Source organism: Alternaria dauci, chromosome 9, assembly GCF_042100115.1.
Source record: "Alternaria dauci strain A2016 chromosome 9, whole genome shotgun sequence".
Lineage (NCBI taxonomy): Eukaryota > Fungi > Ascomycota > Dothideomycetes > Pleosporales > Pleosporaceae > Alternaria > Alternaria dauci.
This window is the reverse complement of record NC_091280.1, coordinates 2,509,697-2,642,276: the sequence shown is the minus strand read 5'-3', so window position 1 is coordinate 2,642,276 and position 132,580 is coordinate 2,509,697. Positions and strand designations below refer to the sequence as shown.

Genomic DNA, 132,580 nt, shown 5'->3' with positions numbered 1-132,580 from the left:
CTAACCCTAACCCTAACCCTAACCCTAACCCTTACACCCTAACCCTAACCCCTAACCCTAACCCTAACCCTAACCCTAACCCTAACCCTAACCCTAACCTAACCCTAACCCTAACCCTAACGGTTACAGCTTCTTAGTTATTTAGGGCTTCTTAGTTACTTAGGGCTTCTTAGTTATTTAGGGCTTCTTAGTTATTTAGGGCTTCTTAGTTACTTAGGGCTTCTTAGTTACTTAAGGCTTCTTAGTTATTTAGGGCTTCTTAGTTACTTAGGGCTTCTTAGTTACTTAGGGCTTCTTAGTTACTTAAGGCTTCTTAGTTATTTAGGGCTTCTTAGTTATTTAGGGCTTCTTAGTTATTTAGGGCTTCTTAGTTTTTAGGGCTTCTTAGTTATTTAGGGCTTCTTAGTTATTTAGGGCTTCTTAGTTACTTAGGGCTTCTTAGTTACTTAGGGCTTCTTAGTTACTTAGGGCTTCTTAGTTATTTAGGGCTTCTTAGTTATTTAGGGCTTCTTAGTTACTTAGGGCTTCTTAGTTACTTAGGGCTTCTTAGTTACTTAGGGCTTCTTAGTTATTTAGGGCTTCTTAGTTACTTAGGGCTTCTTAGTTACTTAGGGCTTCTTAGTTATTTAGGGCTTCTTAGTTATTTAGGGCTTCTTAGTTACTTAGGGCTTCTTAGTTATTTAGGGCTTCTTAGTTACTTAGGGCTTCTTAGTTACTTAAGGCTTCTTAGTTATTTAGGGCTTCTTAGTTACTTAGGGCTTCTTAGTTACTTAGGGCTTCTTAGTTATTTAGGGCTTCTTAGTTACTTAGGGCTTCTTAGTTATTTAAGGCTTCTTAGTTATTTAGGGCTTCTTAGTTACTTAGGGCTTCTTAGTTACTTAGGGCTTCTTAGTTATTTAGGGCTTCTTAGTTATTTAGGGCTTCTTAGTTACTTAGGGCTTCTTAGTTACTTAAGGCTTCTTAGTTATTTAGGGCTTCTTAGTTACTTAGGGCTTCTTAGTTATTTAGGGCTTCTTAGTTATTTAGGGCTTCTTAGTTACTTAGGGCTTCTTAGTTATTTAAGGCTTCTTAGTTATTTAGGGCTTCTTAGTTATTTAGGGCTTCTTAGTTACTTAGGGCTTCTTAGTTATTTAAGGCTTCTTAGTTACTTAGGGCTTCTTAGTTATTTAGGGCTTCTTAGTTATTTAGGGCTTCTTAGTTATTTAGGGCTTCTTAGTTATTTAAGGCTTCTTAGTTATTTAGGGCTTCTTAGTTACTTAGGGCTTCTTAGTTATTTAGGGCTTCTTAGTTACTTAGGGCTTCTTAGTTATTTAGGGCTTCTTAGTTACTTAGGGCTTCTTAGTTATTTAAGGCTTCTTAGTTATTTAGGGCTTCTTAGTTACTTAGGGCTTCTTAGTTATTTAGGGCTTCTTAGTTATTTAGGGCTTCTTAGTTATTTAGGGCTTCTTAGTTACTTAGGGCTTCTTAGTTACTTAAGGCTTCTTAGTTATTTAGGGCTTCTTAGTTATTTAGGGCTTCTTAGTTACTTAGGGCTTCTTAGTTATTTAAGGCTTCTTAGTTACTTAGGGCTTCTTAGTTATTTAGGGCTTCTTAGTTATTTAGGGCTTCTTAGTTACTTAGGGCTTCTTAGTTACTTAGGGCTTCTTAGTTACTTAGGGCTTCTTAGTTATTTAGGGCTTCTTAGTTATTTAGGGCTTCTTAGTTATTTAGGGCTTCTTAGTTACTTAGGGCTTCTTAGTTATTTAAGGCTTCTTAGTTACTTAGGGCTTCTTAGTTATTTAGGGCTTCTTAGTTATTTAGGGCTTCTTAGTTACTTAGGGCTTCTTAGTTACTTAGGGCTTCTTAGTTACTTAGGGCTTCTTAGTTATTTAGGGCTTCTTAGTTATTTAGGGCTTCTTAGTTATTTAGGGCTTCTTAGTTACTTAGGGCTTCTTAGTTATTTAAGGCTTCTTAGTTATTTAGGGCTTCTTAGTTATTTAGGGCTTCTTAGTTACTTAGGGCTTCTTAGTTATTTAAGGCTTCTTAGTTATTTAGGGCTTCTTAGTTACTTAGGGCTTCTTAGTTACTTAAGGCTTCTTAGTTATTTAGGGCTTCTTAGTTACTTAAGGCTTTTAAGATTAATTTATATTAAAGTTAAAGTAAAATAGTAGTAAAGTTTATATTTATTTTATTCTTATAATATTATTAGCTATATAGTAATATAAATAATAAAACTATATACTTTAGAAATAAATCTTACTATTAGTAATAAAGGATTTAAAAAACTATACTAACTATTACTTAAAATACTTAAAAACTCTTTTTTTAAATAAAATAAAAAAAAATTTATTTTTACCTTAAATCTTTTATTAACTTTTAATAAATACTACTTTTAAAATTATTTCTTTCTACTAGTTTACTTAATTAAAAATAGCTATATAGTTAGAAGTAGTATATAAAAGGCTATACTTAAGGAGCTATTATATAAGTATACTATTATTTTATTAAATAAGAAAAGAAGTTAAGGAAAGCTATAGTTTAAAAGTTATTTAGGAAGTAGTAGCTTAGAGTATTATTTATCTAGTATACTAGTATAGAATCTAAGTAAACTACTTACTACTTAGATTTTATAAATAGTATACTTTATATATATAACTAAGATCTTATTAAGGAATAAGCTAATTAAGTTTTAGCCTATTATATAGTAAGTTAATTAGAAGTAACTAGTTATTATAAAATAATAAATTATAAAAAACTACTTCTTATTTTTTAAATAACTATACTTAGTAGTTACTAATACTTTATTATACTTTTTTTTCTTAAAGAAAAAATACTAAATTTTTATAAAATATTTTTTATTTTAAAGTATTAAATATTTTATTCTTTTACTTTATAAATATCTTTATCTTAAATATAAGTTATACTCTTTTCTTCTTTTTATAAAGTAGTTAAAAGTTATTAAATCTAAGTAAACCTTTATATAAGAATATAGATAAATAAAAAAGTAAAAAAATCTTATTTAATATATTACTATATACTATATACTTACCCTTAGTTAAGTAAAATAAATAACTTTTTTTAAAAGGTTTCTTAATTATAGTAAAACTTTATAAATTCTTAATCTTTATTTAAGTTTTATATATAGTAGTATAAATTTCTTTTATAAAGATAATATAAGAAAGTCTTACTTAGTAGTAACTAGTATTTAGTTAATATAGCTTTAAACTATCTTTACTTATTACTTAATTAAATACTTAATAACTTTATTCTTACTTTAGTATTTATTATTCTACTTATTTAAATAAAATTTAATTTAACTAGCTTTATTTTATACTTTTTCTTTATTTATTACTTTATTATTATAAAGTAAAAGTAGTCTAGTTTTATTACTTCTATAGTAATATTATTAAATAATAAATAAGAAAGAAAAAAATTAATTATTATAAATATATTTAGTAGAAAGTATATTTTTTAAAGATATAGTAAAAGGATTACTAACTATTTATACTAATAGATGTATAAATTTTTAAAAGATTAGGTAATACTAACTTTAATATTTATTAAAAGTTACTATAATATAAACCTTAACTTACTATAATATAAACCTTAACTTACTATAATATAAACCTTAACTTACTATAATATAAACCGTAACTTGCTGTAACATAAACCTTAACTTACTATAACATCAACCTTAACTTACGGCAACATCAACCGCAACTTACTGCAATATTAACCGCAACTTACTGTAACATGAACCTCAACTTGCTGCAACATAAACCTCAACTTGCTGCAACATCAACCGCAACTTGCTGCAACATAAACCTCAACTTGCTGCAACATGAACCTCAACTTGCTGCAACATAAACCTTAACTTGCTGCAACATGAACCTCAACTTGCGGCAACATCAACCGCAACTTGCTGCAACATTAACCGCAACTTGCTGCAACATGAACCTCAACTTGCTGCAACATTAACCGCAACTTACTGCAACATCAACCGCAACTTGCTGCAACATGAACCTCAACTTGCTGCAACATCAACCGTGATATATCGTAATGTATAATACAACATACTATAGTACATATTACCAACTATTGTACCACCTATTGTACCTTACTATACTACATATTACAGCTTTATACACCCGTATAAGTTCTACATACAGTATATTATTACTTCTCCTCCAAAATCCTCTTCTGCCTTAACTCCTCTTCTCCCCAACGTAGCCGCAACTCTCCAGAACCGCTTGAAGTTCAGGGCTTTACTTCCAACCCATCTATTGTCAAACATATACAGCTGCATACGGTGAACTCAAGGTGTTTAGGAAACACACCTTTACCGCGATTTATTACAGTGTCTTTCAACAGTGTTGTGCTTGCGTCTTTTACCAGCACGTTTATTATTTTGATACAGTGTATTATCACTTTAAGAGGAATAGAGTAAGCGCATAAACTCTTACTCTACTACTTCTCTTCATTACTACGTACTGGCTTTCAAAGAACAAGAAGAGATCGATATTAGCCTAGTCCCACACTATCCTACTGGGAGGCTTGTCTTCCTTGATCTCCAAATCACCTCCAGCGTCTCTAGAACCTTTTCAATCGTACTGGTTCCAGTCGTGTGCTACGTTGCTGCACTGATCTCCACCGTGACCCTCATCATTGCCGGCGTGATCCTCATCATCGTCAGCGTGATCCTCACCCTCTGGCTTGTCCTTGGCTTCGTCTCCACCATCGTCGGCGTGATCCTCACCCTCTGGCTTGTCCTTGGCTTCGTCTCCACCATCGTCGGCATGATCCTCACCCTCTGGCTTGTCCTTGGCTTCGTCTCCACCATCGTCGGCGTGATCCTCACCCTCTGGCTTGTCCTTGGCTTCGTCTCCACCATCGTCGGCGTGATCCTCACCCTCTGGCTTGTCCTTGGCGTCATCCCGATTCCAGTCATCTCCACCGGAATAGAAAGGAATCCCATCATCATTTGGCTTGTCCTTGGCGTCATCCCGATTCCAGTCATCTCCACCGGAATAGAAAGGAACCCCATCATCATTTGGCTTGTCCTTGGCGTCATCCCGATTCCAGTCATCTCCACCGGAATAGAAAGGAACCCCATCATCATTTGGCTTGTCCTTGGCGTCATCCCGATTCCAGTCATCTCCACCGGAATAGAAATCAATTCCATCACCGTCGACGGGGGAGGCTGTGGAAAATGTGGGGAGAGGTCCGTAGTTGGCATCGGGAAACATCTTTATGGGCTCTTCAGTGGCCTGAGAGCCCGCAGCGAAGGCCTCTATATGCTCGGCGACATTGAACGGGGGGTTGAACTCGCACCAACCTTGAGCCAATTCTGGATCAACGTGCAATTGGATGGCGGATTTTCGGTCTAGGCACCATTTCCAAACCTTGTAGTAGGCGAGCTTGACGTACCGCTTGTCCTTGTCGGTCGCACCAGTGTATTCGGCGAGGACGCTCACAGGATTACCAACGATAACGAGGAGGGAACGCGCGCGTCCAACGGCTAGGAGCATTCGTGTGGTATGCTTGACGAAACCGAGGTCGCCAGCGTTGGTGGTGTCGAATACAATACCTTCCTTCTCGGCGCCCTGCATTTTGTCGACTGTGAAGACTTCGACGTCTCGCAGCTGGACGCTAAGTTTGAACAGCTCCTCCTCGTCAACCTGATTGGCTAAGTGCTCCATGAATCTAGCCAATACGAAGCGGATAGCGGCAACTTGCGCTACATACGGGGTGATGATAGCGACCTGCTTACCAGAAAACCCGCCAGCGATCATCTTGCAGACGGCCCGGAGGGTATAGGGAATGAAGTCCTTGTTGTAGCGAGACTTGGTGGCACCGACGATGTCGTGGCTACCTTTGACGCTGACGAAGATGACGCGATGGCCGGAGGAAATGTTGAACTGCTCCATCGCGATCTCCATGGCGCGAATGTTTTCTTCCCGGTCATCTACCCCGGGGGCCACTTCCATACGGCCACGAGGAAGGATGTGGTTGGTGAGAGCGTTGATGTCGGAATTGAAGCGGTACTGTGTGTGCAGGTAAATAGTGGTACAGCCGCCTAGCATCGCACGATGGAAGAAAGGTAGGTCCTGCTGATCACTGAAGACGTGACGTTCCTCCGAACCACCGGCAGCAGAAGGCTTTGGCTGATGGATATCGCCGAAGAACAGGTGGGGTGTTATGGCCTTGCGCTCGACCATCAGCGGGCCCTCGTTATTATAGGCGTGCGTGTACACGAGAGGAGCGAGCGTGCTTGACTCGCTTGACTTGCCAGCCTCGTCGTGATGAACGGCATACGGCTGCTCGAGCGTATGAGTACGCGGCTGCGAGATTACGTCGGAGGTCATGCCAATGGCTACGGCCAGTTGAGCGAGGTCCCTAATGATCTCGTTGGTGAGAGCAGTCAGTCGGCGCATGTCATCGGCGTCGAATTCTTGGCCTGAAGCATAGAGGTCGAGCTGAAAACGGAAATCGCGGTACTTTTTTGGTTGGGCGATTTCGTGTACCACTAACTCGTTCGTATCGGCATTACGCTCCGGCACTCCGGCGAGGCGCAGAACCCACGCACCCTCCGACAGCATTTCCAACTGAAGTCGCTTGTCGGTGAAAGACGACTTTGTCTCGGACGTCTCAAGAAGGATGCGGAATTGCGAGTCCACTGTCAGTGCGTCAAGGAACGCCATGGTCCGCCTGTCTTCACTGGACTTCTCCTGGTAAGCCGCTGCCTGCTCTTTCAGCTGGTCCTTGGTGAAGTGCTCTTCTTCGATGTATTCAAAGTAGGGCGGCTTCTCGTTCTTTAGCAGGACGTTGCGAGCAGCTTCGGACTCCTTGCGAACAACCGCTGTCTCCGTCTCTTTCATATGGCGTCGGATTACGATAGGGAAACGTGCCTGGATGCCAGCGGCCTTGAGCTCCTTCCGTCGCTCTAGGCAGGCCGTGTAGATCCTGAGCATAGCGTCGTCGAGCTGCTTGTTCAACGGCGACGTGACCCAGAAAGCAGCAAGGCGACCAAGGCCATGGATAACGCCAGTTTGTTGAGCCTCGTAGTGCGCAACAGCCAGAGCCTCGATGATGCGTGTCTTGCCAACGCCACCAGGACCTTGGATGAGCGCTACACCACCGGCAAGGGCGCGAAGCTTCTGCAAAACGTCGGGTTGGAGTGAGCGGTTCAGACGCTCCATGATGCTGTCCTTAGCACCGTTGTCTCCCAAATACGCGAACATGCCGGCGAAGTAGTCCACGATCTTGTCGTCTGGGAAGCGAAGGTAGGAGTTGTGGAGGATTTGAGTGACATCGCTAAAGGCATCGCCGCCTCGGAAGTAATGGTTAAGGGCGTTGATCTGGCGCTTAATTCCCACGGTGGCAGGGTTCAAGCGAGCAAAGACGTAGATGCCGCGAAGCTTACGCAATGCCTCTTCAGCTTCAGGCAAAGTACGATAGTTAAATGCACAGCTGTAGTGAACGCCCTCCTTGAACAGGGGCTGCTCGGCGAAGGATGCACCCAAGCGAGGGCGGTAGAGAAAGCCGCCTATGTAGCTAGCGGGCGTGATGCCTGCGGACGGTTTGATCTCAAATCGCCAGGTGTCCGCTTGCTCCTGGTAGGGACTGAACTGGATGTCCACGAAGGCGCCCTCGCGGTAGCTGGCGCCCTCTGGTACCCTGAGCTCGGCGTAGTATAACCGGTCACCGCCGCCGCGAACCTTCATAATCTTGGTGTCGGTGATCTCGAAACCCTTCTGCTTGGCGGCCTTGCGCAGTTCGTGGACAAGGTTCTGGTAGTGCACGGTGACGTACTGTGTGTTGTTCTGGAATGCCCACTGGGGAGGGACCTTGAATCCTTTCGGCTGCTTGTCGACAGAGATCTCCATGCCAGTCTGAGGGTTGACACGACAGTCCTTCCAGTAGAGCAGAATCGGGTCGTTCTTGTATTGAGCTTGCATCTCTTTGTACACGGTATCCATGCGCTCTTGTGCTGACTCTGTGGCGACCGTGAAGAAGTGCAGCACGGTGCCCTCGCCGCCATTCTCGAGGATATCGCGAGCACGATGGATGACTTCATCGAAGATCCCAAAGTTCTGGTGGGAGAAGAACCCCAATCCGTAGAGGGGGCGGGAGTTCAGAGGTTGTCCGTCAGGTTGTTCGGTTTGGAGGTCGAAGCGGAAGTGTAGGAGCATCCCTAGTTCGCTGAGTGCAAGCTTACTAGCAGCTCGCTTAACATCTTCTTGGGAAACCCTTGAGGTGAAGAACTCATCGGTGATCTTCATGGGAAGTACAGTGCAGTTGACGATGTTGTGGGCTGTCAGGGTAATGGAGGCTGCCCGATGAGCGTGGCCACGGAGGGTGATACTAGCGTCGTCGCTCGGATAGGAAATATCCATCTCTACACTAACGGAGGAGACATAGTGAGGGATCTTCCGAGTGAATAACTTTGTTGTGAAGCTAGGTTTATCCAGTGGTGGGGCCATGGTTTGGGCAGGAGGAAGCTCGTCTTTGCCATCCTTGGAGACGTCCTCCTTGGAGACGTCCTCCTTGGAGGCGTCCTCCTTAGGAGCACGAAACTTGCGGGTTTTGATCGGCTGGGGATAGAAGCAATCCGAGGCAACGTGGCCGAGACGGTTACAGCCGTTGCACCTAGGGCCCTGGTCTGCTGCTGGCTCACTAGGGCATTGCTTGGAGAGGTGCCCGTGACCACCGCAGTTGAAGCACTCGTTCGTGGGACAGTCGCGGTAGACATGGCCAACCTCGCCGCAGTTGGAACACGCTTGCTGTTCGAGCTTCTTGGGGCAATCTTTGGCCCTGTGGCCTGGTTCTTTGCAGGTGAAGCAGGCGTGCTTCTCTCGGTCAGGGGCGTCGGGAAGGCCTCCGAGCTGGACAGAGTCTTTGCCGGGTGCCTCCAAGACAGCAATGCCCTGGTCGTAGACTTCTGTATCATGCGGCGCCGACGTCGGCCGGTCATTGACCATGTAGTGCATGACAGACTGGTCGGCCATGCTGGACGATATGCAAAAACAGAGTTTCAACGGTAGGTGAGACTTTGTTTCTATACGGACAGCACATCGTTAGCAATCGATCAGCGGAACAGGAGGCCACAACAACTTACCGACAAGGGTCAATGGGTAGGTAGAGATATCGACGTTGAGAGTGGTTTGCTTTCAAGAGAAGCAATTCGGGGAAGGTGTCAAGTAGTTGGTGTGGAGGAAAGTGTTATTTGTGCAGGACTAGGTAGCGCGAGCGCGAGAGACGCTAACGCCAAGCAAATTTTGCGTTGCTCACCTTGGGTTGTGCGTGAGGAAGCGAGGAGCAAGATAAAGACACGTGAAAAGAAGGATTGGATGGAGAACGATAGGGACGCGAAGAGGATATGGGGATCACCCGAGTTCTACAAGTTGGTACCAAGAGACAGAAGTGGACAGCCAGTCGACCTTTGGGCAATAGGAAGATAACTATCGGACCGGCCATACAAATAAGCGAGGACATGCCAAGGTGAATGGGAGATCTAGCGAGCGTCAAGGCCACAGCAATGCGCAGCGTGTAGCCGGCTACGTCTTGGCTCTCTCCTTCGCGACTACAGTTAGTCCTACGGCTGGGTGATCCCCATATCTCTTTTCGCTTTCTTTTGTTTGGTTCTATCAACTTCTATGCTCGATTCAGTTCACGATGACGGCCAGAACTGCGTTTGGGTGATCCCCATGTCTCTCCCTACTTTCCCTGCTCCTTGTCTCTCTTCTCCCTCTGCTCGCTTTCTATACACTCGGGTGATCCCCATATCTTTTATCAACTTTCTCTGTTTCGCGCGTACGCAACGTGAGCCCGCGTCAGAGTCTTGTGCGCTGTACCCGCAATGCTCAACAGTGAGCGCTCACGCCAGAACCGGGTGGCTATACTATGCCCTACTCCTGGTCATCGTTCTACTAGGCTCAGTACGGGCGACGAGGCTAAAATTACTGGGAGCTTCCCCTTTCACTTTTCACCGCTCTCCGGCTGTTTCCTCGCGCATGTTGCCACAACACGAACGTTGCGACGCTCGCCGCAACACCACCCACCCACCACGTACCGCAGCATCGTCAACCTGCATACACCTTCTACCACGGGTGACTAGGATGGACGATAACACGCAGTCACCCGCCCATCCACCGGCAGGCGACCCCAGCTCCCTTAGCTACTCGGGGAACCAAACAGAGATCTTCCGCGGCTTCGGCATCGACGACGCCACCAGACAAAAGGAGATAGCCAGGACGATTGACAAGATTCTTGTGGACAACTACCCCGATGCACGCAATCGAGGTGCAGCAAAGCTCAGCGACACTGCCAATGAAGACCTGAACAAGAACCTACACGCCCTGGTCTGGAAGTCCGTACCCGACTTCCGCAACGAACCCAAGGCGTGGAGGACAATGGCGATTAGCAAGTTGATCACACATTCTCTCAATCGCCTGAGGAAGCGTAAAGCGGAAGGCGACCATGCTAAAGCCCCAACCCCCAACCCCTTGACGGCAACCTCTACACTCCAAAAGCGCGAGTTATCGCCAGAATCAACGCACAACTCCAAAGACCACCCACCTAAGCGCTCTCGATCCAGAACCGTTCCTACAGGATTCACGCCTACTCCGAACAACGACAAGCCTGCTAATCCTCCCATGCCAACCGCTTCAAATCTCGACACACAGGTACATATATGCGCCGTAAAGGATGGAGAGATCAGCGAAGTAGTCAGCATGGTCGAATTCAGTGACATATGTTAGGAGGGCATCCCCAACTGGGAAAAACTACGCGACGAAGCTGAGCAATGCTACGAAACTGCGCAAGGCCTAGGACTCGATGGATTCGACTTCAAGGGCCGCTTGTTTATCGCTCCAAGAGCAAATCAGCATATCGGAATTGGAAGCCAAGGTGGATTCAACTTTGCTATGCGAGAAATCCCAGCTGGCACAGCCGTAGTGTTTGTCACGACGGTTAGATTGAACGTAACCGACACGCAAGTTGCCTCCTCCAAAGTCGTCCCGCCAGCAGAGGTGCAAGATGGTCAGCAACAAGATGCCACCCACATGCAAGTTGCCTCCTCCGAGCCCGCCCCGCCAGCAGAGGTGCAAGGTGACCAGCAACAAGATGCCACCCACATGCAAGTTGCCTCCTCCGAGCCCGCCCCGCCAGCAGAGGTGCAAGATGGTCAGCAACAAGATGCCACCCACATGCAAGTTGCCTCCTCCGAGCCCGCCCCGCCAGCAGAGGTGCAAGGTGACCAGCAACAAGATGCCACCCACATGCAAGTTGCCTCCTCCGAAGCCGTCCCACCGGAAAGTAAGGAGCTTACACCCAAGACACTCAAGGAGATACTAGATTTGGCGGCCAACATACATCCATTATCCTGGTCGAGGGAAGAATCCACACCTAGCAACAGCGCACACAAGCAGCATCCTGTAGGTCCGTTCTCGTCATACATGTCCAGGAATAACAGCATCGCCTTCCCCCGCACACTTCAACCCTCGTCGTTCACACCCGTGAATCTGCTACCGCTCGCCAGACCTGCCAAACCACCGTCCAGCGCACCTAAGTCCTTTCTCAAGTTTGTCGAGACCTTCCCTTCTAATAGCTACCACGGTAGCGGACTAGACGACCCAATACATATCAGCGACGATAGTGGTAGCAGCGATTCTAGTGACAGCGAGTCTAGTAACAACATGGACATTCTCGTAGACGATGAAGAGGTGCTAGAAGAATGCATGTTAGACGAAGGCGAACCGGAACAACCCCCATTGAACGAACAAGCTAAGACCCAGGCAAACGCGCATTTCTCGAGCACTATGAAGGTGAAGATGGATGGTATGTCTGCTTTTGCGCACGCGCAAAAGTCGAACATAGACTTGTGGGACTTAGCCGCGCAAACCTTCGGCCTTGCGCTCGACGACCTCAAAGGCGACCAGATCAACCTCGGAACTGGGGTCGGCTTAAACCCAGATTTCCACCCGCTACCCCATCAGTTGGTCGGCGCCAAGGATGGCTTGGATGTCCTCGCCGGCGACCGAGGAGCACTTGTCATCGCCGACGACATGGGCATGGGCAAGACGATCACCGATGTCCTCATATGGTATCTCAATTTTGCTAGATCGTACCAGCGCCTCGGCATCAGCGCGACGCCAGACTTCCCCTACACTGCTCTCAAATCGAACGGAGACGAGATAGAGACGCCGAATCTGTTTGGATGCACCTACTTTGTTGCGAGTGCAGCAGGCCTTGAAACATTGGTACAAGCATGGCGTATGATCATGGGTGGCAGCGCCCACTTGGCTCAAGGATCAGAGTACAAGCCACCGAAGCTGATAGTCTTGCACGGTACGGGCGAAGAGATTGTACAGCGTTATGGCGGTGCGAAGAACAGCATCTACTCTAGCATGACACCAAAAGAGTGGGATGAAGTCAACCGTCGCCCTAACTGGTTGAAATCACGATTGGCCTATGGGGAGTACAACAAGGTGTGGAAGTTGAACAACCCGACTAAGGAATGGGCAAACAGCGTCCCTGAGACATCGGACTTCAGACCTCAAAAGACGAGCGTTAGGTTCTTGATAGTCTCAACTCGCGAGTCTTGGAAGACGAAGATCTTTGGCACGCTTGTCGATACCTCTGCGCCCCCTCAGTACAAGAGGCTAAAACAACAGTTAGAAAAGACCGACAAGAGGCATACTAAGAAGAGGGCGGCGTTGAGAGCACAGCTGAGCCTGTGCGCCAAGACGCATATGGACACTTCACGATTGCCTGCGCTTGATGGTCTCGGCCCTTGGCAGGCTCGTCGCATGCAAATATGGACAGACGACAAAGGTGTGAGGGTCGAGGTGTGGTTGGTCACATTCGTTGGTTGCGCTGCAATAATCATGGTCGACGAGCTGCATACCGCCCCGGGTACAAAAACTCAAACCTACACCCACATCATCGACCCCATTTTGGACTACAGGCCCAATGATCATCGTACTGGTATAGTAGGTCAGACGGGCACAGCTCTCACGAACGGGGTCGACCTGGTGTTAGGATTCGCCGACCACGTGATCCAGCGGTTAGTACAAAAGCAGTCCACCGATCCAGGCGCCAAAGCTTTAGCCAATTTGAAAGGGGTAGATTGTACTGCAGTGTGGAGAAAGCTCCTCAATAGCTACAAGAAGTATCACGACGGGATGCAGCGTTGTAAAACCGAGAAGGAAAAGAACAAAGTACAGTCCGCGCTCGACAAGCAACTCCAGTCCGGCGAGATCAAGGACATGCTGAACAATTTTCGGGACATGGTTCGGTGGTGTTTCATAATGCGCGACACCGACAGTCTGGATCCCTGGCGCAAACCCCTCAACGTTGTCACAGCAAAGCTTACTGTCAACTTCACGTATCTGCAGCACGATGCGTGTTACTTCGCTAACGTGGAACAAGAAGAGTCTCGCGTGCTAGCCGCGGTCAAACAGCATTACGAGAAGGAAGTGGAGGCCTGGGAAGACCAAGGGGGAGAGAGCAGCAAGAAGTCCAAGCCCACCATGCCCCCAGGCGCAGTCGCAGACTCCGAGGCCTACCGCATTGCGCGACATGTCAGCATCTTTCCTAACCTTATGGCCGCAATCAACAATTGGGATGCCGACCAGCTTATCGGAGATCGGATCCTCGACCCTCACCGCAGTCTCAGTAATAACAACGAAAACCTCCGCACAGCTCTTGTGAACAGCGACACAATTCGACACTCATTCATCTGGGACATTGCATTGGAGGCTTGCAAGGGCTCAGCCAAGGTCGCATACATTCACAAGACGTTGGAAGAGCTACGCAACAAGAAGACGACCATTCCCCATCCCCGTCCTCGCGCACACCAAGGAGAAACCCTAGAGTACAGAGCCAAGTACGTCGTACTCGCGAGCTCGACATTGTCACGTGCTCTGATCTACGCTTACATCTGCCAAACGTTTGGAGAGAAACACGTTGTTCATGCCTACAACGCCGTGACACGGGACAAGGAAGTACCCAAGTGGAAGAAGGTCTGGGATGAGGGGGGCGGCAAGGTCGACGATGGCGTCTATATTCTCGTGGGTGCAACGGGCGCGATGTGTCAGTCAATATCGCTTACAGAGGGCAACATCTTGCATGGTCTTGAGCCTCAGAGTAACGCGCATATTGCTGAACAGGCTGCGAAACGCCAACATCGCATTAATACGAGGTTCGCCGAAGTCTTCGTTGAATGGCTGACAACTACTGCCCCTCAAGGATGCCGAGACACCATTGACATGAGGATAGTCAAGAACCTCCAAGCTAAAGGCTATTTTCAGAGCACGATAAAGGCGCAAGACTGAGATACTTTGAAGGAATGACTGCCCGGAAATCGCGGAGACATACTGTAACTTTCTCAAGTAGTCTGTAGTACAAAATCGATCCCATGACTCAATACCGATATAGGCGCACCAGACTAACATAGAGTAACGCTGTACGTATTGCCTACTGCTGCCACTGTAGGAAGCCTAGAAAGTTGCCTCTGTTAGCAATAGCAAGTTACTGCTGTACCTAGGTAACGTTGTGAGTGGAAGCGCTGCTGTCAGCCTGACTTGCGGGCGCGTGGTCTTCCGAGTCAGGCCGAATGCAACCTACCACACTAAATACTACTCCATGCTTCGCAACCGCTTCGCAATGTGCCCTCGCTAGCAACCAACCGTTGCGGCAACTTGCGTCCCAAGCCATATCGCAACCGCTTCGCAACGTGCCCTCGCTAGCAACCAACCGTTGCGGCAACTTGCGTCCCAAGCCATATCGCAACCGCTTCGCAACGTGCCCTCGCTAGCAACCAACCGTTGCGGCAACTTGCGTCCCAAGCCATATCGCAACCGCTTCGCAACGTGCCCTCGCTAGCAACCAACCGTTGCGGCAACTTGCGTCCCAAGCCATATCGCAACCGCTTCGCAACGTGCCCTCGCTAGCAACCAACCGTTGCGGCAACTTGCGTCCCAAGCCATATCGCAACCGCTTCGCAACGTGCCCTCGCTAGCAACCAACCGTTGCGGCAACTTGCTTCCCAAGCCATATCGTGATCTAATGACATAGTTTTGTACGACGGCTTACGCCGAAAAGTCAGACATGGATGCGATACAGGCTCTAGCTGCAGCCTATAGGGTATATAAGCTCTCGGCGGTACAGCCACCTACTGCACTGAAATACGAGCTAGACCAGGGACAGGACTTCAACAAGAATGCGATTCGGAACACGGTGCTGTGCAACACCAAGGCGTTTGCAGATTCCAATGAAGCGAATCTACCAAAGCGAGAATCGGAGACTGAACAGCAGCATCACGACAGGATTGCACGCCGCATTTCAGGAGAATCAAACTAGGGCGATCGACTCGTTCGTGGAAGATCTGAGGAACCAGTGGCCAAGGCAGAGTCCCAGCGTGCCGTCCAGGACTGAGTATACTGCCTACCTCGACGTTTTCTCTACAGCGACAACCATTAGGAATCAGTTTGTTCATTGGTTCAACAACCGTCTGTTCATGCAGCAGACTTGTCAACAATCAAGCCAGCTTGATCGCTATCAAGCTGGGGCATCAAGCTGGCGTATCAATCAAGCCAAGCTAGAGTAGAGGTATAAATCAATTAAGCCAAGCTACTATAAGCTAGCTTGATTGTTTGGCTTGATTGGCTTGATAGAATTAATACTCTATAAAGAAGGTTAAAGTAAGTAAGTAAGGTCACGTGGTGATAAGATCACGTGGTGATAAGATTATATAAGGATACCCCTACACTATCCCCTTTTAAGCTTCTTGAAAGGGGGATTAATTTTGTTAAGCTAATCAAGCTAAACAAGCCAAGCTTATTAATTTTAACCATCAAGCCAATCAAGCTAAGCTGAGGTAGAGGTACCCACTAATCAAGCTAAGCTGGGGCACCCAGCTTGATTGGCTTGATTGTTGACAACTCTGTCATGCAGTACCTTGGACAGTCCAGAGAGTTGCCCAAAAGGTGTTAGTAGGTGTATGAAGCCATACCGTGGTCTCTGCGTAACTTGCCCTCGCTGGCAACCAACCGTTGCGGCAACTTGCGTCCCAAGCCATATCGCAACCTTGCAGCTGGAACATTCGGACGCTTTAACTACCTTAGGGCTGGCGCTCCAACCTTCTTCACGCTGCACCTCTAAAGGCAAATACTAGTGTTATATTATTTGGAACTGCGCTCTTAGATGTACGAGGCAGAGCGACCCTCCCTATCTAGGACTACCTCTTTGAGATCTTTCGTGTCTTCAACAACTAAACTTTAGTATTCAATATTATATAAGAATAGCACTCTAAAAAGAGAAATAACATGTATTCTACACTCAAGGACGCGACCTCTTCTGGGATTAGGGACCGTACTCTACCTTGTTAGTCGGTGCGACTATATGCCGCACCTTGCCGGCACGCCCTGGCCCCCTGCTTTCCATGCCACGTCTTCTTTTCTCTGCTGTTATTCTTACTACTTTTCTACCCACACACTAATCGCTGGCTTAGAGCGTCAGCCTTGGTTCTAAAATGGATCAGTTACAGCTCGATAGTGACCATTGTCAGGATAAACACAGCGGAAGAGGCTTTCCTGCACAGTGGGACGCTACAGTCGCTAACAACTTAGCATACAGCCCACCTAACCCGTCCTACAGCAGATTTCTTGCGCGTCGTCTCGCAGAACCATGCCGTGTACCAGGCGATGTACGATACGCGGGATGGATCGTTCCAGAAGTAGGCGACGACGAAGCGTGCAAGCCGGTTTTCATAGCCCACTCGACACTAGATGCGATATGGCTGCTGAAAGAGACGCTGGGTGCCAGCACACTTGACGCAGAAAATTGGGGGCGTCTCACAAGCGCTGCTATGGACTTTGCTAGTAGTAAGTCTCTAGAGCCTAGAAACTTAACTACAGCGCGGCTAATGACGCCAACGGAAGGCATCGCGGAGGACCGCATGGCTATAGACTCAGACAAGGACGATAGCATACCGCCATCAGCACAGAGGGCTACAGGCGACCTTGTGCCGTACCGTAAACGTCCAGCCTCCTCATCGCCTATTCGCAGCGAGATCCGTGCCAACAGCTTAAACCGCCTAGCAATACAGGAGGACAGCGCGGACGAATCGACGGCTAGGGCTAGCGAAGTCAACACTATGACAGTACACGCTGGCAAAGACACAGCTAGAGCGGAGGGGGGACACGAGCGCGGAACAAGCGACGAGGACAGCGAAAACCAGAGTGCGACGACGCCTCTATCCGTAAAGAGGTCCGCAACAGTTACAAACAAGAATCGTCTTGCAGAGCTACGGCGTACAAGAAAGCTAGAAAGATCGCGTGTAATAAAGCTCGAGGCGATAGGCTTAAAGGAACCGCCTGAGAAGATGCCTGCGCAGGAACGTATGGCGTACGGCAGCATTGCGCCAGACGATGAGCCGACGATCTCTTGGATCTTCAAGCAAAAAGTCGCGGAAGATGCTGATTTCTATACAGCCTCGCCAACACCCTACTATACTGCCTGCAGCATGCTAGCAAAAGCGCGTGCTTTTGGAAATGCAACCTCGCAGTACAGCGCTGCGCAGTTCCTGCATAATTGGCGGAAACAGGGCACGCCGTTCTTGGTAAAACCAGTAGATCGTTATGTTCTTACCCAGACGCAAATGTCGCAGTCAGTGGATAGTAGCGCAACACTTCATACTGATGCCGACAATGCATTCTGCTTTGCCTGGGACATGTGCACACGGTACGAGACGATGCTTGCAGCTGTAAACATTGGCACTCGCTGGGCTTTCGCTTTGCTAGGGAAGGCGTACGCTCGCAAGGTCGACGAAATCCAGGTCGCTGATCGTCTAGCCAGTAACGACAGAACTCGCAACAGGTACGGGAAGGGCCAGGCACGAACAGAGGCTATCACATATTTGGTCCATCTGGTTTGCCAATCACCATCTAAATCTGACCACGCAGCCTTTCGTTACCGCCTAAAGCGAGCGACACGATGGTTCGACATAGTTCAAGCTCTAGGCTGGGGATCGCTGCTGCTCATACCCCACGAAGAGGTCTCAAACCATTGGCTCGAGCGTGTGCTGCGGAAGAACCAGCGCGATGTTTTTCTTGAGCTAGTGAAGCGCGAACGGCCGGAAATTTGCACGGCAAGCAGGGCCCTCGAAGCCTGGCTAGGGCCGGATGGAATTACTGGTGCGCCGATTGCTGGAAAGGAGAGGCTTAGCATTGAAGCGAATGCGCTAGCTACGGCGGTGGGGTTAACAGAGATTCCAGACAGCGAAGCCGAAGATGACACTGATTCTGACGCATCGGAAAGTATCCCGGCATCGCCGGCGCCATTGCGACAGATGTCGGTACTTGAATTATTCTGTCCTGTAAGCCCTATAGGTTGAACAATAAACCGGGTTACCTGACGACCCTGAACTATGCGCTGCGGAAAAAGAGTGATGGGCTCGAAGAGCACAATGCTGAGCTTCTAGCGACACTCTACGGAAGTAGTGAGGTAGACGAGAGTTGCTAGTCATAGCGGTGCTTATTAGCAGGTGGGGTGTATGCGTCCGTGTTGCGGAAGCTTGCCAATTTAGTGTTAGGCTAGGTCTGTCGTCTAAGTCACCGGCTGTACCGTGGCTCTCGACGATTACAGCCTGCTAGGAAGCTGCTGTCGTATTGCGATACAGATAAGTCAACAACACCGCAGGCTACAAATCTACAAATAACTACAAAGAAGAGCGAAACACATAGCGGCTTCCTCTCTTTTCCTTAAAGGTTGCCGCGCAAGGTGCTATTACCTTTGCCTGCGGAGAATAGTAATAGGATGCCTCTACACTGTGCTACTTCAGCCACTAATGCAATGTAGACTTCGCAGGCTCTATTCTCTAGTGCCTGCGTCTTTTTACTATTACGTTAATTATGTAAATAGTAGAGAAGAGACACAGTTAAGATTAAGAAACGGATTACATGCGACAACGATAGTACGGTTAATATTGGGGTTGGTGTTTTTCTGAATTTACAGTTAATACGAAATATTTTAAAAAATCATAACACTACGTAACGTGTATTAATCTCTTCAAAAGCTGTATAGGATAGAAGATGTATATAGTATATACGTGTTTTATAGGAGAGAAGATGTAAAATTATAGTGGAAGCTATAATAGCTTACTCTACACTGGGGACTCCTGTATAATAGTATGACATCGGTCAACCCATGCATAATCAGAACTACCAAACACGCATTGAATAAAACCTTTAGCATCGCTCCGTAGTCGCATTAACTCTGTACGTCTCTTCTCAAGAACGGAATCATAGTTGATCGCTATGTCGCTGTTCCTTGGGGAGTCTCGACGCCCACTAGTAACCCGAATCCATTGCAGTTGTCGAAGGAAGCGGTTGTTGCAACCTTTGTGCTCTACCCCAGATAGTACTATGTTAGCAATGCTTCTTACTTGGGAAAAGGGCCTCTCTTAGGGAAGTCTTACCAATCTTCTTCGTCATCTCCCGTACCGAAAGCACCCAACCATCGTCTTCCTCCGACGGGAAGTAATCTGGTCGAAGAGACCAGAGCATTCTTGTTACCAAGGCGGCCGCAAACATTTCAGAGTTCTTGGTTGGTCCTTTGGAAAACTCAGTCGCATTCACCGCTACAGTAGGGGTAGCTGAAGAGGATGCAAGGGTTAACACCAACATGAGCATTAGATCGCATTTTGGCTGACCTAAGCACTCGATGAGGCACTGACGTGCTCTGTGGTAGTGTTCACGAACCTTCTGATTCATGCCGGACTTTGAGAACTGGCCGTCCAACTGCTGAAAACCTTTTTCAACTAGCGGCGGGATGGCGTTAAAAGGGATTTGGCAACCAAAGTCGATAGTACTCTTTGTTTGCGAGCGCCGCTTTGCTTGGTGTACTGCCTCAATCGCTGCCCGCTTGAGGCTGCCCGGTCTCGCCGCTATAGCGGATGGGGCCGGAACGTTACCGACTAGCCGCGTCATTCTCCGGTAGCTCAATCGGCCATGGTATGAACCAGGCACACAGTCAATGCGGCACGCCGCTAGAGCTGACATTATGGCGCTGATCCAGTATTCCTCCTTCATCGCCTTGGCCCTGGCGTGTTGCACGGCAGCGCGTAACACAGTGAACCAGCTCGCGTTCTTTGAAAAGAGGTAGCTACTAGATTGGCCATGGCTGTTAACACACTCCCAGTAGAGCTCTTGCGCAAAGTCGCGTCGCGTCTGGCTTCTTAAACCCGAAGTCGCTTCTGGATAAAAGACAGGAAAGATCGACTCGTACTCCCTGTACTGTGTTAGCGGCTGATATTTGAAACGCTAATTGCACGAACCCTGCAGAGAAGGGGTGCTCGCTTTCAGCCCAACGCGTCACCTGCTCTTGCGCCTCCTGTCGTGCCTGCAGTGTTGTTAGGCTTACGCTTTGAGCATTGCCCCGTCCGCCCTTGTTCAGAGCGCGATAGAATTGGTGTGTTACGAAAGCGATTGTCTGCGGCTTCCACATCTCTTCGAGCACCTCTACTAGGAACTCTTCTGCGCCACGAGGCCCTTTACCTGTGAGCCCACCAAGCTCACGGAACCATACCTCGCTGTGACAATAAGCGGCAACCTGGGGCCCATAGTGGTGGCGAATGGAAGCAACGTGCATCATAATAGGTCGTCCATTGTCCATGCGCGGCCAACGCACTAGGTTAGCATGGCCACTGCCTTGCAGATTGAGCATGTTGGGGTCGATAAACGGCCACCCACCCTGCTCAATGCTTTCTATGGTGCAGAGAGGCCCGAGCACTGAGCCCACTAAAGACCGGGGGAACCCAGTAAAGCAGTAGCTGCCAAGGCGATCGAATGCGGCCACACCTTCCGCTAGGGCAAAAGGCAGCCCTTTAGAGCCAGCAGCCTTGAAGCGACGATAAAACTCGTCTGATGCGTGCGCGAACAGACTAGCAAAGGAGGAGAGAACCTTTGGAAAGATGCGTTCTTTGAACGCGAAGAGGACATCAATGTAGGTAGGTTGTTCCAGCGAGAAGTACCGGATTAGCTGGAGGATAGGTTGAAGCACTGTCGCAAAATTCCGTTGACCGTCAGCTAACTGCGACACCTGCACAGACAGAACTTGCTCCATCCTAAACGCGTACAGTTCTTCCTTTATAGCGGCTTTAATCCGCTGTTGCTCGCGAGCGAACGGTTGGGAAGACGTAGGGTTATCAGGAGTCTGTTCGCCTCGCAATTTCCGCAGTAAACGCTGCCGCTTCGCCGCTACCCGAGGGTTTAGGTTGCCATCCTGATCTGGCAGCGTCAGGGCAGCCGTGGCAATGCCCTTGGTAGCAAGTAAGTTGCCGGGGCTATGGCGTATAGTTCGCTTAATGTTGGAGTACGCCTGAAAATAACCACTAGTCAACACGCTCGCACCGTTGTTCTGATAGCTCATGTTGTCCTCCATTACAGCGAGCACGTTGTCGCGTAGGAATGCTGGGGGCTGCGCGGAGGAGAAGTTGCCGTACGATGGATGGAAGGCAAGAGGGTAGAAGGTAAAGTCGCGCGGGTGTTGGTATTGGCGAACAACGTTGTTGCGATTGGCAAGGAGGCAGCGCGCAGGTGCGAGAATGACACCGACGTCATTAGAGGCGTTAGGGAGGTTGGAAGATGCTATTGAGTGGATGTCGACCGCTAGCGCGTAGGAGACCGTCTCAATGCTCTCCAGTCTATACTTGTCCTCTAGTGCGCGTAGAAGATCCTGTGTGTAGTTATCAAACGGCTGTTGATGGTCGTGCGGCGGGGGAATTGGATCGCCTGTTTGTGTACCGCTCTGTGGGGGCGTAGCCCCCTCTGCGCCGCCTTCGGACCTAGCCGCCGCGTCTTCAGAGTTAGATAAATCATTCTGAGAGTTTGGTAAATCATTCCCAGAGTTTGACAAATCATTCCCAGAATCAGACGTCTCGCTATCAGAGTCAGACGTCTCGTCATCAGAGTCAGACGTCTCGTCATCAGAGTCAGACGTCTCGTCATCAGGGCGCAACCGGGTTTCCTTAGGCAGACTATTGAGTTGCTCAGTAGACAACTCAATTGGAAGGTTCTGCCCGTAGTCATACGCATGGAACGCTGGCAGGTTCTCAGTCCAGAACGGATCCTGCGTGTTCTTGCGCACGTACTCTGGCCACCCTTCCATGAACTGCTCCTGGAACGTTTCCCACTTGACGATTGAGATCGATTGCGACTGGGGTCCATCCAATTTCCAAGAAGCCTCAACACCCTCTCCAAGTAATACGCCTGTAAGGAAGACTTTCTTAATGTACGACGTAAGGAACAGGGCATGGGAGGGTTTGAGAGCGCTGTGCTCAGACGCCTTCTCGCGGCGTTTGCGACGTTCGCTGCCTGACAGAAGAGGGTCTACTGTGCTATCGACAGGGTGCATAACAATAAACCAAGATTCGCGCGTTCCACCCTTTGCAAGACGGAAGGTACGATGCTCCATATCAAACGACAGTCCGTGGCTGTGTTTAGCGCTGTATGGAGCTCGCCAGTGTTTAAAGCTGATTGTTACGTGGTCGAAGAACGTAGAGAACTTCACAATGGGTTGGAGCGGCCGGCCGATGATAATGATAAGGTCGAGGTGGAACTCAGGGATAAATTTGTCCTCAGGCTTGGCTGGTCGGGACCCAACGCGCCTCGATCCGTAGTCTATCGTGTATCGCTTCTGCAGCATTCCAATAGCCTTACTGCCGTTAAATTCGGGGCTGTCTATCATCTTGATAAATCCCTTCACTACTACGTAGTTACTATATGCGTACAAGTAGGATGCTCTTAAACTCACCAGGTAGTCGGTGGTCACCTCCGCTGTGGTCAATAGCCCAGGTAAGTTGATTATTCGCTATTGCGTCTTCGTCCCCAAGGCTGCTCTCGTGGTATTCTTCTCCATCATGCTCGTCAGGTTCTCTATCGTGCTCATCAGGTTGCACATCTTGGTACAGGCCGTCCTCCTCTCCAGCACTGCTGTTATCGTAATCGCTATCGTTTTGTTGTGCAAGATCTAAAGACATGATGATAAGAACAGTATTATATAAAATAGTACGTTGGCTAAGGGCTGAGGATCTTGTAGGGTAGATCGATAGATGATGATCGAGAATCACAATATCCAGTGCAGAGGAAAGAGGAGAGGAACAGTGTCTATTGGGTTAGGGCTAGGGTCAGATACGGATTACTTCCTCCAAGCCCCTCGTTGTTTCTGTCGAGTCTTTTCGCTTGGAGAAGCACTGCCCTCTACAGCTACCTGGTCGCCAAGGGTGTGTTTCTTACGGTGTTTCTTTCGGGTCTTTTCGCTTAGAGAAGCACTGCCCTTTACAGCTACCTGGTCGCTAAGGGTGCGTTTCTGACGGTGTTTCTCTCGGGCTGCAGCAAGGTCGCTTAGACTCAAGTCCTCAATCCCCCTGTTTTGAACTTTGGTCTGCTGGGATGCCTTGGGTATGCGCGGCTCAGTTGAGGGGTGAGAAATTAGCTCTGGGGTAAGCTGGTCCGAACTCGACCGTGCTGAAACGCTACGTGCCGCTTCAGAGACTGTCAGATTGAGCTCTCTCTCTCTGCTAGACTCGGCGTTAGAGTGCCTTGCGGGCAGCGGAACCTCTTGACTTGTATTATCAGAGTCTTCTAGAGTGTGTCTAGACATCCATTCAGTGATTGCGACCTGAATTGTCTCTAGCAAGTCGTTTGCTGCCCTAGTAGACTGGAGCGCAGGTTCGTTGACGACTTCAGGGACCTGACAGATAGCATCACACGCGATTTGTGCGATTGTAGGCGTTCGCGCTATGTAGGTATCGCTTTGAATTAGGCACGCCAAGTGCTTGTTGTGCAAGGTTGGCCCTGTGAAACTGGTCACAATTGACAGCAGTTCTCTCCACACCTTATGCTGGAAGCGTGCGCCGTAGTTCTTGATCTCTGCACTTGGGTACTCGTCAATATAGCGGTCTAGTATAGAGCTTGTGAATGCTTCCGCATTTTGCTGTACGTGTTGCAGTACTTCTTGTTGGAGGTCAAGAGATTTTTGATCAGCCTGGCCGGCATGCCTGCTCTGCAGCACGGGCACTAGATACTTCCGCAGTGCGGGTTTGTTGTTGTCGCTGTCAGACACCTTGGCGGATCCGCTGTTTACCCATTGGCTGACGTGGGTCATAATACTCCTCATAAGCTTCCCCTCTTTCTTCGGGGTTTTTAAGAGAGCGAGGATGTTTGTGTACGTGTGTGTGGGCTTTGAAAGTACAGTGGAGTATAGCGCATGGTAGGCCTCATTGCTTAGAGTTGGGAAGAAGCCCTGCCGGCGCGTATGGGAAGGGCCAGGATCCTTGTCTAACTCCTCGCCAGGGTAGAACAGGTCTTGTACGTCATGGGGACTTCGTGCCTGGGGCAGGCTAGCTAGCGTGTTCCAGTCTGCTAAACTGGCGTCAACCCCATACTGCTTTCGAATAGATGTAGAGATGCGAAGTACGTTCTCAAACGCAGCGAACCAATGCTAGACAGTAGATTAGCAAGACAGGTCAGAGTATTTCGGCGGCGGGTTACACATACGTCATCTATCCGACAACTAGCCATCCACTCAAAAGTGGAGAGATTAAACGTTGCCTGCCCAATTGCGGTAGAACACCAACGCGTAAGCAGGGGCTGCCAGTTTTGATTTCTCCACAGGGTAACTAGCCGCCGTATTGGGAACTTGACGCGGCTACTAAGCTGAAGATGCTCTCTCATCTCTTTCTCAACTGACTTGCTTGAGCCTTGAAAGAGATTGGCGTTTGTGCAGAACAGGCTGGTTAACTCGGACCATATCTGGCCATGATTGTCAGGGAGCGTAATATCGGCCCGATTCGCCCGAAGTTTAACACGAGTGTCTGGTGGTAGCGTGTCTAAAAAGGTTAGGGGCTGTTGTTCACAGTACGCGCGTTAAGGGGCACCCGCCTTTATCGTAGATGCGGCACACCCACCACCTCTCCTCTTCTCCTAACTGCCGAAGGCGAAGATACTCTTTGAATGCCTCTACACGATGGTGACCCGTAATAAGTTCCGCTGTCCCTCCAGTCACGCTTTTCCAGCTCTTGAACGACGGCCATTCCAATCCTTCCTTATCCGCAAACGTGGCAGAAGTAACTGTGCTCTGAGCTGGCAATTCCACCTTCAGATGATGAAGCATCTGCTCTACGTGTTCCTTAGAACAGGCAATCTGCAGTTGGTGGCTAGGGTCTCGTCGAAGAATACCAGTTTCGTTAAAGATCTCGCAGAGGCGGCGCTGGTGTGCTGTGTCAATAGACCTATTGACACCAAAACTCCATTCTGCGCTAAGCGCATCGATTGGAAACTTCGCTATAGCGAGTAGGTATGGCGCAGCTTGTTCGTGGATAGGAGTTGTCTCTTCAATCTCTGGATCATTCGTACGCTGCCGTTTGCTGTTTTTGGTTAAAACGTTTGCTAGAGGGCGCTTCATTGCAACGTTGTTAGAAAGAACACAGAAACTAAGGTAAGTGGAAAAGAGATAAGAGAAGGTAAGAAAGCAATAGAGAGATACTACACAAGGTATAAGTAGGCGAGAAGCCGTCTATTCTTGCATAGGCCGCTGTAAGTCTAGCGGTGAGTGTTAGTCACTCTCGCCCCCAAGGGCAGCACCTTACGGCAATCCGCGGCTACTATCTCGCCCCTGGGGGCAGCACTCTACGCCTACTATCTCGCCCCCGGGGGCAGCACTCTACGGCTACTATCTCGCCCCCGGGGGCAGCACTCTACGGCTACTATCTCGCCCCCGGGGGCAGCACTCTACGGCTACTATCTCGCCCCTGGGGGCAGCACTCTACGGCTACTATCTCGCCCCCGGGGGCAGCACTCTACGGCTACTATCTCGCCCCCGGGGGCAGCACTCTACGGCTACTATCTTGCCCCTGGGGGCAGCACTCTACGCCTACTATCTCGCCCCCGGGGGTAGCAACTTGCAGTAACTTGCAGCAACCCGCGCCTACTATCTCGCCCCTGGGGGCAGCACTCTCGCCCCCGGGGGTAGTAACTTACAGCAACTTGCCGCAACCCGCGCCTACTATCTCGCCCCTGGGGGCAGCACTCTACGCCTACTATCTCGCCCCCGGGGGCAGCACTCTACGGCTACTATCTCGCCCCCGGGGGCAGCACTCTACGGCTACTATCTCGCCCCTGGGGGCAGCACTCTACGGCTACTATCTCGCCCCTGGGGGTAGCACTCTACGGCTACTATCTCGCCCCCGGGGGCAGCACTCTACGGCTACTATCTCGCCCCCGGGGGTAGCACTCTACGGCTACTATCTCGCCCCTGGGGGCAGCACTCTACGGCTACTATCTCGCCCCCGGGGGCAGCACTCTACGGCTACTATCTCGCCCCCGGGGGCAGCACTCTACGGCTACTATCTCGCCCCTGGGGGCAGCACTCTACGGCTACTATCTTGCCCCTGGGGGTAGTAACTTACAGCAACTTGCCGCAACCCGCGCCTACTATCTCGCCCCTGGGGGCAGCACTCCACGGCTACTATCTCGCCCCTGGGGGCAGCACTCTACGGCTACTATCTCGCCCCCGGGGGTAGCACTCTACGGCTACTATCTCGCCCCCGGGGGCAGCACTCTATGCCTACTATCTCGCCCCGGGGGCAGCACTCTACGCCTACTATCTCGCCCCTAGGGGCAGCAACTTACAGCACTCTACATCTACTATCTAGATACTACTATACGCACCATCTACGAAGAGTAGACAGGCGGAGGTGCAATTTCACTCATTAGATCTACAGACACAGCATTTCACCAAGCATAACGACAGTAACATTAGCGCTACGTGTACGCCTACTATCTCGCCCCTAGGGGCAGCAACTTACAGCAACTTGCCGCAACCCGCGCCTACTATCTCGCCCCTGGGGGCAGCACTCTACGCCTACTATCTCGCCCCTAGGGGCAGCACTCTACGGCTACTATCTCGCCCCCGGGGGTAGTAACTTACAGCAACTTGCCGCAACCCGCGCCTACTATCTCGCCCCTGGGGGCAGCACTCTACGCCTACTATCTCGCCCCCGGGGGCAGCACTCTACGGCTACTATCTCGCCCCCGGGGGCAGCACTCTACGGCTACTATCTCGCCCCTGGGGGCAGCACTCTACGGCTACTATCTCGCCCCTGGGGGCAGCACTCTACGGCTACTATCTCGCCCCCGGGGGTAGTAACTTACAGCAACTTGCCGCAACCCGCGCCTACTATCTCGCCCCTGGGGGCAGCACTCTACGCCTACTATCTCGCCCCCGGGGGCAGCACTCTACGGCTACTATCTCGCCCCCGGGGGCAGCACTCTACGGCTACTATCTCGCCCCTGGGGGCAGCACTCTACGGCTACTATCTCGCCCCTGGGGGTAGCACTCTACGGCTACTATCTCGCCCCCGGGGGCAGCACTCTACGGCTACTATCTCGCCCCCGGGGGTAGCACTCTACGGCTACTATCTCGCCCCTGGGGGCAGCACTCTACGGCTACTATCTCGCCCCCGGGGGCAGCACTCTACGGCTACTATCTCGCCCCCGGGGGCAGCACTCTACGGCTACTATCTCGCCCCTGGGGGCAGCACTCTACGGCTACTATCTTGCCCCTGGGGGCAGCACTCTACGCCTACTATCTCGCCCCCGGGGGTAGCAACTTGCAGTAACTTGCAGCAACCCGCGCCTACTATCTCGCCCCTGGGGGCAGCACTCTACGCCTACTATCTCGCCCCTAAGGGTAGTACTCTATAGATACTATCTTACCCCTAGGGGTAAACTTCTATAGCTACTATCTTACCTCTAACCCTATACTAGTAGTACTGTTTACCTCTATAGTATCTTGCCCCTGGGGGCAGCACTCTACGCCTACTATCTCGCCCCCGGGGGTAGCAACTTGCAGTAACTTGCAGCAACCCGCGCCTACTATCTCGCCCCTGGGGGCAGCACTCTACGCCTACTATCTCGCCCCTAAGGGTAGTACTCTATAGATACTATCTTACCCCTAGGGGTAGACTTCTATAGCTACTATCTTACCTCTAACCCTATACTAGTAGTACTGTTTACCTCTATAGTATATAATTGGGTATCTAAGCAGTCGTAAGTTCTTTACCTTAAGTAGATTTGCCCGCTAGTGCCGCGCTGTAAAGAGTAGATAACACTTATCTACTACGACTCGTTACAGTAGCCCCTTGTCCTTTATTAGTTGAGTATACCCTAGAAAGTTGCCGTTACTCGTAATGTCGCCTACTACGTCTGCGCTAACAACTACTACAGACGCTGGATTATTCTTACTGTGCTTCTACTCTATGCAGTTAATACCGCAGTTACAGATCTAGCTTACTAAGTCCTTAATTAACGCCCGGTACGGTATAACGACTACTGTTACTCTAGTCTCTTCTATATATACCGGCAGCGTAAACAGTAAGCTCTTACCTCCTCCTATCGGAAGTATAACAATAAGCGGTGTCGTCTTATCTAGTACTGCGTATAGAGCCTACTCCTGCTCTATTAAGTAAAACCTAACGTCCTGCTTCCCTAGCACCTGCTGCAGCGCCTAATGCACAGCCGCAGCTCGCGCATCTTCTACGTAAACGGCCTTCGCTTTTGGAAGCATTAGAAGCCCTAAGATGCTCTCTCGCATCAGCCTTTTCCGCGGTAGTTGGCGCTCCTCGGGCGCTTTAGCCTGTCTATCTACACCTAAAAAGCGGTGCTAAGCGGTACTTAGCGCCTAGAACGCATTAATTGACCGCGTGCTAAGATACTTAACGATATTAATTGACACACTGTAGTTGCCTACACCTATAACCGTTGTTCGCGAGTTCTGCAGCTTAATTAAGTCCTCCTTATCCTCGTCTACCTCCGCTTTATTAATCTCGCTAACCTCGTCTTGATAGCCCTTGCTAAACGACTCCCCTACTTTTGCCCGCCCGATTCTAATAGCTGTGTGACAGTAGCCTAGCGTACTTAGCTTGACGCTAAGTCGCTTCCCTATCTTACGCCGTAGTACCTTCGTGAGTTAATCTATACCCTATACGCCTTACTTATTACTCTAGATATAGTTGTCTAACCCGCCCCTAAGCACGGTTGCTATAAGATACTCTCGAAACGGGCTGTAAGTAGCTTAAGTACAATACTATTACCTGCCCTAATCGCGGCGGTAGAAAGCGCAGAACTACCTTTAGCTTGTCCCACTAAGACTGTAACTTATGATACCGCACGATGGTTATAACAGCACTGTCTACAATAAAGACATCGCGGTCCTGTAGCAGCCTATTACGGTGCCGTATCGTGACAATCTTAGAGCCTTGAGCCGGCTGTCCTAATTCTATATGCACACAGCCTAGCAGTAGCGCTAAGAAGCGATCTACCTACCGTAGATACTCCCGCACCTTGTTGCTTCTCCACCGGCTGTCCGACATCTGTAGTTGCATGCCGCTCTCTGTGCCCCGCGCCCTTTTTAGTATCTAAGCTAGCCCATTAGACAGACGGTTGCCTAGGGTAGTAACAAACGACCTGCCCTAAGTCGTGAATGTAACGTCGTCTTGAATCTGCGCTAGATCTACCGTAAAGTGGTTAGCTATACGATCAACCTAGCACATCTACTAAAACGTGTCCTCTGCCTCCGCTTCTATGCTCTGCGCTATCGCGCGGAAACGCTTAATTATAAGCGGCCGGCCGCTAAGATAAAACACCTTCTTGTTAGGGGACTAGTATGCGTTGCCAGCATTGCCCTCGTTAAGCGCTGCGTGCTTACTATACGCGAGAAGACTCAGCATAATGCTTATTAGACTATACGAGCCATCCGCTAGATACTGCCTGCGCATAGCTAAGAATCGCTCGCGGTCTTCTTCCGTCTGATCATTACGCTTGGCTGCGGGCAGAATCTTTTCTGCTGCAAGTACGCGAACGTAGTAGACCACGCCAGCAAGTATGTACGAGAAGTTCTTTACTATACGTAAGCGGTTTGTCTGCGTGTTGATGCCTAGCACAGCCAGATACTGCACCAGACCACTTAAAAACTTATCGCTGCTATAGCCTATAAGAATAAACGAAGCTAGCGAGTTAAGTAGCGCGTTTGTCTAAGCAGCTGCGTCGCGGTTACCTAGCGTAAGCTATAGCTAGATTACTAGCGCCTTCTAATTATCCTTCTACGTGAACAGCTCGCGCGCATCCTTTATCTTGTTAGCCTGTACAACGCGACGCGGTTACCGCAGTAGTATAACACCGTCGTTTTTATTGCTGTTAACAGTACCTTCTATGTCGCTATCGTCGTACTCGCTCTCTATGCTAGTATCCTCGTCGCTTATACTATTAACGCTAACAGCTTAATCCCTCTGTGCTATATATTTATCTACTTAACGCTCTTCATCTGTAACGATGCGGAGATAGAAGTAGATAAATCAGACTATATAGCTAGTGTACGTTGCCTAACTCTCGGGGTTCTGTAGTCGCGCTAGCGGCCGTTAATCGATTTCCGCCTACTGCGCACTACGAAGCTAGCGTCGTGTTTCCTGTAGAAGCGTTACTAAGCTATAAACGGATTTTTTAATTAGTTCTTCTATTAGCTTAGCAGCTAGCTGCAGCTTTGCTTCGTTTTAGTTAGGTAAGCGGGCTTGATAGCCTAGATAGGCTAGATTCCGGCCCTGCAGAAACGATAACCACCTAGTTCTCTTAAACCAGCCAGTCTTGTCCGTCTTTACAGCCTCAGCTATTACTTACATGTCCTCTTCAAGCTACTGTTACACGTTCTGCTATCCGCTAAGTTATTATTAAACGACCTAATCTTAGTCTAATCTTTCTCTATTTTCTCTAACACCTAAATTAACTACAAAATATCTCTACAACCCCCTACTACGGAAAAACGTCTACACCTTTACAGACTTATATAATACGCTTTTATTACCCGTCCACGAAAGCTCGTGCAGTTTTCTACAGTGTGTCTTCATGTTGCCTTTATCTATCGTGATAAAGCTGCACCTTTAACACTTAAGACCATCTAACGGCGTCCTAAGCTCTTGAATAGGGCATGCCGGCTGCTCTAGGGGCTTAATTTCTTTCGGATTGACAGCAGTAAACCGTGCGAAATAGTCTACTACCTGTCGTCGCACTGCAATGGGGGTTCTATGCTGCTCGCGCAAGTGCCGGTCGAGATTTATTACTCTAGTACGGTGCTGCTTACAAACTAGCACGCTATACTCACTAAGAAAGTAGAACACAGCATCGCAGTTGTCCCTAGAGATTTTGCGGGGCTAGTTGTATTAATCTGCGTGTTATGCACTAGGGTTGTCTTACTACTTGTCATGTTCAATGGGCGCTCAGCTATCCTAAACGGGGTTCTCTATTGCTACAGAACCCTAACCCTAAATGCAGAGAATAGCGCTGCGCCTATTAAGCTTCTAGGGACCGATAGCGTATGTAAATCTGCGCTAACTTTGTATGGGCGACAAACTTAAACAAGTGCATTATTGCTGGGTGTTGGGGGTCAGAATTTCCTCGCGAAAAGCGGGAAACCCTAGCGCTAAGCCACTTTAAGCGAATATGAGGCCTCACACCTGGCCTTATATAGGGGCTCTAGGAGCTTAATTGCTTTTATAGTAGTAGTAGTGAACTTTGTGAAATAGTCTACTTTATACTAACTATGTACTAGTCTCTCCTCCGCTTATTAGATCTTAAAGTGCGAGTACTGTGCGCTTCTGACCTATAGTCTTTGCGCCTCACGTCCTTTTTAAGTACAGATTGAATCTCACTCCTTCTCTGAAGCCCCCTTCTATCCTCCCAATCACTGGTCGCTGGCTCAGTTTCTAAATCAGACTCTCTGTAATCTCGGCTTGTGTTTTGGTGTGAAGCTCGTGTTCTCTTTAACGTAGCGCGTTCTTGGATAAGGTCGTGCAATTATTGCTGCATAACAAGAATTTTTCTTGTTAGAGGACTGCAGCTCTCAGTCTCTCTACGTCGCTTCTTCCCTCTTCGTTGTCTTTGCTCTTGCGTCTGAATAGGCAAGAGCTTATCTGATAAGTCTACATCGCTCGGCTCTGGTGTAACACACTCTAGTGTCCTCAAAGTGACGCTGTCTGGGCAATAGCTAACTGGCGAGGTTCTGCTTAGGGCATGGTATGTAGCTGCTAGACTATGATCCAGAACATCCTCTTCTCAGGTCAACGTAAACTCGTGCCATATATAACTATTTACGAGGTATCGGTCGATAAGATCTGGTTAGAGTTTGGTTGGAAAACCATACTTAAGCGCGTATGCGCTAGCATGCGTAACCGGTTTATAACCTGTTTAGAAAGAAAGAAGCTAGAGGAAACTATGATAATCTTTAGGCGTGTTAGGGTCAAATAGTTTAACGAGAGCGGGGAGATGCTTCTTAGCAATGCTCACTACAGTTTGCCTGTATAGACTAGTAGTCATCAGAACAGCACATGTAGCTGTCAAATATTTTAGGCTTAAGTGGGCCTAATGCGGGGAGAAGCACGCTGTCGCGCTGTCGTGTGTACTAAACAAGTAGGGGTTTGTTGACTTCTTAGATAAGACGTCTAAACTTCGGCTGATAAGACTGCGGAACGGACGGATATATACGAGATAGAGGTAAAGGATCCTTTGTACTAGAGGGCAGGGAGAGCGCACGATATAGAAGGAGTTGTTCGTGTTCGTGTTTACTTTGTTGTACGCAAAAATAAGTATTACCCTCCCTTTGTAAATAAAGATATTTCGTCGCACAGAGACTATATCAGCCCAACATAATACCCTAAACTCTTCTCCGCGTGCTAGCATGCCGTCTGTCATGTGCATTACTGCATAAAGTAGACGAATGAACGTATCGCTTTTGTTTAGGTACTCCTTTAGCTTAGCTCTTCCTCTTCTTATCTCTAACGAACACCCGCCTTACTCTGAGAATGCTCGTCTGCTTAGATCGCGAAAAGACCCCTAGAGTTTGTTAGCGGGGTGTGTCAGAAATAAGAACCCTAGGCGATAGGTCGCAAGATCATCTTGCACAGTATTAAGCTAAACATCTAGCCACTAGTCAAATAGGAGCTCTTGTGCAAGGCTTTACGATCCTACTATAACGCTATAGATCGTTTCGCGAAATTAGCGCATATGAACCTAAGTGTCCGCGATATGTAGCGTTAAGCCATCAGAAGACCAGGATATGTTTGTTCGGGGGCCCTCGCGCCTAGCAATCGCTCGTCTATGCTGAAGTCGTTTAATAAGATAGCCGACCGGTGTAAGACTTCCTCGTTAAAGATATTTAGGTCGAATGTGCTCACGCAGTCGCTGTGCTTAGTCGGCGTAGGCAGTACGCTTAGGCCAAGGAACTTTGAGATAGTAGTATAGTGCAAGCGGTAGAGCGTACTTAAGGATAATTAGACGCCCCACCTATAGGAGCGCTGATATAAATAGTGTATAATTATAGGGTTTACGGAAACATAGTTCTGTAGGATAAATTCCCAAAACACCTAAGAAATGCACAATAGCGCTACGGCTTATGTTTCTATCGTGCGACAGGTCCGTCCAGAATATAACAAGAAGCTGGAAGAGATTCTCATGGACACTATTTAGTGATGGTTCGAGCAATACCCTACTGGCTGCCTGCTGGCTGACAACAGAAAGATGGTCCCAGATATGGTTTATTATCGCTAGCTGAGCTGTAGTTAGCTGTAGTCCTGATATGTCGTTTGTGGGCTCCTTTATGTTACGCGATAGCGCTAGGATTCGGAATATGTAGCAAAGAAACCGCTCGTGGATGACGTAGTACTTTCGCTTGGTTAGTTCGCGTTGAGGCAGCTCGAACGGGTAAGGAAGAAAGGAAGGGGTCCAGCTCCGAAGCCAGCATCGCAAAACACGCGGAGTCTGCTTAAGCGTCAATTCGCATCGCTGAAACACGATTTTGCTAGCCTCTAGTAGCTTCTAGATAATCCTCTCTGTATGTGCTGGGCTCACGCATTCGAAACCATTCCAAAGGCCTAGCGAGAGATCTTCTGATGTCTTCGCGGACGGCAATGCTGCAGCTGCGACGACAAGATGGATAGGCTTGTCTCTAAACCATGTCGGCCACTCACAGCCTCGAAGCCACTCAGTATTCTCGTCGTGCTCCAGCTCTGCGTCTAGTGCTACTGTGTTAAGACCGCCATCGAAGCGCTGCTCTTCCTCTTCATCCTCCATTCGTGTCAAGTGCTCCTCTTCGCTTGTAGAGTGCGGCTGTCCTTCGATCTCCAGCTGGCTGGAGCTAGTATCTCGGGTCACTACCTAGTATTTCGGCGAGTACTTTATCTAGCTTTGCAGGTAACAATCGTATTTAGATTGTTCTTGCACGCATTTAGAAGCGCTAATGTTGTGTTTCGCCTTTACATGCCTCTTTATCTGATCCTAGTTGATTGTCTTTCCTTCTGTACAGTGAGGACAACAGAATCTAGGTGCGGGCGGAGGAAGGTAGGAGAGCGGCGCCGATCCGTCCTGGCGAGGTACTAGATTATTGAAGGTTTGCGCGGTAGGCACGCTGTTAAATCGTGCTATCGTCATTTGCCGTAGTTTACGAGGAATATAGTGGCAAGTTCGCAGGTGGGTGTCTAAGCCCTTGAGAGGTACGGCGGTGTAACACGGAGTGCAGATAATTACTTTCTCGCTTGCGACGAAGGTGACATAGTCTAGAACAATTAGCTCCTGTTGCTGTACGATACAGAATGCGAGATTAGCGACTAGTAACTGCAATCTGGTGATCGATGTGACGTACAAGGTGGTTCGCTATAGATGCTGGTGTTGACAGGATCTAGTTTGTTGCCATCTCTACGCTTTTAATACGATTACAAGCAAACGGTAAGAATATTACTTGTTACCAAAGGCAGCTATAATGTGCATTCTGCTACTTGGAGGATGCGATTAGTTAGGGATCTACGCTAGTCCTAAACTACGTAAATTAAGGGGTGGCACCACACTAGACTGTAAGGGGAGAGAATCAGCACCTGATTCTCGTTGCATACACGCGTCTTTAGGTCAGGGTGCACAATTGCCCGACTGGGAAGAATTAGGGGCTGATACCACGGCGCATAATATACTAGGTTAGGTACCGCGTCACAAACACGACTATGCCGTCCTCGATAAATATATTGCGATGCCCTCCTTGGATGGTGTTGCTGTGCCGGACGCTCAATATCTCTAGTCCTCTAGCTGGCTGGCCTCCGGCTATATGCAGTAACACGGCTAACTTCTCCCAGAACTTAACAACGCGCCCTATGTACCACTCCACCGCTTCTTAGTCTACTCCGGAACGCGCTCCTGGCTTTATGAACCTGTTTTAGATGCTAGCGTCTCTCCCTACCCGCTCAAATAACTATCTCTCCCTATCTACTAGTATACGCGTGCGATAGTCCTTCAAAAAACTCTATCTAGGCCGCTCGTCAGTCAGGTTGTCTCGCATGCTCTCCTACGGAACGCTAGGTATTAGCTTAGTGGCCTTGCTGCTACTAAACATCAACTCCTCTATTAATATCCGCCGGCTTTCACTCGCTAGCCCGTGCACTATACCGCGGAACTGCGCTATATTGAACTGTAACCCCTTGTATAATAACTTATCGCCGCCTGTCCACTCTATATGCCCGCGCGACGTCGTGTTGTAATAGATCTTTAACCTGTACGTCCGTAAATCCAACATCTACTATATAGGTCTGTGGCTGCCTCGTACTATAAACCTATCTATTATCTCCTGTATAAACTGTAAACACCCCTTAGGCTAGCGTTAGCGTAGCTAGCTGCTGTCGCTCTCGTACGCGCTATCGTTGTCGTCGTCTAACTTGTCCTTATTCTTGTCTAACGGCTCTAATAACTCTAACGCCTACTACACTACTATGAACTAGGCGACCTTGATTACGGCTGACAATATTAGCGGATACTACTCTGCGCCCTTCTACCTGTCCTCCTTAACGCCTAACACCGCTAACGTACATACTAATAGGCTGTTGTACTCCTTGCGCGTAATAGACTAATTTAATAACGTAATGTAAAACTCTAAATACGCTTTCTAGAGTCTTAATAACTTTGTTAGCTTAACTATGGCGTTAGGGGTTGTATCTTAGGCTACCTCTATCTTGTTGATACCCTCGTTAACGTCGTCCGCTATACCCTCTTTACCGCCGTCTATATCTATCTTTTTACCTCTGTCTTCTTCTTCGTCTACCCCTCCTTCTGTAATTCTCTCTATCTCTCTAATAAACGCTTCCTACGCGTCTTGCTACTAGTGTATAAACTAGTACTAGGGGCTCTTCTACGCGTGCTTACGCTAGGTGCGTATAAAAAATATTACTATCTACTACTACGGCCGTACGTGCTTAACGATTAACTATTCGTCTATATATAGCTGTAATAGCTAGTACTATATCTAGTACTTCTCTGTCTAGATAGCCTCTAGCTGTATAAATACGCTAATACGGCGTATGATAGACGCTTAACTAAACCGCGCTAACCTATCTATAGCCTCCTATATAGCCGCCTTAATAGGCTTAGCCTACTACTCGTCTCTATACCTACCTCTAGGGTTAAGCTTAGCTACGGGCTCTTTAATATACGCTATTAACTCCGGCTACTCTATACTAACTAAATACGGCAGCTACTACGTCTACTCTAGCTATAGGTTCACCTCGTCTCGCTCGCCCTCCTAATAGTGTTCTGCGCCTAGGTCTTAATATTAGCCTACGCCCTAGCTATCTCCTTACCTACCTACGCCTACGCTACGTCACTGTTAATAGGTATAACGTCTAGGCTACTATTACTAGGCTAGTAGACCTAGAAATACTATAAGCCCTAGCCCTAGACTAATAAACACTAGTAATACACTTTCTTATAATACTAGCTAATACGCTCTCTTATCTCCTTCTACTTAACCTAGCTTAGGTGTCTACTCTTCCCTACTAGTAACTAGTTATACATAACTTACTAATACTTCTTTATTACGCCTTTACTCTAGAATATCTAGTAGTAATAGTTAGGGTTAACCTAATATATTAATCTATCCTCGTATACGGGTAACTAATAGATAGGCTTAATTATCTAGCTAGGCACCTCTAACTTACTAGTATACTAGATTAAACTAGCCTAACTACTAACTTCTTCTACTATAGCTTTCGCTTACTTCTACTTAGTAGGATAGGCGCGCTATATATAGCTCTTAATCTAGCTAGGTAAAACGCTATATTAGTACTCTTTATATACTACTAACGCGTACTTAACTAAATACGTAAAATACTTACCTATAATATTATTCTCTACTATAGTAGTATAATAGTTATAATAATAAGTTAAGCATATAATATAGCGTAAAATAACTCTTTAAAATTAACTACTAGTTATTATAGACTCTACGTTATATATTATATTATAGATGTGTCTTCCTCGCTACTTATTATCTTAGAATAACTCTAAACCCTAGGGTCTAGGGTATTATAACGCGATAATCTAACCCTAACCTCTAAACACTAAACCCTAACACTATTAACCTTATTAACCCTATTAGCTATAGGGCTATAAATTAGTGTTAACGTATAGCTTAACGCGCTAATTAATATATCTAAATTTTAGAGCTATTAGCCTATAGGAACCTAATTAGTCTAGTACCTTAAAGTCTTCTAGGGCGAGCCCCCTATAACGTACTATACGTAAGTAAAAGTAAATATTATAGTATATATTATCTAGGGTAAGGGCTAATCCTAAGTAGGGCCCTAGGATAGAGAAATTAGGAGAGAGTGTATATTATATTATTTATAGCGTCCTAGCTTAGCTTTTATATTATTAATAATAAGGTTTATATTCCTTATAGCGCTTAGCCTACAATATCTTCCTATACATATTTTTACTTCTTATTACTACCTACTAGTATACCTTCCTTATCTAATATATTAAATAAAGCTAGACGCTTAGTATAGGGTAAGTAAGCGTAGAACCTAAGAAAACTATACTATTCGCGACTAACTATCTAATACTTAGCTCTTCTAGCCTCTATAGCTCTAAGAGCCTCCTTTAGTCTACGTACGTATATAGACCCTACTATCTACGTTATATAGCTTACCTAATTATTTAATATCTTTTCTTTAATACTATAGTCCTACTTAAATCTACTACTTTTAAGATAGATGCGTAATATAGTAATCGTAACGTATCTATAGTAAGTAATATTTAGATAGGTTTATAGGTAAATTTATACTTTATCTTTTAATGTATTAGTTAGATAAGTACTAATCTAAGATATATTACCTTTTAGCTATAGGAAAGGTAACTAAGATACTTTATTCTCCTAAACTAGTAGGTCTAGACTTCTCTAAAATAGTAAGATAAGCTATAGGTAGTAAATAATAAGCTTACTAACTTCTCTAGGAAGATAGTAGTAGATAATCTTTATAGACCTAATAATATTATATCCCTTATAGTACGTAGTTACTATACTAACTAGTCTATCCTTAATAAAAATACTTTAATAGTGCCTATTTACTATATTATAGTAACGTAAGCTAAGGATCTCTATACTATAAGTAGGTTAGCCTATAGTAATATAAATAAGGAGTAAGAGCTACTTAAGGAATAATTTAATCTTAGAGATATACTTCTTTACTACTATTACTTTCTAGAGAACTTTAGAATCTTTCTTATATAACTCTATAAATTTAGCCCGTAGCGTATTAGCTTCTAAGACGCGATTAAGTATCTATTATTTCCCTTCTAGTAAAATATCTTTATTTTAAGGATCTTTATAAAAACTCTAGCCCTTAGCGCTTTCTATTAGGTTGTCCTTTAAGTTACGTAGTTTAAACGTAGGGATTATATCTTCTTACTTTTTATTACTATAGATTAGAAAGAGCTACTCTAGCTTAGACTGTACTAGTGCTACCTAGGTAGTAATAAATTTCTTAAAATTAGCTATACTTAGCTTAAGCTATTTATATATAAGCTATTTATAGTTATTAGACTAGTAGATATAGCCTAGGCTTATAGAGCTATTTCTAATCTTTTTTCTATACGCTCGTAACTATAGTACCTAATTAAATAGTAACTAACTTCTATAGATTATAAAGCGCTTATGTATCTTATCTAGTATATCTAATAGGTGCTTAATCTAGCCCTCTTCTACTATTAGGATAGATATCTAGATAATAAGTATCTATAATATCTTAATAAAAGTAGATAAGTATAATATAAAGGAAGATGCGTCTTAAAGGATCTTTTTCTTAGGATTAACTCCTAATGCGGTAAGAAACCCTATTACTATACTCTTAAAAAGGTCCCCTTTAAGCGTATAGTTAAGTATAGAGATATAGAAATAGAGATAAGTTTAGTTAAGCCTATCTTCTAATAATTACCGAGGATCACCGCGAAACGCCGGCCACCGCGAAACGCCCGATCCGAACACCAAAACAGCCTAACAACTCGAGGTTATAGAGCCTCACATAATAGCTATTATTGCGATCTTTTTTCGAAGTATGGTCTATAGAGGCTATATAGCATATTGCGCTACAAATATCGCTTTGGAGTAGTAATTGCGCGGCCGCGTCGTGACTGGATAGCTGGTGCGCCTGCGACAGCACCTTGAGGCTCTCTATCACCTGCAGGCCTTATAATAGCTCTCTTTTTAGTAGTAGCTCTAGCAGGAGCCTTGAGGCTACGCTTCTTACTCTTTTGGGAGGTTTTGAGAGCTTGTTGGAGTCGTTTTGCAGTCCTGCGAGCGGCTGCCCTAGAAGCCTTTTTAGCAGCCTTCTTAGCCTTCTCCTTCTCCCTTACTGACCTAGCCGCATCTCTTGCCTGACGCCTTATTTCCTTCTCCCTTACCTTTGAATGCCTTGCCTCCTCACGAAGCCTGTTTGCCTCAGCCTTTTGGTGTTGTAGCTGCTCCTCCTCGCGCTCCTGGAGCTGCTGACGATCACGTGCCTCCTTCACCTTCCTTGGAGACTAGAATACAGCTCTACCTTGATACTCCTTAGGCTCCTGTAGTAGGAGAGGCTTACCTCGCTTCCTACGCGTTCGCTCATTGATTAGAGCCTCGCGTAGGCCCTTCACCTTATGCTTAAGAAGAGTCTTTTGAGTTGAGATTTGGTGGAAAGCTTGGCCTAGCTTTTGAGCTCGTCTATCACCTCGATCCTTCACTACCTGACGTAGAAGGCCTTTAGTCTTCCTCCAGTTTGAGGCGCTTAAGGCTGAGGACTCGCTATCGCTTAAGGGAGGAGATATAGCAAAGCGTTAAAGGATTACTTCTAGGTTAAAGGGTGAGAGGCCTATAACCTCAAAAGCCTTTAGGATCGTCGTTTCCTTAAAGGAATCCTGCCAGGCTTAGTAGAAGAGGGGGAAGAAATCTCTCTTACTCATTAAGGTAAGACCTTAGCTCCTCTCCATAAAATCTGATATCTTAGCCTAGTAAGCTAAGGAGAGAGGTTTAAACATAGCGACGTCGAGCGGCTGCAGCGTGTAGGTTGCATGAGGTGGATATACTATAAGGAGGATCTTGTTCTAATTGCAGTACTCGATAAAATCCATTATAAGGTGAGATCTATGGCCATCAAGGATAAGTAATCGATAGGAAGATCGAGCCTTTGCCTTTGTACCGCGATCGAACACCTGTTTAAGCCACGCGAGGCCAATATCGTTGTTCGTCTAGCTAGAGGGTGAGGAGGAGACTCGAACCTGATGAGTCTTATGATCGAGCGCCTGTAGCTAGGAGTCCTGTATGGAGCTTGAGGCTGACTTGTAGATGAGCGCAGGCTTAAGGTGAGATCTATTAGCGCAGATGCAGGCTAGCAGTGTTATCCACTCTCTCGATCTATCCTGGATAGTGCTCCTCCTCTTTTCTTTCTCGTACGAGGGTCTATCAAAGATCCTCTTTGATCTACCTAGGATACTAAGGAGGAAGCCCTTCTTATCCATGTTGTAGATGTGACGAGGCTTAACGTGATACTGCTCAATTTTTTCGCGCAGGAGATTAAAGTAGAGACTATACTTTCTCCCTGAATTAGCCTTGTGGCGACTATTGTCGATGCCTGTTGTCTATTTTGAGATAAGCTTATTAGGATACCGGTAGATAAAGCGATTGACCTAGTTTACTCTAAGCTGTCTCTTCGCAATCTGTGAGCCAAAATTTCGTATCATAGCTCGTGTTGGTGGAAGGCCTCGCCTAGTAAGCTGTTTGATATAGAGGAGGAGCTCCTGTTCTTACTGTGGGTGGAGAGCCTGCTGATTTTGGAAGCGGGTTTCGAGCGAGGTTGATGCGCCTTTATGCCTGCGAGCGAGCGTTGTAGGCTCAACACTATACTTTCTCGCGATTTGCGCATACACAAGTTTTTCTCCAGATTCTAGCGATTCTATAGCTGCGAGTGCAGCCTCTATTGAGTTCATATTGATAGAGTTACACGTTGTTGAGGTTTTAGTGTTGCATGCACGGATCGGGCGTTTCGCGGTGGCCGGCGTTTCGCGGTGATCCTCGGTATTATATAGTGTTAGGGCCCTACTTATTACTTTCTCTTATCTATTAACTTTACTTAAGCCCTATAAGCTCTTCGCTAATAGCTATTATCTTATTAAGGTGCCCTAGCTAGTGAGTAGTTAGATAATAAGCTAGTTTAATATAATTCTTAGGCTGTATAGTCTAGTATACAAAATAGATTAACGTGAGCCACAAGCGAGCTGATCACACAAGCGAGCTGATCACTAAATGCAGCACCCTACGTTCAAACGCGAACAACTTAACACCACGATAAGCTATTACAACGTACAGTAGCTTAAATTAATTATCTACTTCTACTGTATCTTTTTGGCATATGCGCTTGTTATGCCCAGTTTCACCGCATGTCTTACAGCGTCGGATACCACCTCTACTACCACCTGCGCGCAGCCTCCTATCACGCGCCTCCTTCTTAAATTGACCATTAACGTCCCTTTGCTCAACTATTGCCTCAGCCTCTACCTGCGATAGGGACCCTCCTTCCTGAATTCGCTTCTTTTTACGCTTCCTACGCTCAGAAGCAGCTCTATTTGCTGCCTTAAGGTCAGCTACCCTAGCTGCTAAAAGCACCTAAGAGTGTACCATAATATCCGCCCCTTTTTTAAACTGCCTCATCATCTCAATAATTAATGCTAGTGATAAGCTATAGTGCCTCTGAATCCGGTCAAATATAAGCGCTGATTGAGCCTCTATTTCAATAGCGTTGCTTAGTGTTTTAGGCTGCCAGGTGGTAAGCCCTAGTAGCGGTGGTGATAGCGTACGAGGCTTGACTTCAAGCTTTAATAACACCGCCCCTAGGTTATATAGTACTAAGCCAGTTGCTCGAAAGCTAGATATGATATTCTCCTTTGAGAACGCGCTACCAAATACCTAAGTAAAGGTGGTTAAGAAGGCTTTCTTGTCGATGTGGTTGATGTGGCTATTTGCCAAGACATTGATCTCCTTCTTGTACGCCCGCTTCAAGGGAGCAAAACACCCCACATTAAGGGGCTGTAGGATATAGGAAGCGTGCGGAGGCATACAGAGGGTGATAATCTTATTCTCCTCGCATAGATCTTAGAAGGCAAGTGACTTATAGCTCTCATAGCTATCAAGAATAAGTAGCCAGTGACTACCCACTATTCGAGCCTCTGTATGCCGGATGAAGTGCTGTAGCCAGGCGATACTAAGCTCATTTGTCGTCTAACCGTTATTACTAACACCTATTCTCCAATCCTTAGGGTTATAGTACCAGGCTTAGTCGTAGTGCTTTGCTTTAAAGATCAGAAAGGGTGGAGCAACCTAGCCTCCAGCGCTGATCGCGGTAATTAACGTTACCCACTCACGATCGCTAGGCTGAACTCCTAATAGCTTAAGGCGCCTTTCAGAAGCTGTAACCACCTTTACTAACCCTCTAACACCCATCTAGAAGCCAGTCTCATCAAAGTTATAGGTATCTTCGTCTAAGATACCGTACGTAGCTTTAACGCTACGTACAAGATCAAACCAGGGGCTGATAATAGCTAGATCGCTGCATAGAACTCTCTGGAGATCACGCTGCCTAGTTACTTAAGATTTGATACTAGGCTTGCGGCGTATAAAGTTAGTAGCCTAGTTCTGGCCAACCTAGGTACTACTACGTGCAGCAAGTAGCTGATCAGCCATTTCTCGTACGTAGCTAAGCGTAGGAGCAAAACCTCGCGCGTTAAGCTTCCTTATATACTAGATTATCGTCTCTTCCTCGTGCTTTACTAGCTTTAATGAATTGGGATAGATATCGCGTCGGGCAGGTGTTTTAGCGCGTCGGGTACTAAGCGTGCTTTAAGGAACGTTGTAGATAGCAGCAGCGCGTCGCTGACTTAGTAATGTATTAGATTTCATAGCTTGGATGGCAAGGATTAGCCTATCTGCGCGGGAAAGTAATTCAAGATTAGGTAGTTATAACATTGTGATGGATAGCAGGAGGTGGTGTTGTCTTAGCAAAGTAATCAGCTCGCTTGTGTGATTAGCTCGCTTGTGGCTCACGTTAGCCTTTTAAAGACTTACTTATAACTTTAATACGTTAAGTTACGTAGTTTGATTATTAGTAGCTAGTTAAACGCTCGCCTACACTAAATAAAACTGTTAATACGCGCTTAATTAAAGATATTAACTTTATCGTCCTATATAGAAGTATGCGCTTACTTAACGACGCGGTCTAGGCTATCTAAGAACTTAACTAGGAGAGGCTCTAATGCTAAGCTAGTAGGGCTTATAAGATAGGTGACTTTGATAAATAAATGTTTATAAAGATATTTTAGCTAGCGCGTTATTTCTAGCTACGGCGAAATCTTAGTTAGCGTAGCGTTATCTAGAATCCTATCTTTAAAAGCTCTTATTTCTTAGTCTCCCTACTCTAGCGCTTTATTAATTTAAGCGCGTATATACTCTGCCTTAGGTAGCTTTACAGCTATATCCTAACACTACAGCGTTTCTTCCTCCTCTTTTACTTTAGCTAGCAAAACGACTGTAAAGTATTAACTTTTATAGCTATATATAAAGAGACGCTAGTAGGACACTTTCTTCTAGTTAGATATAGTTAGCGTATTAACCTTTAATAGGCGACTTAGAGCGTGTTTATACTCTGCGTACTACCTCTAGTAGTGTTTCTCTATAATCTGTTTCGCTATATAAGTGTAGTTATACGTTAGGCAGGATAGCCCTTTGTGTATAGGGAGGTGTAGTAAGGTAAGTAGTCCTAGTTAAGGAAGTTAGAACTCTAGTAGATTAGGGTTAGTTAGACCTTTTGTAAGGGGCTGCGCTCTGGGGAGTAAACGCAAGGTTTACAGAGGTTGTATTTGATAGAGGGCTAAGCTCCTAAGCTACGCAGCTATCTATATACAACGCTAGTTGCCTGAGTAATAGTTGGGCCGATAGAATCTGGGTGCTTAGGGTAGCACCCGGATTCTGCGAGTAGACTGAGATTCTATCGAGGAGCTATCTGAAGGGCGTTCAGCCTGTTACAATACCCCCCTCCTTATAGTGATACTACATCACCTCTCTGAAACCCCTCTGGGAGGCGGCCCTCGCTGTCTCGTTCGGTCTCTGTGAATGCTTCCTAGCGATCTACTGCCTCAGCGTCCTTGAGTAGCTCTGCTAGTTCAAGCGTTGTTTGGTGGAACCCTTTCCACTTCACCTCGTAATATAGCTTACGCCCTCTCCTGCGGCGGCGTATCTCTTCTGCTATAATGTCCTCTACCTCCTATTCGTCCTCTTCTTCTACCTGCAGCGGCTGTGGTTGATAATTGTCCTGAACCTGGTTTGGGAGCGGGTCGTTACTAGCGAGTTTTAACTGATCGACGTGGAAAACAGGGTGTGGGCCTGGGGGCGTGTCTAGTTCGACTGAGTGGCTATTGATTACCTTTACCACCGTGTACTTAGCGTTCTTCTAGTTGAGTTTCTTTGAGTTTCGCCCTGTGCTGTATTGCTGATTGAGCTTCAGCTATACTTTGTCGCCTACTTGGTAACTCTGTGCCTCCCTCTGAGTCTTGTTCGCCTGTCTCTCTTGTTCTTGCTGGGCGACTGCTATTCCTGCTTGGGCTAGCTCTACAGCTTGTTGTAGCTTGAGCGCGATCTCTGCTGCTTTTTGTTTGTCTGAAAGCTGTTCGGCAGGCTTTCGCAGTCTTCTCTTGTCGCCTATTTCTAGCTGTAGAGGCTCCACTTTATAGCCGTGCTGGAGGAAGAATGGTGATATCCCTGTTGACGTTGCATTTCTTCCGTTGATCGCAATTTGAGCTATTGGGTAGAGTCGTGCCTAGTCGTTCTGAGCCTAATTTGTAAAGGATCGAATATACGCTTCCTAGACGCTGTTCATTCTCTCTGTAGCGCCGTTAGTCTGTGGGTGATAGGCCGTTAATAGTCTCCGTTTAATCTTTAGGAGCTCGTATAGTCTAGCCTAGAGAACGCTTACGAATTAGCTACCCCTATTAGACGTGATAGCGTCTGGCAGCCAGTGGTATGTAACTACGCGTTTGATAAACTTTCGGACAACAGTCTCCGTCTTTGTATCTGGGAGCGGTACGAAGATCGTGCCCTTACTAAGTTGATTAGTGATTACTATTAGACTTGTCATGCCGTCGCTCTCTGGTAGTCCTTTAATAAAATCTATAGAGAGCTCCTTCCAGATCCGAGTAGGTATTAGGAGTGGTTTTAGGAAGCCTTGCGTGCCCTCTCTCTAAGACTTGCTTCTTCCGCACGTGTCGCAGTTCCTGACGTATCTTCAGATTAAGTTTGTCATACCTGGCCAGAAGTAGTCTCTCGCGAGTATCTTATACGTTAACTCGCGGCCTAGATGACCCGTAGCTAGTGAGTCGTGGGCGTTGCTGATAATCGCCGTTCTTAACTTGTCGCTGTCTGGTACCCACTTACGTCTTTGATAGAACAGGACTCCCTCTTCGACTGAGCAGTCTTTGGTTGAGTACTTTAGGCCTAAGCTTACTGGGAACCGCTGTTCTTGATCCTCTATCGTCTGCTTTGCTCCTTGGTAGACCTGATCCTTCGCTGCTGTCTCCTGCTAGAGCTTTTCGAGCTTATTCTGCCCCCCTCTTAATTCTTTGGCGGGGGGCTGCTCTGAACCCTCTTCGGTAAGGTAAGCAGCCTCTTCCTTCTGTTGGTGTTGCGCTTCGAGCTCGTCCGACTGGTCTTCTAACAAACTGGTTGCCTTTGTTCCTCTCTAGCTTCGTAGCCGCATTGTCATTACTAGAGTCTTGCTATCTGAACCCTCTTTAATTGACTCCTTGTAGTAGGAGTTTGTTGGCTTAAGTATTTGTACGAACCGCTTCTGTAAGCGTTCGTCTTCTACCCCTTCAGGCAGGTCTTGTTCTCTTCTTGAGAGCGCGTTGGCTCTCACGTTTTCTTTGCTAGGCCGATACAACAGCTCTAGGTTGTACCTGCCTAGAAGAAGCGACCATCTTATCTGACGCTCGTTTAGCATCCTAGGTTTTATAAAGTACTCTAAGTTCTTGTGATCTGTAATTACCTTGAACTTCTCTACTAAACGTAGTTTAGAGTCCTATTCCTCAAGACAACGTACTACTGCGAGCAGTTCCTTGTCGTAGATCTCGTAGTTGTACTCGTGTACGTTATTCTTCCGTGAGAAGTACGCGCATAGTCGTAGGACTCCTTCGTTGTTATACTGCGATAGTACCCCACCCACTGCGTAGCCGCTCGAATCACATTTAAGCACCGTTTCACGGTCTGGGTCAAATGCTGCTAAGGAGGGCTCTGTAACAAAGATCTCCTTTAGCTTCTCGAAAGCTGATTGTTCTTTAGGGCCCCACTAGAAGGGGACGTCGCCTGTTAGCCTTGTTAATGGCGCTGATAGCTGCGAGAAATTCTTGATAAACCTTTGGTAGAAGTTTGCGAAACTAAGAAACGATCTTACTCCTTGAACTGTCTTCGGCGCCTCCTATTCGCGGATTGCGGCTACTTTTGCTGGATCTATGCTTATCCCCTTGCCAGCTTCTATCACAAACCTAAGATACTTCGTCGACTTAACTTCAAACTCGCACTTCTTGATATCGACCTGCAGGCCTGCGGCTTGCAGCTTGCTGAGCACCTTTCGGACGTGTTCCTGGTGTTGGTTTAAGTCTCCGTCAGAATAGATTAGCACGTCGTCTAGGTACGCCGAACAGAAGTCGTTAAGGTGTTCCCTTAGAGTCTAGTTAATGTACCGTTGAAACGTGCTTGGGGAGTTCGCTATGCTAAAGGGGGTAACTAGCCACTTAAATAGTCTGAACCTCGTTCGGAAGGCTGTCTTCTATTTATCGCCTGGTGCGACGCGAATCTTATGGAACGCTGCGATAACGTCTAGCTTCGTGAACCACTTAGCCTTGCTAATACTGTTGAGCGTCTCTCGGATAAGCGGAAGAGGGTATTGATCCTTCCTTGTGATTGCGTTTAAGGCTTGATAGTCGATACACAATCGGAGCCCTCCTCCGGGCTTCTTTGCGAACAGCACTGGGGCGGCAGCTGGTGAGCTGCTCACACGGATAAACCCCTTCTTGAGCAGCGACGTAAGTTCCTTCCGTAGAACTAACAACTCGCCTCTTGACATGCTATAGAGAGGTCCCCATGGCGGCTGAGCGTCCTTTGGTTCCAGCTCAATCTTGTGGTCTACTCCTGGACCTCGGTGAGGTGGGAGCTTCTCGGCTTCCTTTGGGTTAAAGAGCTCGTAGAACTCCTGATACTGTTTCGGCAGCAGCGCGCGCACGTCTGCTGCCTTCTTTGGCGCTAAAGCTCTATTAATGTCCGCAATTGAGGCAGCGAACACCTGGATTCTCCTTTCTGGGTCTTTTGATCTTTTTATAAGACCCGCAAATGTAGCGGCGTTAACTTGGCTGGCTACGTTCTTGGTCGTAACGCCTTCGTTGCACCTCACCCAAAGGCCTTTTGAGTAGATATATAAGCTTTTTTTTGCTAGAGCTATCGTGACGTTTTGATAGTCTATCTACCCCTTCCCTAGGACGACGTCCTCGTCTATGTAATTAATTACATATACGTAGGCGACCTCTCGGTGGCCGTGTATGTCGAACTCAAATTGAGAGACCTCCTCGATTCTTGATAACTTCCCATTAATCCCCTTAATTATCTGAGGGGTGATCATAAAGTGCTTAAGGCGGCTTCAGCGAGCGAACTTCCTGCTGACTAGTGCGTAGCACAAACACCCGCTGTCAATTAACGCAGTAGCGTTATAGACTGTGTTTACAATTAGGTATACTGTAAGGGGTTATGTTTTCATATATTAATGTTGAAACTGGTTCCATTCGCTATATGTTCGCCGATCTATCTTCAGAGGCTCCAAACTAAGACTCTAGTTCGGAGCTACTCTTTTCCCAAGTCCTCTAGGTCCTCTGCGTCGCTGCTGTCTAGTGTCTTCGTATAACAGCTACAGGTGTGTAAGGACTCACGCTGAGTTACTTTATTTACCCTAGTACTTTTAGGCTTACTTCCCTTCTTACAGTTCCTTACAAAGTGCCCAGCTTCACCGCAGCTATAGCACTTTCCCTAATCGCTGTTTAGTCTCCTATCCTTCGCACTCACTTTACTAGCCTTCGTAGGTTCCTAGTCTATGTCCTCTAGCGGTGAAGGCGTTCTCGCGCGGTTCTGATAGTTCTGTCGTTAGGGGTTATAACTATGCTGCTGACTGAACTCCTTTCGGCTGCGTGTCGCTATATTCACCTAGTAGAGGCTGTCTAATACTTAGGTTGCTTCGCGTGCGAACTGCTTAAATAAGAGGTTTTCGTTTACTAGCACTAAGGCCTTCTAGATCTTAACGTTAAGTCCCTTCGAGAACATACTTTTCTTCTAGGTATCGCTAATTTGTACGCCTGATTAAAGTTCTAACCTATTGAACTCTATATGATAGTCTCGGATTAGGCGTCTTCCTTACCGTAGGTTCGACAGCTAGTCTAATGCTTTCGCTTTTAGGTGTGGGTCGTCGTATTGTTAGTTAAGGAAGTGCTATAAGTCTTCTACCGAACTATACTCCTGGTGTTGCTCCGCCTAAGGAAGGATAACGTCTGAGGCTCGTTTAGAGCAACGACTTACTACATAGGCGATCTTTATTCTGTCTAGTGCGTCCTAGTAGTCGTTGCACAGCTTAGCTTTCGTCTTGTATCTAAAGGAAGAGTACTTCGTCCTGTTTCCATTAAACAGTTCTAGGTAAGGATACTTCGTCTTTGTGCGTGCTTCTAGGAGTACAGGTGAGAGGGTTAGGTCTGAACGGCTTTCGGGTATGTGGACGGGCTTTGATAGTTGGCGCTCCCGTTGTTCTAGTGCTTCTAACCGGGAGGTTATAGGTGCTATTATCTGCGTGAGCTGGGTCAGAGCCGCTAGCATTGCTGTTGTTGCGTTCTGAGAAGCCTTTGGTGAGCCCTTAGGTGACTCTCTCGCTTGCTTAGTGCGTCTAGCGATCTTGTTGATCATCAGAGCTATCGCAGCGTCCTTCTAACCGTCACTCCTAAGCATCCGAATGATGTCTTCTTGTATCTCCTCGTCTAACACTCCTGCGAGGTGTTTAGCCGACGCGTACGCCGATAGCTCATTAACGTTAAGGTTGGGTACGTTATCCGTTATCTTCTAATCTTCTATTAGAAACTTATCTTGTGTGTGTGTGCCTGCTTCCTTTATAGGGCTTTCCGATTGGTATTCGCTAGTTGATTGTTCTTGCACTAGCAGCTAGTTTCCCGTAAACTGCTGAGTAGTAGCCTACTCCTCTACGGCGAGGACTGGTAGGGCTTCTGTAGCCTGTCACTATATAGGGCTTCCGTGGCTTACTCGCAATAATAAAGCCCTTCTGAACGACCTTCGGTAGTCGTTAGGCAGTCGCGACTTTTAGTAACCTAGTTACCTTACGCTCACGATTCTCGCACTAGTCAGTACTTTAACTTAGTATCGTGGCCTATGCCTCGTTTAATAGAGGACCGATAGGACTTGCGCAGCGGGCGCTCGTACAACTGTCTTCCTAGCGACTCTGAATAGTCTTCGGATAGTTCTAGTACTGCGGCTAACTAGACCTGCCTCTTCGGCCTTCGAAGAGCTTAACAGGATTTCACCTACTGCTATTACGTACGTTCTTACGAAGGGTCTTGTGTATAGTAGGACCTACACCTTAGTACTGTTGAGGTATCGCGTAGGGCTTCCCTGTGAACGGTATTCGCTCGCAGACTAGGATCCACTAGCTGCCTAATAATCGTTCACCACTGGGCGTCGCGCGAGGCCGGTAGCGCGTTGACTGAGCGTCCTGCGAAGCTGCAGTCCTAGGCTAGTAATCTCGCGATAGCTTATGCCTAGTTGTTGTCTGAAAGCCTTTTGGGCAACAGAGCAACACTAATCCTGTGCGGAAGATGAACCTGCTCGCACGTAACAGAAGAGGCGGTTAAGGAGCTTGACGCGCGTCGCGTTAACAGAGTCTTAAAGTAAGGCTCTGTTGATTGGGATTAAATACAAAATGTAAGGGGCTGCGCTCCGGGGAGCAAACGTAAGGTTTACAGAGGTTGTATTTGATAGAGGGCTAAGCTCCTAAGCTACGCAGCTATCTATATACAACGCTAGTTGCCCGAGTAACAGTCGGGCCGATAGAATCCGGGTGCTTAGGGTAGCACCCGGATTCTGCGAGTAGACCGAGATTCCATCGAGGAGCTATCTGAAGGGCGTTCAGCCCGTTACACCTTTTAGCATAAGTTCTTTAATAAGCAGCATCCTAGCTTTTTTTAACGTATTAACCTCTAAATAGTTAGTATACCACCTTATAAGATATATTAGGTAATGCTTAGGCTTAACGCCTATACCGCACAGGATGTATATCTATAATTAATAGTCCGTAAGGTAATAAAAAAGGTCTATAGGAACGCGCAAGATAGTCTTAATATATTTATCTTTTTTCTATTAGCAAGCCTGTAACTTTACAGGCATTTAAAGCTAATGCATAATAATAAGAAAAAGAAGTGGCTGGTTATAATTTCCCCCTATCTCGTCTTTATTACACGCTATTATCCTGTTGCGTAGGATAGGAACTGCGCCGCGGGCGGTAATGCAAGTGGCAGATAGTGTCTTAGTAGACGTACGATACTATTGCGAGTGTGCCAGCATCTTAATAAGCCTAGACAAACTCCAGCGCGCAGAGCCTGTGCTAGATTATACCTAGACGCTTGAACACGCTGCAGTCGCATAGAGTTTTGGTGAGGCGAGACGTAAGCGTACGCACAGTACAACTCAACGTAAGCGAGCGAATCAGCGATTGAGAAACTAGACAGAGGGCCGAGTTGATTTGGCCATGTAGCTCTAGCGCCCTGGGATAGCGCCCTGGGATAGGGCTGAGTCGACTTGGCCATGTAGCTCTAGAATCAGCACCTGATTCTCGTTGCATACACGCGTCTTTGGGTCATGGTGCACGATTACCCGACTAGGAAGAATCAGGGTCTGATACCCCGGCGCATAATATACTAGGCCTCACACCCGGCCTCATATTGGTTAGGTTAGGTTAGGTTAGGTTAGGTTGGGAGAGCTATGAAGAATCTGAGCGGACTGTTGAAATTGCACGGCCATTTTGCATGAAATGGTCTCTTTAGATATCTTTTATCCCATCAGACGGCTAACCCCAAGTCGCCCGATCCCACTCCCCCGATCCCACTCCTCGTTTTTCTATCGCTCCTTATCTCCCTCACCAAAAACAGTCCGATCCGAGTGGAATCGGGCACAGCCTCTCCGGTAGGAACTCACCAACTGAGCTTCAGCCCATCACTTCGAGCGAGAGTATACAGCCGTCATCGAAGCGGAACCGCACTTCTGACTTTTGTCACCGCGGCAGGGAGAATTACAGTCTTCCTCTTTTCCTATAGCCGCCCCAGATTTCAATGCCTGCCCACACATGCAAATGTACCCACCATGGACGCCAAAATAGTTGTACCCCTCACATATAGTAGAGCATTGTTCCAATGTCAGACTCTGGCTGTTCGTTTTGCGTGCGTTTAGGATGTTGGATGGATTGGCCTGCTCGACGTAACAACCCTGATACACGGGGGGTTTGCTCTTGTACTTGCTTATTTCCGCTAAAAGTTCCTCCTGTCGCTGGAGGAGCTCTTGTTCTTTCTCTGCGAGTTGGGTTGCTAAGCCTTGCTCGCGCACAAGACATTCGTCGTTGGCTGCTTGACAGGCATCGAGAGAAGAATTGTTGCTGCTTCCACCGGGCTGGACAGAAGATGGGAGGGATTGTTCGAATCTGAGACCGTTCGTACAAGTGCACGAGCAGCTGTGTTCGTGCAGCGACGGGTGCGTACAAGTGATTGATGGCTTAACACCTAGTTTATCAGGTAAGCTTCTGCAAACTAACAAAATTATTAAGTTTTACATACCATTCTCGCATGTGTATAAGGTCCCAGAAAGTTCGAGAGAGCTGCCGAGTACTTGCTGTACGTCACCGCCTTGGACCTTGGCACAAAGGCCAGAGATAAAGAGAATCCAGGGAAATCTCATGGTATGTTTGAGTAGACGAATAGTGCTTGAGGAGAGTGTTTGGGGTCTTGATTGACGGGAACAAGTTGTGGTCAGGCAGCGGTTTTATACCATTAGGTCTACCTTTCTTCTACTCACCCGCTTCCGAACACTTAGGGCAACTAATGACTCACTAAGATCTTCATAACAGTATCCTTTAGCAGGCAATGCATTTGGCATAGAGTGGGGGGAGTTCCGGAACTACCTAAGAACGTTTGTTGGGAGAATTCTTTTCCAGCATATCTGTTTTTGGACGATTGCTTTTGATCTCAACCTTCTTTGCCAGCCCTAGCTTTCAGATCTGAGTAAAACCCAGATATCCGAAGTCGATCTTATTATGCTTTCTTTCTAGCTTTATAACACTTTGCTCGGTACAGACCGCGTTGTAGGGATTACTCACGATATACATTGCCAACATGAACGAAAAAGGATTGAGGCGGATAGAGGGGCTCCGATAGCATACTAAAGGTAAAGGGTAGAAACCCTGCCGGACAAATAACACTACATCAACTTCGTGCGCAGACCTGACTTATCGAAATCTCTTCTGAAAGAAGCAATACCATGCAGCCCTCTTTGTTCCTCACATCCTTTTTACTCTGCCGCATCATGAATATGCAAACTCTATACCTTCATTCAGACCCACAGCCAACGTGCCAGAATAGTGATTCTTCTATGTCCTTGTAGACAAATACTGCTAAAACTGATACTGTACGGGTGTTGGAGGACATGAAGATGTACGACTACGAGCACATGGAGTAGTTAGTATGGACAAGGAAGCATAAGGACGTTGTGTTGGTAAGAAGAGATGATCTCATTCTAGGGAGATTCTCTAGGTCTGGAGTACTGTACACGTGTGTGGTATCGAAGAAAGCATGTTGAATAGACGATGATGAAGGAGAAGAAGCAAGTCCAAAGGGCTCTTGTTGGAAGTAGTTCTTCTTCCAGGTGATCTTCAGATGGTTGATCATCAGGATCTGCATCGGGGAACCCTGTGCACCGGCACAAACCTCCCCTTCCTTGTAGCATGGTCCTATCATGCTACTTTAATACGCATCGCACGCTTGCAGAACAAATGAAAGACAAAGGAAAGAGAAAGCATTGATAACAAAGGCGACAGAGTGGAGATAGTGATAGTTGGGCGTTGTGGTGTTGTTCTTACTCAGTTTTCAGGTGAGATAGCGCTGCCACCCGAAATCTGAGTACGGGTGACGTCATAGCCATGGTTCTATTATTTCTTGGTTCGTCCACTGCGAGAAGGTTTCGCCTTATGTTGATTAGTCTTCTTCACCAACCAAACTTGCGCGAGATACGCATATCGCGTCAACGCTCTTCGGTTGAACCCGTACTCTGCTTCTTTGCTCCGAACCTTCTTGCCCTCAAACGTCAACTCGCCGCACTCATCGCCCAGGTCTTCGAACTCAAAGCCCATCTCTTCAACAACATCGATGATCTCCTCCAGGCTGAGCTGTACAAAGGGCCCGGTGCCGTACAGGAGTGGGCCGAAGTTGATCCATCGACCACCAGGCTTTAATATCCTCTGAATGGTGTCGAAGTAGGCCATGAGGTTGCGCGCCGTGTCGATGAAGAAATGGGCGACGATGATGTCATAGTGACCCGATTGGTCGTCAAAGGCGGTGTTGAAGTCGCCCTCGACGAGCAGGACACTAGGGTTGGGGGTGATGTTGGGTACCGTCACACTCCGGATCATGTAGGCCTTCGTTGCATGGTGCGACATCCCGTCGATAAATGGGTGTATGGTGACCGTGTGCGCGTCCTTTTGCGCTTTGATGTACCGGTAGCCGACGTTCTTGAACATTGACCACTTATTGATCGTAACCTCAAAGCCTGTCTCTACGTTAGTCGCCGCTCTTCTGCTCCTACGCGCCACACCTACCTCCGAGATTGGCGACATCGTGGCCTAGCCGGCCGACTCCAGAGCCCAGAAGCAGTACCTTGAGCGGTGCGCTATCGGCTGACTCTCGTTGGATGGCGTTCAACGTGCTCAGTATGCATGGGAACGCTTCGTTTCTCTCTTTAGAACCTTCGTCAGCCCAGCCGCGGACGTAATACTTTAGCGTTTGGGCTGTCGCGAACTTGTCTGCTTGGCGATTGTCCTTCTCTGCCTGCATCATGTGCTCATCCAGTTCTTCCTGGCTGATGCCGTAGAAAATCATGGCGTGCAAGGCCATGCTCTTGGAGACGGCCGCGTTCACATAGATCAGTTCTTCAATCTCATCGAGCTTCTTGATGTAGCCAACGGTGTTCTCCAGCGTCTGATCCATTCTGAGCAACTGGCATCATGACGCGCGTGCTTGGCCTACCTTCTTCTGCTTCTTGCTGACACTCTTGTACAGACTCTGCCATCGGTCTAGTTCAGCCATATGCCGTTACGACGTCATCGCACGGAATGCGCATTCACGAAGCTCACGCATCCCCGCTTGGTCGATACCACGAATGATGTAAAAAGCCCGTTATCAGCTGCTCGGCCCGAATGTTCCTCCGTTCTTCTTGAGTATCTAGGGCTCTTTCCTGGGGACACATGCGGAGCGCCACGTTGAGGTGTCCATACAGTTCTAGAGTGATAAGCCAGAGCGTTGGAACATCGAGTGCAACAGACCGTCGGCCAGCATGATGGTCTTTAAATAGAGAACTGGGTTCCTGGCACAATGCCCATAGAACTGAGCTGTGAAGCACCCACACGAGGAGCCTGCGCTGTCGCCCACGTCGAATATCGTAGGCACCAGTCGCCCTACACTTTACGAGCTAACTTTCTGGCGTACTAACCTGATAGCTTGCTGTCAAGTTCATAAGCTCAAACCTGATGTCTGCGACAGCGCTCCATCATTAATCTCCAAAGTGGATGCATTGTTCCGTCCTCGAACGAGCCACTGGCAAGATGCAAGATCCAAATGCGCTTTGCCGGGTAGTGATCGAGAATTGCGCCTTGACCCATGAGGAGGATTGCCACTATCTTGCTCTTGCTACTGGAACTGGATGTCGTTCGCTTGACTGTGAATGCAAGCAATCAACGCGCTTCATCAAACAGTACCACGAGACTGTTTGCGCAACTACGTAGCGAGCACATACCCACTGCAGGATCGTACGTCATATCGTATTCCCGAACGCAAAGACTAGTTTGTGTAGTGTCGACGCGTTTGGCCCTGGGCAGACTCACCTTCACTGGGACTTTCGCTTAGCCGAGTGCGACAGCGGCCAAAATCCTCCGCAACCCATTCCCTCTACTCACTCCACTTCCCACAGATGTGATCCGCAACACCTAAGGAAGCGCTTGTCACCGCCAAAGATACCGACATGGCTCGCCTCAGCGCCCCCGCTAACGCGACACCGAAGACCGATCGCAAGTCGAGCCGCCTCCGTGGACTATTCAGACAACGATCCAGATCGAGCGCACCATCCAGTCCCGCTACCCTGCAGAAATCGCCGCCACCCGTCGTTTCCAGCCTTTTAGCGTTGCCAGATGTGCGCCCAGGATTCCAACAGATTGGTCTGCTACACAGTGAGCAGTCCATGTACAGCCAACAGGAGCTTGGTGACGGTGAGACGGTTGGTTCTACAGCGGTCGAAGAGTCAGAGCTAGGCGCGAAAGACAAGACTCCGATACGCGATGCTGGCCGCTGGTCGAATAGCAATAGTGCAAGACGCTCGCATGCTGTGCTACTAACGAAGTCGCAAACCAAGCGTCTTTTGAAGACCCCACCCTCCTTCCCTCGTCCAGCCCATAGCGCCTCTCCAAAACGGCATGCTGAGGAAGCAGACCGTAATTGTTTTGGATCCGAGGTCGCCAAAAGCCAGGATATGTCTCCACGCGCAGCTGGTGATGCCGACAAGCGAAGCGGGTTGCCATTGGGTTCTTCCCACAAGATCGCAGAGGCCATGAACAGTAAGGGTCTACTCAGTGCGCTTCAATACGGCATGCTAACACCGAGGCAGACGAGAACATCAGCCATGTCTCAGATGCAAGCATCGCGGACCCCGCAAGGTGTCAGACACTGCCTAGTACGTCAAGTCGCTCATGATGTTTATGCGCTCACTGACAAAGGTGCAGACAGCCCCATTTATCCCCAGCACGGCGGCCTCATCGAAGACCCCAACCTGGAGCAATACAAGACCATCAGCATCAAGCGCACGAACAACTTCCTCAAGACCGCTCGTATGTCGCCGCAAATCCTACGTCCAATCGAGATCGCCGACGAGCACGGTTACAGCACACTCTTGGATGAAGACGAACCAAGCCCCCGCAAGTCCTTCGCGTCCAACATCTTTGACGACGACAGTTCGCTCAGTCAAGGCATCCGTGAGTATGTCACCAGCAAGATCGCCAAGGCACTCGCCAAACATAACCGGAAGTTTCAAGGCGATGGCAATCCCATGGTCAGCAACATCAACCCGTTGAACCTCGTCATCAAGATCGATGCGACTGGTTTTGCCAGAACAGCTACCTCTGAGGGTTTGATGAGGGACGATAGGAAGATCGGGGACTTTCCGGAGCGTTTCACCATTGGCCCTTTCGAAATCGGCAATGCGCACCTAGAAAGAGATGTTCAATTCGGTGTCATGGCTATGTACGCGGTCGCCTTGCTCTGCGCATCTCTTCAAGGACCCAAGAGTCTACTTCTTAGTCTCTGGAAAATGGCGATCGTCTTCGGAATCTATGCCGCTATGTTGCGTCAGCTGCACTGGACTGAGGATGTTGACCGCGATGTACTGCTGGTGCCTGTGTTCTTCGTAGCCAGTGTGACTACCGGCATGGGCGAACAGTTACTTGAACAGATGCGCATGATGATGGTCGACGTGCTCGCTGAGGCCTTCGAACGCGTCGCTCGGGGCTGTGATATGCAAGTGCACACCGAGTAGATGTCTTGAGGCTGCATGGTGTTTTGGTGTCTCAATTGGTAGCGATTGCGAGCATGGTCGCAGCTAAGACTGTCAGTTGCATGAATGAAGATATAACATGCCCCTTGATAGCTTCCGTACATAGTGATGTGGTGAGAACTTGGAGGAAGCCGCAGGTCAGACCCTGTGGTAGATGACGCCCGCATACACGTCACAGCTCGACATACATGACTGAACCGAGCGCCGTCTCGGTGCGCACAACATCTTCACCTACACATCCGTAACCCGACGCCCAGTAGGCACCATATCAGCTTTCCGCCATAGCGCGCTCTGCTTTTCCTAAGTATCGCATCTACATCAGCGACGTGCTTTGCGACACGGCTTCCATCAAAGGCTAGCAGTTACCATGCCTTCTCATATTTTAGTCTTCAAATCCAGATATCGCGGTAGTGCTAGTGGCTCGACGAAGACGTCTGCAGGCCCCAACGCCTCGTGTGACAGCAACCGTCACAGTAATACCTACGTCAGTCTTGACGCGAAAGCTGCGACACCACCCTTAACCCCAGTCGCATTGCGATACGAGCATGCGCGGGCTGTGCTCCAATAGCAGCCCCACGACTTACTCTCACTGTAACAGTCTTGCGCCTTCGTCTTCTCGGATGATAACGCACCGCTGTCCTTCCGCTATTCACTTCGATACTCGCCTTCTTTGGTCGAGTTACCTTGTCAAGTCTCGCAACACCCATTGGTACCATGCGTATGTGGCTACCAGATTTGACAGCGCAACGAGTGAATGTTGGTGAGGGCACTCCAAAGCGGAGATCGAATGTGAATGCGAATTTCACATTTCCTGATCGAACCTCTGGCCCGCTGGTGTGGCACATCGTTCGTTGAAGGCGGTTAAGGGTCCACCACGAGCCATGGAAAGCAGGTGAAGGGACGACTCACCTCGTTCCATGCACACTCTAGCAGCAACAAAAGCAGCGACCACAAATCCACGAACTGTCTTCCTTACTTCAACCTCCCAACGCCGCTCTTCAAGACCTCGCCATCTACACCGCACTACAAAACCTCGTCCTCTACGGCACTTATCCCAGACATTTCGCTGCACCGAATTTAACACACTATAGATAACAACGGCCCAGGATCCCCTCGAGCAATCGCCAACCTCATTATCACCAAGCTCACCGATGCCACGATTTACGTTTAGGATCTTATCGAGGCACGGGCTGAAGAGGAGCGCCGTCATGTTCAGGTGGAGAACGAGGCTAGATCTCGAGAGGCGCGCCGACGCGTGATGGAGTTTGACGATGAGGATGAATCATTGACGGGAGATCGGGCGGCAGAGGAGGGTCTTCGTCGACCGCAGGAATGATGGTGGGGATGAAGGGAGGAGGCGCGATGGGTTATGGATGTGGATACGATGTAGAAGTGAGTTTCTAGTGAAGGAGCATTAGACTAAGCGGACCCTGCGATAGTTGCGAACACCTTCGTCCTCACATGCAGAGATCTAAGTACACAAGGGAGAAACGCATTAAATGAAGCATGACACCATAAAAGCAATTAACATTGCATTATGCCGTGATGTGGTGCACTCCCAGGTCTAGATCATGCCCTACGTAAACAAAGATGAATTGTTGCCCAGTCAAACAACCTTTCTCCATACCAGCACTCAGACACCATATAACTTATGCGCCTACCCCTAACCGAGACGCTCCTGAATGTCCTTTTCAAATTCCTCCCAAACTGTCTCAACTGCGACGCCCCATGCCCGTCCACGCCGTCGCAGAACATCACCAGGCACGCGTCGCAATCCAGCGCCTAGCAGCAATTGCAGGACTATACAGATAGCGATACCAGAAAGGAAAGCACCACATAGACCCATGATCAAGTCCATAGCGACAATGTCACCGCCTAAACTGAGGAACGCTTGGTGCGATGCTGCGACTGTCGTGCAACAGTAGATTATCGCGATAGCTTGGGCGAAGGTGAGCCCTTTGAGGTTGCTTGGAGCAGCAGGTGCCTGGCATATTGTCGTTGTGATGAGGCTGGAGGAGAGATTGGTGGTTATTGGTGTGATGGCGCGATCCTGACGTGCTGGCTGGGGAGCGACGTCGATGGCAGCTACGATCGGCGAAAACGAAAATTTGGTTTAATCGCTAGCTGGCGATGTACGTCCCTGAGTTGGTGTCTTTGCAGCGGGCGGTCTGACTGGTTGCTGCGACTCCAAGAAGACCTCTTCCGAAAGTATCGGCGGTGTCCTGTCTAGAACTGGTGAAGCGTGAAAGAGTGCATTTTTACTACGACGCAGGACATCCACGTCGGAATAACTTTCGCTCGACCTATCTCCGTCCCCCGCCTTCAAGCGCGCAAGTACATCCCGTACACTCGCCGGATCCACATACCCAAACTCCGACTCCTTATCATCCGATGCTACTGAAGGCGTTTTGGGCGACACATACCCCGAACGATGAGTATCAAAGACACGACCGGCCCACTTCGACTTCCTACGAGTACTTGTTTTCAAAGCATGATTAGTCCCTGAATCTACCTTGCTCTTTTTGAACTGCTCCCGCAGCGCCGCCTCAGCAGGCGATGTCTTGCGCTTCGTAGGCGTCTGCGCGGTGGGTGAGAAGCGACCCGGTGTATCCTCTTCAACGTCCAAGGTGGTTATGCCGCTAGGGGTGCATCTCAGGCCAGATGCGACGTCTAGAAAGACGCTGCTGTCCTCGATAGGTGGCTCAGGATGGCTGGCCGCCATCCACCCACCACGAGGGGTACGGGAAGATTGCTTTTGTAGGCTGGAGATGGAAGTCGGGTGAGTGCGACGGGAGTGGTGTTGACTGGGCGTACGACCGAATAGCTGGGCGCAATCAAGATATCCCGAATGCGTCGAGTTCGCTTGGTGAAAGTTGAGCTCCCTGGCCATGGCCGGAGTTTGTGGCCGTGGCGGTGAAGCCATGCTCATATTATTGTGCGCACTACTATCTGGGATAGGATCATACGACTGCCGTGAGTATTCTGGTGGTGATGACCCCATAGCCGGTGACGGGTACTGGTGGACGATGTCAGTAATGTTCCGTGATGTCGAAGGCGTGATTCGGGTGCTACGGGAGCTGGCCATGCTGGGCTTGCAACGTAGTACAGAGCTAGGGATCTGGAGTTGTAGAAGTGACCGTGAGGACTTCGAGCGGGCTGCAGTGATTGCCAAGGCCTGAATGTACATGGTGGAATGTCTATTCCGCCGCAAGCTCTGACGGTATATGTAGAGAAGGAAGGTTTCGTAAACTCGCCACAGGTCCAGTGTTTGATCATTGCAACGTGAAAGCTGTTCTCACCACACTCAGGTGAGTGGATACGTCGCAATCGCGATTACTTATTGTTGAATGTACAGGAATTGTTCGGCAAAAGAGCTAAGAGCGCGATTTGCATTCACTAGTTAAGCATTGTACGGATATATTCATAACGCAACTTATCCTGCTAGCCTTTCGACATCCAAAAAAGTCAGATCAGCATTTCTTGTAGATCTGGTACGAGCCACGACCGACAGGAATATGTTTACACGCGTCTGTGACCCCAATCCATCGAAGACCAATTCTGTGTGATCCTACACAGAGCGTTAGCCTTAAGAGCCTGTTTATCGTGGATTTGGCGTTTACTAACCTTTCTGTAGAGTGAAATATCCCTTGCTGCCTCCGTTCTCTGTGATGCATTTCTCGGCATGCCCGCAGGGGGAGGCATCGAGGGGTCCGTCGCCGTTAGTAACGCCTACCTTTTCACCATCTACAAACACCTCGAAGTGCTGGCACCTCTGGGCCGAATCGGCAACTACGAAGATGCTTTCCTCTGGTACTTCAACATCTTTGTCGTACATCTCCGAGGGCTCGTATGTGCCCGGCGCGTGAGGCAAGTCGATGTTCGTCCAGGGTACGAAAACATCGCTCAGACAAGGTTTTTCTGCAAGCTGTTCCGAAACCGGCTCTGGCACAAGAATAGTCGGTGGATCGGGACGAGTCTGGTTAAAAACCATTCCGTCACTGCATTTGCAGTTACACGGTTCTGGGACGGGGTCCGAGCATGTAAGGGCGGGTTGCTGGCCTTGGGATTGTGTCAGTAACAGAGGCGCGTTACAAAGTGGTAGTTACTTGCCATTCTGACACATGACTGGCATGCCGGAGAACATGTCTAAAGCGGATTGTGCGCTTGCGATGCCACAGAAGAGAGTGGTGAGAGAGGCGGAGGTACGCATGTTTTTGGAAACTAGTATGGTTGCGAGTTGCAGCAGGGCGTTGGTGTCCGAGAAGAGCTGTTGGTGTAGCTAACTCTGTGTGGAAAGTCTTCTTCTTATGACCTTTGGTCCTCTCTCCCGGAACCCCTCATCCCCGACCAACCGTAACGAAGGTACCGCGCAAGAGTTGTTGTTAGTCGGGCTGGTACGGTGTTTCCTCAAAACAAATGTTTGTTGAGGCTGGTAAATCTGGGAACGCCGGTTGCTTCTTACAAGATCTTCCAGCCTGAACACCTGGTAGCGTTCCAAAGTTATTGTCGCAAGTCTTACCTAGCGGCATATGAAGGAACTAGAGTGTGGATAAACAAATTATACGCTATTGCAAAATGACCTAATCTGGAAAATGGTACTATGATGGCGTAATGGCGTGAAACAAAGGAAAGAGTCGCTGGAAAATGCGGTATAAGGTGCAGCTATAGAAACAACTAAAGCGAATATCTCACTCATACCTCCCCAACTCCTTCAAAACTAACCTATTCCAATCACGATGAGAAGTTTCAGTGTCTTGCTTGCCGGCACTCTGTGCACGGTCAGCTATGCCCAGGGCACGCAGCACGTGCTTGGCTCAATCGATCTCTTCGGAAACTCGTACCAGTGCGACAATGGTAAGCAAACCTAAAACTCGAAGCACCTTGCGAAGCTCACTCAAGACTAGGTGTCAAGCCATCTATCCAATGCATGGATCCTTCACTACCGCCTAGCTGCTCCTGCTCCTGCTCCAACGGCATCACCTTCAATCAAACGCTGCCTGCGAACCTCGCAGGTGCATCCCAGCCTTCTCCGGACACTTGCCAGGCAGACAACGAACAATGTCTCCAGCGCGAGAACAATTGCAGAGACTCCTTGGCTGCGCAACAGGCGTTGGCAGATCAACTGAAGACGAACCTCGACGACGAAGAACACGCCCACGCAACCAAGCTGGAAAACCTCAAGAATCAATGCGATGCTCAAGAACAGGCCCACACCGCACGCCAGACCGAACTCGAGAATGAGTTGGAGACCACCAAGCAAGCGCTCGACGTTGCCCGTAACAACCATACTGCCTGTGTCGAAGAATGGAATCAAAAGCCCTTTACGTACCTTGGCTGTTACGGGGATAGCCACAACAGTCGTGTGCTAGATGATGTTATGGTAACGGACGATCAGATGACGATCGCGAAATGCGGGAAGATCTGCCAGAGCTTTCGCTATCATGGTGTTGAGTTTGGCAAACAGTGCTTCTGTGGAAACACTTGGAAAAGGGATCCCGCTCCGCAGCCTTCGAAATGCACTATGAGGTGTCAAGGTAACACCAACTCAATGTGTGGAGGTAATGGAGCCATTGGAATCCATCAGAAGACAATTTAGGTGTAATGTAATTAGAAAGTAGCAGTGCGGTTTTTCGTTTGACATCTTAGATATCAGTAGTACTCGAGTAATAGTAACAAGATGACTCGTCCGGTTGACTTGGGCTAGAATGTGCGTTGTCAGAAGTAAATGAGCCCTTGAAACACTGACAGTTGCCATACACGTCAGGCCTAGGCAACTATACGTGCGACATGTCTGCCAGTTGATCGCTCACTCCGCAAATATCTCATCTTCATCTTTATGCACATTTTATATCACCCTTCACAATCCCGTCATAAGTTGCGAACTAGAATTAAAATACTGTTATATATTCACTACATCGTTCCCGCTCGCCCTCGCTACCTAATCGCACCACCCAACCTCTACCTATCAAGCTTAGTCTCATGCCAGATCATCTCAGGCGAATAGTGCAGCGTCCCATTCACATGCACCGTCACCGTCTCATCTCGTTTGTACAGGTTGCCATCTTGCACACAACCCATTATACGCTGTTTGTACCAGCGTGTGGCCTTGGTCTTGTACTCCTCGTGGACCAGCTTTCGGACCGGTACGTAGAGCTTGGCGATGTACCTAGAACGTGGAGAGATGTGGAGTGGCTCTTCGAAGGTCAGGGCTTCGGCGTGCGTGTATGTTTTGCTTTTGGCGGAGGCATCGTCCCAGGAGTGTGAGACGGAAAGTGTCCATTGGACGTCGTAGGATTCCTTCTCCTCGCAGCCGGATCCAACAGTGCTTTGCAGACAGGCTTTGACTGAGGTAGCTGTTGCATCGGTGCTTTCGATCGTGAGTTCTTGAGTTGCAGGTTCCATGAGCGCGATCTTGCTTGGCTGCGCCTGAGTGCTGTAGTTCACGCCTTTCTTTTCGTTGTAGAGCATTGAACAGCTTGAACGATCGTGGCTGATGGTGATAGGTTCGATCTTTTCCTTGACAGGGCTGACTGAGGTCCACGAAAATGCACTGAGATTGTTGCCGTGGTTGACAACGTGGAGGTCATAGGCCTCCTTGGTTTTTCCCCATGCCCGGATGTTGTTGAACTCGAACCCAGTGCCGTTGGCATGCTCGAAAAGGGTAACCGTTTGTCGATTAAGAAGTGTGTGCCAACGCGCAGAACTGATTCGGTCGTTCATCCACCAGAAATTGAATGAATGGAGAACCCCTGGTGCCCACTCGCTCAAGAATAGAGTTTGACGGGTGTATGCTAGGCTTCCGCCTACGTCACGCAGATAAGCGTCAAAAAGCTCTACGGCCCCCATCGATAGATCCACTTCTCGCCACCAGAATCCTTTCACGCAAGCATTCATGTATACCTGGATCAGGTTAACTGCTTCCGTCTTGCCAGTACCTACCAACTCAACGGTACGACCACAACCACGAGGATCGGCGACGGGCTGGTTCTTCTCAGGGGTTTTGTCGAGTTCCATCATTGTCATTACCGTACCCAATGGTAGGTTCCACGTAACCCAACAGGCCTTGTTGTAATTCTCCGCTAAGAGTCTGTGACGCTGGCCGCTCGCATAGTCTTCAGTATCAATCGTGAAACTGGCGCCACCGAAATTTGCACTAGTGAAGACCTTAATGATGCCGCTGTCAAGAGCATCATAGGTCTGCTGTGGTGCAGGTAGCTTCGTAAGGCGGGCTACCTGCTCTTCTGCGAGGATCTCGCCTCCGGTCTGCTCGATCATGGTGTTTTGTGTAGACATTTTGACGAAGTGATCTTGTTCTCAAAAGACTTGATAGAAGTTTTGTGTTAAGGAAGGAGCTTAAGGTGTGCTGTGACTTTGGGAAGATAATCGAGTCTTGAGGGTCCTATCTTATAGTTGAAGCTGCAGATAGAACGAACTACGTCCATGTTGTCGGGAATGCCCATATTCCGCATACGGAAATGATATGACTACCTCGACTGCTGCATCGTATAGCTGCATACTGCATACCGTAAGCTTGCATTGTGCGAAAAGAAAAACAATGTAGCGGTGAGTTACAGCTCTCGACAGTTGCGTGTTGCTGCAGCGAACGCGGATTGTAGAACCCAAAACACTAGCCAACCATAAGCTATCGCGCAGTATCAAATACACACTCGCAGCCCTGGCATCGTGGCTATAGAATGGTCGTCGTGAGCCGAAATCAGCAGACAAGCCACTTATTGGTGCCCGCTACCAGGCTGTACCGTACGAGCTTAGTTGAGCGTTTTCTTTTTCTTCAGCCATGAACAATATTTTGTTTTCTGGGCTTGGTCTACATGTGTTATGCATTTAATCTACCCACCCTCGAGTAGGATTGAAGAGAGAGATAATGTGTGTACGTAGAGCGCCGTTTCTTTTTCCGCTCTTGATGTACGCAGAACCGGTGATCTTACCGAAGATGGAAAACGATGATGAGAGCAACTCTCAATAACGAGCGCAAACAAGAAGACACACACGGCAGTCTGTGGCCGAAGGCGCTGACAATCCGCGATTGTGTAGAACCTGTGACGCCGTTACTGTCCCCTACAGTTGTACCGGCCGTGCGCGACCCCACACGACTCAATGTGGCTTTCAGGGCTTCCCACTTCCTTAGCCTAGTATATTATGCTACCTAGGTACGTGAATTCGACCCCCGATACATCGCAGTTAGGCAATTACGCACCCTGATCCAAAAACACGCGTATGCAACGCGGATCAGATGCTGATTTTCGCCTATTATAGTTGTCAGACCTGGCTGACGATATATACTATCCTGCACCATGATCAGTAGTTCACTGTTCATACGTACCTTTTGGGTTGCATAGCGTCGTGGTGCAGGGCTGCGTTCTGACAGCTAATGCACGGGATATGCCTGGGACTGCGTGGCAGATCACGTGTTCCTTGGCAAGCCCTTTGTTCTCGTGGGCTGGGTGCTGTCATACTTGACACGGTTATCTGTCTCCCACAAAACCCAGCGTGTGTTCACTCCCTCATCTGTAATCGCAACAGCCCATCGTTTGTCCTACGAGTAGTGTGAGTCTAATCGAGAGATCCTTTCGAGGTGATAAAACCAGATTATAATAATGTCGCAGGCCAAGCGCTGTTGGAAACCTTGTTACTAATAACGCCGTGGGATGACCTTTATATAAGCTCAGCTAGGAGGCTACAAACAATACAACATACACTCTCTCTTCTAGTTTTTTGTCTACACTACCCGCACCCAACCGTGCGACATAGTAATATATTGTCTGATGTATGAGTGTATTGTTGTGTGTATTTACAAGTATGTGATCTGAGCTCTTAAGTAGACGGACGCATTAGTCATGCCTGCAGAGCAGTTATGTGATGTGGTCCTAGGCTTACAAGTACGTAGCATTTAGGATAGAAGATGAATAGATCTACAGCTAGCCCAGGGGCAGAAAGAAAGGAAGGAAGGAAGGGGTAGTGTGTAATGACAGGATGTATCCTTCCTATCAAAGGCGCGCCTCTCGTTACCATCTGAAGTTTTCAGCGCAGAGACTCGATCAGAGCACGATAGCAGCAACGTGTACTCGGGCCTACTATGTGTCTCATCTTATTGGTGTTCACAGCAGTAGAAGGCGAGATTATAGTTTGGGGAGGGGACTTAAGTAGGACGGGAATAGCCGAGGGATTTCGATAAGGTGAGGCGCTAGCTAGGGGTATCGTGCTCCGATGGTGCATATTGGCTGAGAATTCCATTGAGGGTAGGGTAGAATAAGTTATGTATCCTAGCGCCCTGGGACAGAAAGTCTATATACTAAAACACTCTCTTCCGCATACCCCCGCGATCCGTCCCACGAGGCGACCCCTCGCCTTCGAGCGTGTAGATGTTGTGAATGCCCCGAGGTTCACCAACGTCAGCAGCGGATTTGTCCGTTCCCTCATCTTCCTGCTCGAGAGAAAACTTCTCCGGCACCAAACAAGCAACCGAACTATCGCCTCGATTGTTAGACGGGCAATAGTCTGGATACTTCATGCTCGTCAATCTCTTCAGGAGAGAGTCATGTAGAAGTGCTCCTTCAGGGATATCTCGTGACGCTCCTCGGTTGAACGGCCATGTGATGTATGCCCACTCATACCCTGGGCCACCCTTCTTTTTGAGCAATTCCCAGCGTCGGATCGGTAGCCATTCTGTTTGGATCTGTTAGTGACATGGTGTCTTGGGGGTAGGTATGCACGTGAGACTCACCCATGAAATTCCACAACATAACTTTGAAGAGCGAGGAGCCACCTGAGACCTTGAGGGTGTCGTGGCTTGGGCTATTGTAAGCTTGGTCACGCTTCATGAAGAAGTGTCTTTTGAACCCATCCTTTCTTGTATTCCATTTGAGCGCCGACAGCGGGTCCTTCTCGCCTATCAGCTCCAGTTCACGGATCATCCAAGCAAGAGGCACATCGCTCATCTGATAAGGGTCTGTGCCTGAGTTTGAGACTTCTTCTTCCTTTGAGCTTGTGAAAATTCTGCGCCACCAGCTTCTCTCGTGCTTGGCCATGGGGGCTGTTGGAGGTGGAGGAGCTGGCCATCCTCCACCAACGTCGCCGTGGTTGCCAGGGAACCAGACTTCCTTAATGTCTTCTTCTTTCTTAAGAGGGTGGTTGTTGTCTTGGTGGAGTAGAGCCGCTTTGAACTTGACACGACGCTCGTCAACGGCGACAGCATGGCGAACGTGATGGGCGGTCCCGAGAATGGAGACAGGTTTTGGTGTTACGCCAAAGGGACTGTCAAGGACTGAGACGCTGCTCACGCAGTCAAACATGCCCAGAAAGTGTACCTTGATGCCCTGGTCACCGTCGCCCTCTGAACGGCAGAAGGTTGTCTTGAAGGCATTGAGCTTATTCTTGTTTATCTGTTGCTGATCGGGTTCCGAACATTCGGCCGCGCACGCGTCGTGGTGAAGGAGGGGATCGGTCTCGGTGCCTGTGGTGGGTGGAGCATCTTTTCCCTCGTGCTCGGGTGCATTGATCTTTCCCTTCACATACTGATGGTACAAATCGTAAGCAAAAGGGATCATCTCCTCATTGCCCTCCGAGAGTAGGCCAACTCTGTATATCATGCGTGCAAGAAAGCGAGCGGTAAAGGCGCCTCTGGAGAAGCCGAAAATATAGATCTTGTCCCCTTCCTGGTAGTAGCGCATAACAAAGCGGTAGCCCGCAATTACATGGGCATCGAAGGTCGTAGCAAAGCCACTGTCTATCGACTTAGAGATGTTTGACTTGATGTTGCCAAAAAAGCCCTTGTTAATAGGGCCACCGTTAGTGTGGTATGTGCCAATGCCAGCTGTACAGTTAACTGTTAGCTTTATGTCAAATAGGACAATAGCTAGCAAGTTGCTTACTTTGATAATAGTGGTACTGTGTAGGTTCTTTCCTGTCAAACTTGTCGTACAATTTGACGATGTTAGTGTCTGAAGTATTGCCGTTGAACACGTTGCCAGTGCCATCGAAACAGAGAACAAGCTTCCTTGGGGTACGTGGGCCTGCATCGGCAGATTTCTCATCAATAAAATGAGGCATAGCAGTAGACGATGCGATACCAAACTAGCCACAAGGGAGGGTACTAGTTTGAATGAGAGGCGTGGGGCCGGTTGCGCGATCGAAGGAATGACCTGATGCAGTCTCACGCACACAGTATAACGGATCAATAGCTCCCTTGATAGATGATGACCAAAAAGAGGGGCATTCGGCGGTGCATTATTCCGATTCAAGAACGAGGTGCGTGGGGGGTTGGTAGTATATGTGTTGCGAGTGAGTATGGCTGACGTAAAACGTCAACTCGAGCTCGCGTGCCCACACGCGGTAAGATTACAGCTAGGGATGTAGGGATTCGTCTCGGGAGCGATCTGGACAAACGCGGCTGCGACCGCGCTCCCGCATCCTACATTGCTTTTTTCCAGAATAGATGAATGTCAGCACACTTGCAGCTCATCCCATTGGTGGAGACAACGTTATTAGGCGGTGAGTAAGCACCTGCATACGGGCGATCCCGAAGCTAACGCTTGAACCGGCAGGCCTGTGGATACTATCAAAACAACATCAGTTCTTCTTCCCCACCATCCTTTGTTTTCAAACTAGAAGGACCAATCTGAGGCAAGCTCGGAGGCCTCGTAGCAATGGCTCCCCTCAGATGCCGACTGGGCGCTATCGCTTCACCGCCAGAAATCTGCGCAATTTGGTTTCGGCAAAGAGAGATACGAAGGTTTCATTCATAAGAGCACATCGTGTTTGACGATGATTCGACCGAGCCCTGCGTCAGGTAGAGCGACCAAACATTGCTTGTTCAGGCTGATAAGGCAGGCCAAGGCCGGGGGTAGCAGCATCACTACCGTCTTGGTGGGCGCAATGCCCGGATCGCGTAATGCCCGGGCAACAACCATCAGTATACCAAAAAGATGAGGCTGTAGAACCACCACAAATCGTGATAATATTGCGATATCTTGTTGTAGTACTAATTACTATACGGCGAAGAGTTTCTGCTATTCAGAATATCTTTTGGGCTTCTGGATGGTTCGCGTTTTGGTCTTTTTTGGTGGGGCAGCTATGGCAGCACTAGGAGCTTCTACACGGGCTGCACCATCACCACTACCTTTTTGACGCTTTTTGGGAGGCTTGTGGGCTTGTGAGGCCTTGCGCTTACCGCTTTGGGAAGGTTGTATAGCTTTTTGAGCGTCGCGAAGGGCTTTCTGGGCCTCCTTTTTAGCCTCTTTTTCAGCCCTCTCCTTCGCCCGCACCTCCTTGAGTCTCTCTTTCTCAACACACTTTTCTTCAGCCACCTGAAGCTTTTAGAGTCTCGCTTGCTCCTTCAAGTGCGTCCTCTCTGCTTTTTGGAGTATCTCTTGTTGTTGTTGTAGCTGTCGAGCTGCCTCATCGTCCCGAGCCTGACGGACCTTACGAGGAGACCAGAAGACGGCGCCTCCGTGATACTTATGAGGCTTGTTGAGTTGTAGAGTGTAGGAATTCTTTTCCTGTCTCTTTCTGACGCTTAAAGCAGCCCTAAGGCCCCTTACCTCACCGCTGAAGATACTTGCCTGGGCTGAGATGTGGTGTAAACTTCGGCGAAGCTTTTTGACGTCCTTACTGTTTTGATCTCTCACTGTACGACGGATGATAGACTCAAGCTTGATCCAATCGTCTCCAGAAAGGCAAGAAGAGGAGCTTTCATCTGAATCTGATGCCTGCTTGCGGTACCTTTTGAGTATAACGTCGGCGTTAGGAGGATGTATACCAGTAGCTTCAAACGCCCGTATAATCGTTTGAGGCTTGAAAGCAGCTCCCCAGGCACGCCAGAAGAGTGAGAAAAAGTCTCCTTTTGATACTGGGAGCAGCCCCTGACTATCTTGGAGGTAGTTTGCGAGCTCAATTGAGTAGGCATCCGAAAGAGGTTTGAACAACGCGACGTCAAGGGGTTGAAGCGTGTGGGTAGCGTGAGGTGGAAATACAGCAAGTAGGATCTTGTTGTCGTCGCAGAAATTGATAAAGTCCATAGTAAGATGGGATCCATGGCCGTCAAGGAGGAGTAATCGGTACCCAGAGCGAGCTTGCCGTCTCGTCTCCCTGTCAAACACCTCCTTTACCCAGGCAAGCCCTATATCGTTGTTCTTCCAGCCTGTAGGAGAAGACGTCGTGAAGACTGAGTGCTTTTCGGCGTCAATAGCGTCGACCTATGAGGATCGTAGAGCTCCGGCAGTTGACTAAAAGATAAGAGATGGACTTAAGGCTGTACCATCGGCTCAAATGCATGCTAATACAGTAATCCACTAAGTATTGCCATCTTAAAGGGCTGCCTCAACCCCTTTTTGATCATATAACACCTTGTTGAACACCCGTTTTGAGCGTCCAAGTGTTCTAATTTAGAAGCCCTTTTCATCTATATTGTAGATGTGAGTAGGCTGCACCTCGTACTCCTTCATTTTAGCGTGTAGAAGGTCAAAGTATAAGCTGTACTTAGCCTCTGAGTCGGCTTTGTGACGTTTGCGGTCTATCCCAGTAGTCCAGCGCGATGTGAGTTCAGACGGGTGCCTGGCTATAAACCGAGTAACCCAGCTTACTGAGACCTCTTTTCTAGCCAAAGATGACGCAAAATTGCGTATCATTGTCCTCGTAGGTGGCAAACGTCTCTCCGAGAGCCCCTTAATGTACTGTACAAGCTCCTTCTCCTGTTGTGAGTGTAGTGCGACGTGTGCGAGGCTGCGGGGGCGTGTTTGGCCCTTGTGTCTTCGAGCGAGCGTAGCCTTGCTTATATTGTACTTTTTTGCAACTTCACGATAGCTAAAATATGCGCCTTCTCCACGCGATTCAATATCTTCAATTGCTTTCTCGATCGGGTCGATAGTCGTGGAGTTGTGGCGCGTTTTGTATGGGTAGGTGGTTTGGTGGGGTGGCTCATCTCATGTGCCAAGACGGTACAGTGCCCGTGCGCGTGACGAGCCACTTCGCGTGACGAGCCACCCCACCATCCCAACATTGCGCGTCGTCCCATCTTCAACGCGTCATAACTTAACCACCATAACTGCAATTTAAGAAGCGATTGAATATATTAAATTACGTAAGGCTGGAGATAAATTCTCGTACCGCTAAGTTATAAAAATATTCAGAGTTAATTAAATAACGCTGTCGCGGCGGTACAAGGGTTTGTAGGTCTCCTATAAAGCTAAAATAGCAAATTAACAACGACTTAACCTATAATAAGAGGATAAGGTTGTTAGTTATATAGAGAGGGTAATAAGAGATAGTCTACTACCTATAAGGTCTATTTTAAAGAATTTCAGTAGCGTGGTTACGCAGTATAAGGTTTTAGATAGCTAGGTTAACTAGTTTCGCTATTACTATCCTAATAAGCTCACCACTAAATAGGACACTAGTATTAATCGTAAGCGTTACATAGCTAATAGTAAGTATAAATATAAGTTATACTTTAACTTACTACACTCTAAGATGCAAGAATATAGTATTTGTTACAAGGTAACAAGAAGGATTCTCTCCTTGACGCGAGGGTCGGGGTTGAAGGCCAACCAGCGACCACGTCAGAAGGTAATAACCATCGCGGGGCTAAGCGTCACGTAATGTGCCATCCCGCTAAGGCTAGCCATCCGGGATGGCAGCGAGTTATAGGATAGCAGTGCTATCACGTACATCCCTCCTGAACGGGATAGAAGGGATAGCAGGACCAAACGCAATAGGTATAAGAATGTGTTAGATCTCATTATTACACTTGTTGTGGTCAACTCAAATAGTTCATCTCTTACACAGATTGTTAACTAGTTATTCTATCGTTTATAGAATTGGTATCGTTTATCTCTTGGTTACAACGATAACTCTTTTCCACCTGATCATTCCATACGCTACCTCACGGACTATCGCCTAAACCTATCTCGCCTTAGTAAGGACCGAGCTTAGAGAAGTATAGCAAACCCCCGTGTAACACTTTGACTACCTTGGATATTAGTGGACGTTTAACCAACAGTATTGCCCGATTAAGATTTAGCAATGGCATCCCACGGAACTGCTTAGAACAACATGGCCTAGGGTCCGGGACCCTCGACGCAGGTACCACGCAACGACAAGATGCTCGATGCATCCGACTCTGAGACAGAGGATAGCCCGAGTGTCAGAGAACTCAGGAATCTTAGGCAGCTAGCCCATGTCTAGGCTCAGCAGATGGCTGGAATGCAAGACATGATTAATCAGCTTGCGAGTTAGCTGATAGCTACACCTAACGAAAGATCACCTACTGTCAAGAAACCTAAGATGGCGGCGCCTGAGAAATACGACGGAGGACGAGAGGAGTTACGTACATTCCTTACTTAAGTTGATCTCTATTGCGAATTTAACGAAGTACTAAGCGACCAGGATAAGATCCTTATGGTAAGCATGTACATGAAGGGACGAGCCTTAAACTGGATGTAACCCTATGTGGACGACTATCTGCTAGACGCGGAACACTGGGGAACTAGAGAGGAAACTAAAGCCATGTTCGCTAGTTGGAGCGAATTCAAGCAAGAGATGGGACGCATCTTCGGAGAAGTAGACGCTAAGAACCAGGCAGAGAAGAAAATCACTCTCCTGAGGTAAACTAAGTCTGTATCCGCATATACGGCGGAATTTAAGCAACTACAGGCACGGATCGATTGGGACGACGCGGCACTTCGAACGGTGTTCGAAGCAGGCCTAAAAGAAAATGTCAAGGACGGCCTTGTACACCACGATAAGCCCGGAACGCTACAAGCTCTAATCGAGCTAGCTACGCGCATAGACAACCGCTTATGGGAACGGTCTTAGTAGAAAGGACGATTTCAGCCGATGATGGCCAACACTAGGAAGCAGCGCAACAGGTACGACAAGGATGGCGACGCTATCATGACCGGCAAGGTACAAGAGAAACCTAAGGATAAGAAGAACAAAAATTAGGGACAAGACACTCTCTCCAAGGAAGAACGCTAGAAGCGTTACGACAACAAAGCATGTCTCCGATGCGGCAAGACAGGACACTTTGCCCGAGACTACAAGGAAGAACAGGTTAAGCAGGCAGCCGTCAAGATCCGAATGATCAGACAGGGCACGCCTTACCCAACTCCGGTAGAATCGGATGATAACCTGAGCGACTTGGACCTCTACGACGAGGCACGCTAAGCAACCAACGAGAGATTCGTGATGATTCAGCGGCCCGAGGCATTGGCCAAGGAAGAATCAAAGAACGATGACTGGAAGATTAAGGGCTAAGACGTGTTGAACCGACTAGCCAACAACTAATGCTGGATTTGTGGCAGTAACACACACTACGCCGATGACTGCGACATTCGAAGACGAGTCATCATCACTAGCAAGAATGCTAAGGATATTGGATACTAAGCGGTACACCAATAACCCTACTTCGAAGACCCGTTAGCTGAGGTCAGGGACTAAGAAGCTTCCAAAGTAGAAGATACTAAGGATTACAAGGATTTGTGTTAGTATGACTACAAGATCGATTGCGAATTCCACAAACAGGACAAGGAGGAATGCAGAACAGACCAGGACTGGTGCTGTCACCTGAACCTCTGGGCAGACGAATGTCTAGCGGACAACTGCCATCTACACGAACCAGAGAAAGTAGAGATCCCTTATCAGAACATCCATTAGAGCTTCTGTTACGACGACAGGTGCTTAAAGCACTACAGCTTAAAGAACAACACAGGCTATTTCCCTAAGTATAAGGGAGAGAAGCAGTCAAAAAAACTAGGACGCCACCAGGGACAGGGTCTCACTAGTAAGGGCGCGCCTAAAACGACCCTTAGGAAGGTACAGGATACCGATGGTCGGGTGAAGCAGTTGCTCACGACCGTATCTGTACAGGGACAGAACATCGAGGCGCTCGTAGATAGCGGGGCCGCACAAACAATAATCTCACCCCGAGTAGTAGAGAAGCACGGAGTACCCTACCAGATCAAGAAGAATCTAGTACTAGTAGTGCTAGCCGACGAAAAGCCCATAGAATATAGAAACGGCATGATACGGATGGAAACCGAATCGACAAAGCTACGGATAGCTAGCATAGAGTGCCAAATGAACATCGACATCATAGATCTAGGTGGACTAGATATGTTAATAGGTTATGATTGGCTGGATGCCCATAACCCCGCCATCAATTAGCGAAAACAAACGATACTTAGAAGAGAACCTGTGCACAAGGTTGCTGGAGTACGTAGAAGAGTGAGCCCGAAGGACTAGAGCTCAACCCAGGACGGGAGGTTCGGCAAGATCTCGCCTTATAAGATCAGGAGAATCTATGAGAAGGACCCTCAGAGAGTAGGAGTCATCTGGATAAGACGAGTCGCGACCACGAAGGAAGGACCCTTACCATTAGAGATACCAAAAGAGTATCAAACTGACGAGTTTAGAGAACTCTTCGAGGAAAACGAAGCCACGGACTTAGCAGACCATCAGGATTGGGATCACGAGATCATCCTCGATAAAGGGGCAAAGCTAAGCCCAGGACCAATGTACCCTATATCGCCCAAGCACGATGCTGAGCTGAGGGATTACATCCAGAAGAATCTGAAGAAGGGATTCATCCAACCAGGATCAGGCCTAATAGCCTCACCTATCTTGTTCGTAAAGAAGCCTAACAGAAAGTGGCGACTATGTGTCGACTTCCGCAGGTTGAACAGCGTTACTCGGAAGAACCAATATCCCTTACCACTGATTACAGAGCTCATGGATCAACTCTAGGGAGCCAAGTGGTTTACGAAGTTCGACGTTCGGGAAGGATTTCACCGAATTAGGATTAAGGAAGGACACGAATAGATAACAGCTTTTAAGACGAAATATGGACTGTTCGAGTACACAGTAATGCCTTTTAGGTTAACGAATGCCCCGGCAACGTTTTAATTAGTCATCAACAACGCGCTCCACGAATACCTTAGGATCTTCGTCACAGCGTACATTGACGATGTGCTGGTTTACACTAGCGGGACGCTGGAAGAACATGTAGAGCATGTAAAGAAAGTGCTAAGGAAGCTTAAGGAATACAAGCTGTACCTGCAGCTAGGGAAGTGCGAATTCTATACAAAAGAAACGGAATACCTAGGCTTCATAATATCCACAGAGGGAGTAAAGATAAACCCGAAGAAAACAGCGGCTGTACAGGAGTAGCCAACGCCCAAAACAGTCAAGGACGTGCAATCCTTTCTCGGATTTGCTAACTACTACCGGAAATTCATCAAGGATTACTTAAAGATCACAACACCCCTCTCCGAGATCACGAAGAAAGAAATCGGTTTCAAATAGAACGAGGAACATCAGGAGGCTTTTAATCGAATTAAACAGATATTCCTCGAGGCACCCGTACTCGAGATGTACGACCTGAAACGAGAGACGCGAGTTGAGACCGACGCGTCAGATTATGCACTTAGAGCTGTATTGTCACAGCAGTACCCAGATAAGAAATAGAGACCAGTGTTCTACTATTCAAGGAAGTTCTCTAGAGCAGAACTTAACTACGACGTTCACAATAAGGAGCTACTAGGAGTAGTCGATTCCTTTGAACAGTGGGAAGTCTATTTACTAGGACTACTATATTAGATCGAGGTTTTTACTGATCACTAGAACTTGGCAGGTTTCATGACAACGAAGAAACTCAACCGACGACAAGTCCAATGGGCTGAGATGTTAGCTCAGTTCAACTTCAAGATAACTCACCGCGCTAGAACGCTCAACGGAGCAGCGGATGCTCTAAGCAGGAGATCCGACTTACGCGAAGAAGGTCACAAGGAACCACATAACGCTATGTTTAAGAAGATGCCCGATAGCACACTACGTTATAACCAGCCGGAACTAGCTAGAGTGGCTAAGGTGGCCGAGCGGGTAGAAACGCTTCAGCAGCAATAGCAGCAGAAGGCCGCTAGCTGGCAGTTCGAGCCAGACGAGAACGGCTCCGACGAACTGTTACAAGACGAGCGAGAGTACCGAGATATAATTCGAGGCGATCAAACATATGTACCTCCACACATAAGATCGAGTCTTATTAAGGAACTACATAAGTCCCTAGAATGTGGACATGCATCGCTAGAAGAGATAGTTAGACGTTTAGCTAAGGTGTTTGCGATACCACGCTTGCGAGCGAAGGTGCAGGACGTCCTAGGTAACTGTTTAGCTTATCACTAAAACAAGCCTAAGAGACATAAGCCCTATAGCCTGTTACAACCCTTACCACCACCAACAAGACTATAGAGTAGCGTAACGATAGACTTTATAGTGAAGCTCCCGAAATCGTTAGAACTAGGATCCGGAAGATTATGCGACATAATCCTAGTTATTATATGCTAACACACGAAAGGAGCGAAGTTTGTGCCCACGGAAGAGACTGTCACGGCAGAAGAATGCGCGTATAAGGTCAGCAAGGCACTAATGTCAGAACATGGGATACCTAAAGAGTTCATCACCGATCGTGATAAACTGTTTACTTCCAAGTATTAGAACACATTCCTAGCAAAGTTGGGTGTGAAGAAGAAGCTATCAACTAGCTTTCACCCGGAAACAGATGGCTAGACGGAAAGAACGAACCAGACACTGGAACAGTATCTGAGGATGTACGCCAACAAGCTGCAAGACAACTAGGTTAAACTCTTACCGACAGCACAATTAGCCTACAATAGTACTAGGTCTGCGACGACAAAGTACTCGCCACACTATGCGAACTACAGATATGAGCCAATTGCTCATCGAGATCTGAAAGATATAGAGAGTATCGCAGTAGGTGCAGACGACAAAGCCCGCTTGATGCGAGAACTGCACGAAGAATTAAGCAAGAATATAGCTCACAGGAACCTCACAACAGCTAAGGCGGCTAATAAGCAAAGGATTGAGGGACCAACCTTTAAGAAGGGGGACAAAGTTTTCCTATCACGACAGAACTTGAAAACTAAGCGACCAAGCAAGAAACTGGATAACCTCTAAGTAGGGCCATTCGAGGTTCTAGAGGAAATGGGTAACGTAAACTACAAACTCCAACTCCCACCAGGCATGCGCATCTACCCCGTCTTCCACAAGAAACTCCTAGAAAGAGCACCTCCAGATGCCAAGCTAGCTACCGACATAGAGCTCGAAGACGACGAGTACGAGGTCAAAGAAATCAGGGACCTACAGAAAATCGGTCGTTAGTGGAAATACTTGGTCAAGTGGCTAGGATGGCCAGAAAGCCAGAACACTTGGGAACCAAAAGAAAATTTGACGAACTGCAAGTCACAGGTACGTGAGTACCATCAGAGACACTCAGAGAAGGGAGGATCAGATCCTCCAGGGAAGAAAAGAAGTCAGAAAAAGGGTCGAAAGAAGCGTTATCCTGCAACCAGCCTAAGTCAGTCGACAGTCCGGGTAGCGATGGTTCAGTTGGCTGAAAGTCCGTACTAGGGGCAGAGTTCCCCTCGGCTTGCTCCTTCGCACGATCCTGCACGTCTAGCAGAGCTAGGTCACGACGCGCGTAGGCACGCTCGCGACTCTTCACCTTAAGAAGCTTACGTCGGAGCCGCGCAGCAGCCTCCTCAGCCCGAGCGACCTCCAACTCTTTCTGCTCACGCTCTTGCTGAACAGCTTCCCACTCCTCCTCCGAAACGAACAAGCTACACTCAGCTTTCACGGAAATACAACCCGCACAACGGCCAGTTGCGGTATCCACGAAATAATAAAGATTCTTTTCTTCGCATCGATTGCAACGAAAAGACATCTCTAGACCCTGCTCTTTTATACGATCAGCACGAGCACGGCGCTTAGAAGTCGAGTTTTGGGCACGGACCCTACGCGACGAAGACTGGATCTTGGGCATGGTTAGGGACGCTGAAGGAAGGAAGAGGCGGCTACAACAGCCTGAGGCCTACCGACCTTATATGCAGCCGACGCCTCAACGCGCGGCACGGAAAAACAAAGTTCTAGGGTATTGGGACGATACGCCTAAGAGGGGGGATAATATTATAAGGTAATAAGAAGGATTCTCTCCTTGACGCGAGGGTCGGGGTTGAAGGCTAACCAGCGACTACGTTAGAAGGTAATGACTATCGCGGGGCTAAGCGTCACGTGATGTGCTATCCCGCTAAGGCTGGCCATCTGGGATGGCAGCGAGTTATAGGATGGCAGTGCCATCACGTACATCCCTCCTGAACGGGATGGAAGGGATGGCAGGACTAAACGCAATAGGTATAAGAATGTGTTGGATCTTATTATTACACTTGTTGTAGTTAACTTAAATAGTTTATCTCTTATACAGATTGTTAACTAGTTATTCTATCGTTTATAGAATTGGTATCGTTTATCTCTTGGTTACAACAATAACTCTTTTCCACCTAATTATTCTATACGCTACCTCACGGACTATCGCCTAAACCTATCTCGCCTTAGAAAGGATCGAGCTTAGAGAAGTATAGCAAACCCCTGTGTAATAGTATTAATGTGCGTAACACGTATAATATAGATAAGAAGGGCTTCTTCGTTAGTATAGTAAACCGCACTAAAAGGATCTTCTCTAAGGTAGTTTAGGAGGTAAAAGAGCGCACTATAGTAGTAAGGGATAGTAATAGAGAATAGATAACGCTGCTAGCTTGCGTATACGCTTCTAGCGATGTATTACTGCCCGTTCTTATCTACTAGGGCACCTCTAGGGTTTAATTAAGCTAGGTTTATAACCTTTTAGACGCCTAATAATACTAAGTATTTATATCTTACTTAGCTTTAGGATAGTCTAATAATAAGTTAGGTCTTACCTAGCTTTAATAGGTATTTAAACGTTATATAGTAGCTAAAGCTTACTATTAATAGCGCCTTCTACTTCTTAACGGCTATAGTAGCTACCTTACACCTAAGTTTTTAGAGTATTATAAAGCTAAACGTATTATAGTTATAGTGTATCCTCTACACTTAACCTATAGCTTATAGCTGTTAGATGTTATACTCTTCTCGCTACTTTTAAAGCACTACACTAAGTAGCTTACCTAGCACCTCTAGCGAACCTAAGGCCTCTTAAGGATTACTAAACGCGACTTCTTTAGTAACTTTTAGCTAGCGTAGAGCTCTATAATAACTTACGATCTTATTTTAAAGAGTTTTTAAGCTATAGGCGTATAGCTAATAGAGGTAGACCTAGTACTTTAACGCTTTAACAACTACCTATAATAATAAGATAACGACTTAGGAATTAGGGAGTAAGGTAATAGTAATACCTAGCCTTAGCTGCGTAAAATTTTTAACGCTGCGGTAGTAGATAAGGCTAAAGTTAAAGCTAAACGGCTGTCGTAAGGCCTACACTCGCTATAGGTTAATAACAAGATTCTATAACTCTAAAATAAGGAGCTTCGTGCTGAGATTAACCTTATTAAGAAGCGGCTAACTAAGTCTATAACACTAGCTATATAAGACGGCGATAAGTGGCACAGCAGCGCTATATTCTACAGCCCGCGGAAGCTTACTAGCGAGCGCGCGCGTAAAGCCGCTAAACTAGACGAAGCCGCGTAACTATAACTCTAAAAAACTCGCGATAGAGAGGTAAGAGCGGTAGTAACAGCTTATAAGAAGTAGGTTTAAGAAGCTATAAAGGTAGCTTAATAATAGGCTAAAATTAAGCGTAATCGCGAGCGTTAACAGCGCGCTAAGGAACTAGCTACGTAACGGGCGCTTAAAAAGTAGTAATAATAAGCTGTAACTGCTTAAAAAAGTCATGATATAGTAAATAAGCGTAAGTGAAAAGCTTTACATAAAGTAGCAAAGAATCTAATAAAGCGTTGTCGTGTTACTGCTGCATCAAGTTGAGTTAACGCTGGTCCGCTAGCGGCGTCCCCCCCACCTAAAAACAGCGCGCGCGGCCGCCAAATTAAGACGCCAGCGAGATATAAGTAGTGCAAACGCTGCAGCAGCGTCTATATATTAATACACCAAAAAATCTCACGATAATAGCTTTTGTGGGTGGCTCAATAACCTCATCTTTTTGTCGTCCGATCTTGTTGTTGGTGGCTCGTCACGCGAAGTGGCTCGTCACGCGCACGGGCACTGTAGGGACCCTTGTCGCGTGAGTATTTTCCGTCATGCAAAACGCGCAAGTCAGACATGCAAATCGATGCACAATACTGTGATCACCGTGTCACAGTAGTCATCGATTGCGGCTCCACGTCTGCATGCAGCATTTAGAAGAAACTGGTCACTGTTGGATCGCGATTAACCACTGTTGGACCACGATTAACCCATGATGGAGTTGCTCAAAGCCGCTGGGCGCCTGCGTGATGAGGTGAAGCCGCAATGCTAGTGATAGTAACGGATGGATGTAAGCGATTTGTATCGCAAATATGGCTGTGGCAGCGCTGCTCGCTCCAGTCGCTGGCCCCGAAATGCCGAGACCCCACACCCAGTTGAACGGATCGCGCGACTCTGGGTGTCTACGTTCCGAACAACTCTAAGAATGACAGCGAGCAGCAACATCACAGTGCCAAATAGAGATGAGAACTGCCAGGGCGGCGAGACAGATTGCATACCAGCCGCGAAATGCATCATGGAGCATGGAGCTTGGAGTCCACCGCTCGCTACCAATCACGCATAACGTTACCTGCGTTGGCAGGTCAGCCATATAGACAAAACGCTGAAGTCCATCGACGTAGTAGTGAGAGAATGATGATCGAATGTGCTATCGACGAGCCATGTAATCGCTACGACGCCCTATATGCGATCTGTCAGCACTACCGTGTCTGTGCGCGCAATGCCCATGTTCGCGCAATGCCCAGCCCCAACACAACAACCACCCCTCTTAATCGCGTCATAACTCCACCACTATAGACCTAATTCAGAAAGCGATTAAAGACATTAAATCGCACGACTTAGGCGCATCTTTCTCGTACTCCTAAGTCGCAAAAAAGTATGGTGTTGACTGTCGAACGCTCGCTCAGCGACACCAAGGCTAAACTCAGCCACGTGATCTCGCCCACCTTTCCCTCCACCCAGAACATAAGATAGAACTCGTATAATACGTAAAATCGCTCACCGATCGACGTATTCCACCTACCCGTACAATGATACGCTCATTTACTTCATCTGTTGTTAGTAGAGAGGTCTCAGAGAGCTAGGTTACTCAGTTCATAAACAGAAACCAGAGTCATCTCATATCACGCTGGCAGACTGGGATGGACCGGCAACGTCACAAAGCCAATTCAGCCACTAAGTACAGCATGTACTTTGATCTTTTGCACGATAAGATGAAGGAGTACGGGCTAGAAGCTGAGCAAATATACAATATAGATGAAAAGGGCTTCATGATTGGCGTTACCAGACGCTCAAAAAGAGTGTTCGATAAGAGGATATATAAGAAGAAAGGGGTAACAGCAGCTGTTCAAGATAGCAATAGAGAGTGGATAACGGTGATAGCTTGTATTTGTTCGGATAGGAGTGCTTTGGCGCCAAGTATCATATACGAATCGGCCAACAACACCATACAATCGAGCTGGGTATCCTCTATAAGAGAAGAAGAGCACTCAGTCTTTGTCAGCTCATCTCCCTCTAGCTGGACGACCCACGATATAGGGCTGGCTTGGCTCAAGGAGGTGTTCGATCGGGAGACTAGACGGAAAGCCCGCTCAAAGTATCGATTACTTATCGTCGACGGCCATGGATCCTATGTAACAATGGATTTTATTCGATATTGCAACACCCACAAGATCCTATTGGCTGTGTTTCCTCCTCATTCGACCCATACGCTTCAGCCACTAGATGTAGTGATGTTTAAGCCTCTATCGGATGCCTATTCATCTAAGCTCTCATCCCATCTTCAAGCCAGCTAAGGGCTCCTCCTAGTAACAAAAGGAGACTTTTTCCCGTTGTTTTGGCGTACCTAGGGCCTCTCCTTCACCGAGGCAAACATCAGAAAAGCCTTTAAAGCTACTAGTATCGAGCCACCAAACCGGAACGTTGTACTTAAAAGATTCATCAAAGAAGCTTCAAGTTCAGATGAAAGCTCAACGTCAGTACTTAGTAGCTCGGATTGGCTCAAAATAGAGACTCTTGTACGCCAAATCAGTCAAGATAAGAGGACAAAGGAGACTAAGAAGCTCCGCAGAACCCTCCATCATCTCACTGTACGAAATGAGCTCCTCCACCATAAGATGAGAGGACTTAAGGAGGCTCTCCTTGTTAAAAAGAGACACAAGAAGAAGAGCTATACTCTACAACTCAATAACCCAGAGGAGTACCATAGTGGTACTAGCTTCTAGTCACCTCGTAAGTGCCGTCGGGCGGAGGAAGATGAGGTAGTACGACAGCGAGAAAAACAACAACAACAACTACAAAAAGCTGAGAGATCTCACCTAAGAGAGCAAGCTCAATTATATAAGCTCTAACAAGCTGAGGAGAAGCGTGTTGAGAGAGAGAGACTCAAGGAGGAGCGGGAGAGGGAGAAAGCCGCTAAGGTGGCTAAAAAGGCAGCCCAAAAAGCAGCCCGTGACGCTAAAAAAGCTATACAACTGTCCCAAAACGGTAAGCGAAAGGCCTCACAAAGCTCTACCCAAAAGCAGAAGCGTCAGAAACGTGTTGTTGTTGCTCCATCTCATGTAGAAGCTGAGGTGGCTGCACCAGCCGTCCCAACTCAAACGACCCGTCACGGCCGCACCACTAAGCTTCCAGGTAAATATAAGTAGCACAAGTTAATCGCAATGATATAATTACTACAACTCTATGAAATCTCGTAATTATAGCTATTGTTGGTGGTGATACAGCCTCATTTTTCATAAAGTTATGGTGTTGGGAACCGGGCATTGCGCGAACATGGGCATTGCGCGCACAGACACGGTAGGTGCGGGGCGTGCCATAGTAAGCACGTTCTGACCATGTATGTTGACTAGATAAGCATCATCACCCTCGTGCTGCCTGTCCCTGCATGATCGGAACGATGCAAGTCAGGCATGGAAGCAACCGACGACCTACGCTCACAGTACACTCTCATGCGCTTGCAGCTTACGGTTTCTGTAAGCAGGCGACTTTTGGTCCCATGCTACGCCTTTCTCGTTCAGTAGTGGCCTTACCAAATAGTGCTAGCTTTCATCAACATTGCCATGAGTCCATCTTCGGCTTGATACTTGGACTAACCAGATTGGGATGTCTACATGGTCTAAGCCTTTTCAGAAGAGGTGTATACTGGACAATTCATGCTCCGAGTGAGACGACCAGTGAACCGCGTGTGTAAAGCGGAAGCTACAAGTGCATGAGAGTGCATTCAAAGTCCTGGAATCTCGAATACCCAGCGAGTTGTACGTTGGTGTCCCACTACTCAGACTACTCACTACGGCGGACAGCATCATATAGGGGCCGGTTGATAGTTCTCAAACGATCCACCAGATCCTTAAACGGAAGAGGCATGTAAGTGCTACCCAACAGACCTTCGAAAAAAAAGGGCAAGGGAAATGGTCCATCCTTCGAAAGGAAAGTCTATGTGCGATCTTGGACCCAACTTTTGAAGCATAGCTACGCGATCCTCGAATGCCCTTTTGGCGGCTAGCACCTCGAGGTGATCCTTGACTGGCGGACGTACAACACTAGGGGAAGCTATGCGCGTTCTGATAAGCGTTTCCCAATGGTCCAATGCTCGGTTGAAGTTTCTAAACTCAACCTCCATGTCACTGTACGGTTTGCGATGGGGACTGATGGCGTAGAGTTTCTTTGTGGGCGGTATGACGTCGTGTAATATGCCGGTGAAATCTGGCTTGTTGCTCAGGAGCCGACTAAGGTCAAGTTGCAGCTTCCGCTTCATTTCCCAGAACCGTCGCCCCAGATGCGCAACCCGAAACCTAGCTCGTCGGGTATATGTGCAGCGTCCTTTTCGAGAAAAGCGCCGCCACACAGCTCTTCATGCCGCATATCCTCATCCTTCACGAACCTATTGACCACCTTGTTTACCTGCGTTGCAAGCTCCTGAACTTGCGGGTCCAAGAGCACGGGGAATGGTTTGCGGTCGTTCTCTGCGACGAGCCACAGCCTCCGGATGTACCACTTGGGGTGTTCCGCCTCAACATCGGTAAACCCAAGTAAATCACGTTTCTCTGGCTCGGTTGGCATTTTATCTGTGTTCTTTTTCTGTTTGTACTGCTTCATCCAAGCATGAAGAGTGCGGTTCGAGTCGAGCGGCATCCCTCGCCAAAGATCGAAAGTATTCAGCACAAGACCCTGTCGACGGTCTGAACGCTGCGCTGTTGCTACGTGGCGTTCAGGGTGATTCGGCGGTACGTGACGACAACGCGCTTGCAAGGGGATTTTTTGCGGGATACAGTTGCTTAGGATGGAGTCTTTTCCACGATTGCCGTCGTAGGTGCGCACGCGTTGTATGAGACAGACAGTCCGAAGCCCAGAAGCCCACTCAGCTTGGCCCACGGCCGAGCTTCTGCCGCTACCGTACCGCTTATGCCCGTGCACATGATGCACAGATCCACACTGCATAGTTTTTCGACCTAGCCCCGGCCAGCCTATAGAGCTATACATTATAGCGGTTGGCGTAGTACGGTGATAGTCGCGCTTTGTTTGTGCTACACACGCCTGCGTGGTATTGCAGTGCTGCTTCTCGCCATGTTGTCCCGGCTGGCGCAACTGGGTTACTTATGCACATCTCTTAAAAATACACAACGCCGCGTTTCACAGCGGCGCCTGCGCGTCAAGGTTGAGCGAACAACACCGTGGGCATCAGCTGTTCTCTACCACAAGACCTTGTCGCCAGGGAGTATTGAGTCACACTCTGCAAGCGCTTCTTCGAGATTAGTCATTGTTGTTTGTGGTGTTGTTGAGAAAAAGTGGCGCATACCTGGTTTCGGCGCAATTGGCGCACGGACAAGGTACAGTACCGAGGATCACCGCGAAACGCCGGCCACCGCGAAACGCCCGATCCGAACACCAAAACAGCCCAACAACTCGAGGTTATAGAGCCTCACACAATAGCTATTATCGCGATCTTTTTTCGAAGTATGGTCTACAGAGGCTATATAGCATATTGCGCTACAAATATCGCTTTGGAGTAGTAATTGCGCGGCCGCGTCGTGACTAGATAGCTGGTGCGCCTGCGACAGCACCTTGAGGCTCTCTATCACCTGCAGGCCTCACAATAGCTCTCTTTTTAGCAGTAGCTCTAGCAGGAGCCTTAAGGCTACGCTTCTTACTCTTTTGGGAGGTTTTGAGAGCTTATTGGAGTCGTTTTGCAGTCCTGCGAGCGGCTGCCCTAGAAGCCTTTTCAGCAGCCTTCTTAGCCTTCTCCTTCTCCCTCACCGACCTAGCCGCATCTCTTGCCTGACGCCTCATTTCCTTCTCCCTTACCTTTGAATGCCTTGCCTCCTCACGAAGCCTGTTTGCCTCAGCCTTTTGGTGTTGTAGCTGCTCCTCCTCGCGCTCCTGGAGCTGCTGACGATCACGTGCCTCCTTCACCTTCCTTGGAGACCAGAATACAGCTCCACCTTGATACTCCTCAGGCTCCTGCAGTAGGAGAGGCTTGCCTCGCTTCCTGCGCGTTCGCTCATTGATTAGAGCCTCGCGTAGGCCCTTCACCTCATGCTCAAGAAGAGTCTTTTGAGTTGAGATTTGGTGGAAAGCTTGGCCCAGCTTTTGAGCTCGTCTATCACCTCGATCCTTCACTACCTGACGCAGAAGGCCTTCAGTCTTCCTCCAGTTTGAGGCGCTTAAGGCTGAGGACTCGCTATCGCTTGAGGGAGGAGATATAGCAAAGCGTTGAAGGATTACTTCTGGGTTAAAGGGTGAGAGGCCTGTAACCTCAAAAGCCTTTAGGATCGTCGTTTCCTTAAAGGAATCCTGCCAGGCTTGGTAGAAGAGGGGGAAGAAATCTCTCTTGCTCATTGAGGTAAGACCTTGGCTCCTCTCTATGAAATCTGATATCTTAGCCTGGTAAGCTAAGGAGAGAGGTTTAAACATAGCGACGTTGAGCGGCTGCAGCGTGTGGGTTGCATGAGGTGGATATACTATAAGGAGGATCTTGTTCTGATTGCAGTACTCGATAAAATCTATTGTAAGGTGAGATCCATAGCTATCAAGGATAAGTAATCGATAGGAAGATCGAGCCTTCGCCTTTGTACCGCGATCGAACACCTGTTTAAGCCACGCGAGGCCAATATCGTTGTTCGTCTAGCTAGAGGGTGAGGAGGAGACTCGAACCTGATGAGTCTTATGATCGAGCGCCTGTAGCTAGGAGTCCTGTATGGAGCTTGAGGCTGACTTGTAGATGAGCGCAGGCTTAAGGTGAGATCCATCAGCGCAGATGCAGGCTAGCAGTGTTATCCACTCTCTCGATCTATCCTGGATAGTGCTCCTCCTCTTTTCTTTCTCGTACGAGGGTCTATCAAAGATCCTCTTTGATCTACCTAGGACACTAAGGAGGAAGCCCTTCTCATCTATGTTGTAGATGTGACGAGGCTTAACGTGATACTGCTTAATTTTTTCGCGCAGGAGATCAAAGTAGAGACTATACTTTCTCCCTGAATCAGCCTTGTGGCGACTATTGTCGATGCCTGTCATCTATTTTGAGATAAGCTTATCAGGATACCGGTAGATAAAGCGATCGACCCAGTTTACTCTAAGCTGTCTCTTCGCAATCTGTGAGCTAAAATTTCGTATCATAGCTTGTGTTGGTGGAAGGCCTCGCCTAGTAAGCTGTTTGATATAGAGGAGGAGCTCCTGTTCTTGCTGTGGGTGGAGAGCCTGCTGATTTTAGAAGCGGGTTTCGAGCGAGGTTAATGCGCCTTTATGCCTACGAGCGAGCGTTGTAGGCTCAACACCATACTTTCTCGCGATTTGCGTATACACAAGTTTTTCTCCAGATTCTAGCAATTCTATAGCTGCGAGTGCAGCCTCTATTGAGTTTATATTAATAGAGTTACACGTTGTTGAGGTTTTGGTGTTGCATGCACGGATCAGGCGTTTCGCGGTGGCCGGCGTTTCGCGGTGATCCTCAGTACAGTGCACGGTCACTCAACGCCCAGGTTCAGTTAACGCCCTACTAACAACACAATATATTCATAAGTATTGCAGCTGTAGCGTAACAACAAATCGTGATAAAATTGCGCAAAGCTGGGTTTATACTATATACAGGTCTGCAAATATTTTGCGCCATTCCAAATATTTTTGGGGGTGCGGATTGCCCGCGTTTTGGTGGCTCTGGGTGGAACTAGCTGTGCAACTACCTGGGCTTCTACAGAAGCTGTAGCAACACTAATACGTCTCTGACGCTTTGTAGCTGGCTTATAAGCTTTTGAAGCCTTGCGCTTACCCTTTTGGGGGCAATTGTATAGCTTTTTCAGCGTCGCGGAGCCTCTTCTGGTGTTGTTTCTCAGCCAGCTTTGCAGCTATCTCCTTCCTCCGCACCTCCTGACGTCTCTCCCGCTCAACACGCTTCTCCTGGAGTAGCTGAAGCTTGCAGAGACGAGCTTGCTCCTTCATCTCAGCTATCTCGGCTTTTTGAAGTTGTTGTTGTTGTACAGCTTGTTGTTGTCGTGATACCTCATCATCCCGAGCTTGTTGTACACGCTTAGGTGACCAGAAAACAGCTCCCCCATGATACCCCTGATTGCTTTCAAGCTGTAGGGTGTAGGACTTGTTATCCCGTCTCTTTTTGATGGCTAGAGAGTCCCTAAGGCCCCTAACCTCTTCACGGAGGATACTGTTTTGAGCTGCAATGTGGTGCAAACTTCGTTCAAGCTTTTTGACGTCCTTGCTGCTCTGATCCTTCACCTCACGGCGTACAATTGACTTAAGCTTGAGCCAACCCTCCCCGGAGAGTACTGACTGGCTGCTGTCAGAATCTGAAGCCTCCTTGGCAAACTTCTTGAGTGCAGCGTCTGGGTTAGCTGGGTGTATACCAGTGGCTTTAAAAGATCTCTTGATGAGTGGAGGTTTGAATACAGAGGTCCAAGAGCTCCAGAAGAGCGGGAAGAAGTCTCCTGGTCAAATTGAGCAACCCCTGACTGTTCTGAAGGTATCCAGCCAACGCAGTTGAGTAAGCGTTTGAGAGAGGTTTGAACATCCTAACGTCAAGGGGTTGAAGCGTATGGGTAGCGTGAGGGGGGGAAATACAGCCAACAGGATGTTGTTGTCGGTGCAATAATTAATAAAGTCCATTGTTACATAAGATCCATAGCCGTCAAGGAGTAGTAACCGGTACTTAGTTGAAGCGTATCGTCTAGTCTCTCGTTCGAAAACCTCCTTGAGCTAAGCAAGTCCTATATCGTTGTTGCTCTAGCCGGAGGGAGATAAGGTTACAAAGACTGAGTGCTCCCCTGCTTGTATAGCATCAACCCAGCTTGATTGAACAGCTCCATTGGATCCCTGGAAGATGAGTGAAGGACTCAAAACGGAGCCATCTGAACAGATACAAGCCAGGACAGTTATCCACTCCGTTGAGCCGTCTTGAAGCGTTGCAGTAACCCCCTTTTGGCTGTAAAGGACCTTGTCGAACACCCGTTTTGATCTTCTAAGTTCCCCGAGTCGAAATCCCTTCTTGTCCATATTAAATATATGGGTGGGTTGTACGTTGTACTCTTCCATCTTATCGTGTAAGAGCTTGAAATACAAGCTGTACTTCTCCCCTAATCGGATTTGTGGCGTAACCGGTCCATCCCTTGTTGCCAGCGTGAGATGAGATGAGAGGCGTTCCGGTTGATGAAGCGTGTAACCCAGCTATCCGAAACCTCTTTTCCAGCCAAAGATGAAGCAAATTGACGTATCGTCGTCCTTGTAGGTGGCAAACGTCGCTCAGTAAGCGTCTTGACGTATCGTACAAGCTCGGCTTCGTGTTGTGGGTGTACACTAAATGGCCGCGTGACGAGCCAGGTCGCGTAACGAGCCACCCCACCAAGATCGGACGATCAAAAAGATGAGGTTATTGAGCCACCCACAAAAGCTATTATCGTGAGAGTTTTTGGTGTATTAATATATAGACGCTACTAAAGCGTTTGCACTACTTGTATCTCGCTGGCGTCTTGATTTGGCGGTTGCGCAGGCCAAATTTGGGTGGTGAGGGCGCCCTCGGCGGACTGGCAACCACCCGACTTGATGTAGCAATAACACGACGACGCTTTGTCGGTTTTTTTGCTGGCTTAGGTGAGGCTTTTCGTTTACGCTTAGTTGCTGTATCGCGACTTTTTTGAGTGGTTGCAGCTTGTTGTTGCTGCTTTTTGAGCTCCCGCGCGGCAGCTTTCTCCTCACGCTGCCGTTGATCCTCCGCATCCTTAGCAATTTTGGCTTGCTGTCGAGCCAACTTTGCAGCTTCTTGAGAGCGCTTTTTCTCAGCAGCTTCTGCCGCTTTGATCTCTCTATCGCGAGCTTTTTGGAGTTGTAGCTCCGCGGCTTCGTCTAGTTCTGCGGCCTTGCGCGCGCGCTCGCTGGCAAGCTTCCTGGGACTGTAGAATACAGCTCCGCCGTGCCACTCATCACCTTCTCGTGTAGTCAGTGTTGTAGACTTGATCGGACGCTTTCGAATGAGGTTGATTTCAGCCCGTAGCTCCTCGTTCTCGGCGTGGAGAATCGCGTTGTTGACCTGCAGCGAGTGCAGGCCTTGGGACAGCCGTTTGGCTTCAATTTTGGCCTTGTCAGCCACCGCAGCGTCAAAAATTTTGCGCAGCTGAGGCCAGCTATCGCCGTCGCCTTGCTCCCCAATTCTTGGGTCGTCATCTTGTTGTTGTGGGTTGTTGTTGAAGCGTTGAAGTACCCGGCTTGCGTCCATCGGCCATACGCCTGTAGCTTGAAAACTCTTTAATATAAGATCGTGAGTCATTGTAGAGCTCCAAGCCGGCCAAAAGTGACGATAGAAGTCCTGTTTGGTTATCCTTGAGAGGCCTTGGGTTCGCTGGAGGTGTTGAGTAAGCTGCTCGGTGTAGTGAGTAGAAAGCGGCCCAAAGAGAACCACATCTAACGGCTGCAAGCTGTGGGTTGAATAGGGAGGATACACCATAACCATGATACGTTTGGCTTCATAAAACTCCAAAAATTCGGGCGTAAGGTGGCTGCCGTGCCCGTCAAGGATGAGAAGGCGCCATTGACGGCGAGCTTTGGCTGCTGTATGACGTTCGAACACCTGTTGAAGCCAGGCAAGACCTAACTCGTTGTTGGACTATCCCGAAGCTGAGTGGGATACAAATATTTGGTGGTTTTGGGTCTCTAGAAGGTCGTGAACCCAGCTTGATTGAACCCCAGAGGTGCCCTGGTAGATGAGAGCGGGCGGCAGTGCATCTCCAGAAGCGCATACGCAAGCTAACAGCGTAATCCATTCTCTGTTACCATCCCTCATCGCCTGGGTACGCTCTCCCGCCTCCCAAACTGCCTTGGAGAAGATCCTCTTTCTGCGGTTAGCGATACCGACAAAGAAGCCCTTCTCATCCATATTGTACGTATTGCGCTCGTCAATCCTGTGTTCTACCATCTTAGAGTGCAGCAAGTTGAAGTACAACTCGTACTTATACTTGCTGTCAGCTACGTGACGCTCACGATCGATACCGGTGTCCCATTTGGTGATGAGCTTGTCGGGATGACGACGGCGAAACCGCTTAACCCAGCTATCGGAGACCTCTTGCTGCGCAACAGCGGATCCAAAATTCTTCAAAATACTACCTGTAGGCGGTACACCATCTCTTGTAGCTCTGTCTATATGACTGACAACCTCCTGCTCTTGTTATAGGTTGAGTCGTTGTTGATTTGCTATTTTGGCTTCACGGGTGCCCTGCGAACCCTTGTGCCGCCGCGACAGCGTTGTTCGATTGACTCCGAATATTTTTGAAACTTGGCGGTACGAGAAACTATCTCCAGCCTCACGCGATTCGATATATTCAATCGCTTCTTGAATCGGGTCCATGGTTGTGGAGTTATGACGTGTTGAAGTTGGGACGACGCGCAATGTTGGGATGGTGGGGTGGCTCGTTACGCGACCTGGCTCGTCACGCGGCCATTTAGTGTACACCCACAACACGAAGCCGAGCTTGTACGATACGTCAAGACGCTTACTGAGCGACGTTTGCCACCTACAAGGACGACGATACGTCAATTTGCTTCATCTTTGGCTGGAAAAGAGGTTTCGGATAGCTGGGTTACACGCTTCATCAACCGGAACGCCTCTCATCTCATCTCACGCTGGCAACAAGGGATGGACCGGTTACGCCACAAATCCGATTAGGGGAGAAGTACAGCTTGTATTTCAAGCTCTTACACGATAAGATGGAAGAGTACAACGTACAACCCACCCATATATTTAATATGGACAAGAAGGGATTTCGACTCGGGGAACTTAGAAGATCAAAACGGGTGTTCGACAAGGTCCTTTACAGCCAAAAGGGGGTTACTGCAACGCTTCAAGACGGCTCAACGGAGTGGATAACTGTCCTGGCTTGTATCTGTTCAGATGGCTCCGTTTTGAGTCCTTCACTCATCTTCCAGGGATCCAATGGAGCTGTTCAATCAAGCTGGGTTGATGCTATACAAGCAGGGGAGCACTCAGTCTTTGTAACCTTATCTCCCTCCGGCTAGAGCAACAACGATATAGGACTTGCTTAGCTCAAGGAGGTTTTCGAACGAGAGACTAGACGATACGCTTCAACTAAGTACCGGTTACTACTCCTTGACGGCTATGGATCTTATGTAACAATGGACTTTATTAATTATTGCACCGACAACAACATCCTGTTGGCTGTATTTCCCCCCCTCACGCTACCTATACGCTTCAACCCCTTAACGTTAGGATGTTCAAACCTCTCTCAAACGCTTACTCAACTGCGTTGGCTGGATACCTTCAGAACAGTCAGGGGTTGCTCAATTTGACCAGGAGACTTCTTCCCGCTCTTCTGGAGCTCTTGGACCTCTGTATTCAAACCTCCACTCATTAAGAGATCTTTTGAAGCCACTGGTATACACCCAGCTAACCCAGACGCTGCACTCAAGAAGTTTGCCAAGGAGGCTTCAGATTCTGACAGCAGCCAGTCAGTACTCTCCGGGGAGGGTTGGCTTAAGCTTAAGTCAATTGTACGCCGTGAGGTGAAGGATTAGAGCAGCAAGGACGTCAAAAAGCTTGAACGAAGTTTGCACCACATTGCAGCTCAAAACAGTATCCTCCGTGAAGAGGTCAGGGGCCTTAGGGACTCTCTAGCCATCAAAAAGAGACGGGATAACAAGTCCTACACCCTACAGCTTGAAAGCAATTAGGGGTATCATGGGGGAGCTGTTTTCTGGTCACCTAAGCGTGTACAACAAGCTCGGGATGATGAGGTATCACGACAACAACAAGCTGTACAACAACAACAACTTCAAAAAGCCGAGATAGCTGAGATGAAGGAGCAAGCTCGTCTCTGCAAGCTTCAGCTACTCCAGGAGAAGCGTGTTGAGCGGGAGAGACGTCAGGAGGTGCGGAGGAAGGAGATAGCTGCAAAGCTGGCTGAGAAACAACACCAGAAGAGGCTCCGCGACGCTGAAAAAGCTATACAATTGCCCCCAAAAGGGTAAGCGCAAGGCTTCAAAAGCTTATAAGCCAGCTACAAAGCGTCAGAGACGTATTAGTGTTGCTACAGCTTCTGTAGAAGCCCAGGTAGTTGCACAGCTAGTTCCACCCAGAGCCACCAAAACGCGGGCAATCCGCACCCCCAAAAATATTTGGAATGGCGCAAAATATTTGCAGACCTGTATATAGTATAAACCTAGCTTTGCGCAATTTTATCACGATTTGTTGTTGCGCTACAGCTGCAATACTTATGAATATATTGTGTTGTTAGTGGGGCGTTGACTGAACCTGGGCGTTGAGTGACCGTGCACTGTACTGAGGATCACCGCGAAACGCCGGCCACCGCGAAACGCCCGATCCGTGCATGCAACACCAAAACCTCAACAACGTGTAACTCTATCAATATGAACTTAATAGAGGCTGCACTCGCAGCTATAGAATCGCTAGAATCTGGAGAAAAACTTGTGTATGCGCAAATCGCGAGAAAGTATGGTGTTGAGCCTACAACGCTCGCTCGCAGGTATAAAGGCGCATCAACCTCGCTCGAAACCCGCTTCCAAAATCAGCAGGCTCTCCACCTATAGCAAGAACAGGAGCTCCTCCTCTATATCAAACAGCTTACTAGGCGAGGCCTTCCACTAACACGAGCTATGATACGAAATTTTAGCTCACAGATTGCGAAGAGACAGCTTGGAGTAAACTGGGTCGATCGCTTTATCTACCGGTATCCTGATAAGCTTATCTTAAAATGGACGATAGGTATCGATAATAGTCGCCACAAGGCTGATTTAGGGAGAAAGTATAGTCTCTACTTTGATCTCCTGCGCGAAAAAATTGAGCAGTATTACGTTGAGCCTCGTCACATCTACAACATGGATGAGAAGGGCTTCCTCCTTAGTGTCCTAGGTAGATTAAAGAGGATCTTTGATAGACCCTCGTACGAGAAAGAAAAGAGGAGGAGCACTATCTAGGATGGATTGAGAGAGTGGATAACACTGCTAGCCTGCATCTGCGCTGATGGATCTCACCTTAAGCCTGCGCTCATCTACAAGTCAGCCTTAAGCTCTATACAGGACTCCTAGCTACAGGCGCTCGATCATGAGACTCATCAGGTTTGAGTCTCCTCCTCACCCTCTGGCTGGACGAACAACGATATTGGCCTCGCGTGGCTTAAATAGGTGTTCGATCGCGGTATAAAGGCGAAGGCTCGATCTTCCTATCGATTACTTATCCTTGATGGCCATGGATCTCACCTTACAATAGATTTTATCGAGTACTGCAATCAGAACAAGATCCTCCTTATGGTATATCCACCTCATGCAACCCACACGCTGCAGCCGCTCGACGTCGCTATGTTTAAACCTCTCTCCTTAGCTTACCAGGCTAAGATATCAGATTTTATGGAGAGGAGCTAAGGTCTTACCTTAATGAGCAAGAGAGATTTCTTCCCCCTCTTCTACTAAGCCTGGCAGGATTCCTTTAAGGAAACGACGATCCTAAAGGCTTTTGAGGTTACAGGCCTCTCACCCTTTAACCCAGAAGTAATCCTTCAACGCTTTGCTATATCTCCTCCCTCAAGCGATAGCGAGTCCTCAGCCTTAAGCGCCTCAAACTGGAGGAAGACTGAAGGCCTTCTGCGTCAGGTAGTGAAGGATCGAGGTGATAGACGAGCTCAAAAGCTGGGCCAAGCTTTCCACCAAATCTCAACTCAAAAGACTCTTCTTGAGCATGAGGTGAAGGGCCTACGCGAGGCTCTAATCAATGAGCGAACGCGCAGGAAGCGAGGCAAGCCTCTCCTACTGCAGGAGCCTGAGGAGTATCAAGGTGGAGCTGTATTCTGGTCTCCAAGGAAGGTGAAGGAGGCACGTGATCGTCAGCAGCTCCAGGAGCGCGAGGAGGAGCAGCTACAACACCAAAAGGCTGAGGCAAACAGGCTTCGTGAGGAGGCAAGGCATTCAAAGGTAAGGGAGAAGGAAATGAGGCGTCAGGCAAGAGATGCGGCTAGGTCGGTGAGGGAGAAGGAGAAGGCTAAGAAGGCTGCTGAAAAGGCTTCTAGGGCAGCCGCTCGCAGGACTGCAAAACGACTCCAATAAGCTCTCAAAACCTCCCAAAAGAGTAAGAAGCGTAGCCTTAAGGCTCCTGCTAGAGCTACTGCTAAAAAGAGAGCTATTGTGAGGCCTGCAGGTGATAGAGAGCCTCAAGGTGCTGTCGCAGGCGCACCAGCTATCTAGTCACGACGCGGCCGCGCAATTACTACTCCAAAGCGATATTTGTAGCGCAATATGCTATATAGCCTCTGTAGACCATACTTCGAAAAAAGATCGCGATAATAGCTATTGTGTGAGGCTCTATAACCTCGAGTTGTTGGGCTGTTTTGGTGTTCGGATCGGGCGTTTCGCGGTGGCCGGCGTTTCGCGGTGATCCTCGGTAGTGTAGGGATCGATGGGCAAGCTCTCGTGGCTGACATTTCCGTTGGTGCCTTCGAGCCAGCGTTGTTCGATCAACTCCGTACCGTTTTGCAACTTCGCGATAGGTAAAATCTGCGCCTTCTTCACGCGATTCGATTTCTTCAATTGCCTTGTCGATCGGGTTCATGGTGGTGGAGTTATAACGTATTTTATATTAAGGTATTAATGTTGTGGGGTGGCTCATTGCGTGACCCGGCTCATTGCGTGCACGGACACGGTACCGAGGTGGGACGCGTGATGCTCGGGGACAAGTGATGCTCACCCCACCACAACAACAACATTTTCCCTGTACCTTCAACACGCGACATCTCGCCCAATATGGATCCAATCAATGCAGCGATTGAATTTTTAGAATCGCAGCCATCGAATGCACGATCCTCGTATACTAAAGTCGCTGCGCAGTTCGGTGTATCACGACACACGCTCGCTCGCCAACACCAAGGCAAATGTATCTCACATGCCACCAAATCACTCAACCAGCAATTACTCAGTCAACAACAAGAGGTAGATCTCGTAAACTACATCAGACAATTAACAGAGGAGGGCTTGCCCCCTTCTAGGCGTATGCTACAAAGTTTCTGCACATCTATTGCTAAGAAGCCTGCCTCTCTACGTTGGGTGTCGCGCTTCCTTCAGCGTCACAAAGATGAGCTGAAATCACATCACGGCAAGGGGAAGGACCGACTCCGCCACAAGGCAGATTCCCTATACAAGTACGAGTACTGGTTTCAAGATTTGGCCAGGATCCTTCTCAAATATCACGTCAGGCCGGGTGATATATACAATATGGATGAGAAGGGCTTCCACCTTGGTAGAGGTGAAGGTACCTACAGAGTCTTTAGTAGGGACTCATGGGAGCGAGGGGGTCGTCGTCAACCTATACAGGACGGATCCAGAGAGTGGTTGACAGTGATAGCGGCTGTATGTGCTGATGGGAGCGTAGTCCCACCCACTATACTATACGCCTCGCCTTCAGGCAACATTCAAGAGCGATGGGTAAAGGATATTAAGTACGAGGACGATCAGGTAATGGTAGGCAGTACCGAGACGGGATAGAGCAACAACAAGGTAGGCGTGGCTTGGCTAGAGGACGTGTTTGATAGGTATACAAAGGACAAGGCCCCCCTACGTCATCGACTACTCCTCCTGGACGGCCACTCATCCCATCAAACCCCAGAGTTTATGGAGTATTGCAGACCCCGGAGGATCTTACCCTTGTTACTACCTCCTCATAGTACCCACACGTTGCAGCCGCTAGATGTAGGGCTCTTCTCACCCCTAAGTTCTGCGTACAGCCACCAGCTCGCGGAGTACCTTGCCAAGACCCAAGGGCTCCTTTCACTCAAGAAGGGAGACTTCTATCACCTGTTCAAGCAAGCCTGGGACAACTCCTTTACTGTCACCAACGTCCAGTCCTCATTTGCAACCACTAGGATCGTCCCATGGGAGCCAGAGGAGGTGCTCAAAAAGTTCCGTACAACAACACCAGAGCCTCCTGAGTACCCTACTGCGATTGATACTGTCAACCGACGTACAGTAGGCACGCTCATGGCAAATACTATTACCCCTGATAGTCACGAGGCGGCTGTAGTAAAGGAGACGCTCCTTTCACTACAAGCCCATCAGGCTATACTAGAACATGAGAACAATGGCCTTAGGTACGCGTTAGGACGGAAGCAAAGGGACTATGAGACCCCTGTCAACGCTCTAGATGTTCAGGCAAATAGGGATAATCATTCAAGGGCTCTACTTCTGTCACCAAGGACTATACGTCATGCCACCGATCGGAGGATGGAAAATGAGCGTGAGATAGAGGAGGAAAAACGCAACCGACTTCGGACAAAGGAATTGAAGGCTGAGGCTAAACTTATTGCCGAAGAACAGGCCCGTATGAAGCGTGAGGAGCGGGTGAAGGAGAAGGAGAGGAAGAAGAAAGAGAAGGCTGCCAAGGCTGCTCAGGTAATCAAGGATTGTGAGGCTCGCAACGCCCTAGAAGCTATGCAAACTTCCCAAAGCAGTAAGCGTAAGGCTCCAAAGCCTGCTGCAAAGCAACAGCTAAAAAAACAACGCCTGGGTGGTGCTAGGGGGGGTGCTATGGCTGAGGTGCCTGCACCGGCACCTCCACCAACACTCACCCGCCGCGGCCGGACTGTTAATACCCCAGCCAAGTTTAGATAAGCAAAGTTGTAGAGCTACGTCTATAGATTAATACTCTAGAAAATCTCGCGATAGTAACTATTGTACGTGGTTGCGCAGCCTCATGTTTGCCGTCGTCGCAATGTTGTTGGGGTGAGCATCACTTGTCTCCGAGCATCACGCGTCCCACCTCGGTACCGTGCCGGACGGCGAAACGCCCCGGACGGCGAAACGCCCGCTCCGCCCTACCAAACCTACCACAAAGATGAGGCGGTCAAGTCGCACTAAATAGCTATTATTGCAAGATCTTTTAGTGTTACGATTAAGAGATAGTATGGCAGAATTCTGTCTACTTAAATCTAGCTGGCAACTTGATATCGCGCCTACGTCGCGATTGAATCGGTGGTGGACTTGTTGGGCGAGTAGATAGCTGCGCACCACTACCACGATCACAAACGATGGATTTTTTTGGTTTTGGTTTTGTATGAGCTCGAAGGCTCTTCTTCTTACTCTTCTGGGAAGTTTTGATAGTTTGTTGAAGTCGTTTTGCTGCTTTGCGGGCTGCTTGACGAGCTGCTCGCTCAGCCGCTTCATCAGCCCTCTGCCTTTCCCTTAGTAGCCTCGCCTCCGCTCGCGCCTGACGCCTTGCATCAATCTCGCGCGCTTTAGTCAGCTTTAACTCCTCCCGAGCTTGGATTGCAGCAGCTTTCTGCTGTTGTAATAGCTCTTGATCGTGCTTCTTCTGCTCGTAGAGGCTGCGAGCTTCCCGCACCTTCCGCGGTGACCAGAAATTAGCTCCACCGTGATAATCTTCAGATTGCTCAAGTGCTCCAGGCTGGGATCGCTGCTTCCGCTGCCGTTCATTAATGAGAGCTTCTCTCAACTTCTCGTTTTCGCGTTGGACTAGCTTTGATTGGGTGGATAGCTTTATAATAGTTCGATTAAGCTGCGAGATCTTTCTACTCTCTTTGTGATTGACAGCGCAATCAATCAGCTGCCTGATCTTTTTCTAATCAGAAGCGCTGAGGTTGGACGAGTCGCTATCGCTCTCAGCAGCCATAGTTCTGAACTTTTGAAGTATTATCTCTGGATTAAAGGGCGATAGGCCTGTAACTTTAAACGCCCGGAGGATCGTAGATTCCTTGAAGGAGGCCTCCCAGGCTCTCCAGAACAGCGGGAAGAAGTGGCTTTTGGTAATAGGTAGCAGTCCACGGCACTGATCTATAAAGCTCGATAGCTCATTTGAGTACGCAGTCGATAGAGGCTTGAACAGGGCAACGTCGAGTGGCTGCAAAGTATGGGTCGCGTGAGGCGGAAACATTACTAGCAGAATCTTATTCTGATCGCAATAGTCGATAAAATCCATCGTGAGGTGGGATTGATGGCCATCCATAAACAACAACCGGTAAGACGATCGAGCTTTTGCTTTGGTGGCAGGATCAAACACCTGTTTAAGCCACTGAAGCCTGATATCATTGTTTGACCAGCCAGAGGAGGATGAGATTATTCGGGCGCGGTGGCTATCTGGATCAAAGCCTTGCAACCACGAGTTCTGGATTGATCCCGGCTGACCTTGGTAGATAAGGCTTGGATCAAGATGAGATCCATCAGCGCAAATACAAGCAATCAGGGTTATCCAGTCTCGGTTGCCATCTTGGAGCAAAGACCTTCTGATTCCGGATTCTAGAGAGGCTCGAGTGAAGATCCTCTTTGATCGCGTTTGGACTCCGATCATAAAGCCCTTCTCGTCCATATTGTAGATATGCCGCGGCTCAATATTGTATTGACTGAGTTTATCGCGTACAAGCTCGGAGTATAGCTTGTATTTCAGTCCTGAATCTGCTCCGTGGCGACTGCGATTCATCGGGGTGACCAGTTTTGGTTTAAGAAGATCGGGATAGCGCTGAACAAAGCGATCAACCCAATGGTAGCCTACCTCTTTCCGCGCAAGCTCTGAAGCAAATCCTCGTACCTTATCTCTACTAGGTGGTATCTATCGGACACTTAGTCGATCGATATATTGTATAAGCTCGATTTCCTGTTGTGGGTAGAGAGCTTGCTGGTCTTGGTAGCAGATAGCGCGCGAGGTAGTAAGACCTTGATGCCGCCGCGCGAGCGTTCTACGATCAACGCCAAATCTCTTCGCGATCTACGTGTATATAAGTTTTTCTCTAGGTCCTAGAGCATCTAGAGCTGCAATTGCAGCGTCGATAGGCTCCATTTGCGGCGATCGCGGCGTGGCGGAGTTGGTGTAGATGGGGGTGGTGGTGGTTGGTGGGGCGAAGCGGGCGTTTCGCCGTCCGGGGCGTTTCGCCGTCCGGCACGGTACCATCGAGATTCACTGTACTCAATGTTGTCAAAGGGCATTTCTCTCACCGACGCCCCCAGCTTGCAGTGAGGAAACCGATTGGGCTCGTAGAACCAGAACAAGTCTCCACTACAAAAAAAAAGCTTCGAAGGCACTGTGCTACAGTGTCAGGGCAGTTTCAAAATGCTTAGTGGCTTTTGCTGGAGAAAACGATATTTCCCATCTGTGGAATAAGCAGACCACTGTGCTCATATTGGTCAATGCTGTCGAACTCCGGTATACAGACTCATCCTGCTTACTGAAATAGCTTATCGAAGCTAAAGTTTCTTGATAGTCGTCCAGGAATATGTTGCTGACTCCCTGTCATCTGTTATGATCATGATACTGGCGGAACGCTTGTTTATCGCCACCCATGACCATCAGCCCTACATATATCAGTCTCCGTTCGCAACTACGTTGGCACAGAATCTCCATCCACAGCGCCAGAGCAGACTACAATGCAGACCCAAAACGAACCGCACTATCCCCGACCCCGTGCGGTATTTTCGAAATACACATTAGTACAATTTGATCGTGAAACCTTTTTCGTGCTTGACGAAAAAGAAATCAAGGGTGTAGACGTAAAAGTAGGATCCAACCTTCCGAACTTTTCCCCAAGCGATTTCAAAGAGAAGATCCATGGTAAAACCGTGGATCAGATCGAGAATCGACAGGTTCAGACCTATGGTCCCAAGAAATTTGAAATCTTCATCTTCAGCCTAGGAAAAGAAGAGGAAAGGATGTGGCTGTCCAAGACTGCTTTCGCGAACGCAGTAGGGGACACATCTGGCGAACTTTTCAAGAAAGGTCTGTCCACTTTGAACTACAAAGAATGGAAAGCCAAGGGTGGAGGAAGCCACCAAGACAATGACGATATAGTCATGGCTGATGAAAGCTCGTCTGATCAGAGAGTAGAGGCGCGGGATGCGAAGAGGGAACCTTCCCTCCAGAGGAAGACACGAGATGACGGTCAGATTACATCTAGGGCAAATGACGGTTCCAAAGACCGTCGGAAACTTTGGACGCGCGAAGGTCTCGTAGGGGAAAGTGGGGAAACACCAGAACCACGAGATGGTGGCGAAGTCATCTACGGCATTCGATGTGATTTTGGAAAGCCCAAAATACGTGGACTAGTCTTCAGAGACGGTGCGTATGAGTTTGAGGTGCTAAGACATTGCGATTCCAAACGGATGATTCCAAAACAAAAAGCAGGGATGGCCCCAAAAGCGGACAACCTGTTCATCGGAGCAATGAATAAGTCCGACAGAACCGGATTTTCAATAGAAGGCTGCGCAGCCAAACGGCACGGAAAGTCGGGAAAACAAGTGATAGTTATTCTCAACATCACAGACAAGACACTCCAGAAAAATCTTCGAGCAATGAGAGGGATCTATGGATACGAATACGATGGCCCTCTTGTATGCAACCTCTCCAGCTACCGAGCTACTTTTGGGGAACAAGACATTCGGACCCTAGAAGAGCATCTCAGCATGACGCAGTTTGCCGTGGATGCAAACGAAGAAGAAGTTTCCTTGGAGAAGGGTAACAAAAAACGACCAAAGCTTGACGAGTCTTTGGAGACAATGGGACGGGAAATTCGGAAGGTCAGTGAGAAGTTGAGCAGAATTTGTGTGACTATAGAAGAAGCCTCGACTACAGAGTAAGCGACATGATCACTTGCTACCAGTCTCAAACCTATGGAGTCACGCTTTGCCGTAGTTCCTTGCGTAGGGTATATGTGTATGGCGTCCAGGATCTCATATCAAAGAACATTCCTTCAAGTTAAGTAGATATATCTCTGTTGTTTTTTATGAGATGTATCTGGTATGATCTGCGTGTGATGGTAGACCCCAAGATGAGATGCACGTGCGTGAAACGTCCCTAAGACAGGCTAACCTCCCTCCCCGTGTAGCAGAAAACCCGGTGGGCCGGAACTAGCCAATAAGAGCGCAAAGTCAGCAGGCATTGCCGCGAGATGCTGTATCTTATTGGCTCATTTCGGTCCATCAGGATTTCCGTCACACAGGTGGGGATGTTACACACCATGGTTCGAGGAAGACCAACGGTTCAAACATTCGCCGCCGTTTATCTGTGGACTGACGCCTATCAAAATTTAAGCTAGGGAGATCAGTAATCGTCTCGGTATGCATGACGGCTGTAAGAGAAGGAGTGAAGCCAAGCTGGCACAAGACAACAAAGCTGCGTGTTGTCTTGCGTAACGTCCATCCCTGTGTAACAGGACACCCTGCGTGCCGGGACCGGCAAATCAGCTCACTTGAATCGCAGACTTCTGTCCAAGATCTGCAAGTTGATTGGCCAGTCCCGGCACGCAGGGTGTCCCGTTTCGCAGGGACGGACGTTAGTTGATACTTACAGTGCTGCCGCATGGTCAAGTTCTGTCCAGATCTCTGGAAGAAATGGCAGTCATCGAAGGAACCACTACTTATTCTCTGCCGTCCTAGCGCGAGAGGTTCTGTGGCTCTTGCGTGAGGAGACTTTGACAAGGCTGCAACAAAACAACGGCCCATCTGAAATGCTGAAGGCGAATTGAGTTCGTTTGCTGCTACCATCGAGTAAGCTCTGGTAAAGCGCCGAGATGATTACAGTCCTAGTCGAGTATCCGCCAACATAGTACAGTCGTCAATGATTGCGGCTTCACCCCTAAACACAGTTGCGCAACGGTTTTGAATAGCCCCACTTTACGTTTGCGGCTTAGTATCAGCTGTTCGCTGCAAAACAGTTGTCGCAGGCCAAGCGCTTTCGTGAACCTAAACTCTGTTACTAATCGTGCCGTGCGAGGGCCTGAATATAAGCTGAGCTAGGATGCTAGAACAATACAACAATAACACACTCTCCCCTAATTTTCCGTCTACAATACCCGCACCCAACCGTGCGACAACAGTCAATACCAATGGTCAATCGTCGATCTGATGGCGACTGGCCTTTTAGAATGCTGCACGCACAGGGGAAGCCGCAATCGCTGACAATTGTACTGTAAAGCTTATCGAAAAGGACAGATACTTTTAGGCTTGACACTCTACATACTCATGCACTTGCAGCTTCCAGGTTTCATAAGCAGGCGACTTTTGGTCCCATGTCAAGCCTATCTCGCTTAGTCGAGACTTTACCCTGATAGTGCTAGCGTTCGCTGGCATTGCCATGGGTCAGTCCTCTACTCGATATCCAGATCGATAAAGTTGAGACATCTACAGAGTCTAGGTTTTTTCAAAGCAAGCGTATGATGGACGAGTTGATGTCCCGTGCGCAACGACAACTGAGTCGTGTGTGCAAAGCGGAAGCTGTAATTGCTGACGACTGTACAGCGATCGCGCAGCCGGTGGAAGTCTGTAGATTTGGCTTGCTAACGTTGGCGCCCTTCATGTGCCATCATCAGTAAGCCTCGAGAGCTTGGCGCAAGAACAAAGTCATCTGCTCACTAGCACGGGGATCGGAATCAGCATATCACTTCGTCATATGCCTGGCCTTGAGGACGCTTCAGAACTGTAATCTGCTTAGGATTATAATCGTTTACAGTAAGCAAGTCAGCATCTCCGTGGTGATCTCACTCCTCGTGGCGGTATATAATGCATTACTCCCTACCATGACTTGCCGACTCTCGAACCTGCCGAGTAGTCACCCTCTCTGTAACATTTTTTGCCTGGCCCACGTGGTCTAGCAACCATGAAGAGCTGCAAGCATGGGTCCTGGTTATCTATCCACGCCGAAAAGAAGCTCTCGTTGCGCTGTGCTAGCACTCTGAACGATATAGTCACGAGCCTCGACAAACCCGCTAGCAAGAGCCCAAGTCTAGTAGTCATGCTTGGTAATGCTGGCAAGGGATCGTTGTTGGCCGATGTCCTGCCCACTACCAGAGACCACGTGAACAATCGAGCGTTCAGCGGAGTATCTTTACAACTAGATCCTACTACTGCTTTTAGTGACCGTCCCATGCTGATCGCACACGAGGACATCTCAAAGCGGAATACGTCCGCAGCAGCACCCATGGCCGCTCCCTGTCACCGCCAAGCAGTACGTCCACTACAGTGGCAGGTAAGCAGTTTGGTTGACGTGTTCAACAGTCTCCACTCCACACTGATCCGCCCCTTCACAGACGTGATTTGTCTCTTCTCCGCAGGAGGCCGCGATATATACTGTCAAGTCGACCGCATGATACCATGGCTCGAGCAGAGACCCAGCCAAGGGCCTCACATCACAGTGCGTCCTCGACTACTTTACGTAGCGGCACCTTCTGAACAGCAGAGCGAGGCGAGTGTACAGAGCCAGCTGATAGATATCTTGCACAAGCAACTGAAACAGACCAGATCAGAGTTGTCTTCTCGCCTCTCTGTATACGTTCAACAAACCAGCACCCAGACGCTAGCAGACCGCATCAAACGTGAAGTAGATGTTGCCAGGAACGAGCGCGTCCGCAACTACACCCTTTTGAATGCTGTGCACTTTGATCTCCTGTTCCGTCAAGCTTGCGATCATTTCGTCAGCAGCGGACAGGTCCCATTCGACATGATTATGGCGTCGCGGTCGCATCGTCCCGTATCTGCGCGCTTGCAGAAGTATTTGGGCATTCTCTTCGATTCAATCAACAGCTTAGAAGATATGGCGGAGTTTGCCATTCCGTTTGTTGCAGGTTGTCTGGCGATGGACAACTATGCATACGACGTGCCTTGTCAGTATCCCATGCGGACCGACTGCTCCAGTCTGCTGACTGACTGTAGTTCTTGAACCGCTCGTGGTATTCTCGTCTCACTACAAGTCTGCTTGTCTGGACGTTGCCGTGAACAAGACACTCGAGTCCCCGAGACACTGTGGCAACCAGGTGTTGCTGCTTCGCACCCAATGGGTTTCTCTCCTCGAGCAGCACTTTGTGCAAAGAAGCAAAACTCTCTGCTCGAATTCTCGTGCGAGACTACTAGTAGAGTTTCAGCCATGGCTTGCGATGAGGAAGCCTCACCAGGTTTGCTTAGCTTGCATGCACGCAGTCCCCGAGCACAAGCTCCCTTGTGGACATTTGATCTGCGAGAGATGTTTCACGTATCTGGGAAGCTGTTCCCACGTCGATCCACATCTCTACAAGCTGAACTGCTGTCCCTTTTGCTTCCAGTCTTTCGAAGCCAACATGCGCGTGAGGCCTGCCACTGCCGGGCTACGCGTGCTATCGATTGATGGCGGCGGCATCCGTGCGGCGATTCCCATTCAGTTCCTTTGCGCGCTAGAAAACGCAGTGGGTCTCGATATGCCGATCCAAGAGTTCTTTGACCTTGCGTACGGAACGAGTTCAGGTACGTTATCAGAAAGAGTTCCCATTCCTTGCTTGGTGTTTGGCTCATTGTTCTGCAGGCGCGATGGTAGTTCTTGCGCTTTACGGTCTCGGCATGCGAGCTGAGGAGACCTTTACACTATTCACCCAGCTGGCAACACGGATATTCCGTGGGCGGAGCCAGCTGGGCCTGGGACTTGCTGCAACAGCCCATGCCCTTATCACTTCGTGTCGAAATGGCCGGTTCCCTGCCAGCGACATCGATAGCGCCCTGAACGAGGCTTTCGAGGAAGCCACCATGCTGGACGTCCCGTACATGTCTTCAATCGGGGCACGCGTTGGTCTGCCTGTTGTCGATGTCGACACGCTGGAAACGTGTTTAGTCACGAGTTACAACGGAGCTGCTCCCACATACGACAATGGTGCATGTACAGAGATGTCTACGTATCGTATCTTGCGCTCAGAAGACGCTACAGAAGAGATATGCGTGAAGGATGCGTGAGTTGCTACCCCGCTGTCAGAAGCTTGACGCTAACCTGGCGCGACAGCGCACGATGTACATCCGCAGCCCCCTGGTGAGTGCTACAAGCTGCAGCCGCTTGACTGACGTCTGACGGTGACAGGTACTTCACGCCGCACAAGATACCTGGCCACGGCACATTCATGGACGGAGGGCTGAGCGACAACAATCCCTGCATGCTCGCCTTGCAGGAGCTGCAGAAGATGGCTCCTGGTTTGAGCCTCGCTGATCAATTCGTGTCTGTAGGTACGGGCGTCTCGACGACGAGAGAGGTTGCCAAAGCCGACGTCTGCCCCAGTCTGCTCTTCGGGAACAGCTCTCTGCAGCAGACTGGCAAGCACTATGTGAAGGAAAACTTCAACGGCGACAAGCAGTTCGCCATTATGCGCCAGATATTGGCTGCATCCCAGCCTGCAGGGTTTGCTAGTGTAGATCGATGGCTACATCGATTCAACCTTCCCGTAGACGGAGAGCTACCCGATCTAGCCGACACTCCAGCCATAGGAGGCCTTGCTGAGAGAGCTTCTACTTACTTCACGACGGACCCTGCTGTGCGTGACTTGGCCGACGCTGCACTCGCCCTCAGTTTCTACTTTGAGCTACGGCCAGGGCGCATGCCGCTCTACGAGCGCGGCTCCTATACCTGTTACGGGTTGATCCGCTGCCGTATCCCCGGAGTCAACCCCGCCTTCTCCAGGCTGATGCAAAAGCTTGATCATCTGGAGGCCAGCTTCCAGATCGAGATGCAGGTCTGTGGTCCAGGACGAGCCGTATCAACGTGGATCGATCGGCATGGCAATTTTGGCAAGCCCGTATGTCTGCGCGTTCCCTCGCTCTGCGAAGAGCTGGACATTCGCTTGAGACTGCACGGAGACCGTGTTCATTCTATCAGCGCTTCGCCGCTGACGCTCAAAACCCTGATTGATCTACAAATGCTCGAATGGAGTGCGCTCAAAGACGTGCACGTCACAGCAAGTGTAGCGGGTAAGAGGAGGCGACAAGACGACTCGCCTTTGCGGACAGCCAAGCGACGCTGTTTGGGGACGACGTGACGCCGTGTACGCTCTGGCCCCGATCTCTCGAGTGCATACTTTATAGGATGATCTAGCACATGGTAGGACCTGTGACAGACGTTGGCCCACTGCGATGACGCCGCGAGGATGTGGTTCTACCTCACCGAGGGATGTTTAGATAGTGTCCGATGAATAAAGCTGCATCCAACAAGCGAGCTCAGCCTCTCAGCGTGTTGGTAAAGCGGAGCATAAGAAACGATTGACAATAGGTTCGACAACAGTTACCAGAGCATCCCGGCCTGAAAACAGCCAGCTCTAGTATACTTTCATTGACGCACGTGCAAGCACTGGTTGCTCGGTGCAATCCAAGGCTTCGGTCGACTTGGAAGGCTTATGGTTTACACTGGCCAGTGCTGGCAAGAGCTAGTGCTGGTAAAGAAAAATCATCAGGCGAGTCGAGTACGGGCGTAAAATCGAAGACCCAACCAAAATTGTAGTCACGCACACAAGCTTTGGATAGCGGCCGGCTTGAAACTTGACGATCTTATTGTCGTGCTGTGATGATACGACTATCATCGCAAATTACCGTGCTGACCCGTTCGCATCGTCACTCTGATCTGATACAGTTGTCAGCCGTTGCGGCTTCACCTATGTGTGCGCCATTCTAGAAAACTAGTCACGGTCAGATTGAAGATTGGTCAATGATACCGACTGTTGCGAAGTACTAAGCCATCTGTAGAAGGTGAGGCTGTGTATAATCGTTGCGCAGCTGCGCGTTGGGGTGAAGCCGCGATCGCTCACAACTGGACGAGCAGTGTCAGAGAGCATGTGGCTAAACATAAGCTTACATCTGGCTCGAAGTGAGCAGACGTACATTACGCTAGCTTACTACATATCGGGTCAGATGTATGCTGCGAGATTGCTGGCATCACGATCTTCGCATGGTGTTTTGAATTGCATAAGCGTTTATCAAACACATGATCTATCTACAGAAGCTTTCACTGTGAATTCATGTCTGACGGTAGATAATGCTCAACATTACGTTTACTCGCTTGAGTTTAAAGGGCTGCCTTGCTCGGTGTGCGCACGACCGGGACTAGCCTTAGACACTCCATCAAATACTCCGGCCGCCGTGGCACTTTGGGCATCACGGAGACAAAGCATAATGTGGTACGATGGACTCCTGTGGGTTTTTGCGGGATTGGTGGTACTTGCCTTTGCCATCTCTCAAAAAACGAACGCTATGATGCGTTAGCAAATGATTGTGTTTCCACATGGAGGTCATCGACCACTCCAATCTATCACATCTCCCGGGAACTTCTCACTCTGGACATCAACGAGCAAATGTCTTTCTCTCCAGGTTCGATATCTGCTTCCGACATTCATTAAATTCTCCATACCAATCCTCGGACCAAGGGGAAAGCGGAGCATCAAAGACATTCAGATCACACCGATTTCTCGATGAGAGTATTCCATCGCACGATCGACCAGATCCAAAGAGTGATCGGTGCGCACAACGACAGGTCTCCATAGAAGTGGCTGCTCTCGAGCCGGACGAGCTTGTGCTCATAAATATCTGGGCGACGACAACGTCGATCTTGTAATGGCTTCAAAACTTTCGTCTATTTCTTCTCTACTTGTCGCTCTACTGTCGCCGATTCATCTTGTTCATTACGATACAGATTGCTATAGGAAGATCAAGTCAGCAGACACGCCGACCGACGCAAGACGGCAAAAGCCGACAGAAGTGTATCTATCATATGTTGATATTGTACTTGGCTCTTTCCCAGTCAATCGTCTTACGCAATCGTCCAGAGGTCAGATAACGCGAAAGGTAAGTCACGCAGCGATTATGCTGATGAATTATGCTGAGGCTTATTTGCGTAGGGTAGAGGAATGACTTGTGTCACTACTTGCACGACCAGAGTGATACCACGTTCGCAGTACGCATAAGCAGCAACGGAACAAAACAGGATATCATCAGCAACCGCATTCATACCTAGACCGAACAAACCTCTTGCTCTACACGCTCTCTCAATCTAACATTGACTGAGAAAGTTTTCTTGTACGCAGACCATCCGGGTCGATCTCAAAACTGCAGTAGAGTTACCTCAAACGTCCGTTGTAGTCTACAGGTCTGACTGTATATTCCAGACACGTGAAGAGCTTTCTGCTTGCTGTCCATCATACAGGCAAGAATTTACCAATAGTATTCGAAGAACGCCGCTGCGGTGAGATTGTACCCTAGGGCCTAAATGCTCAGAGCGCGAGCAGCAGCCCATTGCCTTCGTTCCGATGGGAAAGATCAAGCGCGTCTCATGCATTGCCCTACCTATGCTGCTCACGATCCTGTCCTTGGTTTGCTTCCTTGTCGTCGCGTTGGCGCAAGTCTCTCCCGGCGGCCACAACACACTGCTCCAGCGAGATCTCTACTTCTTCAAGGTACGAGCACACACCGACGATCCATATATAGTGCAAACGTGTATGCTGACAGTAAGAGACAGGCAAACACTAGTGATACGATGTTGAGTCCACAGGGCTTGCTGAACAGCCTTCCTGACAGCGTCTTCGGCATCGAGGTTCCTGACAGTCTCCAGAGCGTAGCGGAGTCGGAACCCCTCAAGGACTTCTATGTGGTGGGCCTCTTTGGCTACTGTGAGGGTAAAACTGACAAAAAAACGAGGAGAGAGACGGTAACACACTGCAGCGCCTGGAAGGTGCCATTCTACTTTGACCCTGCGGATGTCTGGCAGCTGGAGAACACAATTTTGCAGGCAGTCCTCGGAGAGCGATTCACCAAGGGCATGCAGACATACCGAGCGGCGGTTGAATGGACACATTGGACGTTCGTCATCATGTTGGGGCTGACCGTGTTAGAAATCGCGGGGGGAATGCTTGCGATCCGTAGCAGATGGTTCAGCTGCTTCACGGCGGTTGTGTCTATTGTAGGTCTTGTTCGCTCTGATGCGTGTGCTTGCTAATAGGTGCGGCCAGTTGCAGGCTAGCCTTGCCCTTGCGGCGGCAGCAGCAGCAACCACCATCTACGCTGCGCTGGCGGGTGTGTTCGAGTCGGTCTTGCGTTCCTACAACATCGACGCATCTCTAGGCGTGTCCCTGTTTGCCGTTTTATGGGTTGCTGTCGCAAGCTCGATCGTATCGAGCTTTCTTTGGTCCTTGAGTGTCTGCATTTGCTCTGGCAAATAAGGTTCAGTATCAGCACTGCTCTTCTTGTGCTCACTGTACCACACGCGGTGTTGAGTTGCGGGCGTAGCATTCAGGTGTGAGTGTGATGGTTGTTGGGGATCGAGCTGAAACAACAAGTATTCTTCCATTAGATAGACCAGATGCAACAAATCTGTGGGATCAGCCACAGGGCGGTATTCATGAGACGATACTTGTGCGGAGACTAGGTCACTTGGCCCCTAACGTCTCGTGGGGTTCGCATATCACAGAATGCCAAACGATCGCTCGTCCATGTCAAGCGGACGGGTTACCTTTGTGCGGAGGCAAGTTCGAATCGTGATCGAGTTTTAGAAGCACGAGACAAGTCATCCTCACAAGACATGTTCAAGGAACGAAGTTCTTTTTCTTGATCTTTAGCCTAACTAGTCGAGTTACCAAAAAGGAGCCGCGATGTAGATATAGACAGGCACTCTCGTAGCACATCTGGATGCGTTGGAGCAAATACAGTCAACTCTCTCACACCTACAAATGATCTGCCCTGTGGCAAGTTGACTGACGAAGAATCGAGCAAGACAGGAGACCATGCGCACTACATACCGTATAAGACACGGCAGCGTCATTGCGCGATGGACTCCAGTGCTCATCACTAGTGAATGATATTTCGCAAGTGCGGATTTTCATATAGATCGACTATGATGAGAGTGGCTCGCTGTAGGCAATAGGCAGTGACACGCGAAGCCCGTGAGATTGTCTAAACCCAGGCTCTACGAAAGCGCGCGATCAGGTAGAGGTAGTGGGAAGAATGCAACCATCAATAAGCACTAAAGGCCATACATCTTGTGATCAACTTCTACCCATCGTCTCCCATAGCCCTGAGCTGAGCTGTGAGCGATATCACAAGCCCATCGAGCGCTGTAAGCAAGACAAACAATATAGCGGGCATGATGGCGTCGAAGAACTGGTCGTATGCGAAGAGGTAGAGGATGTGCAAGTGATGCAAGCAATCCTCCGATTCTGGGTCCTGCTAGCCTCTTTGCAACAGCAGTGGCGGTGATGTCTGCTGGAAAGCTGAAGTGCGAGGGTGTCCGTCTCTTGGGGATAATCGCGGTTGCTACCAGGGTCCACAAAAACGATTACCTGCTTTCAATACGTGCATCGCAATCAGATCTTCATGAGCTGTATTAGTTGCTCTAGGTAAAGAAGAGACCGGCCTTACTACTGTACAGCGTGCCACAACGGCACGAGCGAGTTCCTGATCTGATGTCATGCTAGCAGAAGGCTGGGGGCCTTCGACCGACACCAGCAGACAAGCTTACGCGCATGTGCTATGCTCGTCCACGTCGACTGCAGCTCGTCATATGATTGCTCTCCTGCAGCAGGCTGCTGACAGCGATGTGGCTGTAAGCAGCTTACACCTGGCATACCAGTTGCCTGGCATTCCATCGGCCTGGCATTCCGCGGACATGGAATTGCACAAGCTCACGCACGGAATACCGCAGCGCTGGAATACCATGCGAGGATTACTGATAACGGTGGCGCTCGTGTGTGCTTACGAACCTGGCCATATACATGCCGCAGGTGTCAAGAGATGACGGCCGCAGACACATGACGGCTTCTCACGCTTCGCCCTCGCCCCTGCATCGATATGCACCGCCATGACGCTCACGGAGCGAGGCCTCACGAAGTGCCTTTTGAGAACGCAGCTAGACTCGAGACCTTGTTGGACGCAATCGATGATCTACCCGCAGGGGCGTTGTTGAAGCTTGCGCTCTGCATCTTCGTATCCCTCGTACTACCGCTCTGGTACCGAGACTGGAGACGATTCCTTCGCCTTGCTTACCATCTTCCCCAAGAAGAAGGTAGCTCATCTCGACGGGGCTTTACACCCCAACGAAACTTTACCTCTTCCATCTCAAGCCTTCAATCCCCGATTACCCATGTTCCCGCCAATGAATGCAGTGCGCAGTCCAACCAACCAGTTCAGGAATCCGTGTGAAGCAGTATAGTCGTACAAGGCACAGGACGTCTTGACCGATGCCGTCGCGGCCGTAGCCTGTGTCTGCCCGTGCCACGGGCTATATTTGATGCTGAAGACAGGCTACCAGGAGACCAGCCACCAGGAGACCATTTCCAGATAAGCATCCTGTGCATCAAACGTCAAAAGACTGTCACGACCGAGAACGATGCAACCACATTCGACCGCGTCAGTAGAAAGCAGACCATACTCAGGCAATCTTGCGCAGAAACGCTGGGTCAGCCGACTGGCACAACGCAATAAGTGGCAGGGAAGGCTGCCTGCTGTGCCGACCAGATATCGTCTGAGATATGGCTCATCGTTGTTCACAGTACTGTACCATGCTGTCACGACCTACGATGGAATTTCCCGTTGCATGGTAGTGCCGCCAGCAGCACACTCTGGGACTTTGCAAGTCTGCCGCGCGTCTTTTGGCTCACAATGTTCTACTACGGCTATCGTTTTCGGAGGAGGTACCAATCAGCAAGTCGCCTTAGAAGCATGGTCTCGTGCTGTGTGAGCTTTCAATACTATCTTATTATTGGAGAAAAGCCTATGTATCAGTAGACTGGATCAATTACGTTGGAGTTCTCCACAATCTCAAAACAGGGCTGAAAACCCGGTCCATTACAACTGCCTGGCGTCTGTCGAGCTGCGCTGCTGTGCTTCATATTGCCAACCTCTGCTACATACATTCACTGACGTCAGTATCTGTACAGCGGGAAACTCAGTGGGCCGAGAACAGCCGATGAAACAATGCTGCGCTGTGAAACCCGATAATCTCGCATGCTCTTTGGCTATTCTCTGTGTATCTGGTTTTCCGTTGTACAAGGACAGACATTACTACAGTTTCGTCCTACAAGGCGGGAGGCATCGCAATCACAACTAAAACAAAACGATCTTCCAGCCTGCAAGTCGAATTTCCATGCTAGTCATACAGCAGATGATCTCAAAACAATAGAGATAGGAACTCATATCTAACCGTCTGCGGCGAATCCCCCCCAACTGCCGAGATGGACATCACGTACTACTGAAGCTATTTCTGAACAGAGTGACCAGTCGCCAACAGCTACGATCAGAGCTTCGATGAGAGACGCCAGTAAGGCGATGACACGAGTCACCACCGGCTGAAGAAGAAAAAACAGCTACGGGTGTTTGTGGAAGATATACCATCAGTCCCCTATCCAAATGATTTTACATTGTGAACTCGGTGAAGTACGCCCTGTGGTAACGAATAGCATCTTTGTAACAGCCTATCGTAGCATCACCGTATCCTGGATCTTTCGCAAAGGCTGCTGTGAGACTTTGCCCACACTCGAGTGTTGGCGGGCCCGATTCGTCACCCACAATCGAGCAATCGGCCTCTGCGAGAGGCGAAGTGAAACCCGACCATGATCCGCTTGGTATAGGGGGAGGAGTGTCGATATTGCTGAACAGATTGCCGGGAATGGGCTCTTTCGTGAGATTGAATATTTCCACGAAAGGTCCGAGATCATAGGGATCGACAGGAATACCGCGCGGTCCAAAGTACACGCTCCAGTAATGGGCATAGCTGAAGACATTCTCCTTGTAGAGAATTTGCATCGAGCTCTTATCCGCTACAGAGCGAGCCTGCATGCGCTTGTTCGTCGAGGCTCCAAGCCATTCTCGGTCCTGCAACTCTTGGAATCCGCCTCTCGCCGTCCCTGAAGCGAGGCTACGGTGTTGATAGCAAAGTAGGGCAACCACAAGACGAAAGAGAACTGCAGCATCACGGCTGGCCTAATCTTGCTTCAGTGGTGCGGTGGGTTTTACAGCAGCGTAAGGGCGCAGCAAGGCCAGCGAGAGAGAAGTGGCGTGAGAGAATGGTCACGGTGGCATAGGGCATATGCAATCTGCTAGGAAGCTATGTCTTGTAGGTAACGAGGTCCACCGATGATCGCGCTGACCCTGTTACTGTTGCTGACCTGTGACTTTTGCTGCTGCTGACGCTGAGCGTGGTAGAGCCTACTGAAGCGAGGCAATCGACAAGACTTGGTGATCACTACTATGAGTGAGAATGAATAGCACCATTGTGCTTTTTGACAGTGGATACTGCATCAATTCCCTGGGAGTGCTGCCGTTGTAAGCCAGACAGAGCCGGCCGAGTGAGTTGACAAGGCTTCCATGACAAAGAGGGGAGGGCAGTCTGATTTTATCGGAATGGCTTTCCAAATTTACACTTCTCAACAGAGCCAAGTCTACACATATTTGCCTATCGCCCTACTCGTGCGTTGTCCACATAGCGTCAAAGGTACAACCGCTCATCCCAGCCTCCCGTGTGCAGACACGCTGATATCACCATATAGACTCTCGGCAAAGTCGTGCAAAGTGTATGCTCCTATACTCACGCTCCTCATTCCATCGCTTTGACCATGACAGGACGAGGTGGGCCTATCCTCCACTATGAACAACGTGATACTGGCGACCCCACTAGACCCCGGCGGAGATGTCGTACTGAGGTGTCTGAGCCAGTGCACAGGAGCCAGCGCTAAGTTCCTCGTCTCAACTCACATCCTTCGTCTCGCTTCTCCCGTCTTCTCGTGTATGTTCGACGCGGCTTTCCACGAGGGGCAGCGACTGCTCGTCGAAGACTGTCCGTTGTTAGAGCTCGGAGACGACGATCCCGAGCTTATGGGACTGATGCTGCGGATCCTACACCACCAGGGGAGCTCTGCAGACTACTTCATGGAACCTGAGAGACTAGCGCGGCTCTCGCTTCACTGCGACAAGTACGATTGTACAAGAGCCTTGGGACCGTGGGTACCGACCTGGCTGAGAAATGTGGCAACTAAAGATGAGTCGGCCAAGGCACTGGGGTTCCAAGTCCTGGCTGCCTATATCTTCGGTGACTCGCTCGAATTCAGGAACAAGTCGCGAACCGCTACTCTGCAACTGGCACCGTCTTTTGGGGCAGCGTGGGAGAAGGAGGAGCTGTTCGCAGTACTACCAACAAGCGTCACAGGTAAGACATGGGCCTCCATCAACGAGCTTATCATAGCTGAGACCGTCTAGCATCCTTGATGAAGCGTATACAGCGTGTGTTGGACGAACTCGAGGCCATAGTGCAATGCATGGAGCTGGATTTGCGTAAAGACAAACAAGTCTATAACACCTGGCAGCTCCTGTGTATCAAATGTGGCCGCAGCCTCCCTAGTGGGGCAAGGAAGTGTCATCCTTGTGATACCACGGAACTCCAGAGGCAGCTTTGTACGCATGAGACGAGGGTGGCTGGATACTTCAGTATCCTGAGCAAAGTAGACTTATGGCCGACGGTAACTGCATTCGCAGAGTGCTCTGTGTTCAACGTCTCGTCACGTTTTGCCCGTGCTAAAAGAGTCGCGAAACATATCTGCGAAGCCGAACATTTCTGTCCGCTACACACGACATTGAATCTGATGATCGCCAAAGTCAGCGAGACCCAGGACTGGGTGAATGGACTGTGCTTGCGCTGCGTTCGAAGAGGCGAGGATGAAGAAGGCATTGCATGCGAGCATTGGTAGCGGCCCGTCTTTCCAGGCGTGTTACAGTCGCCAGCGATCGCGGCTTCACCCCTGCAAGTGGCTCATAGCCATCGACATACCTATGTAGATACAGAGCAGCCCCCGCCAATCAATCTGAAAGCACGTGATGTAACAATCTATGCATGTGAGTTTTACTGTACCGACATCATCGACAGCAGCATGGCTCGTAATGCTCTGTAGAGGATCGGCCGACGACGCGTTGGAAGAGCAGGGCAGGGATAACTCAACCTTTACCCCCTCCCCTCCATACATCGTTGCGACCGACGAACTACTTCCGTAACGCAGTCAGGGGACAAAGAGTGGTGCAGACGACGGAAGGACCAGAAGATGTTTCGATTGCGTCGCGATGTGAGTTATGGCACGGAAAGCCGTTCAACGAAATGTCAAGGAAAGCATGCTCGCTCAAAGACATGCTCAATGCGGGCATTGCCGAGTTGATCTCCTTCGCCTGCCATTGAGTCATTCAGAAAACACAATCATCAACTTGCACAATCAGCATGTCATTCTCATGTATCTATTATCTCAGCGACATTGTTCTACTGCGACGTGTTTCCCCAAGTATCCTGCTTGTAGTCAAAATTGATTGAGCTCTGGAAGCTTCTCTGGAGTCCATATATCCAGCCACCATTGATCGCTCGCAGAGACTTCACGTTACGGCCGCGGCCAGGTTTTCCCAACTCCACGTTGTGGCACGAAGGGACAGCGCAAGTCCACAGGTTATCCATTTTGAATGAACCGTGGGGAACAAGACTGTACACACTTGTAGTGTAGTAGCAGAGAGCTTGCTACTTGATCACCGAATAGTGTCATCTGATCTTGGCTATCCAGCCATAGTAGCATTGAGTGAAAGCTGTATGTCCGTGGCTATCGAGGTAGTAACATCTCATCTATCACACGGATCGATTATTCTGCGTTCTGGCGTAATGATCGAGTATGAAAGCGTAAGGTAATGATCGAGCATGAAAGTGTAAAGCATAGGCTGAGAAACAACGCAAGTTCATCCGCATCACCATGTGTCAGCATCTTCACACGCCGCAGTCGTTTTTAACGCGACAGTGTATCATATATGCCTTCGCTTGCCAGTGTCGGAGCGAGCTCGAGCGTTGCAATGGAACCCTTGTGTCTTGGAATGATAGCATCGCTGCTTGGACATTCAGATTACCCACGGTATGTCTACCTGGCCCGCGCTCACGCTGACGCCCACTGCTGACCAAATGCTGTTCTCAGTGTGCGGCAATGGAATATCGACATATCGTATCCGTAATCTCTAGCGCAAACCCGGCTGTGACTGACAGCCCTGCAATACAGACCCATGCCGGGTGGTACTCGTGCAGGTCTGTCCCTCTGGAGACAGGTGACGGTCTGACGGCCGAATCTCTGCAGCAATGTGACTGTGAGCCGTTGCCTGCGCTACTTCTGGATGTCCCGGTCGACACTTTTGGTCTGCAAATGCTTGAGAGGCTGTCTTATGCCAGCCCACTGGCCCCGTCGTCAATCGGCCAGACCGAGAGTGTCTGCACACCGTCCGAAACGCATATGCCAATAGGGTCTAGACTCACGCCACCCGTCTTTCAGCATGTCCAGTCACCGTCCAACAGTGATGCTTGGTCAGATGAGCAAGAACCTCGCTGGCAACGCAGTCATCCTGGACTCTCCACATGGTGTCCAAGAGCGCTCTCATTGCTCTTCCAACGCTGGTCAGCTTGCAACCAAGGGCCTACAAAATGCATACGAGACTACCTTCGCCGGCTAGACCCTTTATCAACGCCATGTTCTGTCCCGTATCAGACGTCGATCCCTGATACTGCTGCCGAAGTAGACCCAGCACTCCTTCAACAGGATCTGGCCATCGGCCCCAACATCTGTGAGGAGAACAGCGATTCGGAGCCTGACCTCCCTGGTCACGACGATGGTGCTTCGTCGTGTGAACTGTCAGACTCCTCGACTCGGCAATATGGAGCAAACTCTGGCGCCATGGAGCTCGGAAAGTGGGGACACATCACATACCCGTCTTACGAGGTCGTACACCCGAGACAGTATTGGTGCCCGCTCATGGACAAGAGGAACCCTCAGAGCCCATGCGCAAAATCATTTCAACGTCCGGAACACCTTCGGCGCCATGTCGCCACTGTACATGGTGGAGACAAACGTCATCCATGCAAAGTGTGTCCCAAGCTTTTTTCGAGGCGCGATAACCTCCGAGAGCATTACTGGACACACGTGAACCGAGGTGAAAGAGCAGGGAGAAACGTTAGGATGAGCATTTCTGAGCTAACGAGCATTCTCGGTCCCAAGGAAAAGCGGCTTCTGAAGCGCCTGAAGAGGAAACTGAACATTCAACAGGCCAGACGGACAGAGGCAAGGTCATAAACAAGGAATCTTTGGTGCTGTGCATGTTGTGGTTTTACACCAGAGAGCATAGTATGCATCCATAGGTGGGAGAGGCTCATTAGCCTACCTGCAGGAATGTAGATCAATGCCCACGCCCTTCTGTCTCAAACTCTCGCAACCAATGCCCGTCGTAGCTCTACATCTTCATCATGTGATGTTGTCGTGCGGTGACGGTCGCTGGACAATCACACATCCCGACATTGCTCCCAAGAAAGCTCTCACCGAGGTTATAAGTCGAGGGCTGCCCTCGTTCCGGAGTATCTCAGGTTCCGGGTCGTTCGCGCCTGAGGTGAGTGAATCCTGAACGGCTCAACGACTCGCTCGAGCATCCGACTTGCTCATTGGACGCGGGCATGGTCGCGTTTCAAGGTGTGGGCGCCTTCAGCGCAGTATTTGTAGCCCTGTGTGGATTATGCACAAGCTCTTGCTGTTTAGAGGAGTGCTGATTAGAGGGTCGCACAGAGTCCACTCCAAGTTGGGTTTGTTACGGTCCTACCGCATGTTCTGACTACCAGGAGCAATCTCTGATGCACGCATCTCTTGTTAACACCAAGATTATTACGCGCTATCGCTCGATGGCCAGCATGAGCATATCATGTCAACCAGTAAATCTGCTGATCGCTCGGAACCGGCCAGCATGTGATCTGGCTCACTACGCATGGTAAGCACATGCAGCGACTGGCATGAATCAACAGAGCATCTGCAGGGCTTGCCTATTCAGTGGGTGCTGCGCGATACAGATTGATGTGGCACCAAGTTTCTGGGAGATCATCACCTGTCAGCGCTCACAAGCTGGAGGCTAGGCTGTCAGCACTGTAGCATACAAGATACGTCTTCGCATACTTTGAAGACGGATACGACTGAACGTCTATTGCGCCATGGCCAGCATCGATCATCGAACAAGCTACTCAAATCTTGGTCGACGGCGGATCCACACGACCTCTTACCGGGACGCTATCAACTCGATCACGCAAACCCATACCGAAACGGTCAACATATGGTCACATCTGCTCGCCGCCTTATGGTTCGCCGCAATTGCAGCACGCTTCGCTGGCACCGTTGCGAGTCTGTCTTCTCGTGGCGCTGCAGCCGTTCTTATATACCTGGTGGCAAACGCTTTCTGCTTTGCATGCTCGACACTCTCCCATATCTTCGCAGACCATGATGCAGCAGACGTTTGGCTGGGCCTTGATCACGTTGGAATCGTGTGCGCTATCTGGGCTTCCTCCGTATCTTTTGCAGTACTCTCCTCTGGCTGGCCCTCTTGCGAGCGCCGAGGAAGCATCTTGCTTGTGACTGCCGCCGCCATGATCGGTTGTATACTCTTATCTAATGGCTTTCTGTGTGGCACCTCGAGGCGCGGCTTTCGCGTCCGCACGCATGTAATGATGGGCAGTGTTGCAGCAGTTCCTGCGCTGCGTTGTTGGCATTTGCTCGCGCCAGGGCAGGATACGGGTTTCCTTACAGACTTTGTGGCTATGACTATCGTCAATGGGTCAGGAGGCGTCATCTATGCAACCTACCTGCTAGACGGGTTGATTGAGAAGAAGCTAGGCGTGCCAGGTGCGAGCCACCAGGCCATGCACGTCCTGGCTATCGTCGGAGCACTGATCTACACGCGAGGTCTGATGCGCGTGTACTCTCAGCACGACACGCCAGACAAAGGCCGTCCTCTTTGACGAACATTTCTGCCTAAGGAGATGCGACTGCGCGTTACATCTTCACAAGCGATGCAGGCATAATTGTTCCAGGGAGGCAATGTGTGAGATGCAGACAATCTGATCAATTCCGTTCCATGTTGTTTCCACAAGATAGAAATAAGATAACTCACAATCACCACATGAGATGTAAGCAAGTGTTTTGCACGTATAATCCTGCAGGTGTGTTTTGTGAAGCATTTTTTGTCATGCAACCCGGATAGTCAGCAAGTTGGAGAAAGGCGAGAGACCGCTTTTGATTATCGCTCTCGGCTTTTTTTAGTCTCAACGGTGACGAAGATTGTGTGGTAATGCCGCAGCATAGTATATACCGAATGCATGCCGGATTCAACATGATAGGTGGTATGAAAGGAAGGTGTGGTCATGCAGCAGGTATGCAGCCTGAATCTGTAGAAAGGTAGCTCTTGCGCGCCTATAAGCTAAGCGAGAACCAAACCTCCAGGAGGAAGCTGGCCGTCGCACGGTTGGGTACGGATATCATGAGCAAAAAAACTAGGAGAGCTTACGTGTATCGTCGTTAGCATCCTGACTCTGTATGTCTAGAGGTCATCGCACGGCGTTGTCAGTAATAAGGCTTATGCTCCCAGCAGCGCTTGGCCTGCGATACTGTGCTTTGTAGCCGATTTACGCATCCGTCATGGTATTCGAGTCGCTTCGCGAGTGGAAGATCTAGCATAAGCAGCTGACAGTCAGGAGTGACGATCTGTATACCGTTCTCTTGCGACGATTAGGCCATACTCTGATATATAGAGAGCAGCTGACGAGGTCCGTCAAAGCGACAAGATAGTTTCACGTTACAGTGCATCAAAGTTTGCATTCTCGGCACTTACTTACAACGCATAACGGCCGTTCCTGGCCCCCTACACAGACCTCGTCCTAGAACCCTGCCTCTGAACATGTGCATAGTCATTTTGCTATATCGGTTTGATCCAGTCCATCATCTGTTTGGACGATCCCACTACTCAGGCCCACCCGAGCGGTCTGGCGCGCCCTCGCCGGAGCTGGAGTCAGCGCCGCCCTATGAACAAGATCCCCTACCCAACGAACGATATCCCTTAGCGTCAGTGGAATCGTATGCACAAGAAGGGTTGGTTTGTTCCTCAGCGCACGAAGCAGCCTCTTCATCAATTCTAACACCTGGTTGTAGGTTGCAACCGAATCGCCGGACCGTAGTGGAAACCTACGGATTGTGCGAACGCATGTACGTTATGATTATACCTCACTAGCTGGAGTTGTGAGGCCAAGCTGACCTGTTGGACCAGACAAAGGAAACTAAGATCGTTTCGGCAACAGGAAAAATGACGTAATAAAGACAGATACTCATGAGCTCAAGCTGAGGGGCTCCTTATTTATACGCAATTCCACCCGTAGACAAGAATATCCTGAGCGCTATAGCATGGAGTAGAAGAATTTGGGATACGCTCTTATGCAGCGTACCTCTGCCTTGCTGTGGATCGTTGCAAAAGCAGCTGACATCCATCGCATGTAAGCAAGAAGTGCCCCTCGGCGAGGCGAATACAAGTCAATCCAAGCCCATCCTCACCACGGTCACTTGCAGACCGGCTGCATATGCGTTTTGCTTTTTGGACCTTTTTCCACTGATTTCCGAGACACTCCAATTCAGAAGACATATAGTTACTCCGAGCTTGTCATCGCGTCAAGTTGACCTTCGTTCGGTGTAATAGCTTGCTCACAACCATTGTACTCTCCTGACTGCAACATGACAGAAGAAATTGAAGTATTCAAAATACAGATGCATAGCAGTTTCAGATCTCTGGAAGTGTGTGGCGAGTGATGTGATGACTGTCAAGTCGGCTCATCTCGCCGGGTGGCGCTTCTCGCTTACCAGCGCTGAACGTGAGGCGGTCAAAGTAAGCAACATGAGCGTCATATGCAACATGTATGGGAGAGATCTTTGTGCTCACTGAGACATAATTCCAGGACGTGAGATGGCTGGATACAGGCTTTAGTATGACTCGCACGGGTATATGGCATCATGCCGAAACAGGACGAATCATTACGACTCACAATATCAAAGCGCACTATGCCCATGCTCTTCGAATCACAGAGCTACTTGTGAAACATTGTACATCAGGTAAGAGCATGTAGGGACAGCCACATGTGACGATGCATACTTTCCTGTACCCCCAGATGCCGCGGACTTCTTTTTCCTTGCAGCTGAACAATGACATACTGATCACTAGCTTACCTCAACCTGCAGTACACGCCTACGGTCCATCGACGACAGCAATGATATACACCCCACGAGCGCTACGCCGTCGTCCAATCAAACAATTACTTCTTCCGGTCATCATACTATTCCATGTTTTTGACGTCGCACAAATCTTGCGTTGCCACTTGAGCCCTGCGGACGAGTTCGTTACACAGCGATCGGAGCGAGTATACACCGCTAGTATACACTAGAACAACGAGAAAATTCTGCGGAGCCACTGGAACGATGCTGTGATCGCTTTGGCAGATGCGCTCGGCCGAGAGAATGTCTTCATTACCATCTACGAAAGCGGGAGCTGGGACGATAGCAAGGACGGCCTCAGCGAGCTTGACACGGCGTTAGCGGCACATGATATCAGGTGAAACATAACTCTTTCGGAGACTACTCATCTAGATGAGATCTCTGTAACGGAAACGGGATCCGGCTGGATCGACACACCTAGAGGACGGAGAGAGCTCAGGCGGATACCCTATCTTTCTAGACTCCGCAACTGGACTCTTTTGCCTTTGCAGGAGCTAGCCCGGCAAGGGGAGCAGTTTGATACCGTTCTTTTTTTGAACGACGTCGTGTTCGATGTATGCCTGACAAGCTGGCTCGCACTGGAAATGCCCAGAGTAGCTGACGATAGCACAGAAGGACGTCTTCCGACTACTCAACATAAACGATGGAGACTTTGCAGCCGCTTGCTCACTGGACTTTAATCACCCTCCGCATCTCTACGATACATTTACGCTCAGGGATGCCGAAGGTCATGAACCACTTATGCAGACGTGGCCGTACTTCCGAGCGAGGGAGTCCCGAGAAGCGACGTTGAGAAATGACCCAGTGCCCGTGGCTAGTTGTTGGAACGGCATAGGTGAGTCTAGGTACTGTTGATGGGTTCTACCATACAAACAGTCATGCTCTTCTCTATTCTCCTGTCAGTGGCTAACTCGTTGCGTTGCGATGCAGTGGCAATGCCCGCCGAGCCCTTTGTCTCAAGTCCCCACTGCAGTTTCGTAGCATTCCGGACTCTCTTGCGGCTTGGCATGTCGAGGGATCTGAATGTTGTCTGATACACGCAGACAATCCACTCCGTGTCAACAAGCGAACGTACGTGAATCCGCAGGTTCGTGTGGGGTACAGTAGGGAAGCATACGATGTTGTACATCCGCAAAGATTGCTGCTTTCCTCTTGGCAGGTATCCATGGCCCTGTGGAGAAATCGCATCGGTCGATGGATGATTCCCTCTTGGCTGAAAGAATGGGAGGTAGCAAGAAGAGTTGCAAGGTGGAGAAGTGTAAGCAGAGAAAACGAAGAAGCTGGAGAGACCTGCCTTATCAACGAGATGCAGGTACTTGTTGACAATGGCTGGGCCCATGTCTAGACAGCGGGTGCATTCATGCGACACGATTCACAAGCGACCTAACGTCCATCCCTGTGTGAGGGGAGGTCCTGCGTGCCGGAACCGGCCAATCAGCTCACTCGAATCACAGATTTCTGTCCAAGATCTGGACGTTGATAGGCCAGCCCTGGCATGCAGAGTGTCCTGTTTCGCAGGGACGGACGTTAGTTGTGCGACAAAAGAGGATCTAAAGCCCCATGCCCTGCGGGTCAAAGTGAGACGATCTCGCCTTTCACGCAGAGAGACTGCCGGAATGCATGTTGTTTACGCTAAGTTGGCATTCGGAGCCTGTAGTCTCCGTCTTTGGCGACTGTACTTCCTATCTAACGTCCATCCCTGCGTACCGGAACCGGCCAATCAGCTCACTTAAATCACAGACTTCCATCCAAAATCTGCAAGCTGATTGGCCGATCCCGGTACACAGGGTGTCCCGTTACGCAGGGACGGACGTTAGCGCTCTCAAAGGTCTACGAATGTGTACCGTCGCGGAGGGACCGGGGGTACGGGGAAGGTTTGTTAACGCTATCGGCAGAATGACTGGCGGCACGTTCAATTATATGCTCTCTCCAGTCGATGACCATTATACTAGGACTACAGCTATAGAACCCCAGCGCACTGGTTTTGAATTCAGATACATCCTATGACGCGACGACGAACGTGCGGGTAAAAAATGTCTCGTCATCTAATCACAGCCTCTTACGATCCAGGGATACACCTTGTGTTGTCTGCGAAGGCTGTAGAGATATTCCATGTGCGCAAGATCTTCTGCGCGCTCTAAGTCGAGGTACTTTGGTCATTCTCTGGTACGGGAGTTTTTGCTGGCCCAAGGTACGGACATTAGATGCTAGACCTCAGTTTTCGTTGTGTGCTCATTGATTAGTAACAGTGCCTGCAAGTTTCATTCCGCTTGATTCACGGCATTGGAAGTAGCTAGGGGGAATAAACGTGGGGTTTGCATTCATATCGGCCTATGAAAGCTTGTGACTATGGAATTTCTTGCTTCTTGCTATCACTAAACATGATCCTGTCGCAATTCATGCCCGCCTTGGAGTGAGATGACGGCTAGCGCATGGGCGATAACGCAAAAGCTATGCGGAGGACGAGGGTGGATACAAGGGGCTAACGGTCTGGTTGACAGAAGGAGGGTGGCTGCTGGTCTCAGTGGGCCGCCCAAAGCCTGCCTGTGATGACAATGCCAGCGGATCGATGGTCAGCGCAGTGCGAGATTCGAAATTGGGCACGGCCCTAGTCATCGGGTCCTGGTCCTTGAGTACAGTGCCACTCTGCTCCGGCGGCAAGTCAGAGACGACGTCCACGTCGATACACGATGTGTAGTACTCATCCTTCCCTTGTAGAGGCCCGGGCTCTGCCTGCGGTGCTGTGGGCCACTGCCACACCCAATAGAGCGTGTAGGGCTGGCTGGGGGCAACATCATCTGGTAGTTTCACGTCTGTCTCGCAGAGAAGTTCATGTTCAGAGCCGGGCTGTCCGGGCTTTGGGTTCGGTGTCTTTGACCGACGGGCTTCACCCAACGCTGTGACGTCAGTCCTAAGCTGGTAGCATCTGTCATCGTCAAAGTTCTGAGCGGTCAGTAGTCTACCACCTCGATCGCCTCCCTTTCCATCTCTTGTCCAATGCATCACGTTTTGTAGAGTCTCATCGGGACGCGGTTGCTCTGTGCCAAACACGAACACCGTACCGCCCTTCTCTGGCTTCCCCACGAGACCCTTTCCACCGCCGGGTAGGGTAACGTGGCCATTCTCAGCATAACGCATCGCAATCACGCTGCCTGGGCTGGTCTGCAGACGGGAAAAGCCGCCTGCTTGGTTGGGAACGCGTTGAGATGGGTGGCAAAGAAGATCTGTCTCGTTGATAAAGTCTGCATCGCGTGGTAGGAGCCATTTGTTGGCCTCTTGGTCGAAGCTGCTGCCGACAGTCTTGTCTGCAAAACCTCGCGGATAGCCAAAGCTGGACACATACGAGCCATTCGAGGCGATGTTGGCGAGCTGTTCCACCCACGAGTGGGCATTCGCCCAATTCGCGGTCAACACCAAGAGTGTAGCACGTGTTTGGTATCGCATCTTTGAGGGCTACTGCAGAAAGCCGATGGCAGTCTCCGTCGGGGACGCTCATTTATGACATGTCTCGGGTCATCTGAGCAAAGATATGCGTACGGCGCATTCAGTCAGCGCGATCGCTCATCAGCATGGCGATGTCAGAGTGCGCTAATCTAAGATGTGACGACTGTGGTAAGATATAGTCTAGTAAGCGCAATATGCACATATTTGTGAAAAATTGTTGTCACTGCGAGAGTAATCAGATTCCACGTTCGATAGTTGTAAGCCCAGGACTACATCACATGACTGCTCTGCAGTCATGACTACTGTAATGCGTTCGATTGTTTCAGAGCTCAGACACACACTTGTACATACACACACACAACAACAATACACTCATACATGAGACCCTATCCTACCATCACCCCCCTGCTTACAGGTGGCTTAACAACAAGCTAAAATTAAGCGTAATTGCGAGCCTCAACAGCGCGCTGCGGAACTGGTTACAGAAAAGGCTCCTGGAAAGCAGCAACGCGGCGTTGCAACTACTCAAACACTTACAATACAGTCAACAAGCGTAAGCGAAAAGCATCACACAAAGCAGCAAAGAATGCGACAAAGCGTCGTCGTGGTGTTGCTGCATCAAGCCGGGTTGACGCTGGTCCGCCGGCGGCGTCTCCCCCACTCAAACGCAGCGTACGTAAGCCAGCGCCAGACTAAGATACCAGCGAGAAACAAGTAGTGCCAATGCTCTAGACGCTTCCATATAACACTACGCCAGCTTTTCTCGCGATCATGGCTATTGTGTGTGGCTCAATAACCTCATCTTTTCGATCGTCTGATCTTGGTGGGGTGGCTCGACCCCCGCACAAGGGTTGTACCGTGCCCGTGCGTACAGTGCCCGTGCGCGTAACGAGCCAGTTCGCGTAACAAGCCACCCCACCGAGATCAGACGACGGCAAATATGAGGTTATTAAGCCACACTAAATAGCTATTATCGTGAGATTTTTTAGAGTATTAATATATAGACGCTGCTACAGCGTTTGCACTACTTGTATCTCGCTGGCGTCTTGATTTAGCGGCCTTATACGCTGTTTTTAGGTGGGGGGGGGACGCCGCTGGCGGACCAGCGTCAACTCGACTTGATGCAGCAGCAACACGATAACGCTTTATCAGATTTTTTGCTGCTTTATATAAAGCTTTTCACTTACGCTTATTTACTATATCGTGACTTTTTTAAGCGGTTATAGCTTATTATTACTACTTTTTAAGCGCCCGCTGCGTAGCTAGTTCCTTAGCCTACGCTTTTCGCTCGCGATCACGCTTAATTTTAGCCTGTTATTAAGCTACCTTTACAGCTTCTTAAACCTGCTTCTTATAAGCTATTACTGCCGCTCTTACCTCTCTATTACGAGTTTTTTAGAGTTATAGTTACGCGGCTTTATCTAATTTGGCGGCTTTGCGCGCGCGCTTACTAGTAAGCTTCTATAGGCTGTAGAACACAGCGCCGCTATGCTACTTATCGCCGTCTTATGTAGCTAGTGTTATAGACTTAATTAGCCGCTTTATAATAAGGTTAATCTCGGCGCGAAGCTCCTTATTTTAGAGTTGTAGAATCTCGTTGTTAACCTGTAGTAAGTGCAGGCCTTACAATAGCCGTTTAGCTTCAACTTTAGCCTTATCTACTACTACAGCATTAAAAACTTTTCGCAGCTAAGGCTAGGTATCGCCGTTACCTTACTCCCTAGTTCCTAAGTCGTTATCTTGTTATTGTAGGTAGTTATTAAAGCGTTAAAGTACTAGGTCTACCTCTATTAGCTACACGCCTGTAGCTTAAAAACTCTTTAAAATAAGATTATAGGTTATTATAGAGCTCTACACTAGCTAAAAGTAATAATAGAAGTCCTATTTAGTAATCCTTAAGAGGCCTTAGGTTCGCTAGAGGTGTTAAGTAAGCTGCTTAGTGTAGTGCTTTAAAAGTAGCGAGAAGAGTATAATATCTAATAGCTATAAGCTGTAGGTTAAATATAGAGGATACACTATAACTATAATGCGTTTATCTTTACAATACTCTAAAAACTTAGGCGTTAGGTAGCTACTGTAGCTATTAAGAAGTAGAAGACGCTATTACTAGCGAGCTTTAGCGGCAGTATAACGCTCAAATACCTACTAAAGCTAGGTAAGTCCTAAGGTGTTATTTAACTATCCTGTTAGCGAGTAGGAGACGAAAGTCTAGTGTTATTTAGCTAAAAGATCGTTAACCTAGCTTAATTAAATCCTAGAGGTGCCCTAGTAGATAAGAGCGGGTAGTAATATATCGCTAGAAGCGCATACGTAAGCTAACAGCGTTACCTATTCTCTGTTACTATCTCTTAGCGCCGCGGTGCGCTCTTTTGCCTCCTAAACTGCCTTAGAGAAGATCCTTTTAGTGCGGTTTACTATGCTGACGAAGAAGCCCTTCTTATCTATATTATATGTGTTACGCGCGTTAATGCTATGTTCTCGTATCTTAGAGTGCAGTAAGTTAAAGTATAACTCGTATTTATGCTTACTGTTAGCTAGGTGACGCTTACGATCGATACTAGTGTCCTATTTGGTGGTAAGCTAGTTAGAATAGCGGTGTTAAAATCGTGTAACCTAGCTATCAGAGACCTCTAACTGCGCAACCGCAGCGCCGAAATTTTTTAAAATACTTCGCGTAGGTGGTATACTGTCCCTTATACATCGCTCTATGTACTTTATTAACTCCTCCTCTTGTTATAGGCTGAGGAGTTGTTATTGTTATAATTTGGCGTTACGGGAAGCCTGCACGCCCTTGTGCCGCCGCGACAGCGTCGTTCGATCAACACCGAATTTTTTTATAACTTAGCGGTACGAGAAATTATCTCCAGCTTTACGCGATTTAATATATTCAATTGCTTCTTGAATTGGAGTTATGGTGGTGGAGATATAACGCGTTGAAGATGGGACGACGCGCAATGTTGGGATGGTGGGGTGGCTCGTCACGCGCACGGGCACTGTAATCCGAGCCAGTTCGCAATCTGAGCTACCCCACCATCCTAACATTGCGTATCGTCCTATCTTTAACGCGTTATATCTCTACTACTATAAACCTAATTTAAGAAGTAATTGCATAGATCGAATCGCGTGAGCCAGGAGAACATTTCTCGTACCGTGAAGTCGCGAAAAAATTTGGAGTTGATCGAACGACGCTGTCGCGGCGGCACCAAGGCACGCAGCGATCGAATAAGACCTAGGGACGCGATAAGCAACTACTCAACCCACAACAAGAGCATGAACTTGTGTTATACATAGAAAGATGCGTAAGGCGAGGCTTGCTACTAACACGAGAGATGATACAAAACTTCGCGTCGACGATCACGAAGTGGGAGGTTTCCTAAAGCTAAGTTACCTAGTTTCTCTACTACTATAAGGATAAGCTTACTATTAAATAGAGCCCTAGAATTAATAGTAATAGGTATAAAGCTAACTTAGGATTTAAATATAAGCTATACTTTAACTTATTGCATTCGAAGATGCAAGAACACGACGTTGAAGCTCGCAACACGTACAATATGGATGAGAAGGGCTTCCACGTTAGGGTTGCAAAGCGGTCAAAAAGAGTCTTTATAAAGGCCTTATTAACCTCTAATTAAGCTAAGGCAGCTATATAAGATAGCAATCGTGAATGGGTTACGCTGTTAGCTTACGTATGCGCTTCCGGGGAGTCATTGCCTCCAGCTCTCGTGTACCAGGGTTCATCTGGGCTTCAATCGAGCTGGCTTGACGCCGTAGAGGTCGAGAAACACGAGATTTTCTTCTCAAACTCGCCGACGGGATGGAGCAACAACGAGATAGGTTTGGCATAGCTTCAACAGGTTTTTGACCGCTTCACGAAGCAAAAAGCGCGTCGTAACTACAGACTTCTGATACTTGATGGCCACGGCAGTCATGTTACGGCTGATTTTATTGATTTTTGCGACAGCAATCGAATCCTTCTCGCCATCTTTCCACCCCATTCAACCCACACTTTACAGCCGCTTGATGTCGTGCTTTTCGGACCTCTTTCACAGTACTACTCTCAAGAACTCGATCGCCACCTCCACCGCTCGCAGGGCATCACGAAGGTCACCAAACGCGATTTTTTTGACAACTTTTGGCCCGCGTGGAGCTCTACAATAAGGCCAGATCTCATCAAGAAGAGTTTTCAAGCTACAGGCGTGTGGCCGATGGATGCAGAGGTTGTACTAAAACGCTTCAACAACCACCCACAACAACAAGATGAGGCTTCAAAAATCAGGCAGCACGGCGATGGGGATAGTTAGAGAGAGCTCCGAAAAATTTACGACGCTGCGGTACCTAACAAGTCAAAAGTTGAAGCCCGGCAGTTAGAAGCTTCATTGCACTCTCTACAGGTACAAAACGAGTTACTCCACCACGAAAACGAGGGCCTACAACGCGAGGTCAACACCAAAAGAAAGCAGACAACGCAGCGGATAACTTCGACAATTCAAGAGGGCGACGAGTGGCACGGTGGGGCCGTCTTCATGAGTCCTAGAAAGATTCGTACAGTGCGCGCCCGCAAAGCCGCAGAACAAGATAAAGCTAAGTAACTATAACTCTAAAAAGCTTATAATAGAGAGATTAAAGTAGTAGTAATAGCTTATAAAAAGAAGCTTTAAGTAGAAGTAAAGGTTACTTAATAATAGGCTAAAATAGAGCGTGATCGCAAGCGAAAAGCGCAGGCTAAGGAACTAGCTGCGCAGCGGGCGCTCAAAAAGCTACAACGCGACGCTGCAACCGCACAAAAATCTCGCGATACAGTAAATACACGTAAGCGAAAAGCCTTACACAAAGCAGCAAAAAATCCAACAAAGCGTCGTCGTGTTATTGCTGCATCAAGTCGCGCTGACGCTGGTCCGCCTGCGGCGTCTCCCCTACCTAAAAATAGCGCGCGTAGGCGCTAAATTAAGACGCTAGTAAGATATAAGTAGTGTAAACACTATAGAAGCGTCTATATAGTAATACTCTAAAAAATCTTATAATAATAGCTATTTCGTGTAGCTTAATAACCTCATTTTTCTAATCGTCTAATATTAGTAGGGTGGCTCAGATTGCGAACTAGCTCGGATTACGCACAGGCACGGTAGGTCGCCCAGACATCCAGGTGTTCGGCTCAGTCGCGAAGACTATTGGCAATCTTACTCTCCATCATTCATCATTGCCATAACACTCTGCAACTTTCGCTGTGCGCCTATGGAAACAGCACTGCTATCAGCAACGCATCGACTCTCTTCGTCAGCTCCTTAGCGCCGCGCTTCCCGTGCCTTCTCTGCTGCATTGTCATTGTTTCGCGCACGACATACAGTCATGGCGCTCAGCATAATCAAGCAGCGCATCGCCTACTATGGCGCAGGTGACCTGATCGCCGCACTACCGGCCCACAACTCGATGAAGTGGGTGTCTCATCCTGTAGCAACACCGCCAAAAGCGCTTGTGATAGGCACCTGCGATGGACGCGAGATCCTTGCCTTCATGAGAAGCTTTGGTGGCAGCCCACGCAGGGTGCAGTATTGCTTAAAGCCCACTGATCGTCGACTCAATGCATCCACAGCGCCAGCTCTTGCGCCAGACGAAGTGGTGAAATTGTCACTCAATGCGCCATTTAGGTACAGCGCCGACCCCTCTGAGCTGGGGAAGAAGAACCTCGGCATCGTTGTTCAATGGTGCTTCATGAATATCATTGAGCCCGATGTTGACTAACATGGATGGCAAGCGAGCGGCGCAGGCAAGCGAGCGGCGCACCCCACCAACTTTACTCACCTTACTGATCTTAATCTATAATGGCTCAACGCAGCGCTACTTAACTACTATTAAATAAAGTAGATATTTAGCTTACTATCTTATCTATTAATGCGTACTAGATTTAAGGTACCCGTACTACTGCAGTAGTCTATAACGTAGCCAAAATAACGCTCCGCCGCTAACGCGCTAGTGTACCTACCTAACGCAATTGCTAGCCTAACTTAAGGAAGCTTACCTAGAGAGAAGAGGAGGTAATTATTAGCTATATACTTTAGCTAGATTAGCGCGGGTTTGCGCCTACCTACGTAGCTGTACGTAATATAGCTAATAAGCTGCTAGCTGTACGCGGCGCTAGCTAGGTTAGGTAGAAGTAGCTAGCTAACTTTGTTAAGCGTATAGATAGTCTTTAGACATGTTTTAACTAAGCGTATAATAGGTAGAGAGCTCTATATAAGGATGCGATATTAATAAAGAGGTGGTTTAAGCTTATAGAAGAGATAAAGGCTAAGCTTAGTATCTATAATAAGGATACTTATAACTTTAATAAGACTAGCTTTATAATAGGTAAGATTATAACGTAGCTAGTTATTATAGGATTAGAGAGAAGAGATAGGTAGAAGAGTATTTAGCTAGGTAATTATAAGTAGGTAACGCTAATCGCTGCTATTAGCGCTGCTAGCTAGTTAGTCCTACTGTTCCTTATCTTCGCTAGCTAGTACTACCTATTAGCTTAGTATAAGGAAGCTAAGATCCTACGCGACTAGGTAATCGTAGTTAGCGATAATAGCTAGATAAATAATAAGCTTAGAGTTAAGTAGCTAAAGCACTTTAACGCTTATACGTAGGCTTATAGTATAGGCGCGCGTTACCTACTTATTATTAATAGCTATAAGAGCTACTAATCTCTAGCGTTCTAAGAGCTCTATAAGGAGAATAATATCTATACACTCTATATACCTCCTTACTTATCCTACCTACTATAGCTACTTAATATTAGCTACTTCTTACTATTAAAGCGCGTGTATAGCTATAAGGTAGAGAGCCTTATATATAACTATATTAACTATATTACTAAGCTAGAGTTTCTGCTAGCGTTTAAGGCAGCGTTTAATTAAGTATTTACGCTAGCTAATATTTACTTAGCCTTCTATAGCGTAGGCCTTATTCCTCTATAACTAGAGGCTATTCTATTAAAGCTAGATATACAGCTACGTATACCTACTCCTCTAGTAGCTCTACTAGAGGCTCCCTAGGTAGCTTAAACGCTAAGTAACGCGCGTAAGCTTAAGGCTTAGTTAAGCCTTATATATAAGCGCGTACGCTAGTATAAGAGTTTATTACTAGCTTTAATTATTAAGGTTATTAACTAGCTTAAGAAAGGGGCTAAGGTAATAATACTCTTAACTAAGCTAATATATAATTAGATTACTAGCCTTAAGAAGGCTAATAGCGCAGCCTTAGCGCGTAGGCGGCGCTCTAAAAGGCGTATATAGAAGTATAGAGTACTTATAAAGGGCGCTAGAGAGGATATACTAGCTTAAAATAAGGCTAACTAGTAGATTGCTTATAAAGAGCGTTAAGGAGGAGCGCGATTAGGCCTTAGCTAGCGCGCTTAAAGG

At 48.5% G+C, this 132,580-nt stretch overlaps 8 protein-coding genes across 8 annotated transcripts; 3 read left to right on the top strand and 5 right to left on the bottom strand.

Moving 5' to 3' along the window:
* Window positions 1-16,906: 16,906 nt before the first annotated feature.
* On the top strand, window positions 16,907-18,376 carry ACET3X_009499 (uncharacterized protein; the record flags this gene model as incomplete). Its single annotated transcript, XM_069455701.1, has 1 exon — window positions 16,907-18,376. The coding sequence occupies one exon, from the start codon at window positions 16,907-16,909 to the stop codon at window positions 18,374-18,376; it is 1,470 nt and encodes a 489-aa protein (XP_069303576.1).
* A 1,296-nt stretch (window positions 18,377-19,672) lies between these two features.
* On the bottom strand, window positions 19,673-23,020 carry ACET3X_009498 (uncharacterized protein; the record flags this gene model as incomplete). Its single annotated transcript, XM_069455699.1, has 4 exons — window positions 19,673-19,693; window positions 19,743-20,271; window positions 20,318-22,745; window positions 22,795-23,020. The coding sequence occupies 4 exons, from the start codon at window positions 23,018-23,020 to the stop codon at window positions 19,673-19,675; spliced, it is 3,204 nt and encodes a 1,067-aa protein (XP_069303575.1).
* Window positions 23,021-53,701: 30,681 nt separating this feature from the next.
* On the bottom strand, window positions 53,702-54,854 carry ACET3X_009497 (uncharacterized protein; the record flags this gene model as incomplete). The annotated part of the gene is made up of 3 exons (XM_069455698.1): window positions 53,702-54,318; window positions 54,368-54,746; window positions 54,795-54,854. 3 exons carry the CDS (start codon window positions 54,852-54,854, stop codon window positions 53,702-53,704), a joined length of 1,056 nt encoding a protein of 351 aa, XP_069303574.1.
* Window positions 54,855-55,785: 931 nt separating this feature from the next.
* Window positions 55,786-57,348, top strand: ACET3X_009496 (uncharacterized protein; the record flags this gene model as incomplete). Its single annotated transcript, XM_069455697.1, has 3 exons — window positions 55,786-56,374; window positions 56,425-56,490; window positions 56,540-57,348. The coding sequence occupies 3 exons, from the start codon at window positions 55,786-55,788 to the stop codon at window positions 57,346-57,348; spliced, it is 1,464 nt and encodes a 487-aa protein (XP_069303573.1).
* A 5,914-nt stretch (window positions 57,349-63,262) lies between these two features.
* Window positions 63,263-64,730, bottom strand: ACET3X_009495 (uncharacterized protein). Its single transcript, XM_069455696.1, has one exon. The coding sequence runs from the start codon at window positions 64,657-64,659 to the stop codon at window positions 63,325-63,327; it is 1,335 nt and encodes a 444-aa protein (XP_069303572.1). The 5' UTR covers window positions 64,660-64,730; the 3' UTR covers window positions 63,263-63,324.
* Window positions 64,731-66,676: 1,946 nt separating this feature from the next.
* On the bottom strand, window positions 66,677-68,433 carry ACET3X_009494 (uncharacterized protein; the record flags this gene model as incomplete). The annotated part of the gene is made up of 3 exons (XM_069455695.1): window positions 66,677-67,050; window positions 67,109-68,197; window positions 68,256-68,433. 3 exons carry the CDS (start codon window positions 68,431-68,433, stop codon window positions 66,677-66,679), a joined length of 1,641 nt encoding a protein of 546 aa, XP_069303571.1.
* A 36,527-nt stretch (window positions 68,434-104,960) lies between these two features.
* ACET3X_009493 (uncharacterized protein) lies at window positions 104,961-106,673 on the top strand (the record flags this gene model as incomplete). Its single annotated transcript, XM_069455694.1, has 4 exons — window positions 104,961-105,123; window positions 105,182-105,599; window positions 105,650-105,676; window positions 105,725-106,673. The coding sequence occupies 4 exons, from the start codon at window positions 104,961-104,963 to the stop codon at window positions 106,671-106,673; spliced, it is 1,557 nt and encodes a 518-aa protein (XP_069303570.1).
* A 17,514-nt stretch (window positions 106,674-124,187) lies between these two features.
* On the bottom strand, window positions 124,188-125,180 carry ACET3X_009492 (uncharacterized protein; the record flags this gene model as incomplete). Its single annotated transcript, XM_069455693.1, has 1 exon — window positions 124,188-125,180. One exon carries the CDS (start codon window positions 125,178-125,180, stop codon window positions 124,188-124,190), a length of 993 nt encoding a protein of 330 aa, XP_069303569.1.
* Window positions 125,181-132,580: the final 7,400 nt, after the last annotated feature.

What these genes read in the sequence shown, in the direction of transcription:
- ACET3X_009495 (XM_069455696.1), bottom strand. Translation starts at nt 64,659, where the DNA reads ATGTCTACACAAAACACCATGATCGAGCAGACCGGAGGCGAGATCCTC.